Consider the following 144,179-nt stretch of genomic DNA (forward strand, 5'->3'; position numbering starts at 1 on the left):
GCCTGAACAGAGATGGAGGATTGGTCTTGTTGAAATTCTGGATGAAACCAAGGAAAAGATTTTGTTTGGTCGGTGACGGTTTCCATCGCTCTGCATACCGGATATAGGAAAGAATTGTCTTTAATTGTTCTTTTATTGTGGTTTGTTTAGAATCATTGGGATGGCGTTCTTTAGATTATTTATGTATATAAGAGCATCATCTTAATATATTCATTGTCTAAGCTGCTGATTGTGACGAAATGCTACAGGCTGTCTGTACACGCTTCTGAATAAATGAAAGTAAGACCAAGATGCTGAAATTGAAATGAAGGCATTAGGTGTGGTCAGGTGTGGTCAAAGATTTTGTCTGCATCTAAACTAACAATGACATTATTCTTCTCCTTATGTAACTGAGTATGAGCTATATGTGCAGTCACCTGAGGAATATAATATACTGATCCCGTTACAGCAGGAAACGATAAAGAAAGAAGAATGTTTTGAAATCAGAGTTTTTTTTTTTAAATGTTGATATCTTGTTTAGTAGAGAAGGGTCAGTATAATTCTAGCAGTTCCGGATCATTGTGTGGGTTTGGCAGAACGATGCTTCTAGTCAGATTATAATCTTTGGTGCACAATTGTAAGTATTGAATGAAAACATTTGTTAAATAGGGGGTGTAGGATGAGCCTTTTGTAATGCTGTGTACTTAGGCCATCCAGGACGTAGGGCGTTTTTAGTATCATTTTTCAGAGGAGGGGGATAACAGACATATTTCTGGAATATCCAAAATAATATAATATCCCTAATTTACCGTGCTCTGTAATGGCAGCATCGGAGCCTAAAAACATGACGTGATGACAGAGAATTTTATTGTCCTAAAACATCAATAATGAACATAACGAGTTACAGCGTCCCCTCTGTGAAGGCCCTGTGGCCGGATCACCTATAAATAACTTATTGTAATCATATATTTAAATTATTAGCACAGTGTGCCCATTTATATCATTGCAAATGCACTGATTTTTGATACTGTGTATTAAAAAAGTACTTATTATATTGTGTTATATTTCTGTGTAGGAATTGCATTTATTTATGAGGTATATGATGCAATAAACATTTTTTTGAGTAGTCTGTTGTGTATCTTCAAGAGGACATCCTCATTAAGGCTAATTAAGTCGATTCATGTGAATAACCAACATGTCCTTTTTAGTCTAAATGCACCACAGGAGGTGGTTACTGTTGTTCCTGAGAGGCCTTTTGTTCAGAGTGTTAGAACCTGTCTGAACATTGTAAACAGCACTTGATGTAGGATATCATAGATTAATGTACATTTTGTTAAGTATAAATAGCATTTAAATCCATGTTTGGGGAAACATATTGCATCCTGATACTAAAAATAACGGACTACTTGGGGCCAGCAAAATGTTAAGGGGTCTGGCTTACCCCCTGCTAGGATGTATCCAAAACTGTATAAAACAGCACTGGTTTGTACTGAAATGCGTCATTATTGTTCCATCTGACTGGTACACTGGTATCTTCAACCAGTGTGAACTGTTGTTGTCAGGACACAAGTTAAATAAACATCACTTGCTTCAAGATCTGCTTGACAACTTCTTCCCTGCTGTAATTTCCTGTGACCTACAGATTAGACCCAAATCTAATCCGTTCCCGGCTGTCCTGAGGTTTGGACCCAGCTTTTCCAGTGCCACCGTTCTGCCCGCTACCCAGCAGCTCTGGCCAGTGTGATAGATCAGGGGGGATCCATCCACAGCAACCCTGATCTATAGGACGAGGTCAGGGGTACCAGCCCAGGTGCACCAGTAAGGGGGTACACCAGCAGCGAGTGTTACCCAGAAGTTACGTGGTTCTGGATGCTGGTAAGGAGTCCAGTGGTGGAAGCATTTGTAAGCCCCTCGTACTGCGGTGAGAGGGCACATTTGGGATAAAGAAAGGGAACGGTGGCAAAGTAAGTCCAGACAGTTTCCAGCAACAACAGACAGGGTGGCATAGGCGGTCATAGCCCCCCTCTCCATAACGCCACCATCACTAGACACCGGCTATATTCTCTACAACTAAACATTCCAAGGGGACTGGGTGTAGGCACGTAGTCAATGTACATTCAAGCTTTGGAATCTCCCAGGTACGTGTTTTTCAGCCGTATCACTTGCACCAACTACAGGTCAGGTGTCAGTGCCAAGTGATAGTGACGAGGGTCATGTATACAGCTAGAACATGTGTTTGCAATCAGGAGCAACTGTAACAATGTATTTTTATATACAGTAGACATTAATAACAGCCTAATAAATGTTTTTCATGGGGGGAAAAACAACTTTATTTTGTTTATGTTTTGTCATTATTGAGTATATTATTAACAGATGAAATTAATTGAACATGATTTTTTTTTCCTGTGCGTTCGTTTGAGAGTTTATATTCCACATAGGTATTGGACGTACGCTGCAGTGTATTGTCTGGTAGAGCAGACCTAGACCTGTATTCATCTCCGCACGTATCTTCACATCCGCTCCTTGTTGAGCACGGACGTGCGTATACCCGTTTCACGTGCCCCTTGTGTCTGGAGCTCTGAGGTGATGCTCAGCTGAACACAAGAGGATTGGAGAGCTTAAAGCTCAGAGTTCTATTTATCTCTCTCAGAGAGAACTGACCATCAATCAGACAACTCACTGAAACTCCAGCCGGATGGCAGCCTATTGGAGGGTGTTGAATATCTCACCAATGGTGGGGGTCCCGGACCCCCAGGGGTCTCTAGTTTGGGTAAGTGGGATATTACAGTGTAATGTTTTAGTTCTGGGTAGAGATTTTAAAGACCTTCATGACCAGCATTGGTTTAAATCTTAAAGTGATTCTATCATGGAATAAACGTGTTTGTGTTCTGTGCTTTTAAAGACAAGTTTATTGTGTTATGATCAATGCTATAAAGTACAAGATCAAGTTAAAGATTTGACCCTGATTTATTGATAATGGTATAGCAGCGAGTCTCACCCTGAATCTCAGGCCTTATTATTTATAAAGCGTGACAGAGAAACTAGCTACAGACAACACTATCAACAAATTAGTAATAACACAGTTACTTATTGTTTTCCTGCTTCACCTGAATCAACATTCTTGACATAGAGAATTAAAAACCCCACATGATTTCCTTCTATTATATATCATCTCTGATGGTGCAATTGATGTGCTGTAACCCATAGCAACCAATCAGATCTCAGCTTTTACCAGCCTACACTTGTAAATCAAAAGAAAGCTGAACTCTGGTTGCTATGGGTTACAGTAGATCATGTGAAATTACAACGTGTTACAGTGTGTTCCATACAACACTTTGCAACAATGTCTGTGTCTGAGTATTGTGTCATTGTGTGTATTGCTACAGTATGTAAATCTGTCTGCACTTGTATTTGTGATGCTTATTAAAAATAGAATAAAAATTTGAGGAAATTAAAAATAATGAAAGAGTGCTACATTTGGGAAGGGGGGATAGATTGTCCATGGATAGGATCACCGCTGTTTTGCTAATTGGGGGGGGGGGGGTTATTTACATGACAGTTCTTCTATATTGAAATTGAGTATTCACAATGATCATTTGGAGGGCTCTTGCCTGCTGTTTGCCGTAGTTGCCAACATTGGCAACTTGTGTCCCAAATCAGGCAAACTAATTTTCACCCCTTGCATTGTAACATGGTTTTGTCCAGGAGAAAACTTACTCAATTTTTTTACTTAACTTTCCTTCATTAATCAGGCCTATATTATTAACAGGTGACATTAATTGAATAGTTTTGTTTTTTGTTCATTCTTTTGTGACTTTATATTCCACATATGTACTGGATGTATCCTGCAGTATATTGTATCTTGAAGCAGCGCGGACCTAGACCCATATTCATGCCCAGACGTCTCCTCAGATCTGCTTCACACGTGTGTATTCCTGAGGAACGTTCGTTTGTAAAAAAACACACATTACTTTCATTTTGCGTTTCTTGACGAATGAGGCCCAATGTGAGGTAATACTCATAAAGGATTTGTATGTTCTAATCTGTGATATTATTACACTAAAACATAAAATTTATTGGCAGATTTCGTCCGACTAGTCCAATTAATTTGCTGAATCCCAAATCCTCAAAATTAAACTGATAGAACCTGTGTTGTTTTATCACCGTCTGATAATCCTAGACTAATAAACACGGCTTTCTATAAGGAATAATGGGTTTTCTTGGTTCAGTAGCAGGTTGAGATGTGAAAATGTACAGACGGAACCCAACATATTTACTGGTTTTTGGAAAAGTGATTAGTCAGCGAGTGAAACTTTGGTTTGAAATCATTTTCTCTCCAGTCAGACTTGCAGAATAAGTGCTGGCCACTAGAGGGCGACAGTGTTCTGATTCATACCTCCATACAGTGCAATGAGCAGGGTCTGACTTTCAGGAATAGTGACCTCGGGGCCTTTATCCAAGGAGGCTTCTAGTCTGGTATTTGTGCGTTTTGTGTTATTCACATTTTGTTGTCCTGAGATCTAATGGTAACATGTAGCCCACAAAGTTCCATGGAAGTAGGAGGTCACTGCAGTACCCCTGGGGGGTTGTGATAATCCTCTGGAAGTCCGTATGTAAACTGAGAATGTCTCCCCCAGGACAGGAATTCAGCACCATGGACAATGCAGCAGGTCCAGAGCTGTGTAAGAGAAATACGTGTGAGCAAGGATTATTACACAGAATAACACATCACATGTTATAATGACACGCAGTACTAATACAGAGAGAGACAGCTAGACAGATATGCAGCACTAATAGAGAGAGACAGCTGGGCAGACAAGCAATATAGAAAGAGACAGCTGGGCATACATGCAGTACGAGACAGACAGCTAGGCAGACATGCAGTACTTATAGAAAGAGACAGCTGGGCATACATGCATTAGTAATAGAGACAGCTGGGCAGACACACAGTACTCTCAGAGAAAGCTGGGCAGACATGCAGTACTTATAGAAAGAGACAGCTGGGCATACATGCAGTACGAGACAGACAGCTAGGCAGACACGCAGTACTCTCAGAGAGACAGCTAGGCAGTACAGTACTCTGAGAGACAGCTGGGCAGACACAGTACTCTCATAAACAGCTATGCAGACAAACAGTACTCTCAGAGACAGCTAGGTAGACACACAGTACTCTCAGAGACAGCTGGGCAGACACACAGTACTCTCAGAGACAGCTGGGCAGACACAGTACTCTCAGAGACAGCTGGGCAGACACACAGTACTCTCAGAGACAGCTGGGCAGACACACAGTACTCTCAGAGACAGCTGGGCAGACACACAGTACTCTTAGAGACAGCTAGGCAGACACACAGTACTCTCAGAGACAGCTGGGCAGACACACTACTCTCAGAGACAGCTGGGCAGACACGCAGTACTCTCAAAGACAGCTAGGCAGTGCAGTACTGCTCAGAGACAGCTGGGCAGACACACTACTCTCAGAGAGACAGCTGGGCAGACATACAGTACTCTCAAAGACAGCTAGGCAGTGCAGTACTCTCAGAGACAGCTGGGCAGACACACAGTACTCTCAGAGACAGCTAGGCAGTGCAGTAATCTTAGAGACAGCTGGGCAGTGCAGTACTCTCAGACACAGCTAGGCAGACACACAGTACTCTCAGAGAGACAGCTAGGCAGACACACAGTACTCTCAGAGACAGCTGGGCAGACACACAGTACTCTCAGAGACAGCTGGGCAGACACGCAGTACTCTCAGAGACAGCTGGGCAGTGCAGTATTCTGAATATATTTCTCTCGCAGTGATAGTTATACAGCCGCTACGTGACTGGATGATGATCTATATAACTTGTTTTACTTACCAGGTACAATGTGAATATTGTGTAAAATAATAGGATTAGTCCGACAACTACATACAGGGCGATGTTGTCCAGGGATGGGATGAACACAACCACAAAATACAGGTTTATAGCGATGATCAACACGATGAGGAGGATGGAGATGACTTTACTAATTCTGCAGGTGCAAAATGTACAAAAATGACTGTCAGCCACAGTGTGATATTATACATTATTGTGTTATTATGGACGACTGTGGGAGATGCATCCCCTGAAGGTTGTTATTAGTGCAAACGTTTTAGAGAATTTGTACTGAAACGCGACTTTAAAACAAAACAATATGTAATGCTCTACAAATTAGCTTAATAACCCAGGAATAAAATAATGGAATGAGCCTTTATTTTACCATGTTAGATAAACCTATATACATAGAAATAAAGAAATTAAGTTAGATTTGTTAATACACCTTTAAATATTACAATCAAGTACGGCGCTGTTGGAAGGGACTGATAGTGAGATGAACTGACAGCGGACGTCACGTAGAGACATGCCTCCCCTATCCTCGTGGGGGGGGCAATGCTTCCACTACAGCTCTGATTGGACCAATGAGAAACAAGCAGCTGGAGCATTGGACGGCTCCAGCTGAGGAGCAGATAGCAGTAGATCAGCTGAGTGTAAGACAAGGGGGAAATGAACTTATCAGTAGCAGTGAAATGGGAGAGGACAGTAAGGAATAAAAATGGGTAAATAGCGGTGAAGAGGAACTGGAAAAGAAGCGGAAAAGAGAGAAAAGCCCTTTCACCTGGGTAACCTCCTGTTTTGCTGGCAATAGGGCTTTGCACCCCTTTGATAAACCAGCTATCACCATCCTGAGATACCAATGGAGATGAGGGTTCCAGCGGTCTATGTACCACCAGGATTCTTCTTAAATAGTCACCTGGCGAAACTGCTCTCCGTAGGGAGCTCTGGCACGCCGGATCTGGGTTACTGGACAGAGCTGCTAAGGGCAAATGTCTGTAGTTTTTTTCTTTTTTATTACCCAGTATTTATTAAGCACCATCGTTCAATGTAGAAATGTGCAATTAATAAAAGATGAGCAGACATTATATACTTGTGCACAAAAAACAAATGGGAATGAAGCTGTTTGTGAGAGCTTAGAATCTAGTTTTAAATATATTACATTTAGAACTCTCGCCACCACTTTTAGACCAGAATGAAATGCAAAATATATAATTATTTTTTTTTAAAAAAAGTTGGGATTTGAAGTGGGTAATCTCCTGTTAATACTCACACGCCGTTGGTGAAGTCGTGCATCAGCGGACGCATGCTGGTGAATGTCAGGATGGGAAGCAGAGCGAACGGGAGCTGTAAGACAGCAAAGTATCAATGTCAGTATGTACGATGGTCACGTCTACCCGTTACCAACGCACAGAGGAGGCAGCCGTGTCGTCCGGTTCTTAGCGAATCACTAGGCTGCATTCTCATGAACGTTGGATCGTCCCACACCACGTCCCCCACCGCAGCCACCAGGACACGTGAGAGCTTTTTACCAAAATACTTTGCAGGACATTCAGAAGATCGTTCATCTTGGTCAGGTGCCCGACATCTTGAAACCCCGCCACAAAGATGGTGGGGATGATGGCGCAGGATCTGGTGAATAGTACACGGTAGAACCGGGACCATTTCAAATTCAGAAAACCCTACAAAATAAATAAATAAAGGGATTTAGCAGTAGGAGAGGCCACAAAGGGACAAACAATCAAATACAAGCAGAAAGAAACAACAGGTACATTAGATATGAGATATACAATCTGTAGCTCAAAGGGAATCAATTGTTATTCTTACTTCAGAAACAATCAGCTCTGTCGTACGTGGTTAAATGGGAACTTTAAAATACCAGTATATCATACAATGCCGTAGTGTTGTATCAGGAAGATATATATATATATATATATATATATATACACACACACACACACATATATACACATACAGACATAAACATACATGTATATATATATATATATATATACATACTAGTTTTGCAGTGCAAGTTCTGCCCTAGATACTGGAGGCAGTTCCACAACCGCACTATTCACATCCGTTGTCGTGGAGGAAAGAGGAAGTTTTTGGTTTATTTTTAGCAATTCTGGGGTTGAAGTCGCACATCACACATTTAAAGGAAGTCAAATAAATTGCTGGACCTCGGTAAAGAATAAACAGCCACAAAAGGATCTGCAGAAGACTCAGTGGGATCCACATGTATAGGGAGATCACCCTAACGCCAACTGGGGTGATTATTAGGGGTGTCATGCATTGTGGACAGCTCAGCATCGAAATACAAAAATACTCAAAAGACTATGAAAGTCCGATATTAGTCCGACATTTGTTATGAACAGACCCAGCTCCATCAGAAATCCCCCCCTATTCCCCACAGTCCCTTTTTTCACAGAGCACTCCAATTTTTACTGCATGGGAAAGGGGGCGTGACTAAGATGGCGCACAGATCGGGGAGCAGCCAAGGCCAATGGAGGATCCAGTTGGGCGGGGTTTACTGGGGGGGGCGTGGCCACATAAAATCAGCGGAGAGAAGTGTGTCCCAATGTTATGATTCGCCGCTCGCAGCCACAGCTTATAAACTAAAAAGGAAAAGTGGAGATGTTGCCCATAGCAACCAATCAGATTCTAGCTGTCATGTTCTAGGATGGATTAAATGATAGGTAGATTCTGATTGGTTGCTATGGGCAACACCCCCACGTTTCCTTTTTAGAACTTTTCCTCATACATTATAAATATTCATGTCCATGTTTATAAATCATAGAGTTGTCCTAAATCAGTGTTGGCTAACCTTTGACACTCCAGGTGTTGTGAAACTACAAGTCCCAGCATACCCTTCCAGCAATAAGCTGCTATATATTGGCAAAGCATGCTGGGACTTGTAGTTTCACAAACACCTGGAGTGTCACAGGTTAGCTAACACTGACTTAAATAGATAATTTGATAGGACTGGGCACTGTGAACAAAATAAAAACAATATATTCACCTCCATCACAAACTGTCCTGCGTAGGTCCCCGTCATGGTGGAGCTTTGCCCGGCAGCCAGGATGCCCACAGCCCAGATGTAGAGGGCAGCCGGGCCAAAAAAGCAGCCAAGGATAATGCCCTTCACAAAGAGAGACACCGATGGTCACATCTCGAAGTATGAACCACTAAAACTGTACCCGTAACCTGTGCAGAGCAGAGGCAGCCATTTTATGGGCGGGGCCAACAGCTTATCTGTTTACTTGGAATAAGTGATATCACTGAGGTACAAGGTACTTAGTGCCTCATATTTCAGTGATGTCAGTATCGTGAATATTGGTTCAACCCCACAAAATGGCTTTCTCCACTCTGTTTAGCAGACTGGTAGACTCTAACCTTGTAGAATGTCATGAAATAAAGCAGAAGGAATTTCAAGGTGTCTTCCTTTTTAAATAACTCCTGTACTCATTCAGTTCTGGTCGGCTCCCTCCATAGTAGAAGGTATCCGACTAAGCATCTCCAAACCATAGGCCAATGTGTCGGATGGTCCCTGCTACTGAGAGGCCCAAGCAGCATCACAGGTGATCAGTAGAGGTTCTCACTATATGTGTATGCTGGGACCCCGAGAAATAGGTACCCCATACCAAATTACTATTGGGGAGGGGGATTTAGTGTACAGGTTATTTAAGGAGGAAAACCCTTTTAAGGTAATACTGCCTAACATTACATGGAGATGACCTACTTCACACCAGTGCTTAACCCCTCGACTGGCACTTTTCTGAAATATATACACCCTTCTGTACGTTCTGGACTCCTGCTAATATATTTAAAAGTTTCTGTCATTCGAACTTATATACATTTATTTTAAATGGCGCTATCATGAAAAAGAATGTTTGTTTGCTGTTTACGTATATTGTCTGTCTGTATAACTCTGTATAATTCTGATGACAGCGTCCTTTAACTAGATTGTGCAATACTTATTGTTTTATCTCACTTTCCCCACTATGTGTTTATATCATCAACAGACATATATTTAATATTAACTACCTTATAGCTCTGATCTGCTCTTCTTTCTGCATTGCATACAAGTGTACCCAGCAAGCAGCTTTATGTCGTGTCCAAAGGCAACAGAAAAAAGTCTACCTGATTTTATAACTATATGGCTGAAAAGCACAGAAATATAGCAATGTATTTAGTAAATGCAGTGGGAGGTATATGGAAGACAATAAGTTATATTTTTAAGCCCTTACACTTTCTTATTTACCGTCAGTTTGTTATTAAGCTCTGGTAGATGAATGAAGGACTCTCGTGTGACCTACAGTAGTTAATGACCTATAGTATAATATCTCTAATACATCTTCTAGTAACGCCCCGTCCTATGCACCCCAATAAGCTCCTAGTATGTGTCATCGCACGCACAGATGACAGGTGAGTTGTGAATTACGACTTACCCCTTTGTAGATGTCCACGGACAAGGATTCGTTGTTAGGGGGGAATACACCGGCGTGGGGGCTGCTACTGTTCTGACAGACGTCGTACTGAAACACACACAATCGCTGTGTAAGTAAATACCAACTCATACACTACTTTAGTTAACATTGCAACAAACCAGACCAGTTTCTCTTATTGAAAATAAACATGTTCTCCTTTCTGCACACTTAGGCAGAGAGTTAGTGGGCACGAAAACATTTAGCATGTGCTATAATATTTTATTTTGGATCCACGCAGACACTTGTAGGAACCAGCGGAGGGAGTGTCTATGAACGTGGTCCCATAACGTGGCTGCGTGGAAGTAAAGAAGGACAGGAGGGTCTGGGTTATTTTGGACGTTATTGAATAATACTCACCGCGTCCTGGTTGGTTTTGTTATAAAAGGCCTCTGCGAATACGGCCATCACGAAGAGATTAATGATGAAGGAGATGAGTAGCGCGATGGTGGACTCGATCAGGAAGTACATGTTGGCTTCTCGCACATCCTGGCTCTTTTTGCGGTCGATATCCCTAGACTGGGGGGGGGTTAGATCAAGGATCAGTAACAGATCAGACAGCAGAGTACTGAGGAATAACATAGCATCAATTACTAAACATAGAACACCTGCAGGAACATTGTATTGAATGTTACGCCAGCGCGCCTACTTAACCGCTGAGCGCTTTTAGAAGCTCCCCCGTGAGAACGCTACGCACAACCATTTGTGGCATTGTGGGAATAGATGAGAACGCACATCCTACTATCACTTGTACACACGGCCATGTATGTCCAAACTTTATAAAGTTTCGTTGAGTGACGTACATTCCACAAGTATAATTGTTCACCTGTGAAAATAATTATAAACTATTGCGAGTTTTGGATGGCAATGCTGCAGCCGCTCTGATATCACTGTAAGTGTCATAGGCAAACCGAGGGAGGGGGGGTTCCTAGTGCCTGGAAACCCCCCTCCAAGCCTGGGGCACTGTATAATTGAGGTGGCTGGACCCTGCCCCTGCTTCGCACAGCTCTGCTTGAAAAGGGAGAGCTGCGCGCACCTAACAGCAGTGCATGCAGCATTGCCCATGTATATTATAGGGATAGGAGGAGTTGGAGAGCAGCCAAGCACTGTCTAAAATTATAGCCACGCCCCCATGCATGCTGGTCACACCCACTGGGGGCGTGGTGTGGAAACCCCCCTCTACAAATCCTGCGTTTGCCCCTGCAGTACCTTAACGAGCGAGGAGTGCAGATAGATGTTGTGCGGCATAATGATGGCACCAATGATTCCCACGGCCTGGAGTAATTCAGGGGAACCGCAGCCAGAACAATACGGATAGAACATCCCCTTTATCACCTCTCTCTGGTCAGGATGTACCACCACGTACTGAGGAATAAAACACCAAGACAGTAGAGGAATTTATACAGACGTCCTCAACTTTCATGCTCTGTGTAACTATGAGCAGAATTTTTTTTGTACTAAACTCACCTCATAGCCGAAAGTTACCGCCATAATAGTGATGAGGAAGCCAAAGAAGGCTTCTAGTTTCCTGAGACCTGGCAAGATACAAGCATATGAATGTATGTGACCCCAGGGGGTAAATGTATCAAGCTGCGATTTCCGGCAGGTTTGAAAAGTGGAGATATTGCCTATAGCAACCAATCAGATTCTAGTTATCACTTATTTAGTACATTCCATAAAATGACAACTACAATCTGATTGGTTGCTATAGGCAACATCTACACTTTTCAAACCTGTCGGAATCTGGAAGCTTGATACATTTATCCATTTATCCATTTAGTTGTGTGAATGCACATGACAAGTTTTACGCTAGTGGTATTTTTATGTGCCACGATCGGACATACGTCCCCCTATAAATCAGGCTCTATATGAGCTAATATATAATCACATCATCGACCTACAGAATCCTCTGTATTGTTCCTTTCCCTTCTCAATATACTCACCATATTTATCTAGGAACAGAAAGAATAAAGTATCAATGATGGTGATAAGGACCCCGCCCCAGAGGGGAATCCTGGAAAAATAAGAATATTGAGCAGCAATTATATGAAAATAAGTATTAAAGTGATTGCAGTTTAATAACAATGGTGAATTCTTAAAGTAGACATATTCCCTGGAAACAATTATATTAGAAGTCCATCTATTCTCACCTATGAGAACAATAACAGGGTCATTTATACTGACATATACATTTGTACTACAGCCTATGGGGAGCTACTTGGTAAAAGGAACGTGCAACACTATGGGGATAGATTTACTGCAGCTTCTAAAAAGAAAAAGTGGAGATGTTTCTCATAGCACCAACCAATCAGATTCTAGCTGTCGTGTACTAGAATGTACTAGATAATTGATAGCTAGAATCTGATTGGTTGCTATGGGCAACACCTTCACTTTTCCTTTTTGGAATCTTTAGTACATCTGCCCCCAAGAGTTTGCTCTGATGGTAGGTACACAGGTAGATATATAATATGTACAGTGCGAAGGATGAAGAGGGCGTCTTACCGACCAGCAGACAGGAGGCTGAAAGCAATGGCCGTGCCAATCACTTCCTGCATGTCTGACCCGATGATGGCTATCTCCACTAAGATCCACAGTATCCAGCGTGGAGCCTGAGATAAAGAGAGAGGCAACAATCTGAATATCATAAAGCTCTGAAAGATTAACAGAGATAATAAAGATATTTTGAAGACACGGAGAAGTTCAGGGTTAGATAAGATGTAAACTCAAAATTCAGGATATTAAAAAAAACATTGTCTAACTAATACCAACATTTATAACCAGCGTAGCCGGATCATCCATCAGGCAACCCGGGCTCCTGTCTATGGTCCATTAGGTACTGAGGGGCCCAGATTACTCTAACCCGTTTTTATGTATGTTTTTTAACAAATGGGATGCAGAAGGGGGGCCAAACAAGTATTTTGGCTAAGGCCACATGGGGTCATAATCTGACAACAGGGTTATTAATGGATCCTGTAGGCACACAACCTATGGTGCCCTAAACCCCGCCCCCATCCTTAGGTCATCTTTTGCATAGAACATTCTTCAGCTTTGTCAGTCTTATCACAGATCATTGTAACAATTATATAATTCTTCCCCAACTCTCAGAATCTTACATAAATTGATGTTCTCTCATTTTCTCCGTTTTTTATTTCTTTAAAAACTTTGACCTCCACATTGTGGAAATAATAATCGTAACAGGATAAGGGTGAATTAAATCTACTCATGCCATAGGCTCCTGGGTCTCCACATACTCATCACCCACATGAAACACTGCTTAGTCTTTACTGTTCTCAATGGGCAAATTATGAAGTTCGATCACCAGTAGAAGACCCAATAAATCTATCATCCCAAGTGGATCAATATACACAGAAAACCTTGTACTCTGGGTATTTCGCAATAAATAAGCATCTGCCCAAATTCTATGGAACATACAACAAAACCCCTTAACCAAACTTCAGTTTCACGTTGATCGAGGTGAAGAGTTTGACCAGGGCTGGAACCACTTAAGAGTCTGAGCCAACAGTCCAAATGCCCCCACTGTAACCCACCAATGGCCCCCTGTTGAGCTGTATGCCCTTGTCAAATTCCCTCTCTATCCTACCCTAAAATAATGATATCCATATCGTTTTACTGACACACAAGACAGTGACTGAGAACGATGGATAATTGACTCATTGCCGCCCAGAACTGTCCTCCAGTGGAACAGAAAACTCACGTCGTAGCAGGAAGACTATTGTACATGAAAAGCTTGAACATCAATTCCTTGTCACCCCATTGAACCCTTAAGTTGTCTCATATTTTCATCATTCAAACCTGATTACTTGTCATGATCTTACCTTAGGGTAGTAAGAACGGCAGACTTGAGCCAAGTCTCTGCCCGTCACCACTCCGAGCCGCACAGCCAGCCTCTGGCACACAAGACCTAGGACAGTGGCACCAAGTAGGACCCACAGCAACTGGAAGAACACAAATAACACTGGCAGTGACTACATCATACAGACAGAGGTGTCCTCTACCACACTAAACTCTCCCACCCGTGGTTTGCTGCAGCGGCGGCTAGGTCTTTCCTCACCGTGATGGCAGCTATAGCCAGAAATCTTGCAGCTCTTACTGGACTGTATGATCTACACTGTGCTATGCCCTGGCAGTGTGAGAGATGCGGCCAATGGGGATGTGTGGGGAGTGAATGCCCAAAATAGCTCCCAACTAGAACCAGAACAGAAAAGTTTCCCGAGGCGCAAAATAGAGGGCTATAGTTGTATAAGTTGTAAAAGATAGTAATGTGGTATATGAGAAACACGTATGGACCTGTGTAGAGAACACTAAGAGGACAGTATTAGAAAACACATCTTTATATAAACAAAACATAAAAATTACAAAATGACTCTCACTTATAGTATTCAAAGGTAAACAATGAATAACGTTGATGAATGTTACGAGCCGTGGCGCCGCGACTTGCTCACCCATGCTGACCGCTTCTTAGTACAGGAGCGCGACAAGCTCTACCGGAAAGGCGGCTGCTATAGGTGAAGACCTCTACATCCTGTTCTACAAGCTTATGACAATAGCCGTTAGCCGTGACAATGACAAAATGTTTAGCGAATATCTTATGCCTGTCACATCAAAAATTGTATAAGCAATCACTTGTAGTATGCAAAGGTAAACAATGGATTTCATTAAAAAGCAAATATTTTGCAATAATTAAATGTTTAGCAAATAGGTTATGCCTGTCACATCAAACTTCTCCTATACATACATAAGACAATAAAGTCCTTAGCGTAAACTTTCCTATTTAGTGAAAACCACACAATATATTCCACAACAGTATGGGTGATGGCAAGAAGCGATGTTTCAGCGGGTACCAAGCACAATCATATAACGTTGTTAATAAATGTTCCAATATTCAACAGATCTCAAAGATGGCAAAGTTTGCATATATAGTAATTAGTAGTTTGTATCACTCACCCGGCGTCCTCGTGGACACACTGGATGCACTTCTCTACTCCTTCTCCCCTGTTGTTATGTGGGGGGAGGTGACATTCCTCCGGAGTAAAATATCCAGTGCGAGCAGCTACAGTAGCAGCGAGTTTAATCGCCCAGTCTGCACCGGATGATTCCCCCCTTAAGGCGACGGGGGCTCTCCGTTTCGTTCCGTTTCTATTTCTCTGCATTTAGCGGTTTTCCAGCAGAGTGATCGGACGCAGCTGCGTAAGTCTTTATACTGACCCTACGCGTTTCACCCCTATGCAAAGCAGGGCTTATTCAGGGATAGTGTGTGCATACCAACGTATTAAACAGTTGGTCTTAAATAACGATGGGGTCGTTGGATGGCCGTCCACGTTCCACCTATTAGTTCAATTCACCTAAGAAGTATGTCCCTCAAATAAAGCCTTTGCCTGTGTAAACATCCATTAGCGGGAAATAACAGTAAGGAGTCTATGTATTAAACTGGGAACAGCCATTATAACGTCGGTTTTCTACATACAACAGTTTTTTTAATTTAAGGTCTTATTATTTTCTGCAAATCCACAGACTTGTACTGATATACTGCCTACATGTGTTACCAATATATATTTGAACCCAAGAATATATCGAGTGGACTAAACATATTGGGCCTGATTTATCAAGGCGCGTATCTGCCAATTCTGAGCGTGTTGTACGCAACATCACTCTGCCCAGCACCGAGAGATATGTCTGTGAACTCTGTATTTTTCTGCCGTATCTTTTGCTCCAGCTACAGGACTAGTCTAAGTCCTGATCAGTAATGATGACAGTCTCGTATGCATGCTATAACATGTGTTTGTAATCATGAGCAACTGTAAGAATGTATTTTATGTTCAGTAGACATTAAGATCATCCTAATAAATGTATTTCATGATTTACATGAGCTGTGTGATGCGGGAGCAGGGTTCAACCACCTGAATTATACAGTGCCCCAGGCTTGGAGGGGGGGTTTTCCGGCATTAGGAAACTCCCCTCGGTTTGCCTATGTCTACACTGGTCCATATACGTGTTTCTCATTTACCATTTGCATTACTATCTCTTACAACTCCCACGATTATCAGCAGCCATTTAATCTCCCTTGAAAGCACTGTAAAATCTACAATAGTCACTCATTTTATATCGCTTATTAGAGATCTGACAGGTACGATAGACACACCAAGAAAGGACTCATTGTCTAGGCTTGATGAGATTTTCTCAAAAAAAAAAGCTAGAAATTGAACCTGACACTTGTGAGGACAATCTTTGCAATATTTTCCTAAAACATGAAAAATGACTTACCATTGAGGTCAAGAGACGGTGGGAATCGACCACATTAAAGTAATATATTGAAAATAATAATATACCTGCAGGGTTGACGATCTTCAAAAACCCCACGTTGGTTTCTGAAGATCACATTTTTTTGGAAGAATGACATCCACCCTAGATTCATGTTCCTTTCTACTTATGAAATGTATACTAGAGGAGAGAGAGATCTCCCTTCTGAACTGTGATAAAGAGATTGAACCTATATAAAAGAAACTTAAACCTATTGAGCACCGTGAGGATTTTAATAACCTCATACTCAGTAAAATAAACGAATAGAGACAAACATCATACAAACTAAAGAGAAAAAAATCCTTAGGGATATTAATGAACACGAGCTGGATTATCGGAACTGGTAAAGGACAACTACTACATATTATTTGAATACAATTTCAATACATCCAAATTGGAAGACCTTTCTCAATAATAAACATACTCCCCAATACCAAGCTGTAATGAAAACATATAAGACCCTCAAATAAACCGAGAGATATAACCACCAAAAGAGACTATACCCACCATTAAAACCCCAAGAACGTAGGTACTCCATTGAGGAAGTATGAGAAGAAGATCAAGCGAATGGAACTAGCGAGGGTCAACTTCACTAAAGGGGCCATTAAACAAATAGACAAAACAAGCTCTTCTTGAAAACATTACAAGTACCCAGGATTTTACCATTAATGATTCTATCCCAGATATTGATGCAGGAACCTTTGGTCAAAATTTTTTAGAGTCAGACCCAGTAGGAACAGGGCCATGAAACTTGACACCCGTAGACTTGGGCAGAGACCGTGTGCAGAGAGACAAGAGCACAGAAAGACCAGGGTGTCGAGAGGAAAGAGAGGAGGCAAAAAGACTGGGGGCCAAGCCAAAACCAAGGAGATAAAAACAAAAATGGAAGGTGTCTTCAACTTAAGTGATAACGAACGTACCGATCCACAAATTACCCTACTGAATAAGGGTTTAAAATTTGCTCCAGAAAATACTTGAAACAAATTTTATACATATATAGACTTACACTACTGGGACAAAATGCTAATATTGTCATTAAACCTGCTGATAAGGGTGGGGGAGTGACCATACTAAACACAACTGATTACCTACAAGAGATTCAGAGGCAGTTAGGAGATGGAACTACTAATGAACTGCTTAATAAAGACTCAACTGTGTCATTTAACAGGGAGATAGGAATACTTTTGAAGGAAGCCTTCACTAAGGGAATCTCGAGTAAATAAAAACTTGAATTCTTGTACATGAAGGACCACAGACTTTCAGTGATTTATTGTCCCAAACCCAAAATCCACAAGACTCTGAATAAACCATCAGGTAGGTCTCTCGGCATCAACTCACTTACGTCCAATATCTAACAGTACACAGACCTTTTCCTACAGCCATCAGTCAGTACCCAAAGAAGCTATTTAAAGGACACCGGTCAGGTCCTTGATATCAATAACAACACTTCTTGGAAGGATCACTACACATTGATGACCTGTGAGTGACATAACATCACTATACGCCTTCAGTGATCACACTACCAGGTGTATACTTATTAAACAATCAGACATATTCCACCAGAACAAATTGCATTTATTTTTGAAGTCATCAAATTCACATTGGAGCATAATTATTTTTGGTTTTAAGGATGACTGTAATGTTGGGTTTTTCAACTTTTTCCGGCAAAGAAAAAAAAAGAAGTTATCATAAGTAATTTAATATGTAATATGCAATATGTAGATACATCTCCTGTTGCTCTCTGTATACAAGTCTCTCGTGTTTACCTTGAATCCAGCGATGGATCCGCACTGCAGGTCGGACTCAATGTTCCCAGGATCCAGGTAAGCGATGCTCATCAGGAAACCAGGTCCGGTGAAAGCCCAGAGTTTGCGGAAGCTGAACCCCGGCTGTGAGGGTACGAAGTATGAAATATATAAATAGACAACATATAAAAGAACAAAAACACATTTTATATCAGTAAATTCATTTACTTCAGGCAAGTAGAAAATAAGAAGGAAGGAAGCGAGAAAACCAAGGTGTATGTGGTGAAACGCGTCATGTTGGCCAATAGGACTGCTGTAAGGGATGGGAAATCCAATGCAGACTGACTGACAGGACTTAAATGTAAGCAGAACACGCAGCTGCTTTGGGTAAATGCCGTTATATATAATAGTGCATGTAACACGCTAAGAGCGCTAAGCGCTTATACCATGGTATAGCCGTGGACACTCAAGGCTTGGCCAGACCTATTTGCTGGTAATGAGCTTTTTAGATGCTAACAAAGACCTGAAATGCGCATTCAAACTCGTACTATGAGTGGCTTCTTACGGGCCTGCTGCCATCGTTGCATTTTAAAATGTTAACGCTGCATTTAAAATGTTATAACTTGGCAAGACTTTTTCTTGTGCATTAATGCGCGATTCCAGTAAAATAGGACAAGGAAACAAAATCTGCAATAATCCCTAAAATCAGACTAAAGCACACGTTGATTTATGCTTTTCTTTACCCATTTTCCCAGCACATATATGTGAATAAGCCTTGAACTTGATATCTCTATCTCTCAATGCATCCAGTAAGTTAGATTGGGCAGTAATTTAGGGCTACGCGAGTTACATGGAGTGGACAGGAGAATTTGTGCAAGGACTCAGGTTAGAGACTTGTGGGTGGTAACTACTGGCAATAAACGAACAGTAATTTGGGGGTGAACTTTGAGTAATATTTGGCCCCCTAGAGGTGGAGGATCTTTGTGCAAAATTAACTGTTAATTTACACATCTGGAAATGAAAGATATGTAAAATATGTATTTGATGTCATTTTATACAATGCCCAAGGGGGCACATTTATTAATTTAGATAATTAAGGGAAGGGGGCACTTTCATTAATTACAATCATCAAGGGGCACTATTATTAATTTAGATAGTCATGGTGGTACTATTATTAATTAAGATTATCAAGGAGAAGCTTTTATTCAGAGTATCTAGGGGGCACTATTACTAATTTAGATCATAAAGGCTCCTAATAGTGTAGTATATTCAAAACCATGTCACTCAAAATTGGGTAAGTAACTCTCCCTGAATGATGACAATATACTCTTAAATTTAGACGATAGGGACGCCCCTGTCTTAAGTGCTCCCCAGGGACACTTAGGACAGGGGGCCTCAATCAAGCTCTGATTTTATAACACAATTAACACCATAAAATCATACTGCTGTCTCCCATTACAGCCTTCACACAATTAAACCATTTACAATTTCTTCCTGACCTTAAATGACAGTAGGGCTATGTACTTTGGGTATATTTACATTTAGGGCTAGGACCTTATCTTATGAATAACAATGATGTTTTCAGAATCTCATTAACACAGCAGATCTGTCTTACAAAGTTTCACCATAGATAGTATATCACATGGAGACAATGTAACCTCAGGGATAATTCTGGGTCATATGAAATCACCATGAGATCAACATTCCACTAGGGGTAGAACGTTTATATCTTTAGTTCATCACTGTACAGAGACAATTACGTTGTCTGGGTGTTTGGGTCCATGTCTGATAAACAGGGATTTTATACAAGAAGCTTTATATAGGAGCAACTGAGAATTTACAGTCTTCAGGTAAGAGAACATAAGTCACCTGCTTCACAGAAACAGGGGTGCATTTGTAGTTTTACTTATTCACCCTGTACATGTTTTTGTTTTTTTGTATATCTTGTAGGTACTAAAGAGTGCCCTAAAAACTTTATATTATACAGAACCTCATTATTAAAATTAGGTCATTTACTTTCAGTTTTGTTGTATTCACGCCCTTTTCAATTTGTTTGTATTCTAGTTTAAAATATTTTTCCATTTAACAAACTTCACCCCCCCAAAAAATTCTAAGGGTAATTCATGAACTGCACTGGCGGATCTAGAGGGGGGCGATCCGGGCAATCTCCCCCCTCCCTCCCAGCAGCAATCTTCATCCCATTAAAATGCGGGGGAGAGGTCCAATCATAGGGGAAGGGAGGAGGAGCCAAGCAATCAGAATTAAGGAGGGGCGTGGCTATGCAAAATCAAAGTCTAGGTCTGCCCCTGATCAACGGCAAAAATGCAAAATCACAGCATAATGCACATCTGTTGGGTGATGCATCTTCTCTTGCACATCTTCATCCAGTTTTATGGGGAACCGCCTGCATACGTGGGCCAGGATAGCCTGCGAGTGTGCAAAGGTGTTTGCCAGACAATGGGAGGAGTTATCCGAATCGATGATCGTTCCTTGATGAGTACGGATTACAAGCACAGTTGCCGACTGTCCCTACTATTTAGGGCCAGTCCCATGTTTTCAAGATTTGTCCCTTAAAATCAAATTCCTGCTTCTCTGCAAGATAGAAACTATCCTTACTATATATTCTTATTCTCTACATTTTAGAAGTCAATAGTAACAGAAATATTTTTTAAAATAAACTAAATGAAAAAGTAAATTGTATCCAATTCAATATATAATATATAATAATATATAATGTGGATTATAGTTCTCTAAGGTCCGCGATTGTACATTATTGTACATAATCTGCCCCAGTCGCCTTCTCCATATTTTTACACCAATACGCAGAAACAAGATGTTGCCCTGCGTGATGGGATTATGTAACTGAGATAAAGGACATGAAGAGGGCACTTCTGTAGGAGTATACATTGCTTTTAATTTTATTCGGGTTCACACTGTGACTCAACCCAAACATTTAATGAGACACATCCCAGTTGCACTTTTGCGCCTAGAAAGTGCATTTCAAGGCACAGTTCCATTAGCGTCACTGCTCCACCCCCGAGGACGTGTTCTACGGCTCAGTCATCAGAAATTATAACTCACCCGTTCCGTGTATGGAATGGAAACCTTTTCAGCCATGTACTCCGGACTTTGGTCATTATCAGGTTCTGCAATCGCTCCATACTTCCGATTTCTTGGTGCATCTTAAGAAACAGATCACAAGTTATGGCTTAATATAAATTGTCGTTTTATTACGTGTGCAATATGAACATTGGTTTTACAGATTATAAATTGAGAAGTCTTCCATGTTAGCAGATAGCGCATATTACCCTCCTGTACTCTCACTGAGTCCTGAGCTAGGGAGCAGCATCGGAAACACCATTTTATTAAAATACATTTTTATTTTTAATTTATTTTATCTTCCCTACGTTTCCCCTCCATGAATGAGGGAAATCAGCTGCCTGATGTCACAGTGGCCGGAGGGTCAGTTACTGAGAATAGGCGCAGCGTTAAGTTTCAGTAGTACTACTAGATGAACTGGCACATTACTGGGAATTAGTACTAATACTACTGGCACATTACTGGGAATTAGTACTAATACTACTGGCACATTACTGGGAATTAGTACTAATACTACTGGCACATTACTAGGAATTAGTACTAATACTACTGGCACATTACTGGGAATTAGTACTAATACTACTGGCACATTACTAGGAATTAGTACTAATACTACTGGCACATTACTAGGAATTAGTACTAATACTACTGGCACATTACTAGGAATTAGTACTAATACTACTGGCACATTACTGGGAATTAGTACTAATACTACTGGCACATTACTAGAAATTAGTACTAATACTACTGGCACATTACTAGGAATTAGTACTGATACTACTGGCACATTACTAGGAATTAGTACTAATACTACTGGCACATTACTAGGAATTAGTACTAATACTACTGGCACATTACTAGAAATTAGTATTAATACTACTGGCACATTACTGGGAATTAGTACTAATACTACTGGCACATTACTAGGAATTAGTACTAATACTACTGGCACATTACTGGGAATTAGTACTAATACTACTGGCACATTACTAGAAATTAGTACTAATACTACTGGCACATTACTAGAAATTAGTACTGATACTACTGGCACATTACTAGGAATTAGTACTAATACTACTGGCACATTACTAGGAATTAGTACTAATACTACTGGCACATTGCTAGAAATTAGTACTAATACTACTGGCACATTACTGGGAATTAGTACTAATACTACTGGCACATTACTATAAATTAGTATTAATACTACTGGCACATTACTAGGAATTAGTACTAATACTGCTGGCACATTACTAGAAATTAGTACTAATACTACTGGCACATTACTGGGAATTAGTACTAATACTACTGGCACATTACTAGAAATTAGTACTAATACTACTGGCACATTACTAGGAATTAGTACTAATACTACTGGCACATTACTAGAAATTAGTACTAATACTACTGGCACATTACTGGGAATTAGTACTAATACTACTGGCACATTACTGGGAATTAGTACTAATACTACTGGCACATTACTAGGAATTAGTACTAATACTACTGGCACATTACTAGAAATTAGTACTAATACTACTGGCACATTACTGGGAATTAGTACTAATACTACTGGCACATTACTAGGAATTAGTACTAATACTACTGGCACATTACTAGTAATTAGTACTAATACTACTGGCACATTACTAGAAATTAGTACTAATACTACTGGCACATTACTGGGAATTAGTACTAATACTACTGGCACATTACTGGGAATTAGTACTAATACTACTGGCACATTACTAGAAATAAGTATTAATACTACTGGCACATTACTAGGAATTAGTACTAATACTACTGGCACATTACTAGAAATTAGTACTAATACTACTGGTACAATACTGGCCATTATTACTACTACCTTATTAGTGGTCACCACGGCAACAGGTGGCTAATAGGCATCAATGTTACTGCTGGCATATTATTGGGTACTAGTACTGGTGACATTATTGGGAATTATGTTGTTGTTCATTTTTAACTATTTATTTATATTTTTTAAGCTAAGGGGAAATAAGAATGTAATTTGGGGTCCGCATGTGAAGCCCCCTAAAGTCTAGTGGATTTCCCACCAATGACCATAGTGTAACCACATGGATCAAGAGATAACAGAGCATGTAATACTAATAGGAGACACAAAATGTGGTATTAGATGTTCTACAGCAAATAAGGAAGTAATGGTCACATTGTTATAATAATACAAGTCATAGTATCAGGTGACTGTTGCAACATGAATGAGGTTAGGATAATCAGCCAATAATACCAGTGTCTGGCTGCATATTAACACAGCGTAAGCTTATATAAAGTGCATAACATTGATTATTAATAAAAGAATGACAATAATGGTACAGTGATAACTATGTGGTTACCGTTAGCTTTACTGTCCAGCAGTTATCTAGAAGAGAACGTGCGAGAATTAGGAAGTGGATCTGTAATAAGGAAGAAATGTTTCCTACTTGGTGGTCGCCCTCTTGTGGTCACTTATGTAGTTACAAATAGCGGTTGACATCATCTACATTTGACAGGTTGGGTGCACAGCTTTTAAAATGTAGTCTTGAAATCCTATTCATGTAAATTTTGATTGATATCAACTTTATTAACTCTACAACAAAAGTTCTATTTTAAGCAATGTTATCTCAAAAACAAGTTTGATTCTTTGTGTGACACAAATATGACGTTGCATCCAAATTATTCATTCCTTTTAGAGCACCACAACTGTATTTTTATGTTAAAGTGTCACCTAGACACAACAGGGGCTGATATTTGTAGGCAGAACCAAGATGAAAGTAGTTTGTTGAGAAATAAACAAATGTCTGACTGTCCATGAAGGTGTTAAGCTAACGTGGGACCATCATAGGACTTTAAGAGAACAGAGGAACAGGCTCAGGTCTTTGCACTCTGATTAAATTTGGTGGTGGTGTACCTGGAACAACCATATCTTTCTGGGAACGAAGGGTAGTGAGAGGTCTGTTGACAGATATCAGTTTAGATTGTCAGTAGTCTGGGGAAAAACAATCTGACACTCTCTGGGAATTTATGAAGGTCACATCTGGTTCCCCACCATCATCTCGGGTTATATTAACATCCTAATTGATGATCCAAATTCTCCTTCTGCATCTACATCACTCTCCACAAGACTCTTCTCTATATTTACCATATTTACCATTTCTCTTGGGAAACTAATAAGTTCCTTTGGAATTCAGATCCCCTCTTTGCAGACGATACTCAAATTATCAAATTATCTTCCCTCTTCGGATCTATCACCATCTTTGTTGGCCCAAGTTACTGACAAATGAAACTCAATCTTTTGAAAACTATGCTAAGACTCTTTCCAACAGTCAACAGACGCTTGTTGCTTAGGTGTCGTCCTAGACTACAACTGTGTCTGTGTTCTACACCTCTAATCTGTGGCCAGATCCTGTTACTGGTTAAACATATCTAAGGAACATCTCCAACATAGTCACATATCTCACACAGGACACTGCAAGAACTTAAATTCATGCACTTATAATGTCCCGCATTAAATTTCACAACCAGCAAAGGAAGGGGTTCTTTACAGTAAGGGCAGTCAAGATATGGAATTCATTGCCAGGGAAGGTTGTGATGGCAGATTCAATAGATATGTTTAAGAAAGGGTTAGACAAATTTTTAGTGGAAAGGTGTATCCAGAGATATGACCGTTAATTTAAAATAAAGGATAGTAGTGGATATAGGGTAAAAATTGGATTGCAATATTGAGTCTGGGGGGATTTTCAAAATTGAAACAGATTGGCAGTTGCTTACTCTGGATTAATTTCAAATATAAGTGCAGGATCGCAGGAGATCCAAAATAGGTTGAACTTGATGGACTGGTGTCTTTTTTCAACCTCATCAACTATGTAACTATGTAATTATTGGAATCCCTTCTTACTGGTCATCCCCTAACCAGACTTTTCTACAATCTATTTTTGGATAAGGCATCTAGACTAATTTTCTTCACAAAATGTTCTCTTGCTTATCAGCTTTGCTAATCTATACACAATATAAATTACTTCCACTAACCTATAAAGTCATTCACACAACGGCACCAACAAATATCTCTTTACTCTCAATATATATCTCCCAGCTCAATTCCTCCACTTGGCCCAAGATCGCTCACACACACACTCATGTCATGCTACCGTTCCTGGTTACAGGGCATATTTTGGACTGCACCCAATCTGTAGAATTCCCTCCCTCATACAAGACCTTCCGCTAGCCTCCAGTCCTGGGAATGTTACCTGAAAAATCACCTCTTTAGGCAAGTTTTTCATATTCCTCAACCAACTCTCTAGGCTATTATACCCCATTATCAACCCTCTACACAGTTCAAACTTACATTTATTCTCCTTCTATACTCAAATAACCCTCTGAGCTGCAAACCAACATTGCTGTGTGTGAAGTGGATGGCTCCTATCCCCTTATCTGTTGTCCCCATGATGATCTCATTGTGGAGAAGACGTGTTCCACACTGGTGCTGGCTGACACATGTGCCGTGGCGCAGTACACTGAGGCCTGGCGCCGGCTCATTTAGCAAGTGCCAGGGGTTTCCTGGTGCCTGGAAACCCCCCTCCAAGCCTGGGACACTGTATAATTGAGGTGGCTGGAACCTGTCCCCACTTCACACGGCTCTGCTTGAAAAGGGAGATCTGCGTGCACCTAACAGTAGTCCACGCAGCATTACCCATGTATATTATGGGGATAGGAAGAGTTGGAGAGCAGCCAAGCACTGTCTAAAATTATAGCCACGCCCCCATGCATGCTGGTCACGCCCAATGGTGGTGTGCTGTGGAAACCCCCCCCCCCCTCTACAAATCCTGTGTTTGCCCCTGCTCAGGTAGCGTGAGAGCAGGACTGAGAACAATCTGCACTATCCACACATATCTCACAGAGGATATTGCAAAAACTTCAATTCATGCACTTATAATGCCCAGCAAAGACTATTGGAAATCTCTTGTCACTGGTCATCCCCTACTCCAGTGGCGGATCCAGGGGGGGGGGGGGCGATCGGGGCATTCGCCCCCCCTAGCAGCAAAAAGCTAGGTCCCAGCCGCCGATCAAAGGAGGGGCGAGGCTAAGCGCGAGTGGGGGGCGGGGCTAAATGTGGGCCAACCAATCAGAGTGGTCCCAGCCGGCGATCACAATGGGAGGGGGCGGGGCCAATCGCACACGGAAGGCGGGGTTTAACGCGGGCCAGCCAATCAGAGCAAAGGAGGGGCGTGATTATGCAAAATCGCCCCCCCTAAACATAAAGTCTAGATCCGCCCCTGCCCTACTCAGACCTCTACCGTCTATATTGGATACAGCAACTAATCTAATTATCCTCACAAAACTTTATTTTGCTGCACTAAGATAAATGTAGACTGTAGAGCGACATATCTACCATGTCACCAGAACAAAAATCATAATTATATTGATTTATTTTAATATGCTGCACCCCTTATACTAAAATAGCATTACCATCAATAGGTGTCACTGTTGGTATTGCCGTCTATGAAGACTGTTAATTGGATGGCATTGTGATTTTTTTTTAAATGTTTTAGTATTTTAATTCTAGGAGACTGTTATCAATGTTACATCAAATACACTCCAGGTGTCAAAGACATTTTTCTGTGTTTAATTGTTTTAGAACCAATGTTTCAGTATTCCCGTTGTATTTCTCAGGGATTGCGCACACGATCGCCATTGAGAGGCGCTTATTCTGCGACTAATTAAAGTGCTTGTACGAGGACATGGGACTGCGCTGTTTTGGACCCTTTTCCAAAATAAAAAGGAACAGAACAATTCTTTGTTCCTATACAATCTCATTGATGTCTTATCTGTACACTCTGTATAGCGCCTTAATATTAAAAATAATAATAATATTATATTTTATTTGTAATAATAATAATAATAATAATAATAATAATAATAATAAAATAATATTAATAATAATAATAATATATTTTCTTTGTAATAATAATAATAAAAATAATAATAATAATAATAATAATAATATTATCTTTTCTTTGTAATAATAATAATAATAATAATAAAAAATAATAATAATAGTAATTCATCACAATAATGGAATGTGTCACATTAGATTTAATGATGCTCATCTACATAAACCCTATAAGCCTTATATATTGTTTTTCAAACAAACTGAGAATTTATTCCACCCGCTACCAGCTATTAACATTTATACATATATTACAATTATACCATTTTGATCATAATGTCCTTTTAAACCCTGATTACTTAAAACAGCTACAACTGCGCCTACAGGCTATAACAATGTATATTCCAATCAGTAAAACGTCATCATGTATGTGCATAATCTTTATAAGCTGCATCTCCAATAAGACCTAATTTAACCACAAGATCTAATCATTCAACACATCTCTGCCTATACTGACACTACAGATCTGTATCTTTCTCTCCGTGTATTAGTTCAATGAACCACAATACAACACAGCAGATTGAAGAAGACTTTGTCATGTTGCTGGAACACAAAGAAAAGTCAGTGACGGGAGTGAGATGTGACCTTTGTAGCTGTATTAAGGCACCCACCTTCCTCTCCAGGGTCCCCCATCCTCCTGGTACTCTCAGCTCAGCAGAGTGCAGCCTTAACCCCTCTGGCTGGATTAGTAAATGACCGGGTTCTGATTGTGTAATAAGATTACATTGTATTTCTTTCATGAATGAGGAATTTCCCGATCTGTCTGACTCTGCTGTACTGTGTACTTCCCCTTTCACTTCAGTGACAAGACTCTGACACTGAGCTGCTGCATCTGAAACTGAACCGGCTCTGGAGGTTATGGTATATGTACACTAGTATATAATTATATAGAAATATACTTCATAGTATTAGTCATTACTATCAAAGCAATTGTCTATGTATGATGATGATGATGATGATGATGATATGTAGCTTAAAAGATACTAAAGATCATTTCCAAACTATAAAAATGAACACACGCATTATATCTTTATTTGCCATTATTAAATTATTATTTTTCTAGAGAAAAATCCCCCAGCGCACGACTACAACCAGCAAATGAGTTGCTATTTCCATTTGGGCATAAAAATGCAGGAATCTCAGTTGCAGACATTTGCACATGTCTCTGTATTTGTTCCTTGCTGGATAACCCCGCCCTTTCAAGCACCTGCTATGAACCTATAAATTGATTGAGCCACTTGTGTAAATGATCATTTTTCTGCCAATCACTAGGTCATACTTGCCAACTCTCCCGGAAGGGAAACTCCCGAAATTCGGGTCAGTCTCGCAGGCTCCCGCGAGAGCTGGCATTTCTCCCGTATCCCGGAATTCCCTTGTTAAAATGACGTGATTCACCGAGAACAAAACGTAATTTTACAATTTAATTTTACTCGTGGGGGCGGGGTCAAAATGATGCGATTTGAGGCGCACTGCCCCCTCCCGCCCATTAGTCACGTCCCTCTCCCAGACATCGCCTACTGAAAGTAGGCAAGTATGCACCAGGTGCCCACCCACATCCTGGTTCTTTGGACTGCCCCAGTAAAATCAGCGCCTGCTTAGTTTTGTGAGACCCTCCTGAAAATGTGGATGGCGGAAAGAGAGAAAGGATAATTTCATTGTCCATCCTACGATCACTTTAGGACAATGCCGGCTGATATGTTATTACAGATCTGTGTCTTTTTCTTTCATTAAATGTTTTGCTTTAACTTATTGCTGAGAATACAGGGACTGTGTGGCCCTTCGAAGGTTAGAGGGTCCCTGATGCGTGTCAGATTGCCTATCACTGCTTTAGGATATTCTCCTTCATTCACTCAAACCTAAAGTGAGGAGACATTACAGATTTTATTGTTATGAAGTTGAATGTTTTAGTTACATTGGTGGAAGTGCACCAGGACTGTGTTTTTATTCGTCCAACAAAAGACGCAACTGGATGGTGCAAAATGCATCCCATTAAAAGCCCGACACTCGCGGGAATGTCCGGGAGACTCCGGAATTCCAGGTAGGTCTCCCGGAAGAACAGACTATTCTTCCACCGCGCAGCCCCCAGCCTCTCTCAGCACTCAGATTTCATCACCCCTCCGGGAGATTCGAGAGGAAAAGAAAGTAGGAAAGTATGTTATAAGTATATCACGGGACCTAATTTAGCACCTCACAGATGTCGTGGAAAAAGGAAGTACTTCTGAAAGGAGAAACGGGTTGTGGCCTCCCGCAAAACAGGGAACTGTCCCTCTAAGAGCCCCTTGTCTACCTCTCTATCTCATAAATTATCTCATCCTGCAAACAAAAATGGACTCATGTTATTTCATGTGATTGCAAAACTAGGCACCTGGACGGCACTGAGCAAGGAATGCTTCATGACTATCCTACACCTCCCGGTAGATGGTGCGAACTTTAAACAGTAAGTCACACTTAACGGGGCAACCTTACAAGTAGTAGAGCAAATCGATTCCAAGGCTGCTAGGAAGCACGGCAGCAACGCTAAGCAAATTGAGCGCACAAGGGCAGCACGTAACCCACCATAACTGATATCTTGTCCACTGGACACAGAGACGCCAGACTCAAGTCCGCCATAGACCACCATTTCTCTCAAGCTTTACCATTACTCCATGCTACCGGTGGCACAGAAGAAGGAACCAATCTTATTGGCCACTTGACGACCAGTCATTTAAATATGGACCTAGCAACAGTGTTGTCCATGTGGTGATTGTGGTGAGCACGGAACCACATGGTAAGTTCTGTGCAGGTTAGGTCTAAATCCTCGCTCATCACAATCCTCCACCACACCAAACACTACCAGGATGGCACTGAAATCAGTGGACCATGCAGCTTCTGTACACAAAGCATATATCTGTATGGGGTTTAAATTAGAGATGCTCACTGACCCCCGTGGACTGGTTTGGGTTTTGGATCTGGATTAGCTTCGTGTTTTGCTTTTGGTTTTGGAGTTTTTAGAAAAAATCCTAAAATATGCTAAAATCACATATTTTTGCTCTTTTTTTTTTTAACCTACATTATTATTAACCTCAATAACTCTAATTTCAAGCAATTTGCAGTCAATTTTGACCAACTCACAGGTCACAATATTATTTTCATACACTTTTGGACAAATACTGCAGCGACCTGGCTGGATGGTAAGCGACAGAGCAATGACACAAACACACGGCAGTTCCTACCACATCTAGGACACATTGGCACACAGCAGTGGCAGAAAAGAAAAATGTGGGTCCTCCCTCCCTCCCACCCCTCACTATGTTGGTTCTTAAAAATAAATCCAAAACTTGCAAGACCTGACGACGTCACAATGATGTTTCGCCTCGTTTTGAATTCCAAAGGCGTGCGACAGTACCGAGCCGGTTACTCAGATCCCCCTAAGTTTGGGTGTGTTCTGTTCTTGAGGAACCGAACCTGAGCATCTCTAGTTTAAATCCTCTCAATATTCCCTTTAGAAATGGTGCTGCGCCAAATCTGCCTGGGAACCTCCAGTCTGCCCCGTCAGCGACCAAATAAATGCAATTTGCTCCAGATGAGATCTTTACACAGCCGGAGTTTCACAAGTGCTCCTACCAGCTGGTTTAGTTCACAGGACAGGTGGGTGTTGGGGGAGGGGTGGGACCTTTTTTAGGTGTCTGTAACCACAATAATGGTGGCATGTGAGGAGCTATATGGACTGTTCAAGTCATTATTCAATTAATAAAATTAAGTTTCAGTCATATAATCCGTACTAGTAAGTGCATATTGGTGAACAATTATAACAATATATGTCAAAAAAGAGGTCTATGTAGCGGGATTCACCATTGAAAGTGATTGTTACACACATATATCACAGTATTATCATATACATTCCTTCAGATCAATATATAAAACCTTCAACAAGAACACGTTATCATAAATCTCTGTCAGCCTGGCCACACCCGAATAATAATAAATCCGTCACACAAGTGAATACACAGAACAGTACTAGTAGATTTTAGCTACAATGTTGTGATTACAATATTAATAATGTCCAATGTCTTAAAAATACTGTTACACAGGAACGAATAAATGGCTAATTAGAAAGACGATCAGCACTATGATAAATGAGGAGGCTAATTAGTGAAAACCTTGTTACTAAACTAAAAATATTACATTTATCACAATCTCAAGGACAGTTTATCTTATCATCATCATCATTTATTTATATAGCGCCACTAATTCCGCAGCGCTGTACAGAGAACTCATATCAGTCCCTGCCCCGTTGGAGCTTACAGTCTAAATTCACTAACATACACACTTTGGTCTACAACAAAAGTCACATCCCAAGGCAACAAACATAACTCTATCTTATGGTATAACTGCATGGCTGAAAAACACAGGAGGAGTCCAGAAAGATCAATCAATGTAAAGTGAGTGCACAGTTCAATTGAGTTCATTCAGATTATGAAGAAAGAAATGTAAATTTGTGCAGGACCAAAGATGTACTTATGGGTGCAGATATCAAAAATTGCCCTGGTATAAGAATATATATTAATAACAGAGACTAACATATGAACCTAAGAACCGTTATATTTATGGAAGTTATTTCTACAGCTGCGAAATTTTGTCCATTGTACATTGTAGACTTTTTGCTCCTATGGCGTTGCTAAGAATTAATTAACTTCAATTTTTATACTTGTTTAATGTGAAGGACCAGCGTTTATGTGGATCTAACACAAGAATTTTAATAGTATATTCAATGACTTTGTAAATGCAAGATAAGAGAACAAGAGGACTGTTCACTATATATATATATATATATATATATATATATATATATATATATATATATATATATATATAGTGAACAGTCCTCTTGTTCTCTTATCTTGCATTTTTTCTAAAAACTCCAAAACCAAAAGCAAAACACGAAGCTAATCCAGATCCAAAACCCAAACCAGTCCACGGGTAAATGCAAGATAAGAGAACAAGAGGACTGTTCACTATATATATATATCATACTTGCCAACTCTCCCTGAATGTCAGGGAGACTCCCTGAAATAGGGGTGATCTCCCTCACTCCCTGAAAAGTCTGGCATTCTCCCTGATGCTGAGCCAGTACAAGACGTGGTTGGCTTTGCCACCTGTGGCATGAGGACAGTTCAGAAATTGTCTCCTATGTCCATGTATTGATGCCTATGGAGGTGGCCATTTTCATGGAGACCAAGATTTAAGCAAAGACTGACAGGGAAGACAACATGACTTCAGTAATGGAGACAGAAATGTAAAAGACATTTCAATCTCTAGAGATTCATTAGCTGCTTTTCTTTAATGCATAGTTGCCTACTCTCCCGGAATGTCCGGAAGACTCCCGCATTTCTGGGAGACCTCCCAGGCGAGCTCTGCATTTCTGGGAGACCTCCCGGGCAAGCAGGCCAACCTCCTGGTTCACGCCCTCGCAATAGATAAGGGGTGGGGCGGGGCTTAATGACAAATATTGTGTCATCTTAGCCCCACCCCCTGCTGTAATTTACCAAAATTGTGACAATCGTTTAGGGGGCGGGGCCAAAATTATGAGATTCGTCAAGAAACGCCCCCGCACGCCCACCTCCTCCAGGATCTCCCTGAAGCAAACGAGGAAAAGTTGGCAAGTATGATATATATATATATATATATATATATATATATATATATATATAAGTATTATTTTTTTTTGTTTATTTTATTTTTGGGGGTTGGCTAAGAGTACAGATATTGTTCTTATTTTAATTGAAGATATTGCACGTCTGACCACATAGCAATAAATAAACGTCTGCAGATAAGCAATCAGGAATGCAATCATTTTACAGCCCACATTACTGCTGTGTCTATGGGTCTAAACACAGCACGCGCTGTGCTGACGGATCTGGTAGCACTACAAATCCCATCATGTCATGTTTGCAGAAGTTGATTATAATGCACTTGTCTAGAGAATAAGAGCCTGATGTAGGGTTGAATGCAACTTGGGTGTAGTTTAAAGCCCAAAAATACGCACGCAAGAAATATTTAGTAGAACGTATCTCAAGCACAGCCGGTGCTCCACGTTTACGGCAGGCGGGCTTACACCTGTATACGCAGAACCAGGTTGGATGCGCAAAACGATTTTTAAAGATTTATTTTCATAGGGAAAAATGCATTTGCTGTTAGGCTTCAGGCTTCACAGTAGTACAAATGAAAGCATTGTTAATTTTATTTTTTTAAATACACACAGAAAATGCAATTCTGCGTACACGCCCTGACTGTACTCAGCCATTGTTCTACCGTCCCCTCCCTCCACCGTCACACCCCTTCAGGCGCAAGTGTGGATGCACGCAGATTTTTTTTATTTATGTGTAAGTGTAGATAAGTGTGAATATTATACAACTCTACTGCCTGCTTGTCACTGCACTAAATAACTGCTACATGGTTTGTGCTCCAAATAAATATATATATATATATGTATATATATATATATATATATGTATATATATATATATATATATATATATATATATATATATATATATTTATTTATTTATATATTTATATTAACGCCTAGGTTCATGATGTGTGTAAATAACATAATGTTTATTAGTGATAAATAAAACATATACAAAACAAATAAAAAAATGCATTTTAAATAGGTTGATAAAGACTTTATTAGTGGAACACTCATTATTTTTCCTCTGGGTCCATTTTGCAAACTATCCTCTTGCAACATTCACCGCAGAATGATAGCATGGCAAAGTTTGTCACCATATGATAAATAGTATCACAGTGCATGTTAGACAAGGAAATAAGATTTCTCTTTGCTTTGTTAGTTAGCAATATCTAATTTTTTTTTTCTTTCTCTCAAGAATTACACAAATAGTGTCACAGGATACACGGTACCCACATCTACACACAGCGGATGAAACCTTATTCTGAGTTAAACCAATATTCAAAAGAATGTGGTTTTTCTGCATGTCTTTGTGGTAACTATAGATGTTTATAGCTTCCCTGCTGCTGAAATCTGGACAATGGGAGCCGTTCAATGGAGTTTTATTTTGTAAAATAATATGCAACATCTTTGCTTTTGATGCAGTAAATCAGGCCTGGCCAACCTGTGACTCTCTAGGTGTTGTGAAACTACAGGTCCCAGCAAGCCCTGACAATTTTCGGCTGGCTGTTTGCTGGCAAAGCATGCTGGACTTTTCTTCTTTAAACAGAAAGATATTTACCTTTTTAAGAATCCTCTGATTTTTTTTTAGCAACACTGCTACAAATCTTTTTCTCCTCTTTAAAAGCTCTCTGGTTGGCAAACAAAAATGGCTGCCAGCCACAGACAGTCTGTTGTGGCAGAGGAGGGAGAAGAAGGATAGTGCAGTTAGAGCTCAAAGGGGTATTCCAAAGCCTCTCTGCTCACTATGTCGTATCTGTGCCATGTGACTGTGGTTGCCATGGTAGTCCAGCATAATAAATTATTAATAGCAGCCTGAAGAAAAATACAAGGGAAAATGATAAGTACCAACATTCTTAAAGGTAAATCATGGCGATAGGTGGATTTCTATCCCTGCAATAAATGGGGGAGAAGCCTTATCGCTGTTTCTACCCTTGCCAAATTATATTCTCACTGTGTGCTCACATAGTTGGATGTGGATGCTGGAAAATTCTGCATGCAAAATTTTAGGCTACTTTAAACCATGCTGGTATTTGTAGTACACCAGCAATTGGTTGCCTATATGTGCATGTTTTTTTTTTTTTTAACACATCCATTCCTCATTAATAAACTAAAAGTGTAATTTATTTTTTTGCACTTTTATTGAATGACTGCATTATTGTAAGAATGGTCAAAATTCTATTTTAACTTCAATAGTATTTTTATTTTTGTTCTCAAAATTCTATTTTAATATGTCTGTAAAACATGATCCTGAGAATAGTGGACTAATACATTAAATGTAAGCATACAGTGTGACTAGCCATCAGTAATATCTAAATGATTGGACTGGGGATAACAGAACCAGGTGAAACCATTTGACACAAAACTGCAGGGAGTGGTCCCTGGATTAATATATATATAAATCACCTGAGAAGCCCATTATATCCCACTGAAATTGAGTGCTGTGTAGTAGCTGCTGCTGTGTAAGACTGAGAGGTAAGTTAGAGGCTGCAGTGTATGTTTATTTACTGATATGATCAATTTATGGGCCCTGTGGTTACACAACAGGGGGAGGGTTGCAGGTTAGTACACTGTGTCCTAATATGTTTGGACTTTGGATACAGTTCATATGCTATCCTAATTCCAGTAAATGGGGGAGAATGTTTCCTAGATGGTTCAGCTGTGTAATGTATGCTGGTAGATGTATCTCCCAGTATACTCTGGGATGTTTAGACAGTGATTGTTGTTGGAGAGTCTACTAAACAGTGTTGTCATCTTAGCAGCATGGGGCTATCTATACAATGACCAATATTAGCTGGTAGAGTTCCACAACTATAAAGCTGGGAAAATTAGGATGGGTGTAGCATGGTGGTCAGTATTGCTAAATCAAATCACTGAAGCTGAGTTTTGTACTGACCATTATGTGTGGAGGCTATGTAACCCTGTGTGGGGGGCTCTCCTGTATTCTCCCACAGTTTCAAAACACCCTGGTAATCTGAGTATCTATGTGTTGGAGAATTTATACTGTAAACTCTACTGGGGCACTGCCTGTTAATAATCATTGTAAAGATGTATGGGAGGAATTTAGTTCATAGGATGGAACTTCAGTGATATGACACAAAGTAGCACTTATACCTGTCATATGTCAGTACCATTGTTGCCACCTGTCCCTTATTTCCACAGTCTGTTCCAGGTTATAGTTTTGTCCTACAAATAACATGGTGTCCTTGGTCCCACTTTATTTACTAATTCAGGATTATCCTAGTTAAACTCCAACATCAGAATGCTGCTGGTAGATGCTACGTGAGTTTTAAAGTGTAGGTCTATCAGTAAGTCTGGGCTGTCTTATTTCAGAGAGCAGAATGAAGACTGTTGCAGTGATGAAGAGAAGCCACGGGGCCCATCCCAGACACGGGGCCCTGCTTCACCTGGAGAAGGGGATGGAGAAACCTAAGAAGGACTATGAGAAGCACCTTGGTAGAGTCTTATGCCAGGTAAGGGGGCACCATATAATTACTGGGTGAGGGCAGACACCAGAGGAGGAGGAGGGGGCTGTGTGACTAGTAGATGGAGACGTCTGTGTTCTGATCAGACATAACTTGTGTCACATCCATATCACACTTACCACGATGACTGTGTCCACCCACATCTTCACTCAACAATTTTTCACACCAGTTTACCACTTTTTTTTTTTTTTTGTGTCCTTTTCTCAGCGAATGTGATTACAGTAAGTGTCTAAATTTAGATGCCTGGGAGCCTCTCCCCTCACGCTGCTTTTGGCAATGTGAGAATGTATCTTAGAACTTAATTCAAAATATTTTTTTAACAGTCCTCTGGGAGATGCATGAGGGAGGGGATGCAGAGGTGACCTATTGGATTAGGCCATTTTCATAAATTGGTAAGACAAGTATACACAAACTGCATCATATCTATGTCTAATTTCTGTAGGCTTGTGCAATTTGCAAAATAATAGATGTCTATACCCACCTTACAGGCAGGTCAGTATCCTTGCATAAGAAGTGTCTGCTTATCCAGAGTTTCCCCAGCAGTCTCCTGAACATTATGGGAGAGGAGACAGCTATGCTTTGGGGGGGTTGTTGTGTTTTTTTTTTTTTTTTTTCTGCCTCAATCACAAAATACTTTCCTGTAATATTATATAACCAATTAAAATGTGTGTCCCTCTGTAACAGACCATGAGCCAGAACCACTGGGCCCTCGACCTCCTGAACAGACAGAATATCAGCAGTGATGGCTTTGGGCTGATAGCGGCAGAAGCTGCGCGACTCTCCCGCCGCAGACTCAGAAACACCATAACCAGGGAGGAGATCTGTTCTGCTGTGAGAGGACTGTACCCGGCCAGACGCAGGGAGCACCCAGTGAGGGACGGACCCTGCTCGGACTGTGTGGATGATCAGTCTCAGGATAATTAGTATTTGCTGCTAACAAGAACTATTTTTAATGGTGCCCAATAAGGAATGGGCTTTTGTAATGTCTTTGTTTTTATTTATATGAATAAATATTTTTAGTAACTTGATGTGTTGACCTTAATGTTCCAAATAAAGTATCTGCTTCTAGCATCAGATGGAAAGCATGGGATGTGTAATGTGTCCCTATTTTCTCAGGATAGTCCCTCTTCATGTGCTAGTAACAAAACCTCAACTTGTTGCATTCCCTGCAACTGAAGCCAAATTCAAATATGTGGGAGTAGGTTCCCATGTTCTCAAGCCCCAAATATCTTTGGGGCTTAAAAGAATTAGTGTGTGGGGGAGCAAACTTCAGGTCACAAGCTCCTGTTTATTCCAAAATTATGAGGGCCTGAATCGCACCCCACAGCAGACCCCTTCAATCCCTAAGATTTTATACAAATGTGTAATATTTTGAACATGGGGATTTATAATGGACTTTCCAACAGACTTCTAAGTTTGATGCCCCTTATTAATATAGGGGTAGAAATATGAAAGGAAGCTCCTACATACATATCATTTACTTCATTACAAACAACCACACCATCTACTGAGACTGTTCCCTGTAGCTATTGCCCTTTCTTTATAGAAGTGTTTGTTAAATAACTCCACCCAAAACCAGTTCATGTTATAATACAATGTCTCAGATGGGCCCTGACAAACACCTGGGAACTTCCCATTCACAACTGATAGCGATATTTCTTGAGTGATCAGATAATGTAAATCAATATGGCCGGCTGCAGAGACCGTGCAATACACATAGGTCTGGTGCTTGCAAGAACTCTGGTTTAGTAAAACAAAGACTTCGCTTTATGAAGTTCAGATTACAAGGACATATCACAATCATGCAGCTGTATAATATATGGCATTATGCTATCCAATAGAAAATGACATCTCAAGGCTGAGCAAATTAGAGAAAACACATTACATGTGAGTATTTCAACACATGTCCAGAAACTTCTCTAATAAGCAAGTGCATTATCTATATACATCATACAACCTTGGTTTCGCAAATAACAGAGCTGTGTAGCTTCCATGGCACTGACCTAGCGAGTGGCGAAGTACAAAACTAAGCTTTCTCTAAACAGAAACTGCTTAGTTTCGTCTGACATTTCTCTTGAACAAAGACAATCTAACCGTTGCCTCTTTCACAACCAACTGCACATTGTGATAATCTCTACACTCTGCAATGTGACTACTCAGCCCAATCACTGTATGACTGTGCAGCATTATGTGGCCAGATATGCTCAGTCAGCATCGATGACTCCTACATCCTTTATAGCACATCTAAATGTCTAACTGCAAAACGTAGAAGAGGAGCAATATCTGAGAGGTGCTATATAGTCATATTCCAGATTGCTTTAATTTGTAGCACCGTGTGTTGGATGACAAATGGCTCCTGAGTTGCAGATCAGAAATGTTAAACACAATAGAAGGTAACTTATCCTAGTGTTACATGTATTCCTACAGTCTGCTCCTGATCTCTGTGAGCACAGTGATATGGGGGTGAGTGAGAGGGCTGGTGGATGTAATGAACCCTGAATGAAGGGCTGATTTTCCATTGGGCACGCTGGGCAATTGCCTGGGCGCCCCATAGCAAGGGCTCTGATGTAATTAAGAAAAAAAAGCTTACCTTTATGTGGTGGCGATCCGGCTCCCTTCCTTTTTCCATCCTCCCTGCTGTGCTCGCACTGAATGTTGGGCGCAGTATCTAATACATGCCAACTTTTCCTCGTTGGCTTCAGGGGGAGGTGGGCGTTAGGGGGCCGGGCTTGATGAATCACATTATTTTAGGGCTACGATGATGTGATATTTGTATCATTAAGCCCCGCCTGTCACTTATCTATTGCGGGGGTGAGAACCGGGAGGTTGCCCTGCTCTCCCGGGAGGTCTCCCAGATATGTGGGAATCTCCTGGACATTCCGGAAGAGTAGGCAACTATCTATTAAAGAAAAGCAGCTAATGAATCTCTAGAGACTGAAGTGTCTTTTACATTTCTGTCTGCATTACTGAAGTCATATTGTCTTACCTGTCAGTCTTTGATTAAATCTTGGTCTCCATGAGAATGGCCACCTCCATAGGCATCAATACATGGACATAGGACACAATTTCTGAACTGTGTCATCATGCCACAGATGGTGAAGCCAACCACGTCTTGTACTGGCTCAGCATCAGGGAGAATGCCAGACTCTTCAGGGAGTGAGGGAGATCACCCCTATTTCAGGGAGTCTCCCTGACATTTAGGGAGAGTTGGCAAGTATGATCTAATATAGGGGGAGACCAGAACCAGGATGAAAGGGGGACAAACAAAAAAAAATTTCTGTAGTACACCATTTTATTTAATGTTTAAACACTGGCTTTTTAAGCAGGTAACAATAAATCTAAACTTAATTTTATCGATAAATTACATTTTTATTTCTGTGAGTGGTTGTGTTAGAAGGGGCCCCAGAGCACTGCTGTGCTAGAGGGCCCATAATGTTGTTAAAATGCCCCTGATGGACAGAAGGACTGATGTGCAGTATATTATCCCAGTACCCACCACAGGGCTCATGTTCTGTAGTTATCATTGTGCTGCATTAGGCTGGTTGTAGATCTGGTTTGATGAAAGGAGAAGTCTGTGGATATATGGGGGGGGGATGTCCCTCATAATACAGGTAATATTCAACTCATAGTGCAGGGGCAGCTACAGCTTCATGTAGGAAACCGTGGGCGTGGTCTGTATGAGGACCCGCCCCCTTCATATACTCCCCGCCCCCAGGGCCTCTGCTCACCACTGTCTTCCTCTACTCCCCGCCCCCATGTTCTCTGCTTCCCGCCCTCTTCCTCTACTCCCCGCCCCCATGTTCTCTGCTTCCCGCCCTCTTACTCTACACCCCACCCCCTTTCTCTACACCCCGCCCCCAGGTCTTCTGCTCCCCGCCCCTTCCTCTACTCCCCGCCCCCATGTTCTCTGCTTCCCGCCCTCTTCCTCTTATCCCCGCCCCCAGGTCCTCTACTCCCCCACCCCCATGTTCTCTGCTTCCCGTCCTCTTCTTCTACACCCCGCCCCCTTTCTCTACACCCCACCCCCTTTCTCTACACCCCGCCCCCCAGGTTCTCTGCTCACCACTGCCTTCCTCTACTCCCCGCCCCCATGTTCTCGGCTTCCCGCCCTCTTCTTCTACACCCCGCCCCCTTCCTCTACTTTCCGCCCCTTTTTTCTTGCCCCGGTACAGACCCGGGAGTCCGAACACGCCCATGCTGCGGCCGGGTCACTCTATGCGGATGTCTCCCCCGGGTCACACTGAGCTGCACACTGATCCAGACACGTGATGCTCTCAGAGCAGCGCACACCCGAGTCTGGAACCTGACGCCCGGGTTCTGCTGGCGGGAGCTGTGAGGAGGAGTCCGTGTTGTACAAGATGGCGGCGCACAGGAGAGCAGCATGGTGAGTGATCAATGTTCTCTTATGTACTGGCGGGTACCCGGGCGGACGCCCTCTGGGTACGGGAAATACTTACCTGGGTGACTGGAAGCTGGGGAGGGGGGTGGTGTATATTACATCATCTGTGGAACTACTGCTCCCAGCAGGCATAGTATGGTGAGCTGGGGTTCCACAGTAAGGTTGGGGCCTCCTGGTAGAGCAGGTAGGTTGTCTCTGTAAGTTACTTGTTTTCCTGGCCATATCCTACAGCATAGACCGTGTACATGTTATGGGTGTTACTCCTTGTATTGGGCTTCTATATATCACTGAGTTAGGAGCTAATGGTGTCACATGGGCATTATTATGAGATTTGCTACAGTTATGGAGAACCAGGAGTCTGCTCAGGGATGATGACCTAAAAGGCCGAATTGCAGCGTCCCCCTGAGCAGTTTACTCTCTACAGGGAGGTGCGATGACAAATCCCCTTGAAGCGAAAACATAACTGACCTCTGCAGTCTCAAGGCTGGTTCTCCATCGGCTCTTAGCAGATGATAGAAATGGAGCTGGGTGTTGTCTTTTATATATTATACCTTTTTTGCATAAAGTATCAACCTTCCATTTGACTCCCACAGTATACATCACCCTACAGGGGAGCGGCCCATTGTAATGTGTTATCCTCAGTTCTGTACATTTACAACTGCTTTATATATTTTATTCTAGGAATCCAGCCGTGCGTTAGTCCAGCATAGAACCATCTTCTCTGGTATCTTCAGGGACTTGAAGCTGCTCTGGGGGTGAGATGTGTAAGTTAATCATTTTGTTGACTCTTCATCCATCTACCTCTAATAGCTGCATTAGGTGACCTGGTCCTGTGTATATTACATTGGCTTTTGCAGCTGTAGATTTAGAGCAGATGTTATATCTTCGCCTCCTGTTAGACCTCCTGGTGCCAAGATCACTGCTTGAGGATGATGGTGCAGGAAGGATATTTACTGCAAGCGTAATGATGATCTACAGACAGGCTGGAAAGTGCAGCAACTCCCGATATAGGATGATCTAACACTCGTGTTCTCTCAGGTTACAAGTGTCACACTTACCATGTGTAACATAACGGTATAGTTTCCTATATGGACTATTAGGGGTCACGCCGTGCGGCAGTGTCTCCTGTTGCCGTGCGGTGGTGTCTCGCGTTGCTGCTCTGGATAATTCAGGTTGATCAGTCTGTGTAAGGAATAACTTTCTTGCACCTTGGAGTAACAGTGTTGGTATAAATACATTATATCCCTGGTGATAGATTTACTGGGCTCCTATTACATAACTTCTCTCCAGTGAGACGTTTACTGACCTGTAAGGGTTGTACCTGTGGCTGAGGAATGATGACAAAAAAGGCCGAATTACAGTGCCCCCCTAGCAGTTCTCTGTCTATGGGCGGCATAATGACAAAAATCCTTGAAGCGAAAAATAAAACTGACCTCAGCCTGAGCCGCTTCCTGTTTCTGTGGACAGATTAATTTCTGCAATAAGATCTAACGTCTTTATATCCATCTTCCAGGTGCTGTGATGGGGATTCCAGTCTGACGTAACCACCGCTAACATGGTGACGTTTCCAGGGGCAGCTGCCTCTAAGATGTCTACCGAGCATCCTCCTGCCGCTGGGCACACACCCGAGTCTGAAGCTTGGGTACTGCAGGCGCCGCCCTATCCTGGGAGCCGTAAGATCGTAGGAGGAGTTTGTATGGTGCAAGATGGCGGTGCACAGGACAGCAGCACGGTGAGTGATAAATGTTCCTCTTCTGTTATGATCCTGTACTAGTGGAATAGAAGCATACAGCTTTCGGTAACCGGATAGGTGTGTCCTGGGTATGGGAAACCCTTACCTGGATGACTGAAGCTGGGGAGAGGGGTTGCAGTTACGTTGCTCTGGTCCTGGGGGTGGGGGCTTGCAGTTGCGCGGTCCTCTGGGTTGGGGGCTTGCAGTTGCGCGGTCCTCTGGGTTGGGGGCTTGCAGTTGCGCGGTCCTCTGGGTTGGGGGCTTGCAGTTGCGCGGTCCTCTGGGTTGGGGGCTTGCAGTTGCGCGGTCCTCTGGGGTGGGGGCTTGCAGTTGCGCGGTCCTCTGGGGTGGGGGCTTGCAGTTGCGCGGTCCTCTGGGGTGGGGGCTTGCAGTTGCGCGGCCCTCTGGGTTGGGGGCTTGCAGTTGCGCGGTCCTCTGGGTTGGGGGCTTGCAGTTGCGCGGTCCTCTGGGTTGGGGGCTTGCAGTTGCGCGGTCCTCTGGGTTGGGGGCTTGCAGTTGCGCGGTCCTCTGGGGTGGGGGCTTGCAGTTGCTCGGTCCTCTGGGGTGGGGGCTTGCAGTTGCTCGGTCCTCTGGGGTGGGGGCTTGCAGTTGCTCGGTCCTCTGGGGTGGGGGCTTGCAGTTGCTCGGTCCTCTGGGGTGGGGGCTTGCAGTTGCGCGGTCCTCTGGGGTGGGGGCTTGCAGTTGCGCGGTCCTCTGGGGTGGGGGCTTGCAGTTGCGCGGTCCTCGGGGTGGGGGCTTGCAGTTGCGCGGTCCCGGCTGCTCTGGATAATTCAGGTTGATCAGTCTGTGTAAGGAATCACGTTCTTGCACCTTGGAGTAACAGTGTTGGTATAAATACATGATATCCCTGGTGATAGATTTACTGGGCTCTTATTACATAACTTCTCTCCAGTGAGACTTTCACTGACCTGTAAGGGTTGTACCTGTGGCTGAGGAATGATGACAAAAAAGGCCGAATTACAGTGCCCCCCTAGCAGTTCTCTGTCTATGGGCGGCATAATGACAAAAATCCTTGAAGCGAAAAATAAAACTGACCTCAGCCTGAGCCGCTTCCTGTTTCTGTGGACAGATTAATTTCTGCAATAAGATCTAACTTCTTTATATCCATCTTCCAGGTGCTGTGATGGGGATTCCAGTCTGATGTAACCACCGCTAACATGGTGACGTTTCCAGGGGCAGCTGCCTCTAAGATGTCTACCGAGCATCATCCTGCCGCCGGGCACACACCCGAGTCTGAAACTTGGGTACTGCAGACGCCGCCCTTTCCTGGAAGCCGTAAGATCGTAGGAGGAGTTTGTATGGTGCAAGATGGCGGCGCACAGGACAGCAGCACGGTGAGTGATAAATGTTCCTCTTCTGTTATGATCCTGTACTAGTGGAATAGAAGCATATAGCTTTTGGTAACCGGATAGGTGTGTCCTGGGTATGGGAAACCCTTACCTGGATGACTGAAGCTGGGGAGAGGGGTTACAGTTACGTTGCTCTGGTCCTGGGGGTGGGGGCTTGCAGTTGCGCGGTCCTCTGGGGTGGGGGCTTGCAGTTGCGCGGTCCTCTGGGGTGGGGGCTTGCAGTTGCGCGGTCCTCTGGGTTGGGGGCTTGCAGTTGCGCGGTCCTCTGGGTTGGGGGCTTGCAGTTGCGCGGTCCTCTGGGTTGGGGGCTTGCAGTTGCGCGGTCCTCTGGGTTGGGGGCTTGCAGTTGCGCGGTCCTCTGGGGTGGGGGCTTGCAGTTGCGCGGTCCTCTGGGGTGGGGGCTTGCAGTTGCGCGGTCCTCTGGGGTGGGGGCTTGCAGTTGCGCGGTCCTCTGGGTTGGGGGCTTGCAGTTGCGCGGTCCTCTGGGGTGGGGGCTTGCAGTTGCGCGGTCCTCTGGGTTGGGGGCTTGCAGTTGCACGGCCCCGGCTGCTCTGGATAATTCAGGTTGATCAGTCTGTGTAAGGAATCACTTTCTTGCACCTTGGAGTAACAGTGTTGGTATAAATACATGATATCCCTGGTGATAGATTTACTGGGCTCTTATTACATAACTTCTCTCCAGTGAGACTTTCACTGACCTGTAAGGGTTGTACCTGTGGCTGAGGAATGATGACAAAAAAGGCCGAATTACAGTGCTCCCCTGAGCAGTTCTCTGTCTATGGGCGGCATAATGACAAAAAATCCTTGAAGCGAAAAATAAAACTGACCTCAGCCTGAGCCGCTTCCTGTTTCTGTGGACAGATTAATTTCTGCAATAAGATCTAACGTCTTTATATCCATCTTCCAGGTGCTGTGATGGGGATTCCAGTCTGATGTAACCACCGCTAACATGGTGACGTTTCCAGGGGCAGCCGCCCCTAAGATGTCTACCGAGCATCCTCCTGCCTCCGGGCACACACACGAGTCTGAAGCTTGGCCACTGCAGGCGCCGCCCTATCCTGGGAGCCGTGAGATCGTAGGAGGAGCTTGTATGGTACAAGATGGCGGCGCACAGGACAGCAGCACGGTGAGTGATAAATGTTCCCCTTCTGTTATGATCCTGTACTAGTGGGATAGAGGCTCACAGCTTCGGGTAACCGGATAGATGTCCTCTGGGTACGGCAGACACTTACCAGAATCACTGGAAGAAGACGTGAGTCGGAGAGGGCATGTGCAGTTACCACCGCTAGTCCTCAAGGTGTTGGTTTAAAGTGAAGATTGGCAAACTATTACAGCTGTGGAACTACTGGTCCCAGCAGGCAATGTATGGTGGAACTCTTACCTGCGAGAGTTGTGGGTCCACATACACTTTAAGGTTGGGTCTTCCTGGTCGGCTGGCTCTCCGAAAAGACTTATGGTCTATTAAATTAGGAACAGATGCTAAACAGACTTGTAGCACCAACTCCAATGTTTACTGGTTATAGCTGGAGTGTAACACAGAAAACTGTGTTCCTGCCAGAACCCTCCAACTGGACTGAGGTCTAACTATGGGTTAATGTAGATTGTGGGTAAACATGTAAACCGGAGATGAGCTGTTTTGTTTTGATTTACAATTCTGTTCTTGGGCTCTAAATACTTACACTGTGGGTGGGGAGATGCCATCACTGGTGATACCATGTAACAATCTGTGCCAGGAATATATCTCTAAGCAAAGATTTTCGCAAGCCAGCTGCATATGTAGCAGAAGGAGGTATTGGTGCTGTTTTAAATACAAAGTTCGGTCTTTTGTTGCTGATTCCCCTTATTGTATCTTTTGACTTCAGCCGGTTGTCTGCGCCCACGTGAGCCGGCTGTATATCTGTACAATATAAACAGGTCCCACTATATGATCTACATGGTGACATCATGCTCTGCGCTCAGACTGATGTGGATAATCCAGAACTGACGTATGTGTACATGTTATAGGTGTTACTCCTTGTATTGGGCTTCTATATATCACTGAGTTAGGAGCTGACGGTGTGACATGGGCATTATTATGAGATTTGCTACAGTTATGGAGAACCAGGAGCCTGCTCAGGAATGATGACCTAAAAGGCCGAATTGCAGCGTCCCCCTGAGCAGTTTACTCTCTACAGGGAGGTGCGATGACAAATCCCCTTGAAGCGAAAACATAACTGACCTCTGCGGTCTCAGGGTTGGTTCTCCATTGGCTCTTAGCAGATAATAGAAGCCTAGAGATAGAGGGCTGGGTGTTTATGCAAAAATATTTTGATAGATAGATATCTCTATCAAAGTATCAACCTTAAGTTTGACTCCCCACAATATAAATCATCTTACACGGGCCCATCTTAATGCTTTTTTCTGTAATTGTTCTGTACAGTATGTTACAGCTGCCTTATATATTTTGTTGTAGGAATCCAGCCGTGCAGGTCAGTCCAGCATATAACCATCTTCTCTGATGTCCGGTATCGTCATGAACTTGAAGCCACTCTGGGGGTGAGATGTGTAAGTTACTTAATCTTTGACTCTATAACAGTCTCTTATTACATAACTTCTCTCCAGTGAGATGTTTACTGACCTGTAAGGGTTGTAGCTGTGGCTGAGGAATGATGACAAAAAAGGCCGAATTACAGTGCCCCCCTGAGCAGTTCTCTCTCTCTGGGCGGCATAATGACAAAAATCCTTGAAGCGAAAAATAAAACTGACCTCAGCCTGAGCCGCTTCCTGTTTCTGTGGACAGATTAATTCCTGCAATAAGATCCAACGTCTTTATATCCCTCTTCCAGGTGCCGTGATGGGGATTCCAGTCTGATGTAACTGAAGATAATACGGGAACGTTTCCAGGGGCAGCCGCCCCTAAGATGTCTATGGATCAGCCGATATTAGTCATTGTATCTGCTGATGATCTCCTCCAGTATCTGACATCAACCAGTTGCATCAAAGCAGCTGTGCACCGTCCCTCCAGGGGAAGAGGTGTCGACCACTCGTCCAGTAGAATATGGAACTTGTGTGATTACTGCAAAACTCCATTCCAAGTATCTGCTTGACTCAAGAAGACATTATCGATCCCAACCCTGGAACTGACAACTTTGTTCCCATCTGTCAGATTTCTAGCACGCCCGTCACGGAGTTATTCCCTGATTCATCGTCCCAGCACACTGGCGCTCTGAATTAGACTGTTTATTGAGTGGATGACGACAAGGTCGTTAATCAGGAGTATGCCACGATGAACTAGTGGATATGAGACCTTTTTTCTGCAGAAATTACGCAGGCTCCCCCTATTTACTTTGGGGGTGGAAAAAGTGGACACTTTTTTTATAATTTTTTCTTTGTTTGTTATAGAAGTTTGAATGTAACAATACCTTTCAATAAAATTGGACTATCCTGTTTGCAGAGACCATTTACTCTACTCTAAATAGTTTAAAACTCTTAAATTAAAGAGAAGCTTTGATTTCTGAAGCAATGTCTTACGTAATGTCTTTTGCATCGAGTGTGATCTGAAAGAAGCCAGGACTCCCTACTATTCATGAGCATGAATTGTATTTCCATGCAGTGGTGGAAGTGGGGGGTATACGGGGGTATGTCATACCGCCACATCTCCTACTGTCTTCATTGTAACACGATCACATTCCAGTCACTTACATTCACCCCCTCCCCTCATGTCTACACATTCTTAGCGCTACTCTTAAAATTCCTTTTTGACCACCGGCTATTGGCAGGTGCTCCATTAAACCTCCCCTGCAGACTAGCTGTAGGTGGAATCTATGCAGAGATATATCAATATCCACCTCTGGTATTCAGCGCTTGCTTATAGCGTGGGGGGGAGGAGATATATCATGGGAGGATTTTTTTTTTTGCTTTTGCTTTTGTTTTTGTTTTTGTTTTGTTTTTGTCCCCATAAAGAGAGGGTGGGGAGGGGAGATACAGGAAAGAAAGAGGGCAAGAACCCAGGTATGAGAGTAGAAGCGTCATGTACAATACAAAGAAGCACATGTCATTAATACAATCACAGTGAAAACAAAATAAAGAGATGGAGATGGGGGTATCCACGAAGATCTAGGCAGCGTGAGTGGCATGTGGGGAAGGGTTGGGGTTATGGGGGCATGGTTATTACAGGGAAGATAGGAATAGGTAAAGCGGGTAGGATGATTATATAGAGTGATTTCTCTAAACTAATTTCACTATTTTAGCTCTTTCCCACATGTTAATATCTGATTAGTTTCCCAGCATAAGGAATAAGTGACATGAAGGGGCGTTTGTGCTGCTCTCCGAAGATTTGTTCATTAGCTGTAATGATTGTAATCCAAATATGTCGTTCTTACAGTTCAAAGGTGTGAAAGTTTCTGAACTCTGGCAGGGAAGTTTAGCTGATATTTGGCAAAGGGATGACACAAGTTTGTGACCTGAGGTTCTCTGTACCGATTACAAGTTGGGCACACTTCAAAATGTGACTAATCCCTAAGTGCTGACTCTTTACTGTTAATCTAGTTGAAAAAGTCAATACAGAACTCCCAACATTCGGGGGGGGGGGGGGTCTTGACAAAATTTATGTGTTCTACCCATTATAGAACTGTCTGCAGTTGGGTAAAAAGTGTATTTTTTTATTCTGCACCATTATAAACAGGTATAATAACGTGACTTTTGAATTATTCTGTCATATTCATCCAAATGTATGGCTCAGTCTGTTTAATTTATTAAATCATGTGAGCACCGTTTGGCCACACAGGACACGCCTGGCCAATTTGGATTTAGATTTGGTCGAGCAAACAGATCTGTCAATCTATGGACAACATAGAGGTTAAGTCCACTTTTACTTATGTCTTGTGCAAAATACACACAGGGATTAATTTGCAAATATAACCCATGTTCTATCTAATCGTGCTACACACATTTTAGAGTGTATTTATCTCTTACCTGCCTTCTTAGAGCTAGCAACTGAGGCCGGTAGACGTAGGATACGGTATGTTTGGACCAATGGAGGTGGCATGAGCAGTAAGTACTCTAGTATGTACAGCAAATGGTAAGAAAGGACAGGGTATCAACCTAAGGACCTAGTCCAGTGTTTGCTAAACTGTGCCACTCCAGGTGTTGTGAAACTACAAGTCCCAGCATACCCTTCCAGCAATAAGCTGCTATATATTGGCAAAGCATGCTGGGACTTGTAGTTTCACAACACCTGGAGTGTCACAGGTTAGCCAACACTGATCCTAGTCCCACAGCTTCTGAACCTGTCAGACCGTCTCTGTACAACAAGAGAAGGGCTATCGCAAGACCGGAGGTTGGATCCGCTGTGGAACACACTGTTGGCTGCAGAACATCGCACACAGCCTCTAGCGCTGCAGAAACTTCTACAGACTCACTTTTTTAAGCTGCTACTTATTTTAAACCAAACTGCTCTCTAACTTATATAGCAAATTATATATGTAACTAGGGGCTTGCAGTTGTTTTATATATTTTTAGCAATGTGCACAGAGGCCACAAGAAATTAGAATTAAACATAATTAAGGGATAAAGATTTTTCTTCGTCTTTCATGAGCTCAGTGACTACAATGATTCAGCATTGGTGTCACAATTTATAACATGATGTCTCCGCATAAAAAAAAAAAGATGATTAAGCACAGTCAGATTATTGATGGCTTTTGTGTTACAGGAAGGGAAACTTGTTCTTGAAAACAATTCACTATGCAGTCTGTCCCCAGTGCCTTATTGTAACCTTGCAGTAATAACTGTTTAAGCCAACGAAGGACACCAACATGGAGATTTCTAAGGGCCTTTACAAGTTGCCCATGGGGGTTAAACATCTTTGCGCAGGAACCATCAGTTTGAGCTTCGGGGAGAAACAAGAAAACTTTACAGAAGCCTGGTAGTAGGTAACGCTGTAGCTGACGAATTAAGCCGGTAGATGGGTCGACCACCTGGCCGGTAAAAATCAGACTCGTCACCAATGAAAACAGAGTAGATACATAACTGGATAATTTTATTTCTCCTTTCAGAGAAGGTGGCAGCCGTAGTGATAACACTTCACCATCGTATTATGAGGAAATGGATAGCTTACAATGATATCAGATTCATTAAAAAGACCAAGAGGTATATTTACTAAGCTGCTGGTTTGAAAAAGTGGAGATGTTGCCTATAGCAACCAATCAGATTCTTGCTGTCGTTTGTTTAGTACATTCTACAAAATGACAGCTAGAATCTGATTGGTTGCTATAGGCAACATCTCCCCTTCTTCAAACCCGCAGTTCAGTAAATATAATTTGTAAACTACACTGGACAGGTCGTGATGTGACTTACACAAGGACTATCTGTCACCTCCAATTATATATTTTAAATCTAGTTAGACCTTGAAAGCCCATGTGTAAGAAATATGGCTGGCAAAAATAAAATAAAAAACACTGCAGTTAACACTCCGGCTAATCGCTGTCTGTGACGACGAACGTGGAAGGGACGTTATGTATAATATTAGTAAATTGTACGATAAACCGAGATAACCTCTTATGGACAATTGTGTTTCCAAAGCAGAGGACTCATTCCTAAATAAATTATCTATGGCTCTGACAAGTCCTGATGTGCATTACCTGCTTGGTGAGAGGAGGGGGACACTCATCCTGAAAGAGGCTCTGCACCTCTACAGATAACACACCCCGCCAAAAACAAGGTAAATGACTATTAGGAGATAATTATTAACCTTCAAAAATAATTTATTATAGCTCTTGGGAATAGCTCCTGCATCGAAACCTGGCCTCCAACCACCTAATTCCAGGAACATTTTTGTTTATCTTGAGCAAGCAAGGAGCTAGCACTGCTCCCTGAAAAGCCCTGCAGTGTGCTGGTGGAGGGGAACGGCTCTCTTATTTGGGATACCCTGAATAACATGGGGGCGGAGTCCATGTTTCAAGTGGTGCCCCTATAATTAACAAGTGCCAAATCTTGGACTAAGATTGCAATATTTTACAATTAAAATATGTTTTATCCATATGGAAAGGGCAAACAATTTCTATTCATATTTATGACTGCACACAAATAATATGACTTTCCCAGGCGTAAATGCATCTTCTTTTCCGGTCTACATATGTTAGAAATTGACCTTAATGTACTCGGCCATCATTAAAATGCCAATCTGCCTTTCAAGGCTCAGGCTGGAGTAAGAGACATAATAACACAAATCTGCACTGGCACATATGTGGGCACCCACTATCCTGGGCATTGTGATATCACACAAGATACACTACACCAACTTGCATAGTGCTCACTCTGAGCTAACCTGTGTCTGTAGGAAATAAAATACTGCACAGCAGCGGCGGACAAAATACACCACCCTGCAAAGCTCATCCTCTGCGACAATACAATTAACAAGTACTGTTCAAGTTATTAGTAAATCCAATAATTCTTCAATTTTTTGTTGGATTTTATCCACAGGGGGGGGGCTGTTTCGTTGGATCCTCTGGGTGATTCAATTTTTTTTTTTTTAGCCAAGCACACAGTATAGATCAGGGCTGGACAACCTGTGGCTCTAGAGGTGTTGTGAAACTACAAGTTCCAGCATACCCTGCCAGCAATCTGCTGACTCTCTACTGACAAAGCATGCTGGGGCTTGTAGTTTTACAGCATCTGAAGAGTCAGTCACAGGTTGGCCAGGTGTGGTATATAGAATAACTATCTTCAACGTTCGAACTATATATAATACCAATGTTGCACATGTATTATTATATAGATTTATTAACATAGTCTCTAGTTTAGATTATTTGCAAATAATAGCTCCGAAGCTACTGTATAAAACATTTACAACAAGTATACAACAAGTGGGACATTTACAACAAGTATAATAATCAGACAGGGATCAAGCGCAGGGTACATTCAGGGACATTGATAGTTTTTATTAATGTAGGAAAGTGATTTCCAGTATCTTTTTTCTGTGTTAACATGTGTAGAACCTCCCCCCCCCCCCATTGTATATTACTAGGAGGGGCTGGAAAAACCTGGATCTGCCCAATGACTGAATAAACACCTGACCCCCAGCTGAGTCTCGTGATCCAATGAGTGTTGGGAAAGTGGCTGCAGATCTCTGTATATAAAGGTCATTCTATGGCTGCTTTATCCCAGCAAGTAAAGCTTGTGTAACAGGAACCAGTGACTTGGTGAGTGGGGTGTGGAGTCATGTGGTTTGTGTTTGGTATCTAGTTTCCAGTGATACAATAAAATGTAGCAATAATTCACTTTCCAGTTGTGTATTGGTCATGTAACCTGCCAGTGTCCTGCAATCTGATCTGATTGTGGAATTTTTTGTATGAGGATTATGGGAGTAGCCTCAAGGGGACATAGAAACTCCACTCTGTTTTAACCATAGTATTATGGGTGTGTGGCCCTTTGGTGGGATGGTCACAGGATAGGACCCCCCCCCCCCCCCCTGATATGTATCAGATTGGCCACCAATGTTCCCAATGGTCACCAGGGCTGCTAATAGATTTTGGGCCTTGGTACAACAACTTCTGGGGATCCCAATCCCACTGGGCTGGTGGGACCACAGCAGGTTGGTTGCCCCTCCCACCACATGGACAGGTATTATTCTTTAAAAAAAAAAAAAAAGGTATTATGGTAATGCGAGCAACTAAGATTGCTTTCAAAGACCCCATACCCAATGTATTACATTTTTATATGGGGTTTGTTTTGTGGGTGATTTTACTGTGAATATTATACACTAATTTGGGATCAATGGCTTTGAGAGCTTAAAGAGATCTCTGGTATTGCTGAAACACCAATGGGTATGTAGCTTAAATATATTGTTGCTCTTTGGAATGGTCACATGACCTCCATGAATCAGATTGTCCAGTGTTCTATCCTCTTGTGTCCTGTAGCATCTGATCAGTAAGTCTGGGCTGTCTTATTTCAGAGAGCAGAATGAAGACTGTTGCAGTGATGAAGAGAAGCCACGGGGCCCATCCCAGACACGGGGCCCTGCTTCACCTGGAGAAGGGGATGGAGAAATCTAAAAAGGCCTATGAGAAGCACCTTGGTAGAGTCTTATTCCAGGTAAGGGGGCACCGTATAATTACTGGGTGAGGACAGATACCGGAAGAGGAGGGGGCTGTGTGACTAGTAGATGGAGACGTCTGTGTTCTGATCAGACATAACTTGTGTCACATCCATATCACACTTACCATGATGGCTGTGTCCACTCCATCACAGGCCTGAAGGGGGCGATGGAGGGTGAGGGGTACAAATAGGAACCTTGGATCTAAGTTCTGAAACCTGATTTGCAAACCATACATTCAGTATGGATGTGGCATAATTATACAGATCAGTTGTGGATTATGGAGGAGGTGGGGTCTCTATTTGTGAGATTAGTTTCCTACAAAAAATAGTGTCTAAATTTCATTCTAACAAACTAGATGCACATGGTCATATTCTTTTCCTGCTAAGCATTTGATTGGTTCCCTCTTATCCCTCTGTCCCAGACCCAACAGACCATGAGCCAGAACCTCTGGGCCCTCGACCTCCTGAACAGACAGAATATCGGCAGTGATGGTTTCGGGCTGATAGCGGCAGAAGCTGCGCGACTCTCCCACCGCAGACGCAGAAACGCCATAACCAGTGAGGAGATCTGTTCTGCTGTGAGAGGACTGTACCCGGCCAGACGCAGGGAGCACCCAGTGAGGGACGGACCCTGCTCGGACTGTGTGGATGATCAGTCTTAAAACTGGTTTGAAAGAACTGTTTTTAAATGGTGTTTCATTAAGGAATGTGCTGATGTAATGTTTTATTTATACATAAATAAATATTTTTAGTAACTGAGAAGTTGTACTCTTAACTTCCCAAAATTATTTTTCCCTGATGTATTTACTTCTAGCATCATGCATGGGATGTGGAACATGTCACCATTGTCACAGAAGTCCCTCTTTGTGTGGGAGGGAGAACAAAAAACAACTTATGGGAAAATAACATAACTTAAGCTCCTGATGAAGCTGTCAAGTTGATGGGGGTGGGGGGGGGGGGTGTAAAATAAAAAAAAAAAAAAAATATATATATATATATATATGTTCTCAAATGTTTAGGGGTTGATGGCTCTGAGTAAAATTCAAGGGGTAAGTGTATCAAGCTGAGGTTTTTCGGCAGGTTTGAAAAACCAATCCAATTTCTAATTATTTAGTACATTCTACAAAATGATAGCTGGAATCTAATTGGTTGCTATAGGCAACATCTCCACTCTTGAAACTCGCCGAAAAACTCTCAGCTTGATACATTTACCCCCAGGTTTCATAAGTATTTTTGCTTCATCTCAGAATGATGGGAGCCCTAAGTGTACCCCAGATTATCAGTAAGACATTGTATACCGAGAAGCAAATCTTGGTCACTTCCAATCTTTTAGAAATGTGTAAGATTATGAAGATGCAAGGGTTAGTGCAAAATAAGTATATGGACACAGGTACCCAAGCAGGGTTTGGTGGGCAAGGGGCCCAGTGTGATGGTGAAGGGGGTTAAATACCTAATATGTTTTGACCCAACTAATTAGTGTAGCCCTGTGTTTTTTCGGTTTGTTTTTTTTGGCTTAGGGGTGCCTTGGAAAAATTATGGAGACCCTAAGGGTGCCTGGAACATGACACGGTCTCCTGGGAGCTGTGAGATTATAGGGGTCTGTATTGTACAAGATGGTGGCACACAGGAGAACAGCATGCTGAGCAATAAAAGTTCCCCTCCTAATCTCATCCTTTACTGGCGGGATAGATACAGCTGCGGGATGGGGGTCTTCTGGGGACTGAAATACATTATTTATCAGCAGAGAAATGCTCGGATGAGCCTTTACATAGAAAGCACCTGTTTCATTACAGCTGTTGAACTACTGGTCCCAGCAGGCAGTGTATAGTAGGATACTTGGTGGCACAAGAGCTGGGGAACACAAAGCTTGTATTAAAATATGGGGCATCCATATGGTTACAGCAGGCAGGTCATCTGTGTAAAGAACTTGTCTATTGGAACAGATGCAAAATATACATTGGAGCTGCCAGTTCCAATGTGAACAATTTGCTTTACACAACCGGTGTGAAAACTGGTTTAAAGAAAGAAGAATTGGCTCATTTACGTTTTACTGGCTGCTCAAGGGTAATGCGATGGTTCGTTTTAAAAACTGGTGACAGACTATGTTGGGAGTAATCTCCTTTTCTTTGGAAAAGTACCACAAATGATTGGCTGTTCACTGGTCTTCTGGTGAGCAGTAATTGTCCTGTTACTGCTTTGTGAAGTGGCACTAGATCGGCAAAAGATCTAACTATTGTAAAATGTTCCACTAATTGTCTGTCTTCCTTGTAGCTGTGTGCGCTACCAGGAGATGGCTGCAAACCCGTAAAATAATAATGGAAATACTTTAATAATGTTACATGTGCATGCGCACAGCACTTCCACTGTACCGGGTTCTGTGAAGCCAAAGAGGCTTCAGCAGAATCCCATTGGAAATGACAGGAAATGCCATCCTGAAATGGCGCTACCTCTCCGTTCAATGCGAAGCTTAACAATACTTCGTGCATTGCAGTCCCCATAGTAATCTACAGGAACCGCGATGCTGCACGGTGTCAGCCTAAACAGAGGAGATTTCTATGAAATCTTCCCCGTTAGGCAGTTTAAAGATGCGGAAACTGCTATTAAGTAAGTTTGCGGCTTCCGCATCTTTTAAGTAAGTTTTTGCTGTGTATATATGTGTAATATATATATATATTTTTTTTTTTAAATACATGTGCTCACTCAGCATCCCTTCAACTAGAGAATCAAATCCCCCTTAAATTACCTTTCAATTGCCTTGTTCTCCAAGTCTGATCCCCTTCTCTTTTTTTTTCGGAGTCATTGCTGTTCTCCATTCTGCGCTCCTCCGTACTGTTCTCGCAGTGAATGTCAGGTATGATGACGTCTTCACGCCCTACATTCTCTGTGAGCACAGCATGGAAGAGGGGACCAGGGGGGGGAGCCGGATTGTCACCTGACGTGAGCGGTCAGGTGACCGCAAAGGTAAGTTATTTTGGTTTTTTTTCACAGGATTTTTTCCAGCAGTGGATCAAGAAGTGATCTTGCTGACCACTGTGTCGGAAGCTGTAGCCCCAAATTGGTAGATCAATAGCTCCTGGAGCTTGGGTTGTAGTTACTATTATGCTGGCTTGGCTTGGTTACTGGGAGCGTGATACCTAACCATCACCCGGCATCCTGTTATTTTGTGGACTGGCTTTGCTCTGTTCTCCATATCTCCATGTTGGCACGAAACAGCTGCTGCGGCTGGTTCTAGCCAGTCTGGGAAGGCTCAATCAATGCAAAGGGGTTCAACTTAGTCCGACAAAAATATAAGTATTAAAATAAGGGGTGGGGCCTCCCAGTTTAATCTTTGATTGTTCCAGATAAGAGCCACAGTCATTACCCACTGGTACTTCCCGAGAAGTCTAGTCAACCTCTAAAGTAGATAGTGCCACCGCATGGCATAATTTAAGATATAACATTAGAACATATATATTGACAAGGGGGGGCAGGTGGCCTTAACCTTTATTTTAACATCCTTCCACCTGGCTCTTGTCATATCCATGAACTAGTACTGTACCTAAATTCGCCAATTTTCTAGAAACATTAACTAGTACTGTACCTGTAATTGCCAACCTTCTAGAAACATTAACTAGTACCGTACCTGTAATTGCCAACCTTCAAGAAACAAACTACCACCAACTGCCTGGAGCTGGGATCTTTTATTATTTGTCGTTGAGCAAAAACTTCTACCCATAACTGGTGCTTCAGTTTATCACTGTGCAGGATGAAAGGAAATTAGAAACTTTTCCTTTAGGTGTTGCTATTCCTTCCGGACCGCTGAATTATCTCTGCTATCTCCTCAGGAAAAGAGAGAGACCCCCATTCCCACCACCACCAGAGAGGCAGGAGTCAGCGATATCAGATAGAGAGGACACTACTGGGGGGAAATAGATAATTAATAGTACAATACTGCTTGTCAAACTATGTTATGAACTCAGAAACTATTTACCTAATGTATGCAGAGTAACCCATGAACTAACGATGAGAATCATTACATCTAGAACAGAACAAGAACAGCTTTTAAAATGCTGGTGTACCAGAAATGGATGATGACCGAGAATATCTCAAGGCGACAAGCGGCCTCATGTGTCGGCTCGGATCAGTCAGGAACAGCAAATTCCATACACAGATCAAACTTGAAGGGGTAAATTTATCAAACTGCGGGATTGAAAAAGGGGAGATGTTGCCTATAGCAACAAATCACATTCTAGGGCCTGATTCATTAAGGATCTTAACTTAAGAAACTTCTTATTTCAGTCTCCTGGGCAAAACCATGTTACAATACAAGGGGTGAAAACTAGTTTTCCATTTTGCACATAAGTTAATACTGACTGTTTTTTCATGTATCACACAAATACTTGATAGCTTATTTGTACACTGACATTTAAAGTTGATATTTGTGTGCTACATGAAAAAAACCAGTCAGTATTTAAAACAGAATACTAATTTGCACCCCTTGCATTGTAACATGGTTTTGTCCAGGAGACTTAAATAAGAAGTTTCTTAAGTTAAGATCCTTAATGAATCAGGCCCCTAGTTATTTATTTAGTACATTCTATACAATGACAGCTAGAATCTGATTGGTTGCTGTAGGCAACATCTCCCCCTTTTCAAGCCAGCAGCTTGAAAGCTATCGGCTTTGGAAGTCATACTTAATACATACAGTCATACTACACTACATACAATCTGCAAAAAATATGACATAACCCTGAGATTCGTCTCTGCGTTTCAGCCTCATCTCCTTGCTGTGAGGTGCCCAGGTCTTTGCACAAGATAGGGAGGGTGGATTGACTATCTGTCAGTAACAGAGGGATCCCTGGACAATACAAGTGGGGGACACCCTCTAGGACGTGTGCTTCAGAGAGTTCCCTGCTGTTGGCCTATAATTGTGGCTTGGTTGACCTCTCCCGCCTAGAATCCCCTTTTAGACCGTTTAAATCTTTCCCATGTGTTAATGGCTGATTAATTCCTTGGCATTACTCACCCGCTCAGGCGTAAGTGACGTGGATGTGAGTTTGTGTTGATCTGCGTTGATTTATTTATTAGCTGTAATGACAGTAATGTCGTTCTCACGGTTCAAAGGCGTAAAACTTTATGAACTCTGTGTCTGGCAGGGAAGTTTAGCTTACATTTGGCAGAAGGATGACATGAATGTGTGACCTGAGGTTCCCTGTACAGATTACAAGTTGGGCACACTTCAAAATGTGACTAAGTTCTAAGTGCTGACTCTTTACTGTTACTCTTTACCGTTAAGCTACTTAAAAATAAAGGAATACATACCTCCAAATCTTGGCAAAAATTATATGTCTTACACCACCAGAAAGGTTTGGGATTGGGGGATGAAAATGGGACTGGATATGTCTGTCAAATTAATTCCACTGCGTGAGTCAATCTGTTTAATCTACTGAATCATGTTTAACAGTATGTTAGGGAATTTAGACTGTAAGCTCCAATGGGGCAGGGACTGATATGAATGAGTTCTCTGTACAGCGCTGCGGAATCAGTGGCGCTATATAAATAAATGTTGATGATGATGATGAACAGTCTTGCAAATAAGTTCCATTAGAAGTTTTGTACCTATCAACATGTAAACATTTAGGGCCTGATTGGAGATGCAAAGATTCATCTGCACTTGGTCACCTATACTTTTTGCATTTTGCATTGCAGTCATCATGAGATACACAGAATGTTAAATTTAATACATTGATGCGACTTTCATCAACGCCAGACCCTGCACATATCTCATTTGGGTGCAACTCTTTACATGGACGCAGGTTGTGTGTAGGCGCAGTGATCAATTTTGCAAGAAGATGCACCATTACATCATCCAAAGGCACTTAATGTGCAACTCTTAATATCCAGGGCCTTGTGGTCACTCTTTATATATATATATATATATATATATATATATATATATATATATATATATATATATAATGTCTGGCTATGTTGGGAATCATCTCTATCTGCTGTGAGAGAGGTTAAATGTCGATGTTAGGTGTATTAGAGTCCTATTCCCTGGTACCTACCTCTGGAGATCCTCATACTCTCCCACCCAGATCTAGCTCAGTCCTATTCTCCCAGGTTATGGGGGTAGTTATACAGGTAGGTACCCCTGTATCTCCTGCCCCACTTGGTCAGGTGGGCGGTCTCTGTACACACGCTCCACTCAGGATGGCTCTTAGAGCGGACGTTCATGAAGCTTGTGGCCCCTATTGCCTCTCGCTGGGTTCCAGAGTCATCCTCTCAGAATTCAAACTCTCTCTCTGGAACTCGAATACATGTCTCTCCTCACAGATAAGATCTGGGGTCTCCCTCTCAGAACTCATACTCACGCTGAAGGAGGGGGACAGAGAGAGATGCTGAAGAGGGGGGGCAGAGAGAGATACGGAAGGGGGGACAGAGTGAGAGCTGGTGAAGAGGGGGACACAGAGTGTGAGATGGCAAAAGGGAATACAGAGTGATATGGTGAAGGTGCGCAGTGATATGATGAAGGGGCACAATGTGATGGTGAAGGGGCCTAAATACATCTTACGTCACTTTGACCCAACTACTTAAAAACGGGACTACCCGGTAATTATTTGGGCTTAGGGATGCCTTGGAAAACTTATGGTGACACGAAGGGTGTCTCGAACTGAAAAAGTTTGGGAACCACTGGTTTAAGTTCTAAGTAAAGGGTTTAAACTCAAACTGAAGGGACTCAATGAAGATCTGGAGCCAGAGGTTGTATCCATATTAGAAGAAAATCATCTATGCACCATACAAAGCAATCTATATGTGATATGAAAAGATTTCTGCTGCAAATATCTTGAGCTGCCTCCACCAAACCAGTAAAGTGTTGGTGAGAGGAGGGGAGAATTACCCCAGTCCTCAGCAGTTCAATCCCTGCACCTTTTGCAGAATATCAGCCTGTCCTTGATGTTTTTCCTGGACAGAAGTGGCTTCTTTGCTGGTCTTCTTGACCAGGACATCCTCCAAAAGTCTTCACCTCAATGTGCGTGCAGAAGCACTCACACCTGCCTGCTGCCATTCCTGAGCAAGCTCTGTACTGGTGGTGCCCCGATCCCACAGCTCAAATTTAGGGGATGGTCCTGGCGCTTGTTAGACGTTCTTGGCACCCTGAAGCCTCCTTCACAACTATTGAACCTCTCTCCTTGAAGTTCTTTATGATCCGATAAATGGTTGATTTAGGTGCAATCTTACTAGCACCAATATCCTTTCCTGTGAAGCCCTTTTTGTGCAAAGCAATGATGACTGCACATGTTTCCTTGCAAGTAACCATGGTTAATAGAAGAAGAACAATGATTTCAAGCACCACCCTCCTTTTAAAGCTTCCAGTCTGTTATTCTAACTCAAGCAGCATGACAGAGGGATCTCCATCCTTGTCCTTGTCAGCACTCTCACCTGTGTTAACAAGAGAATCACTGATCTGATGTCAGCTGGACCTTTTGTGGCAGAGCTGAAATGCAGTAGAAATGTTGATTTTGGGATAAAGTTCATTGTCATGGCAAAGAGGGACTTTGAAATTAATTGCAATTCATCTGATGACTCTTCATGACATTCTGGAGTATATACAAATTGCCATCATAAAAACTGAGGCAGCCGACTTTGTTAAAAATAATATTAGTGTCATTCTCAAAACTTTTGGCCATGACTGTATATGAAACACTAATACAGTGTGATTTGTCCTACACAGCAGGAGAAACTCAACTCAAAATATGTTTGTGCTCATAAAGGGAAGTTGATAAGAGCCGTTATCAGAAGAGGACAAATACACCGACAGCCAAGATCCTCTGAACTGTTCTCAGACGCTGAAGGAAGTGTAGTTCTTGTCTCTTGGTATAGAGGACTCATGTCAGATAATGTCACAATGCACAGATTATACTGTGCAAAAACAGATATAGAGGCGGCACTGAGAGTATTTATAGATGTCTGCTGAGTACACAGAAAAGAATTAAGCTAAACAATTATACATTGTCTCTATCATTTCAGTACTGCAACATTTTATATGAGAGCCAATACTCAGATTTCAAAATGCAAAAACTTTATACATATTTAAATATATATATATATAGTGTCAATAATATCACACAGTACTGTATAAAATATACTTTATCTATGTGCATCCATCTCACTTATGTATGACTGCAGGAAGCTGTCACTTTTGTTTAGCTGCAGAAGTCACTCCTGTTATGTTGTACTGCATTGAAAAGTTCTTTAAAACTTATTGCTTGGTAAATCCAATTAGTCTTCATTTTTTCACTGTATCTAAGCCACTAGGGGGGCAACATTCCACAGGTTTTTATGTGTAATGATATTTCAGTTCAGCCAAGCACACAGAATAGGGAATGGTTAACTTCAAAATGATAGTCATATATAAACATTTAGGGCCCAACCTCAGAGTCACAAAGCAGATGTTATTTATCTTAGTACAATTTCTGGATTTGCACCTGTATTATTATTGCCATTTATTAGCATAGTTTGCAAATTAAATAATTTACAAATAAGGGCGGTCAGTACAGCCCCAAAGCTTCTGAATGAAAAAGGGTGCACAGGATTTCCTGCACCCCTGGGTGCAAAAAGGACAAAGGCTTAGATCAGGCCTGTCCAACCTGCGGCCCTCCAGGTGTTGTGAAACTACAAGCCCCAGCATGCTTTACCAGTAGACAACCTGTTGATAGCTTGAAGTGCATGCTAGGACTTGTAGTTTCACAACATCTGGAGGGCTGCAGGTTGGACAGGCCTGGCTTAGATAAATAAGGGGCACAACATTTACATAAGGTAAGAAGCAATTGCAACAATAAAAATGGTGGCAGGTAAGACCAGACATTCTGGTCTACATGGGGGACATTTATAAAAACAAAAATAGTTTATATCAATGCAGGATAGTGATTTTCTGCTTCTGTACAAGTTTTATGTGTGAGGATGTCTAGGACCTCCCTTGTTGTATATGATTGGAGGGGCTGGAGAAGACAGGATCTGCCCAATGATTGAACCAACACCTGACCCCCAGCTGAGTCTTATGATCAATGAGTGATGAGAAAGTGGCTGCTGATCTGTGTATATAAAGGTCGTTCTATGGCTGCTCTATACCAGCAAGTGAAGGTTGTGTAACAGGAACTGGTGAGTGGGGCTGGGACACATGTGTTCTGTTTGTGCTTTCCAGTGATACAATAAAATGTAGCAATAATTAACTCTCTGATTACATATCTGTTGTGTAAACTAATGGTGATCTGTGCTCTGCCTGGAGGTTGATTGATTGTATCTGGTGTCACTAAGTTTCCTTTTAAAGTGTCGATAGCAGAGTGAGAGGACAAAGCAGGTGAGATGCTGAGGGTTGACTGGAGTGTAAGTTGTTTTCTGCCATCAAATTGTTTCTGTACAAATTCCTAGAGTTCATGTATCGCATCACTTATTGATTATGTGTAAACTGTTAAATGTTACTTGGCAGAATGTGAAAGTTGTGGAGCCCTAAACTATAGATCTCTTCTAAATCTATCCGGTGCCCCCATAGACTGCAGACATTGGTAAATGTACTCTAGAGGTCCTGTGATTGTCTCCTTGTGCCTCTCTGGTGACCTGGGGGCTGCATGTGACTGGCATATGGTCACCAGGGCTGCCAAGAGATTTTGGGCCCTGGTACAGTAACTTGGGGAACCCCCTAAGCCCACTGAAGGGGGTTGGACCACAGCAGGCTGGTTGCCCCTCCCACTACATGGACAGACCTTTTTTCTTTAAATTACTATGCTAATGTGAGCAACTAAGATTGGGTATTGGGTCTCTGAAAGCCATGTATTACATCTTTAGATTTTTTTTGTGTTAAGTGATTTTACTGTGAATATTACCCACTAATTGGGTCAATAGTTTTGAGAACATGAGATCTCTGGTATTGCTGATACACCAATGGGTATGTAGCTTAAATATATTGTTGCTCTTTGGATGGGTCACATGACCTCCAGCATGAATCAGATTGGCCACCAATGTTCTATCCTCTTGTGTCCTGTAGCATCTGATAGTAACTCTGGGCTGTCTTATTTCAGAGAGCAGAATGAAGACTGTTGCAGGAAAGAAAAGCTGCGGGGCCCATCCCAGACACGGGGCCCTGCTTCACCTGGAGAAGGGGATAGAGAAACCTAAAAAGGACTATGAGCAGCACCTTGGTAGAGTCTTATGCCAGGTAAGGGAGCACCGTATAATTACTGGGTGAGGGCAGATACTGGAGGAGGAGGGGGCTGTGTGATTAGTAGATGGAGACGTCTGTATTCTGATCAGATATAACTTGTATCACATGACTCCATATCACACTTACTATGATGGCTGTGTCCACCTCATCACAGGCCTGCAGGGGGCGATGGAGGATGAGGGGAGCAAATAGGAACCTCAGACCCCTCTTCTGCAGGAGGGGGGCTCATTTTTTTTAATGGGGGGTGGGATTGAAACTTTCTATGACAAACTTTTCAGACCTCTCTAACACCTCTCCCCTCACACTGCATGATGTGATAATTTGGTGACAATACTTGATTACCTGATTTCCTTGTAGTACAGAATGTTACAGTGGTCCTAGTTTTTATTTTTTTTATTTAGCATTCTGATTGGTTCCCTCTTATCCCTCTGTCCCAGACCCAACAGACCATGAGCCAGAACCTCTGGGCCCTCGACCTCCTGAACAGACAGAATATCGGCAGTGATGGCTTCGGGCTGATAGCGGCAGAAGCTGCGCGACTCTCCCACTGCAGGCGCAGAAACGCCATAACCAGTGAGGAGATCTGTTCTGCTGTGAGAGGACTGTACCCGGCCAGACGCAGGGAGCTCCCAGTGAGGGATGGACCCTGCTTGGACTGTGTGGATGATCAGTCTTAGGATAATTAGTATTTGCTGCTAACAAGAACTATTTTTAATGGTGCCCAATAAGGAATGGGCCTTTGTAATGTCTGTTTTTATTTATATATTAATAAATATTTTGTCATTTGAAGTATTGAGATTCATTATCCAGAAGCCGTCCGTGTGCATCTTATCCTGGCAGGGAGTCTGTGTCCTGTCCTGTGGTCCCAGGAGAAGTTCCCCTTTATTTATCAGAGGGGGATAATGTAACTTGGATTACTTATCCTCCCATTACATAAACTCTTATGTAGGCAATTAGCATTGTATGTGGGTTACATTTCTATTCATTCAGCTGTTTGACGCACAGGGATGCGGCCTCTGCATTACTCTCCCACCGTCTGTTACGTGTGCTCTTCATACTTGCTCACCTGTTCATTCGTTCATGTCTCACTGTTTCCTCTGTTACTGCCCCACTTCACAGCTCTTCTGCCTCTGTACTATAGTGCCATAGTTTTACTGAGTGTGCCACATTGGTTCTCAGGCATCATGTATTACAGTGACAAACACTTCACTTCTAGGATGAGTGTATACATTACTGCATGGATGATGTAAAAGGTTTATAGAATGCCGAGGTAGAGATGACTTGAGGCAAGGTTATTATGCTATTATTTTATCGGGCAGCACCATGGCTCAGTGGTTAGCACTTCTGACTCACAGCACTGGGGTCATGAGATTGATTCCCAACTATGGCCTTATCTGTGAGGAGTTTGTATGTTCTCCCCGTGTTTGTGTGGGTTTCCTTCAGGTGCTCCGGTTTCCTCCCACACTCCAAAAACATACTAGTAGGTTAATTGGCTGCTACCAAATTGACCCTAGTCTGTGTGTCTGTTAGGGAATTTAGACTGTAAGCTCCAATGGGGCAGGGACTGATGTGAGTTGCAGAATTAGTGGCACTATATAAATAGATGATATGTAACAAAGTGTATAGGTGAGACAGACACATTTCAATATGGGATGTAGTTGAAATAATGTCCGAGTGTTCATAATAGCTACGCACTTTAAATGCGCCCCCCCCCCAACAGTAACAACTATGCTGGTACTAGAAAAACTGGGGAGATAAAGTGTGGAGTTCCCTCAATTTTACTATTGTCAGCATGGGGCTGGATTCCCAAGGGAGACTGGGTCTACAAAAATAAAAGTGCAGCCCCCTTTGAGTGTCTGAGCGTGGGACATGCTGGCACTCAAAAATAAACTTGCCACCCCCCCCCCCCCCCCCCCCCCCCCACACACACCTCCCAGCGTACACCTAGAGGAGGCAGCGTCTGCATTTTTTTTTTACGGCCATGATATCCCTGAAGAATCCAGCACTGTACTGCCGAGGCTTAGGAATTCCCCTGCTCTAGTGCCACAAGCTTAGGCTGGCAAAGCCCAACTTTGCTAGTAGTAGTATGCAGGTTTTGTTTTTGTTTACAGTTCTTTTCATACCCAACTTCTAGGAACACATTAAGCACCAGAAGCCACTCTCATAGTGTATTTATTGCTTGCAGACATTAAGACTTGGACTGAGGACCCCGTAATACAGGGAAGGTGTCTCCACGTTCCTGGGCCGGCGAGAAGGGGCCAAAAAAATCAGCTGCAAAAGCGATGATGTCCTCTGGCTTCCTGAGGAGTAAGAACTGCATGAAATCCCCCAGCAGAACCTTCATCTCTGGGTGGCGGCGGAGGTAGGTTTCATGGTCTGAGATTAGTTCCTCCTGGATGAGAAGCAGAAGAGGTGTCAGACTGCGCCGTTTACATATAAAGTCAACTCAATATAAGATGTTTCACAAGGGAGGTGCTTAACTTTCGGCTGTGCACCCGAATTGTACTGTACCTTAAACCCCCCTGATCCATCTCTCTGAGCACAAGGGCATGTAAGTGCGACATACACACAATTCTAAATATGAAAGCAGGTTGTGCACATGTTCTGTGTGTCGATTATACACAGAGATTCCTCTTTATGTCTCATTTGTGTTAAGAAGAAGACAGCAGATAGACAGGTGAAAGGAGGGAAGAACAAATATCTGAGAGTTTCCTACGAAGGGTTGTCCATGCACTACACACAGCCAACTTTTCAAGGTGTATATACTGCGTATCATCGGCAGCCATTTATATAGCGCTACTAATTCCGCAGCGCTGTACAGAGAACTCCCATAAGTCCCTGCTCCATTGCAGCTTACAGTCTAAATTCCCTAACAGACACACAGACTAGGGTCAATTTGGTAGCAGCCAATTAACCTACTAGTATGTTTTTGGAGTGTGGGAGGAAACCCACGCAAACACGGGGAGAACATACAAACTCCACACAGATAAGGTCATAGTCTGGAATCAATCTCATGACCCCAGTGCTGTGAGGCAGAAGTGCTAACCACTGAGCCGCCCACTCGTGGGCTTATGCTCCGTGAGATATTGTCTCTCCTCCATTCAGACGTACATAATTATGGTCCTAAGATGAACATATATCTCTGCCATTCAGTCAGCGACTGACTGTATCAGCTCAAACGTCAGTACTACTTACTTGATTACCTCTTTCAATCTATTGTGTTCCAGCTGTGGTCCCAGCACACCCTACCAGCCCTTGGCTGATGTGGAACTACAACTCCCAGCATGCCCTAACATCTAGAAAGCCCCAAGGCTGACACCTATGAACACATTGCCTCTTACATAGAGTTTTCTCTATGTACATGTTACCTTTCTGTCCTGGTATTCAGAATATAATTGAACATCCTCCTCAAAGTTAAGGGCCTTCTTTTCAAACACAGGTTTGGGATCTTCTTCCTCTATAAACACATGTGGGAAACATGTAAAGTGTATGAACTCCACAAAAAAAGCGCAGGAGAGAATAATGTGTCAGACATTCACGTTCCAATCCCAGAGAGACCCGTCTCATGTGGGTCTTTAGCATAACGTTTAATCTAACAGATCTGAAGGCCATAAGAAATATATCATCTCCCCAATATAAAACAATATTCTGTAACTTGAGTGTAAAGTTTCATGTTTGGCTCATACTCTGTTTTCATGGCTGTCAGGATGTAACCTACCTGGTTCGGATAATATGGGCATCTGCGTGATTTTAATGGTAACCGGAGAACCAACCTGGACTCGACTGACCAAGTGTCTGTGAGAAATCGAAAGAGAGGAACGAAAATTAGCAAAGGGGCATTAGTTAGCATTAATGCTCTCCGGGTTGAGATGCCAAAATGTAATGTTCCTCATTACTATAGGGGTAAGTATAACGGGATATCATGTAATAGGTGAGGTTTCTATATTGAGAATGATCAGTTCAGTAATAACTGGACTGACCGACAACCAATGTGGTTGGTAGGATTGCTGGAGACACTTGTTCAAAGCACATAGCTGGGTCAGTGTTTCTCACTTTGTCCCATAATTAGATTTTAAGATCAATTTTTGCAGGGAGGAACATTGTGTAAAACAATATGTACTATGGAACAAGAACAAAAACTTAATGTTAACCTACAAAGTCCTCGGCAATCTCGAATCCTCTCCTTTTTTCCCCTGATCTGCTCCACTCGCCCCATGGCCTCCTTCCTCCTTCTATCGCCATCATCACCATTTATTTATATAGCGCCACTGATTCCGCAGCGCTGTACAGAGAACTCATTCACATCAGTCCCTGCCCCATTGGGCTTACAGTCTAAATTCCCTAATATACACACAAACCAAGAGAGACTACGATTAATTTAATAGCAGCCAATTAACTTACTAGTATGTATTTGGAGTGTGGGAGGAAACCGGAGCACCCGGAGGGAACCCACGCAAACACGGGGAGAACATACAAACTCCACACAGATAAGGCCATGGTGGGGAATTGAACTCATGACCCCAGTGCTGTGAGGGAGAAGTGCTAACCACTGAGCCACCCAGCTGCTATGTTCACAAATTCTCACGTAGCCTCCAGGACTTCTCTTGTGCTGCACCTTTTCTCTGGAACTCTCTTCCTCCACCCACCACTCATAGCTCATAAATGGTCTATTCAGACTAGCCTATAACCTGGCCCCATAATAACTCACCCGATCTATCCGACTTCTCCCATCACATTCTGATCTACAATACACTGTTACCTTATGTGTTCCCTCATCTATTCTTTCTATCCCTTTTCCATTAGATTGTTAGCTCCTCTGCTCTGTATGATGCCGAGCAGAGCACTGACAAAAGAACACGCTCTTGTATCTGGTAAAGGGAACATTACCCATCTGGTAGAAAATAGCACTGCCATGTGATAGGGATATCCTCCGAATGCGTCGTCCTCTCTATACCGTAAGCCTCCACCATTGTCTTCCCAATAACCTGATGACGGGTCCCGAGAGGCTGCTGGTACACACAGAATAAAAATATACAGCGATCAATGATGGAAACTGCAATAAAATATATTCTGTCATAGGATTCAAGTATTTTTTTAAATCTCAGTTCCTCATTTCTCTTATTTACCCCCGCAGGCCATGTCTTAGGGCTCTTCCCGAAAGAGCGGAGGTTAAATACTGTTTATACTGTTTTGGAAAATATATCTAAAACCTTTCGAAAAGTAGCCGTATTGCCGAGGGGGAAGAGAAGGGGTTAATGGTGGAGGAACTGATGGATAGCAGCGAGCTCAACCCTAAAATGGGCAGCAGTCTTAGTTGGTCAGTTCCACTACTAGGTCTTTCTTCAATGTTTCCATCACTTCCTCTTAGTGTAACTGGGCCTCTTTAATTATTAATGATTGTTACCAACTACTCAATCTTCTAACATATCACATCTACGGGGGACATTCAATTAACCTAAAAGTGGCGCAGGAGCCTTGCACGATGGGCTCCTGAGTGATCTTCCTGTTAATACGGTATCGAAATCTTTGCTCGCACAGAACTGAATCTCCCCATATATATCTAATAAGATCATACTAATGTCAATTCATAGGTGTCTCACATAATAAGCAACTTACATAGCTGGAAATACACAACTTTGCCTCATCATCGAAGGTAAGGAAGTCCAGGTTTTCTATGTCCCGTCTCCTTGCCAGAAGACGCATGAGCAGTAAGTTTGAGGCCTCCGAGACGAACCCGGTCAGCGAGGTTAAGTCGTACGATGTTGTTTCCTGCTGTACTTGCTATGGAAATATGACAACAATGTATCTCTGCATTTGTCCTATATACTTTCTCCTAGTTCAGGCTTGGCTAACCTGTGGCACTCCAGGTGTTTGTGAAACTACAAGTCCCAGCATACCCTTCCAGCAATAAGCTGCTATATATTGGCAAAGCATGCTGGGACGTGTAGTTTCAGAACACCTGGAGTGTCACAGGTTAGCCAAGCCTGTCCTAGGACATCGGTGTAAACTGTGATTCGGACAATTTTGATTCGGGGGTCCCCTGGGTGTCATATACTAAATACAGTCCATTATAAACCACCTCGTTTTGGAGTCCCAGCTAACAAGTGGTTAAGCACCATTGTCCTAGGGGGTCGTAAATGTTTTATTTTAGCTAAAGGGCAATATCTGCCACTCACCTGACCCTCGGTAATGACTCTGTTGATCACCATCTTGTCACCTTTCCTTTTCATGTGAATTTTCTTGTCCAGGGAATGTTCTTTCATCTGAGAGAGGTAATAATTAGAGTATAAAGAGAGTAAGAGGAGTTGATTTCTTGAAGGTTTCTCTCCACAACCAAATACGACCATCAATGCTTATGGGATTCACAAGCTTCAGAACTAGGCCCCTATACCTGCGTGCTTGCCTATAATTCCCACGTGTCCTCTGTAACGTACCGTATGACTTCATATAAAATCACAAACAACATTAAAGACGGCTTGAAAGTCCAAAATCCAGATAATAGTTACATGGAACAGAAGAAGGAATTAAAGAAATGTACAAAACAATTAAATACTACAAATTGAATTTCTAGGAGAAATGATAAGATGACGCTTGGATTACTCCACCCCCAGATGATAATATTAAGGTTCTGTAATAAAGTAGATTGATAGCTCTTGTGGTTACCTTTATATACTCATGGTGATGCTGTTCCAGCGTTTCCATCTGTGGTGAGATATAAGCTGCAGAAATACAAAGAAATGAGATTATCCTCAGGTGGGGGTCTAACATGTTATTACACCAGTGACGGGAGGGAAATATAAAAATGTATTATATAGATCAGGCCTGGACGACCGGTGGCTCCAGGTCTGTGAAACTACAAGTCCCAGCATGAGAAAATACAGTGTGGCCATGAGAATATGTATTATCAGATATATATTTTTTTTTTGTGGTTTCTATCTCTAGTCCCCCCGCCCCTCCCTCTAATGGTCCAGGTTTTAATCAGGGGCTGTCTGGGTTGGGGGGCAGGGGGCCATCTCCCGCTCAGGCCGCCCCAAAATGGGCTACCTGGGGCTGGGTCATTGGGCTACCTGCATCTTTTTTGCTTTAAAAAGTTCCTAATAGGCTGCTGAGCTGAGTCTTAGCCCCCTCCATCTAAGGCTATAATTTGCCAGCCAGGGCCGTCTTTCCCATTGGGGCCCTGCAGCCCAGGGGGGCCCGTCGGAGGCAGCAAAAAAAAAAACCTAAAAAAAAAAAGAAGACAATACTTACCTTGCGGTCAGCTGGCAATCCGGCTCCCTCCATGGTCTCCTCCTCCGTCGCGCTCGCAGTGCATGTCGGGCGTGACGTCATCACGCCCGCCCGACGGAGGAGGAGACCATGGAGGGAGCCGCATCGCCCATATATATAATATATATATATTTTTTTAAAATATATATATATACGTGTATATAGGGGCCCCGGTGCACTGCTATGCCCGGGGGCCCAAGAAGTTGTTAAGAGGGCCCTGTTGCCAGCCCATGGTTTCATGCGTGAGCACAGGGGGTTGAATCAAGATGACTGAGGTCAAGTTCTTATTAAGGGTTCAGGCCGCCCTAGGATAATACGCCCGTAGAGCCCCCTTCTCTTCCTTGACAGGCTAAAGCTAAAAACAAACTCATCCTTAATTAAAAAACGTTCCCCCCCTACAAATTGTTACATCTGTGTGTCTTTGAAACTCAGCTCCACCTGGATTTTTAGGCGGGTCAAAATCACTACTACTGAGGGTGATGGGGGAGGGGCTGTCAGGTTGCGTCTGTCGCCATCCCTGTCTCTCCTACTGGCTTATTCTCAAGCTCCCATCTGCCCAAGGATTGTCTTCTGCCTTTACCATTGGAATATGTCATAACTAAAACCTTACTACATACATTCATGTTTTCTTTTATCTCATACTTTAATATTAATTTCAGTTTATACCTTACTCTGTCACAATTGCACCCCAAAAAAATCTTCCAACCCTCTCCCCACTTTCTCCAAAAAATCTAGCGCCCCCCCCCCCCCCCCCCACCTTCCCTCAAAGAGCATTGTGCCCTAGGCTGTAGCCCAGTCAGCCTATTAGATAATCAGGCCCTAATTAAGTGACTTGTACTCAAATGTGGATACACTTAAATCTTGGACTGTTCAGGGGGACCTGAGGAGCCTAGTTTGGGAAACACTGCTATAAGCTATTATACATATAATGGGTGATAACAGAATACTGACCTACTATGGAGGTTCCACATGGTGCATTGTCAACCGTGCCGTGGCTGCTGGCGTGAACCAGGAAGCATTTCTCATCCACGTTCCCTTCTTGTTCATAGTGAGCGGGCTTCACGCTGACTGTGAAAGACCCCAACTCTTTACCGGAATCTGACACGGTCTGTAGAAGCTCAGTAAATAAGCAGAGATCCAGCTCTTCCGGGCCTGGTGGAACAGAACGGTCATATTGTACTTATATTGGCGCACACGTGACTGCGTAGGGTAAATCCACATCTGGTTGTAGATTGCACAAAGATTCCAAACTTAAGTGGACCTTCGTTGGCCGCTTTCTACTCTAAGGGGTAGAAGCATCAAACCTTCAATAGAGGAAAAGTGGAGGTGTTGCCCATAGAGACCAATCAGATTCTAGCTATCATTTTCTAGAATGTACTGGATGAATGATACCTAGGATCTGATTGGTTGCTATGGGTAAGATGAGGAATCAGTAAGTGGAGGTAAAATGTCCATTAAATGGTGACAAATGTACTCTGTAATACAGCAAAAATACCACATTTCACGGTTTCTATAAAAGTCATACTAGCCAACTTTTCCTAGTTGGCTTCAAGGAGAACCCGGGGGAGATGGGCGTGTGGGGGCGGGGCTTGAAAAAATTGCATCATTTTGCCCCCACACCCTAAACGTTTGTCACAATTTTGGCCAATTACAGCAGATGACACAATATTTACGTCATTAAGCCCCACCGCCGTCAGTTATCTATTGCGGGGGCAAGAACCGGGAGGTTGCCCTGCTCTCCCAGGAGGTCTCCCAGAAATGCAGGAGTCTCCTGGACATTCCGAGAGAGTAGGCAACTATCTCTTAAAGAAAAGCAGCTAATGAATCTCTAGAGACTGAAGTGTCTTCTACATTTCTGTCTTCATTACTGAAGTCATGTTGTCTTACCTGTCAGTCTTTGGTTAAATATTGGTCTCCATGAAAATGGCCACCTCCATAGGCATGGACATAGCAGACAATTTCTGAACTGTGTCATTATGCCACAGATGGAGAGGCCAACCACGTCTTGTACTGGCTCAGCATCAGGGAGAATGCCAGACTCTTCAGGTAGTGAGGGAGATCACCCCTATTTCAGGGAGTCTCCCTGACATTCAGGGAGAGTTGGCAAGTATGATAAAAGTGCATTAGACACAAAGTGGAGATTAAATGTCCATAAAGTGCTGCTAGATTAACTGCATATTCTATAACAAGAAATGTCATCTACATCACAAATGGTGGTAAACCAGATATAAAAGTGATATTAATTTTTATATATAATACAGAATTAATTTACACCCATTTTAAGCACAAGTTACCTCCATGTTTCTCTGGTTTTAGAGAATACTCCAATATCAGTTGATACAAAAACAAAACTTGCTGCTACTCACCCACACTGGACATGAACTCCAGGGCCTCTGCACTTGGGCTCGGGATCTTGGTAGGTTCAGGAGACTTCAAAATTGGTGGAGAGCTTGATGCCATGTTTTAAGACACCTGGAAAACAGTTTTCCCAGTTACATCCTGGTCTACAGATAACACCAGGCAGATGGGGGTCATTAAGGTGGTGATGTCCCCTTCCCACCACTAGAGGGCACCCTGGCTGCATGGGGCACTTATCACACATTTCAATATATAGACTTAAAGAGAGTCTGTCATCTACACACAGTGGCGGTGGCCAATTTGTGGGCTGAACCAGTATTCAGCTTATCATTTTACTAGAAACTAATGAAATTATCAAGAAATTAAACATGAAGTGCCTCACACCTCAGTCATGTCACTAGTCCATAGTGAATTGCTAGGTTGTATTCTCATAAATAGAAGTTCTGACCACAAAATGACTTTCACTACTGTGTGTAGGTCACGGGTCCAGTTTAAATGGGACCCACTAGAAAATGGTTCTAAATGACCATAACATATTTGCACACTTGATGTCCCAGCTGGTATTGAAGAGCATCTTCTCCAGAATCTATATCTGAGACTATAGATGCTCGTACTGGTCACGAGTTTATCAAATCGATAAATCGGCACAGTAATTCGAAAATTTCCTAAAAATGTTAACATTTTTGATCGATTAAAAAAAAACCAAATAGCTGAATTTGAGAAATATTTAACTGTGTTTGAGCTAAATAGACCACATTCAGGCCTGTCGGACAACACGTTCAAGCATAAATTGATACTTTACAGATTTTTTATTTGTGAACAGCAAACCTCAGCACAGCAGTGTTCGCAGTACGAATGAATAAAATGTGTTAAATTACTTTATTACTTATATAGTTTATAAATAAAAATATTTAACAAAATTGATGATGGCACCCCAACATGTTTTCGGTCACGGAACCGGTGAAATCTGATTGAATTTCGATCTGGTTTGAAATTATTGTGCATTTCTACTCGAGACCATTACAACCGTATAGTGAAAGGATGTCACATCCGAAAATGAAGCAAATAATTTGAAATAACAGATGTGGGATGAAAACACTAATACAATAAACACCAGTCACTTATATATTGAAGAGAAAAAGATCTAGATCAGCTGTTATTTTAAGTTGTCATATAGGAACAGTCCTAGATTTTAAGGATTTATCCCTGAAAGCTGGGTCACCCATGTGCGGATCTCCCAAGATCCAGCAGCTGAGTATCATTCAGCTGCCACAGCGATGTTCTCTTTGTAAATCATGGTGATGGGAGGTTTTACACATAAGTTATTGATTATATCAGAAATAACCTGTGGCCCTCCAGCTGCTGATGAACTACAAGTCCAAGCATGCTGCCCACAATATGAAGAACTACAGGAGGCTACTACATTATGTCTTAACTCATGTCCCCACTACAGGGGCCATTTTGCCATAGACAATTCTATAAGCCACAATAGTATATGGTCCACACAAAAATGGCGGTCAACATCGATCTATGCATACAAATTGAAGACACATTTGGAATAGAAAGTTAGTATAAATTCTGGTCTCCCAGTAGCTGAATTACTTGTCTACGTTGTAGTGAATGCAGCAGACGCAGGTTACATTGTAACCAAACTGTGATGATTATACACAATCACAATGGCGCCCGTTGATATAGCTGTGTATGGGCCGCTCCCTGCATGTACCTGTACGATGCGTCCAGCCGGGGGCGCTCTCTGCAGCCGTTACAGCACCACACCGGTCCCGGGAACCGAGGCTGCTGTCTCCTGGTCTAGAAAGGCCGCGTCCGCTCCATGGCAACCAGGGACCGTGTCCATGGCAACAGGGGCCGTCGCTGTGACGCCAGGTGTCCCGCGTGACTGCATCGCCATCTAGTGGTCTGATCCAAGTACTGCATGATTCTGTCATACCCTGGTTTGTGGAGTTAGTGACTGTTAATGTCATATATTATATAACATAGAGATGTGATTTGTACAGGGCTGCCAAGAAGAATTCAGGGCCCGGGTACAACAAATTCATGGGCCCCCCCTCATAGTGAAGTAAGCCCCAAAATTTTTTTGCGCCGCCTTACGGCGGCGCAAAAAAGATTAGGTATATGGTCATGTATTCAGGGGCGTGGCTAGCCAAACGGCAGTGCAAAAATTTTGGGAGGTGCGGTCATGCATTTGGGGGCGTGGCAAACGTGCCATTGGGGCGTGGCTAACATAAAAACCACTAGGCTCTCAATTCGCCGGAGCGTCACATATGTTTAAGCACTCCTGACTTTCAGGACATCTACCACCACAGGGTAGTATACAAACAATGCAGTGTGTACACAAACAGTTCAGTCTTGGCCTACACCTTACATTGGACACAACATTCACCAAAAATTGGTATTGTCCCTACTAGAATCACAACATTTCACACACTGTGCTGCTCTCTCCTACCTGTTCTTCTCACTTTCTCCACCTGTGGCTGCTGCTTTCTTTAGTTGTGGCTTGTCCGGATCCAGAAATGTTGAAGGACCTATTTTGAAAAAAAAATGGCTACATTTAGAAAATTACAGCCAGCCCCAGCGTTAAATCAATAGCACCCACGATTAATAATTAGGCCTTCCTCCAGCTCCAATATTACAATAATGTGCCCCTTCATCATCGCCATGCCTTATGATCACACTGTGCCCTCCATGCTGTTTTTGCCCCTTCATCTGGCTCCCCTTCATCAGACTATACTATGCTGCTCCCCCCCTTTTTCAATCCCACTGTGCCATGCCTCCCCCCCCCCTTTGTAACCCCACTGTGTCATGCTGCCCACCATTTTTTAACCCCACTGTGCCATGCTGACCCCTGTTTATTAACCCCACTGTGCCATACTGCCCCGTTTTTTAACCCATCTGTGCCCCTCTCATTTTTTCACCCCCTCTGTCATGCTGCTTTCCCATTTTTTAACCCCTCTGTGCTCCCCCCTCAATTTTTAACCCCTCTGACATGCTGCTTTCCCATTTTTTAACCCATCTGTGCCCCTCTCATTTTTTAACCCCTCTGACATGCTGCTTTCCCGTTTTTTAACCCCTCTGTGCTCCCCCCTCAATTTTTAACCCCTCTGACATGCTGCTTTCCCATTTTTTAACCCCTCTGTGCTCCCCCTCATTTTTTAACCCCTCTGACATGCTGCTTCCCCGTTTTTAACCCCTTTGACATGCTGCTTTCCCGTTTTTTAACCCCTCTGTGCTCCCCCTAATTTTTTAACCCCTCTGACATGCTGCTTCCCCGTTTTTAACTCCTCTGACATGCTGCTTTCCCGTTTTTTAACCCCTCTGTGCTCCCCCTCAATTTTTAACCCCTTTGACATGCTGCTTCCCCGTTTTTTAACCCCTCTGTGCCCCCCCTTATTTTTTAACCCCTCTGTCATGCTGCCCCCCCGTTTTTTAACCCCTTTGTGCCCCCTCATTTTTTAACCCCTCTGTCATGCTGCCCCCCCGTTTTTTAACCCCTTTGTGCTCCCCCTCATTTTTTAACCCCTCTGTCATGCTGCCTTCCCCCCCCCCGTTTTTTAACCCCTCTGTGCCCCCCTCGTTTTCCTCCCTTCACTTACCTTTTCTCCTCTCTTGGTCTTCTCTGCTGCTCTGTGCTCCATTGCTCCAGACTGACTGAATGCTGGGCATGACATGATGACATCACACCCAGCATTCAGACAGTCTGAATAGAGCACAGAGCAGCAGAGAGGAGGGATGCCGGCTCCGCGATCAGGTGAGTATGTTTTGTTTTTTTTTTAAACTAGCCTGCTCCCCCCACCAACGACCGAGCCCCCCCCCCCCCCCCCCCCCCCGCCAAAAAAAAAAAAAAAAAGGAAAGGAAAAAAAACGTTTTGAAAAGAAAAATTAAAAAATTTAAAAAAATCAGCAGCGCAAGGGCCCGGGCCGGGCCCCCTGACATGCCGGGCCCGGGTAATTAGTACCCGCTCCCCCCCCCTCTCGGCGGCCCTGGATTTGTATGGAGATCTACAGGTTGCATAAGGCATCATATTATAGGGCAGGGGGATATGGCCACTGCATATAGTCAATCACAGTTGCTTCTGATTTGTAGACAGGGGGTTGGCTGGGCTGCATGGGGACATCTGCTGCCTAGGCTGGTCCCATAGTGGGTTACCCTGGGCTGTATTACTGGACTACCTGCATTTTTCCTCCCTTTAAAATGTTCTTAATAGGCTGCTGAGATGAATCTCACCACTCTTCCCCCAGTCTGAAATTTACCGGCTAGCCCCTTCTTCTACCTATGGATTAAAACATTCACTGGCTTCTAAAAAGTGTCATTCTGAAATATGAATTTATAGTAGTATGCACCATGTGTATTAGTAAATGTTTCAGCTTGGCGTTGTTCTTGGAGGATGTTTTGGTACCGTTCTTTATTCATGGCTGTGTGCTTAGGCAAAATTGTGAGTGAGCCCACTCCCTTGGCTGAGATGCAACCCCACACATGAATGGTCTCAGGATGCTTTACTGTTGGCCTGACACAGGACTGATGGTAGCGCTCACCTTTCTTGCTCCGGACAAGTGTTTTTCCAGATACCCCAAACAATCTGAAAGGGGATTCATCAGAGAAAATCATTTTACCCCAGTCCTCAGCAGTCCAATCTCTGTATCTTTTGCAGAATATCAGTCTGTCCCTGATGTTTTTCCTGGAGAAGTGGCTTCTTTGCTGGCGTTCTTGACACCAGGCCATCCTCCAAAAGTCTTTGTCTCATTGTGTGTGCAGATGCACTCACACCTGCCTGCTGCCATTCCTGAGCAAGTTTGCACTGTGGTGCCCCAATCCCACAGCTGAATCAACTTTAGGAGACGGTCCTGGCGCTTGCTGGACGTCCTTGGGCGCCCTGAAGCCTTCTTCACAACTATTGAACCTCTCTCCTTGTAGTTCTGGATGATCCCATAAATTGTTGATTTAGGTGCAATCTTACTAGCAACAATATCCTTTTCTGTGAAGCCCTTTTTGTGCAAAGCAATGATGACTACATGTGTTTCCTTGCAGGTAACCATGCTTAAAAGAGGAAGAACAATGATTTCAAGCACCACCCTCCTTTTAAAGCTTCCAGTCTGTTATTCTAACTCAAATCAGCATGACAGAGTGATCTCTAGCCCTGTCCCCACCAACATTTTCATCTGTCTTAACAAGAGAATCACCTGATGTCAGCTGGTCTTTTTGTGGCAGGGCTGAAATGCAGTGTAAATGTTGTTTTTGGTTCATTGACATGGCAAAGAGGGACTTTGAAATTAATTGCAATTCATCTGATCAATCTTCATGACATTCTGGAGTATATGAAAATCATAAAAACTGAGGCAGCAGACCTTGTGAGAAATAATATTTGTGTCATTCTCAAATCTTTTGACCACGACTGTATTGTAAGAGAACCTATTGGCAGTGGGACCCTTCAGAAGAAAAACGTGACTCCTAAGTCTACATTTGGCTATAAGCAGCGGTGGTAGTGGAAATTAGCAGTATGGAAGATGTAAGTCAGTGGGATGTGATGGTTTTAAAATAAAGGCCATAGGAGAAGGTGGATGAAGCAGACCTGGTTCAGTCACTGTTATACTTATTATTCAATTTCTTGCTGAGATGTTCTTCAATAATTGTTTCAATGGGCAAATCCAACAATTTTCAAACAATCATGGTAGTAGCTTATACTATGAATAACCAGTATCCACTGACGCGTTTCGACCCTGAACATAAGTGATCTCCATTAAGGCCGAAACGCGTCGCAGCATACAGGTTATACGAAGCAGGAGCTACCACCAGGATTGTTTGAAAATTGCCATCTATCCTGGGATCTGCTTAACATCTGTGAGACGATCGCTCTTTATGTTTCTGGAAGGCATATCTGCCGTTTTATGGAGTTATGGATTACTCTTTGTTATAGTGTTTAATAAAAATTTGTATGTTTTTGTTCCAAAACATATTGCACTATATTCTGTTTCATTTTTATTTTCACATGTCCATGTCTCCTATGAGACAACCTCCCCTATGACTCCTTCTGAATCTCTCTACATACATTATTGATGAACAATTGAGATCGGAGATATGTGAAAAGCTCAAGAATATATTTAGTAAGTGCGTCACTTTGAGGGGATCCACGGTGGTCAGAGTCACATTTGATGACGTGTGATTTACAAGTTTTGGTTTTGCAAGTTCAAGCACAAGAGGGGGAACCTTATGGTGGATGGATAAAGTGGATCACTCATTAGAATATTGTTGGTTTTTTTTGGGCATATTTGGGTGTCTATAGAATACCATACTATTATATCCAATATATTTTTCGTTTTTCCATGTTTTGATTTCACCATTGACGAACATCTCATCAAAGATTGACTATAAGTATAAGTTTACTTATTTTTCATTTTGAAACACTGGTGTATGGGAAACAGATAACGCTCTTAGTGGCAGATTCAATTGTGCACGTTACTGTAAAAAGTAACGTGGCCTGTGCGTTATTACGGTAATAGTGCACTTAATTACTGCTATAATGCTGCCTTTGTGCTCGTGGCTCAGTGAGAGAAAGTAGGCCGGGTTAAATTTAACGTAATAACGGCAGTACATTTATAGCGGCGCTATTCTAGGGGGAATTGAATTCCTCCCCCTTACTCGCCAATATATATTATCTTCGTAGTTTGTTTCAGAAAGTTTTGAGCTGCAATCGTGTTTGAAGCGCTCCAACAAATCTCTTCATTTTCACCTACTGTTTTATTATACTACACCTGCAGGTACACACAAGCACATCTGCAATCCTGGATATTTATCAATATAATTGCCCATGCTTTGCATTGCATTTGTGCCGGTACCCTGACCTTTACTTGGGGCATGCTGGGTACAGTGAAGCCTTAAAAATTGACAGGCTGCTACCTCCCTGCCTCTCCCTTTTTAGGAGAGGAAGGGGTAACATTAGAAATTCTGCATTAGTAAGAGTTTTTTAAGGGCACATTCATTTCAATCATCATCATCACCATTTACTTTGCACACGTAGGAGTGTAAATTGGGTCATTAATACCGGTCCAGAGCTGGGATTTCCTAGAGAGACAGTAATTGCATTCAGCACAGCATAAGCAGATGTATAATAGAAACACACTTTAATTATTCATTAATACTAATTAACTTCGTAATGCATTAATCAAAGGCTAAATCTACATCAAAAACGGAAAATGTGGCTTGAGGTCAAGATAATCCTTTCTGGTTTAAAACAAGTTCTTTTTTTGATGAATGAGCCTTTTTAATGGTTTGTATATGGTATTCTTATTAATGGCTGATATATAATATTTGGTTTGGGAATTAGAACATTAAAGCATGACATTGGTGGATTAATAATAATAATTTACTGCTGAATCCTACTACTCTCAATCAGTCACCTTTAAAATAGGAATTGTAATGTGTCCAGATCATACTTTTCCTCGTTGGCTTCAGGGAGATCCCGGGGAAGGTGGGTGTGTGGGGGCGGGGCTTGATGAATTGCATCATTTGGCCCCGCCCCTAAACGAGTCACAATTCTGCCCAAGATGACAATATTTGCATCATTAAGCCCCACCTCCTATCTATTGCGGGTGTGAGAACCGGGATGTTGCCCTGCTCTCCCGGGAGGTCTCCCAGAAATGCGGGAGTCTCCCAGACATTCCGGGAGAGTAGGCAACTATGCGTTAAAGAAAAGCAGCTAATGAATCTCTAGAGACTGAAGTATCTTTTACATTTCTGTCTCCATTACTGAAGTCATGTTGTCTTACCTATCAGTCTTTGATTAAATCTTGGTCTCCATGAAAATGGCCACCTCCATAGGCATCAATACACGGACATAGGACACAATTTGTGAACTGTGTCATCATGCCACAGATGGCGAAGCCAACCACGTCTTGTACTGGATCAGCATCAGGGAGAATGCCAGACTCTTCAGGGAGTGCGGGAGATCACCCCTATTTCAGGGAGTCTCCCTGACATTAAGGGAGAGTTGGTAAGTATGGTCCAGATACAGACAACCCTCTGGTATTTCTATCAGTAATACGGTCACAAGATTATAAATTTCCCAGAGAGCCATGGTCCACACACCCTAATTTCCAACTATATTACAGGTGGCACACTGCTGTGACTGAAAATACAACATAATAAGATAGATAGCCATAGATTGCTGCAGAAATGTAGTTTTATGGACAGGAATGAAACTCTAAATATCAGAATTGTTGGTTTTGTTTTAACACTTTGTGCAATGTACCTATATTTATAAATATTGGTCGTGTTTTGGTTTTGCAGATGAGACATTGGAAAAAAAATAGAAAACACTTCGGTGTAAATAATGCTCTATTTATTGACACACGTCAAGTTGGCACCTTACATCAGAAACAGTGCGATAGTTTATTAGATCCAGCAGCGGATGGTTCACAGAAGTCACCTCACACGGTGCGGAGTTATTTTGTCTTTATAGAGACGTTACTTATGACTGCAATTACTGGACAAATGAAACAACCAGACAGTAGTGAATAAGATTTTTTTTCTTTTACTTTTCAGTGTTTTTAAGAACATTTGGTACCATTAGATAAGAGCGTGAAAAATAACATTTAGGGGGGAATTCAATTTGACGCGAGGTGTCTCCAGACCGTTCACCAGACACTTCGCGGCGGAGATTTGACAGTAATCTCTGCTCATTTTTCCTCGCACCTCTAAAAAAAAAAAAAAGAGCAGAGATTCCTACCGTAATTGCCGGCAATGTGCGCAGGGTGATGTCCAGGCGCCGCGTCACTGGCAATTCAATCTCCCTCTTAGCGATGAGAACATTGACCGTGACGTAGTGTTTCAATAGCGTGCCATCATCATCATCCAACGTTAATCTTCACCCACTTTTTTTAATCATATCCCTCAACTAATAAGATGATCTGTAAATCACTATTATTTTCCTGCTGCATTATTGTTAAAATACAGCAATTAAAAGTTCTCAGCGTCCTGGTATCTCCGTCACCGAAACGTAGCGGAAGCAGCCATTTTATGGTCTGCCTCACAGCGTCACTGGCTCCGAGAGATGAGATTGGCTGTATATGTACACAAACACTGGTTCAGTCCACAAAATGGCTGCCTGCGCTGGAGGCAGTGCAGGCAGCCATTTTGTTTGAACTTTGCTTCAGACATGAGGAAAAAGCTGAGCGAATGCTTCAGGCATGGGGACCATTGATCCCTACGTTGGCACGCATGTGCTGTTTACATGGGCAGCAGTTAAAAACGTGGCAACGGTGAAATAACACAATAGTGTATAAGGAAAATGTGCCAATAAGAGGCGTGACTTCAATTTTACAGGGTATTGGGGTGTGTGTGTGTGTGTGGGGGGGGGGTGTATGATTGGGGGGGAGGGGGGGTAGTAATTACAAAACTCCTTATTACACCTTTGTGATTGAGATGAGCATAAGCTTCCGCCATCTACAACTGATGGTAATTTAAGGTGACAGCACCACTTAAAAAAAAAAAATCCTCCAGTCATCCTATATATAAACAAACATGTTTGACATTAAAATGCCCATTTTCATTTTGGAAGCTCTGTGATCCATAGTGAATAATAAAAAAATAAAAAAAACCAGCAGCATCCACAAAAATTTATTCCAGTTATAAGTGGAAGGGTGAAAAGAAAAAAAAAAAAAAGAAGAAAATCAGGATAAGAGACCAATGTCAGATTTAAATGGAAGTTTAACCTTACTTGCCCAGTATCTGGCCATTCTCCTGCATTGTGCCCACTTCATATTAAAGCGGGCGAGATGGGGCCTTCATGATGCAATTTGCTTAATTTTGGCTCCACCCTCCACGGCAAAACAACATGCACACTCACTTCACCTGCCCTCAGGCAGCAAGTATGAATTAAACAGTAATCCTAAAACATCCACAACTTAATTTTGCACACAAAATCACTTGTCAGTTATATACAGTAGTGACGGCCATCTTGTGGTCAGAGCCAATATTTTTGAAACCGTAGCGTATAAATTCACTAGTAGAGGCAGCAATTCTTGGCTTGAACCAATATTTTGTGAGCATGCAGTGACATCACTGAGGCACTATGACAAATAACGATGAGGCCTAATATTCCTGAAGCACCGATTTCCACATGGTCATGAATTTTGGCTTAGCACACAAAATGGCTGCCACCACTCTGCTGACAAGTGCAGCACAGGAAGCGACGGGATACTTTCTGGTAAAAAATACTGCAAAACTAAGTCTTTAAGGTTGACCCAGACATATATACTAGAGATCATCAATTGTGCTTGTCCGATCAGCCATTTGTCACCAGACAGAACATAAAATAGATGGTGCAGAGTTTGGTCAGATGCATTCGGAATGCACCACCAGGGCATGAAGTAATATTTTAGGGTGGTCTCTCGGTTATATCAGGGAAGTTGACACTTTGGTCTCCCAAATCAGTCTCTTATGTCAGAAACGCAATTGAATTCCCAACCTCAGTATCCGGTTCCCTCTCAGTCTTCATTCTCTCCCCTCTCATACAAACTCCACACAGATATTGCACAGGTTGGAATAAAACTAATTGACCCTAGCGCTGCGACGCAGCAATGCTAACCACTGTGCCACCACGTTACCCATCTGTTTAAATGTTAATTTATAGCTGTGGGAGAGTTCTGTAGTTTTTATCCTGACCTACGATCCTGGACAGATTCTGTCCTATTCCTTCTTTCCATCGCTCCAGAGCTTCACGGCCCCAATCCCCACCCCATCGTTATAAAAATCTAAATGTATTCTGACAGTAATTGAACACTGATATTTTATGCAGGAAAGCATACATAAGGAAATAGCACGTGGCCTTTCCAGAAATCCTGGCCTGCACACACACATCTAGGAGAATCCACTAGGTCATATATATATAGGTTTGTAAACTAGGACCTACATCACAATATCGGTTACCATGACCATCTATCACCATCTAGGTCTATGATTCACATTTATAGGAAACCTTGTTCCAAGGTCATAAATTGTTTTACACACTACACCCCACAATCCTGCCCCCCAAAAAAGGACATATAGGGGGCAGAGAGAATAATCTACTACTATATACAATATCTATATTGTTAGAGGTGTGCAAATGTATACTGAAGATCCGAAAACCCATCAAACTAGATAAAAACCCAACCTAGAACCACACAGCGGCTGCGGTGGAAAATAATTCTTCCGCGGTCTTTAAGCCGATGCCGAACTTGTAGTAGGGATGCGTTAGTGGCTCACAGCTACTAATTGTTTTACAAGTCTAACACGTCCGTACAGATACAGCAGAAGCTATGTACAATGCCCAATTGTTGAAGTATCGCCCTGAAGCAGCCGCTCCGACCACGAAATAATACACGCCCCAAAATCCTCCTAGTGTTTCAGAAAGCAGTCGTTTTGGATTGGGGATGACTGCACCCCCCCCCTCCCTCCCTCAAGCGGTTGTGTAATTGTAGGTTTTTTTCAGTTCTTTGCTTATGCTAAAAATATATTGTCCGTAAACGCTAAACTGCATCACAAGATGCACAAACCGGGTTATCCCAAAAGTGGCGTTGTGTTGCAAAGAATGGAACGTGCAACTGTATCCGCAGCGAAGATTGATAGATCTGCAGAGTGATAAACTTTCTCTTCCACGTAGGTTTCAACGTAATTCGATAATAAAAAAAAAAAAATTCTCCTAGGGAAACAAGATTCAAACACCACATCTACAGGATTAGAAGGATCAAATGAGAACTTGTTGTGGAAATTATTTGATGTCCTAGGATAGATCTTCCAGATCACAGTCTCCATCCAGCATAAAGCCGCTATTCCATTCCCCGTAGTCGACGGGACTATCGGCCTTTAAAGAGGTCTTTTCTTCTCCGTACCTCTTCCAAGACCCGAGCCCGGAAGGGATTCCATTCCTCCTCGGCTCCGCGCTGGAGGTCCAGGGCCAGATGCAGGTCTCTACAGTGCGTCCGCAAGAATGGATTGTACTCCTTCTCTTCCCCCAGCGTGGACGGGCACTGCCAACAGAAAAGAAGAATATTTCAGTAACTTCATTTAATCAGGGTTTTTCTGAAAACTGGTGCACCGGGCAAAAAGGTTCTGTTACCAATAGCAACCAGACATTGGCTTTCATTGTCTAATCGGTACTGGACAAAGGATTTAGAATGCGATTGCTTGATATGGGTTACAGTAACTTTTCTACAGTCGCCTGTGCACCAACAGTTTTCATAATACCTAAATAATTCCAGGCACCAGGTAGAAATTTATTAAACTTAATGAAATTGGATTGTAACCTAAACATGTTCCTGCCTAAGGTGATGCTAGGCATCATTTTATAAACAAATGGGGCCCTGATACCTCCTTGCCCCCTCTGTCATTTTTTATTCTTTTCCAGATACAGCCATGGAAACCGGATTATGGAGAAGAGAAACAATGGCATCTCTACTGAAATTAATTCTCTGTTTACTAGAACCATCACAGAAAGTAGTACAAAACAGTAATATTTCTATATATTCTTCCCTTTGTATTCACATCAGACAAAAACAAAAAGGTAAAATGAAAATAAAAGTGAAACAAGGCTCCGTTACCACAGACGTGACCTAAAACCTCTTGACTTGTTTTACCCACCGTGCATTTCTTTTCCAGTCGCTGCTGAATAACCCACTGAAATTTCCTGTCACGAACAGTGTTCTCAGGCTCCGCCACAGCCGCAAAGGTTAGGTTGTCTGCTGCGTATTCGTGGCCTGCGAGGAGGAGAGTAGAATATTCTGTCAGTATTCAGACCAGTGGTTTAAGTGAAAATTTAGAAGTGACGTATAAACAATGTAATGGGAATGTAAGTGACTGGAATGTGATAGTGGTACAATGCAGGCAGTAGGAGAAGTGGCGGTATGACATACCCTGTATAGCCCCCACTTCCACCACTGATACAGACTGTAGTGCAATAAATAGTGTTAGTAACACTAAACACCACTGAGGATGTAACATTTTTTGGGCTGATCCAAAATCATTGACAACACAGCCTGTCCACTAACTAGGAACCAATGACATCACTGAGAATGCAGCCTATCCAGTCATTAGGAACCAGTGACATCACTGAGAATGCAGCCTATCCAGTCACTAGGAACCAGTGACATCACTGAGAATGCAGCCTATCCATTCACTAGGAACCAGTGACATCACAGAGTGCAGCCTATCCATTCACTAGGAACCAGTGACATCACTGAGAATGCAGCCTATCCAGTCACTAGGAACCAGTGATATCACTGAGGATGCAGCCTATCCATTCACTAGGAACCAGTGATATCACTGAGGATGCAGCCTATCCATTCACTAGGAACCAGTGACATCACTGAGAATGCAGCCTATCCAGTCACTAGGAACCAGTGATATCACTGAGGATGCAGCCTATCCATTCACTAGGAACCAGTGATATCACTGAGAATGCAGCCTATCCATTCACTAGGAACCAGTGACATCACTTATATTAACGGCGCTACGTCAGCATCACTGATCTGATGTTTACTTTGTGTTTTGCTATTGGAAAAAAACACAAATTTCTTTGCACCAATACATTTGTCTTTTGTATATACAGAAGTAGGTCCTGCCCCATTAGGTCATATGACTTCTTTTTAAAAATGTTTCATGTTGCAGTGCATACTTCTTTCAGTTTTGCTGCACCTCTAAAAGTTAGTTTCACATTATACCCTAATAAAGCACCGTGGAATTTGCCTCCCCCCAGATAAAAAAAAACCCAAGCAAATAAAAGCCAAAAAGGAAAAAAAAACAAAACAAATTACAATGAACAGAACTTATTCTTATACAGGTTTGTCTAAAAAAAATAAAACAGAAACATTTTCAACCAGCCTGTCTGCGCCAATCCTAAACGCTGTCCTTATATATGAAGCTCTATGAACTTCACCTCTGCTGCCGAACCGTGTTTCTACAGAGCGGCCGTTAATCTCTACCAGGACTTCTCTATATCCAGGAGCAGAAACCAACCGGGAAATTCTATCATCCATCATATCTCAGACATCTTACACATCACAGGGCCGGGGTCTCTGCACGAGTAATACTAAGGAAAGGCTGTACATGGACATGGAATTAATGCTGCAGTGAAGCAGTAACGCTCTGTGCAGGAGAAGAGGTGGTGTATGGGGCAGAGGATGTTATAGGGGGAGACGATGTACAAGTGGAAATTAAAGACTTGCAAATATTTTTAGCTTTGCAAAATAGTGAACAATACCTTGGATTTCATTTGCCTATTGTTCATCTGTCCACGTAATTCTGCTCAGCAGAACAGTTTTGGACTTGTGTTTTATAAACCAGAGGGAACATTGCTCAGAATGATTGCAGTATTTGGGTAGGTCTGTAGGAGCGGAGGTCAGGTGCGATCGGCACAGTGGTTAGAACCAGCGCTGGAGGAGGCGGCCTTGGTCTGCGCAGCTTGAACAGATTTTGCACAAAAGTAAACCGAAAGTCTCTCTCTAGTATATAAGACAGGTGGAATATAATGTAATATTTGGACATACAAGTGATTATTGCACCTCACTGAGGAGCAAATCATTTCTATCAGTACAGATATGTAGACCCCTCTATCTCTGACAACATCTGGTTTCCATCACCAGCTCATTAATCAGAGACCACAAGAATTCCTGCGGCAGAGGGAACCGCAGCCCCCAATAAGCCTTAATGCCCCTTATTTCTCCACTCCCGATATAAACCAGACTTGTTCCGTGTGTAAGATAAACAATTATCTTCTTCCCGTTCCTGTCAGATGTAAGAGACAGATGTCGTTGTTGGCAGAAGATACACAGGATCCTTTTAAAGATTATTAAACAGCCAAAAACCTGTCAGACCAATGATGATTCTGAAACTCTAATTGTACCTTCCCTCTCCTCCTCCTGTTTCCTCTGTGCCCCTCTCCCCCTTAAAGGTTATGTTTTCTCCTTTTCGTTTGTTCTCTAGTTCGTTCCATGATTTTTTTTATTGCTGTTTAAGATCTAGACGAACTTTGTTTGAACAGTTTTATGTCCTTGTGCTGTGAATTTATTCTCTTATGTGCTGCCCGGCTACGTCTGCTTTGTGGACAGTGATTTTCTGTAATTTGATGACTATATTTATTTATTTTCCTTAATAATTATAGTTTGCACAAAAAATTAGAGACAATGAGTATTATGAGAAAGATTTTGCCTTAGTTGCCAATTGTCCCATAATTTAGTTCCTAGAGAGATTCTTAATGTTCAGAAAAGACCAAACAAGGAGTAAAAATGGGTTATTTCGGGATTTTGAATACATTTCATACTACTTACTATCATGCTTGCCAACTCTCCCGGAATGTCCGGGAGACTCCCGAAATTCGGGTCAGTCTCCCGGGCTCCCGGGAGAGATGGCAAATCTCCCGCATCCCGCTGCAGCCACCGCTAAATGACAGCCAGAATCGCGGCATTTTGGCCCCGCCCCCGCGACAAAACGTCATTTTCGTTGCAGGGGCGGGGCTAAAATGACGCTATTTGTCTTGCCCTGCCCGCCCTCCAGTCACGCCCATCTCCCGGAAACAGAATACAGAAAGTAGGTAAGTATGCTTACTATATAGGCCAGTGTTGGCTAACCTGTGACACTCCAGGTGTTGTGAAACTACAAGTCCCAGCATACCTTTCCAGCAATTAGCTGCTATATATTGGCAAAGCATGCTGGGACTTGTAGTTTCACAAGGTTAGCCAACACTGATATAGGCGTTATAAGTGAATGTTTATTCAGTAAAAGTATTTTAAAACGTTACATTATACAAGTCAGTAAATATAACGATGGGGATTATAGCGCACACAAACGCCCCTCTGAGTACTCCATGCTGGGTGACGTTAATTTAAAATATTGACAATTAATGTGTTGGGTGGAAAAATAGGGACTGTCCTGTGAAACTGGGATACCCAACACTAGAGATGTCACCAGTTCCTAGTAAATGAATACAAACAGGGGAGGGCTGGCAAATTTTAACCCGGGTTGGGGGGGGGAAATACTCAACTCAGCAGCCTATTTTAATGTGAAAAAAATGTGGATCAGTGACCCAGCCCAAGGTAGCCCACTATGGGACCGACCCAGCCCAGCCTGCCCCTGAATACTTATACTGTTTCATCCGATAAAATGTCTGCCCCCACGTAGGTGCACTTTAATAAGCATAAGTATTATATTCTTTCACCACTAGGTGTCGCCAAAGCATCATATTATTCATCATTTGCATAAGACAAAGAACACATTGATCAATGGAAATTCCAGGACAGAGTTATTGCTGCATCTATAAAGTCATTCAGAGCTGGTCGTGGTACTTACCAGGCCACAGCAGAGTGTTGTCACTCAGAGAGGCCACCGTGTCCAACGAGCCCAGCATGACTTGTGCGGATCCCTCGAACATCCTCCCTGCAGACATAAAACACAGTAAATGCTGATTGCTGCCCATAAACCTGCATAGAACACGTGGTATCTATATGATGATCTCTATTATAGACCGACGCATATAATAATGGAACATAAAATGATGTTATATTGGGTTGTTGTTTTTTTTCTTTGTTGTTTTTTAAAGCTTTATTCCTACCAGTCTAAAAATGATTAATGACAGAATCCAGCATCTTATGCATGATTTTCTGCAAAAATATTTTTTATTTCCCTGACATCCAAAGGCAGATGTTACAGCTCTCCCTCTATCACAACATATAAAACCGTCAAGAGACAGGAGCTTCAGTTAAAGCAGCTTCTCCCCGTCTCACAATAGCTATATAAGGTCAACGCACAGCAGGACGGATCCGCTGCCGCCATGGTAACCCCGGGAATTTGTCAGGGTTTGAATAACCTTTTGTTCTCATATCTTATAGTTGAGATTTTTATTCAATTGTCCACCCCTTGGGTCTGTCTGACACAGGAGGATTTAAAGGCTTCATTAAAATATACTGGAATGTGGGGTGGGAATTGTCGCCCCTCGCAGGAGCTGGCTGGGTCCGAGAGGGAATCTGGAAACATACAAAGGGGACGCGGGTGCAGGATTTACAAAAGAACAGCAAGCGGCAGATGGATTCTATCCAATATGGCAGCATGCGGAGGAGACCGTGTTACCATCACAATGCGTCTACGTAACACGGACAGCTGAAACCGGTGGCTTCATCTTTTCCCCTACACTGAACGGATGAGAGACGCTTGTCCTTTGGGGAGCGTTTAGCAGACACTAAATCCTGTCCCTAAAATAATCCACCGCAAAAGTGACATTAAAAACTACCCCAAAAATCTTTTCACATTTCATCCGTGTTTCCTGCAGCTGTAATTTGTGAATAATAAACTACAATTACTGTACAGCTTAGTAAGAGAAGCTGTGCTGGGGGCTTTAGTTGATATTGGAATTGAAATAAAAAAATTTTTTTTTTTTTTAATTAAAAACACAAAAACAGCAGATTGTATTAAATCCAACAATCACAGCGATGATAGTGTTTCCTAGATATCAGCACTGGGTATTACTGGAAAGCAGAGTTTTTGGCGATTTCACAACCAGGAAATTGTGCACACAAAATAAAAAAAAAAAAATCTACACCCCCGCCAAGAATCTGAGATATTTTTGGTTGCACAAATCCCAATGACTTTTTAGCGACATAACAGGAGAGGTAGGGAACACGCTGACAGGAGCAAGGCTCAAATCAGGTCTCAATTTCAAGGGTACTAGCCAGCGGCCCCAAATTGTACTACATAAAATAGGGTGAATTAAATCCCTAAGGAATATTTTGATACATTGTAGGGAAGGGTGAACTGTACGGTCGACACTTTTCCTGAATGTCAGAATAGCGCTATTTGCAAAGAAAATCGTTCAGAAGTTGTGCACTGCATGCTGCCACAATTTTCCGAATGTCTGTTTTTATCAATAATTGATCTGCCCTGTAAGAAGTAAAGTATATTATAGCAAACTCTGTTTACTGCATTTGATGTTAACATTGTTAAAACAAAAAAACACAGAACATGGCAGTTATCTTTGGAATATTTTTTTCTCAATATATAAGGAAGCGATTTTTAGGGCAGCTGCAAATCAGGAAACAATTTTTAAAAACTGCGGTGTGATTTTTAAAATAAATAAAATGCATTGTTTGTGTTTAGTTCAATGGACCCAGATGACTCAATGGACTTTACATCACAAATCACAGAGGAATCAATGTCTGTCGGTATCTCCTAGTCTAGTAATCATATATATAACCCAATCGTTGGCCAGGACTATTGTATTAAAGGCACAAGATTTGTTGGAGATTTTCCAAGCTGCCGTTCACAGGAAGTTAGAGCCGTATTATCGAGGAACGACAGTGTTTATGTAATAACTGTATCTCTAATGAGGAACTAAATCGTTATTTCTTACATTTCCTGCCACAGAATAGCGCAGGTGCTTCAATAAGTGCCAAATAAAGATATAGGGGCTGATTTACGTTCGGATGTAAATCCTCTTGTATGCCGTATCTACCCAGAATCAAATGGAAACGTATCCTGATATCCGATTGGATTTGAACATAGTTGGAACTATCATAAGTTCCATGCTCATTTTTTTTTTTTTTTTTTATTTTTTAAAACCCCCCACATTTTTCGTCTGAGCATGAGTCAGTCCATAGTGTTTTTAAATAGCTACTAAAACCCAAAAATATTTTTTTACATACTGCCCAACATTTATGCAAGAATGGATGTATCCGCGTCTAACGCTTATTTCACAGTTTGCTGATGTAATATCCTATTGGCGCACTCTATCCTCCCCCTCTGTTCGTATAAGATGGTCTTAGACCCCCAGTGATAGCCGTCGAACGTTACCCACAAACTTGAAATCTTTTTGCGCCTTAACTCCTAGGGTAAAACCTTAGTTGAATGGGCCAATTTATCAAGCTCCGAAGAGCTTAGCTTTTCAGAGCTTGCTCATGTCGATATCGTTAGTAGCTGTGATCCAATGAAAGTGCTAGAATCGGCAGATGCACAGACTTATGGGTCCGCATACGCGCTCCATACAGCAAGGGAGGAACGCAGAAGTGATCCTTCACCGCTGCGATCAGCAAGCAGCGTAAGGTAAATCTTTATCAGTCTTTGCCGGGGCAGCTGCTTATCGGAAGCGTTGTCCAAAACAGCATCTCCTAACATTTGTAATAAATATGCTCCTAAATCTTTTATCAAAGACAGTTGATATCTTGGGACATCTTAAAGTCACCTATTAGTGTGAATATTGTTGCGGCAGAGCTGGATTTGAATGCAGCGACTAAACCACGGCCTCTACTGGTGGGACGTATGGTATTCTGGGACCGTCTAACACAAGCATCCAATAGACCCTTTAGTTTGCGGTTGTAGAACTTAGATGGAGCACACGGTGAAGGATGAAAATATTGCATTTACTTTAACAGCAAATATCACTACCGGATAACAGGATAGCATGGGTTAAATAGCAATTAGAAATTTAGTTTATGAGAATGAGACATGTTCTAGAATAAAGACACAGTTTAACGTGTTATCCATTGTAAGTTATTTTGGGTTTAAATGGTAAATAAAAAAGGGAATGACCCAATACACCTTTATGTCAGAAATCGATGTTCGTGACTACAAGAAAATGGCCGCTTCTCCCACGGACTTACCGCAGCCGGCGAGAAAGAGGAGATCCCCGGAGAACAGGCAGTCCGGACCATCCCCGGATTTACCATCCAGGACGTAAATCATGTGACCAGTCGTGTGGCCGGGCGTAAAATAAGCCTGAAACTGTAATCGGCCGATTGCCAACTGTTCCCTGTCCGACAGGGGACTGGTGGGAAAGAAAAACAAAAAACAATTACACACAAAACAGACCAATATAAAACATGGGGAGTGTATTGTAGAGTGCACCCCAAGCTTCCTGTCTGCTGCTCTCCCTTGTATTAAGCTACTGGAAAAACACAGCAACAGTGGGAACTATATATTGGATATCCGCTTACACCAAGTTACTTGGCATTATTCACAAATGTACAATGTAATTTGCAAAACTGTAGCTGAACCACTGAAGGTAGATTATTTACTAATTTTAATTTAAAACTCGGAATCTTGAACCCAAAACTAATTGGGGTCTTCAGGCGACTGTACTCCGAACATGTTCGTGGCTGACGAACCGGGAAAAATAAATCCCATTATGAAACCGGTTTGGTCATCGGGTCGTTTGCACATCTGCAAACGACCCTGAACGTCTGTAGTTAATGTAACACATAACAAGCGCCTCTCACACTGTATTAAATTCAATTTCATGCATTGAACGGCCAAGTACTTCTGAATGGTTTCTATGGTAACATACTACTCACAAAAATACTGAAGTGGTCCTTTATAGAACTTGTTTAAGTTTACACGATAAAATAGCAGAAGCCGTGGACATATTACACTGGATAAAAGTTTTTGTGAGGTAAATAAATGACCAGGATTTAAAAAAAAATAAAAAAAAAATAAAAAAATAAAAAAAAGAATCCAGACCCCCCGGGAATTATTTTCACCACCTGATCCCGCCCCTTCTACAGTGACCAATCCCCAGTATTCACGTACTGCGTCAGCGCCGGGATGGCGTCGTAGGAGCTCCCATACACACGGCACGATTTGTACAGTCTCTTCAAAGCTTTATTACCACCGCTGTGGTCCCTGTAGAAAAAGCAGAGGATGCTGGGTAAATGCACAACAGACTTAAACAATTAACGTCTGTACACACGTCTGCCATGCTCACTGTATAGCATTAAAAAACAGGCACCCAGCTCCTAATACATAACAGACGCACTTCACTTGGCTTACAAATTCCAATATGGAGTAAACATTCTGTTCGGTGTTTGCAGACCGGATTATTTCCCGGCACCAACGTATTATCCACTGTCCACGTTTCCTCTGAGATCATCGTGTCACTTACGGTAAATGAAGCAGAAAAACAGGAGGGTTCTCTGGTGTCAGTTCTCGGCAGACATTAAAATGCCAATTATAATAATTGCAGCTGAACAAGCGTACCATTATTGTTAGAGTTATAATTGCTCATTGTTCCTGGCAGACGAGGTTTACACTACAGCGTTTCTGACAACCGGAGTCATGGATCGGAATCCGATTTTGTAACATTACTGGATAAATCAGAATGGTTTCATCACACATATATACACTCAGCGGCTGCTTTATTAGGTAGACCTTTCTAGCATTGGTTAAGATCCCACCTTTGCCCCCCAGAACAGACTGAATTCTTTGCGGCATGGACAGAACTGGGTGCTGGAAATATTCCTTAGAGATTCTGGTCCATGGTGACATCCAGGGCCGGATTAAAAGGCCCCTGGGTTAAGGGGGTCCCCATTCCCCTGTGAGACCCCCCCCCTTCTGCTGACCACTGATGTAACACACTGTTATTTGACTTACTGTCAGCTTGAACCAATCTGGCCATTCTCCTCTGACCTCTCAAATTAACAAGTCGTTTTCGCCCACAGAACTGACGCTCACTGGATGATTTCGTTTTGCGCACCTTTCTCTGCAGACTCTAGAGACTGTTGTGCATGAAAATCCCAGGAGAGCAGCAATTTCTGAGATACTCAAACCCCCTCTGTCTGGCTCCAACAATCAGTCCACGGTCAAAGTCATTTAGATCGAATATCTTCTCCATTCTAGTGTTCGGTCTCAACAACAACTGAACCTCTTGACCATGTCTGAATGTTTTTATGCACAGATTTGCTGCCACATGATTGGTTGATTAGATATTTGCATTAACGTGCAGGTCAGGTGGACCCAATAAAGTGACAACTGAGTGTAGATCATATTTCTGACAAAATGACCATATACCTAATCTATTTTTTTTTTATTTTGTTTATCTAATTTTTTGACACTGGATTACAATGTATTGGTTTTGTTGCAACTATTAAATACAAGAGGCCATTATTTTCTAGTTCCAGGCCCATTAAACTCACTAGGCCCTAACTGGAATTACAACAAAAGAGATAAATCTATTGAAAAGGAAGCGAAGTATAAACTCTGAACTGCGATAGCGGACTAAGGGGTATATTTATCAAGTGGTGGTTCCGAAAAAAAAATGCAGCTTTACGGTGATTTTCCGTCATTTTTTAAAATCGGCAATTTTATTATAGACAAAACCCCATGGGCTTCGTCTAATAGTATTTCCATTTTAAAAGATGATGGTAAATCGCAGAGAATCAGCGATTTTTCGGAACCACCGCTTGATAAATATACCCCTAAAATCAGTGGTTCCCAAACTGTGCGCCGCAGCGATCTCACAGCGCTGCCAGGGGTGGTGGTAAGCAGGACGGGGGGCTACTTGGTCAATATTTTGGCTTAAGGGTACCTTGAAAAAAATATGGAAACCTTAAGGGTCTTGAGCTAGGAAAGTTTGGGATCCACAGCCCTAAATGTTTCCATCCTATGGAGCTATGTGACGGAAACCCCTTTATATTCCTTTATGAACCATATATATTTATTTGTTTACTTTAGTAAAAACAACACTGTGTACTAATAAAGTAGTGGAGAAGTGTCTCTCAGCAGAGATGGTACGTACCAGTGTTTGTGTGTGCAAAGGATCGCTTCTAGCGTCACTCCTTCCCGGTCTAAGTACGTCTGTAACGTCACAACAAAAACAAAACATACATTGAGGTGATTATACATTTATTCAGCATAAATATATTAGTTTGCTTTTTCTTGCTTACTGCACTGTCGTGAATTTGCTCTCTACCAGTCGGGATTCACATAACCATATCCCTAAAATGTCTGTATATTTTACACCGCCTCCTCTTTTCCTCCAAACTGTCCATCTCTTTGGTCTGATGTATGGATCTTACTTCCTGCAGTGCCCTCAAAGCCTTCCCTCTGTATTTTATAGAGTGTGTTTCAGAGACTTGCAGAGTTTTCAGCTGTTTTATGTAAAAAGCTGCAGAGATTGAAAACGTCACTTAATTCCCTTCATTTTGTTGGCAACCAAAAAAAGTGCTGGCTCAGCTTTTCTAATTATTCCTAACCAGAATCCAAATATCCCTTTAATATCTATATGGGTAGCATGGTGGCACAGTGGTTAGCATTGCTACCTCCAAGTGCTGGGCTCAGGGGTTCAATTCCAACCATAGCCCTATCTGTGTGAAGTGGCTGGCTGCTAAATTTTAGCCCGGAGGGTGAGACTCGGCTCAGCAGTCTATTAGGGTTGCATGAGACAGGGGCAGTGACATGATGTGAGGAGGGGAATGGAGGCAGCAGGAAGCCACAGACTGAGAGTTATATAGTGGAAGGAGCAATGTCCCCAGCAGCACAGAGTATATCAGGAGAATGTCATACATCCAATGTGTTTTGAAGATAGTAAAGTGTACCAGACTGCTCCACAAACTAGAGGAAGTCATTTTATTGGCTAAACTAAAATCTATGAGCAGTTTATCGAGTCAATAGAAAGCAGTACTTTGAGGCATGAGGTGTAATGTTCTTAATGATGTCTCCTATTACCAGTGAAATATTATTATCAACAACATTGATAGACGGCATTCTCAGCATTCTCAGATTGTAGCCGTCATTTATCTAGTACATTCTAGAACACGATGGCTAGAATCCGACTGGTTGCTACGGGCAACACCTCCACTTTACCTTTTTAGAAGGTTTAGTAAATCTATCACATACTTTTAGCGCACAAAATGGCCACCTCCACTGTACCTAGGTGACTAGTACGCTTCAAACGGTTGATATGAGGAACACTGATAGAGCGGTGTAGCATAAGCAAATCTAAATAGATACTCCACTAGCTCAAAGAGTAAGTCCACCCTCTATACTGGGAGCCCCCAGACATCCATTACCGGGCGAGACTCTTCTCCTTCCACATCCACCCTCCACTTTCTTTCATCAGTGTCTCCGTCTCCCCTGCCATTCATCTCAGCCGGCCTTTCATGTGTCCCTCTGTGAGACAAGCCTCTTCCTTCTGCTCTGTGTTTATACTGATTAATCTCCTTCAATACAGAGTACAAAGCGGGAGAGCCGGCAGCTCCATCCAAAAATAACAGCGGCTCTAGCAGCCCTGCGGTGTCACTCAGCTACTCCTGAGATCAGAGGACAGGAACAGGTCTGAGCCCAATAAAATGTCCTAAACTTCCTTATCAAGCCCAGAGGCCCAGACAATATCCAGATTACAGTACCCAGGAGGATTGCATGCCATCAAGTTTCCATCTAATCATTGGTAGGCAGCGCTGTGAGAACGTAACACAATGCACAGATCTGCTGCAGACATTAACATTATTACTGGCCGGTTATAAGGCTATAACACACTAGGGGGATGTTCACAAGACAATTGCTCGAAACCCAGACGAACAATTGCAGCAGAGATTGCAAAACGCTGTTTAAGTGGAATAAAGAGCTATAAATGGTCTCTAAACAGAGGGAACATCTTGTATATAATATATTCACTGAAACATTAACAGAACTTAACTCATTCCTGGGAGCTGATCTATATACAATGCACTGTGAATTTTAAACATTTCTGTGCCTCAGACAGTATCGGTCATATATTGCGGATCACTCCACCCCCCAAAAAAATTGTGTACTTAGGGGTATAAGGAACTTTGTTAGCGCATGATAAGAGGTAAGAAATAGGGCCACAATTGGCGGTGTTGATGTTTGTCAATGATAGTTAAGTTTAAAACCCTCAGGGCTCAATTCATGTTCATAAGTCGGTCTGCGCGCCATATCTTATGTGATTTCGCTCTACGCATGCTGCAAAATGGAACTTAAGCCAATGAACACAACTCCACGTAATTCACGTTTGAACGCAAATGAGACTTACGACTGTCTATGACTTAAAGGGTCGAACGGGGGAGGGACGGGCGAATGTACGTAGGCTTTGTACAGTAAGGGTGTATCGAGGGCGTCTAGACGTAGATGTGGGCGATTCACGTCCCCGATTTTCATCTCTAACAATTGATAGAATGACGGGTCACGGAAACCACGGCCTGATTAAAAGCAAAGCTGATAGAATTACTCAGAAAGCAGTTAGTTATTCTATTACACACAGTTCTGGGAAATGTTTATTTTCAGTTTGCAAATTAAAATAAAAAGGATTATTTAAGGGATCAAGAATAACTTGATGCAATCTACTACCCGGCTTTATACAGATAGAGGTTTACTTCCCGGAATGTGTTTAATTCCTTATTATAGTTCATAACAGACCTAAAACTATATCAGCCAAACAGCTGCTAAAATAAAAATAAAAAAATAAAATATACACTGGGACAGTAATGTTCTCTATTAAGCATTTCATATTCTTTATCAAGAATACTGCATTACTGTAGGATATAGGGCTACAATAAAACGGTTTTATATGTATTTTTTTTCTATACGGTTTGTCCTCCACTGAAGGCGTTAAAACAATTTGCTGGGACAATCCAGATTCTTTGAAAACAAAGCCCCTCTCACTTTCCCTGGTTTATACTGTGAGTGATTTTCCGCACTGAGCTTTGAACTCTATTGTTTTTCAAAGCCCTGAAGACTGGGATTGAACTGATATTACAGCGAGATCCCTGTCTGGATCCTACCCAAAAACGCAACTGAGTCCACACAAAGCGGGTAACCTCGGCCTCTCTCGTTGGGATCGGGCAGAGGGGCGCACAGATGCGGTGAGTGATTAGTCCACCGGTATCTAAACACATCGCCGTCCAGGTCACAATACATTCTTTCCATGGCTGGGATGTCATTTTTTCCCATTATGTAATGCAGACTATTGTGTACAATCAGCGCGAACAGAATGGAAAATGAGTTATATTCATACTTGCCTACTCTCAAGGAATTTTTGGGAGGCTCCCGAATTTCGGGGAGTCCTCCGAGTAGGCAAACCTCCCAGAGCCTAAAAATGCCGATATTCACGGCATTGAATATCGGGACCTGGGGCTTAATCATGTCATTAAACCCCACCCCCACTATTCAATGCCGTGAATTTCGGCATTTTATAGTGGGGGGCGGATAACGTGCACAGATCTCATCAGATTACAATTATACGCAGCAATGGAGGCTGCCTCACTATTTAAAGGCTGGTTGGTGACCTCTCAAACACAGGGTCATCGGCTGAACCAATTTTCCATCCTGCTGGATCAAATCCAGTCCAACTGAAGATTGATTATCTAGGACGGAGCCACACACTGTACAATGGTTGGGCAATTTGATTGAACAGATTAAACGGATCAGATGAAATCTTATTTAGCTCTGTCCGTACAGCGAGTCATATAAATTAGCTGTTGGGGATTTGTAGATTGTTATGTGGATTGGCGCAGTTTGGCGATTCATGGACCGCTAGCCATGTGTTTTGACAATTATCCCATTATCAACTCTCTACCATTGATGCTTCCAGATAATCAAAAGTATTAGATCCAATATATGTAAAATTTCCCATATTATTATCGTATATTTGTAAGGCACCATAGTGCTGTACAGTAGGGAAAACATAAAAACACAGACATACAAGGTAGACAAAATAAATGCAGACATGAAAACAAAGGGTACGAAGGACCCTGCTCATTACAGAGCTTACATTCTAAGTGGAAGAGGGCACAGCTGAAACAAGAGGAGCGAGTGTGGCTCAGAGTGGAGATTGGGACAATTCTGAGGGCGCCTTAGTGTGAATAGTATTATCGGGGATAAGGTCACCTCTAATAAAGAGATGCGTTTTAGAACGTCTACAGATTTGAAGGCTGTAGGAGAGTCTGACTGAGCATGGTAGGGAGTTCTATAAGTGGGGAGCAGCACAGGAGAAGTCTTGTAGGCAGGAGTGAGAGGAGGTTACCAGAGACGATACCATCATTTTGAAATTTCAATGACACTTCGTAACAACCTTAATACAACCCTAAGTGACTTCATTAAGTCTTTCACAGTAGCCTCGCAGACAGGAAGCCTCACAAGCATAGATGCAAAATAAAGCACACACAAAAACCTGCAGCACGAACTAATGAAAGTCTAATGTCAAATAACCTAAGCTACAACTGTCTAGTCCATTTTCATCAATATACATAACTAACAGACACAAACATTTTTCCCCAAATAGTTTCCAGACCTGTTCAGCTTATACGGTAATGTTGGGGCGCCAGACTAAAGTGATTAGGCCTAAGTTCAACAAGCCTGGGATGGGGGGGGGGGGAGAATTATTCTAATTTATGCTTTAAACTTAAAAGAAAATTACTAGATGACAGGGAGCAACTTTCCTGTAAATTGAATGATACAATTCTAGGTCGTATATACACAACGTATCCCAACAATGGGCTTGATTTATCGAAGGGCGAAAAAGGCCTTGGGGGTTTCTTCTTTTTCTAGCAATGTAAAACTAAATTGGTTACTGCCTGTGAAGGAGGAAGTCTATCAATAGGATGACGTTACCCGATAGACAAGCTGACAAATATCATTTATTGGTGCAATACAGGCCGTAAGGATTCAAAATAAATAGTCCCAATATCCCATCCCCATGAAATATTAATTGCTGAGGAAACCCAGGCAAACACGGGGAGAACATACAAACTCCACACAGATAAGGCCATGGTCGGGAATTGAACTCATAACCCCAGTGCTGTGAGGCAGAAGTGCTAACCACTGAGCGACCGTGCTGCCCACATATCCTCTGTAAAGCGCTGAGTAATATGTAGGCGCTATATAACAGGTTAATAACTAACTGAATACATAAAGCTTGTTCATTGATGCAGAGAGATGTATAACCCACCTGGACGGCGATGGGGTCTGACGGGTCCACGGCCACAGCCAGGCTGGATGTGGTGTCAATAACCAGGTAACTATAGTTATCCGACAACACCGGGATGGGAACCACTTTAACGCCTTAAAGACAAAGCAGATTGAGATGGTAATGGAGCCCATATACTGTATAAATATATATATATATTATATACACACACACAGATTTATAGTTCAGGAAGAATAGACATTTACAAAATAAAACAAATTTTCAGATCTTGTTTGTTCTTTTCTCCAATTTTCCCACCTCCCATAAATCTATAACATATACCTTTAATCAATTTATTGATTACTGGTGCAATGAAAACCTGGCTTGTATCATTGTCTCCCTCAAACTAGTTAAAGCCGCCAACACGCCCAGCAGATCTGGTTGTTCGGTTCACCACACACATGGAAGAGCAGATTGCACAGACTTGGAGCTGAGAGACCGGATCTTTAACATAATGTTTTTCCTATGTCCTGGTGACCCAATGATGCCACATTCATAAGATTTTCTGATTTGATGGATTGGTTGGCACACACCAATCAAATTGGGCAACTTGATCTGAACATGTGTCCTGCCTAACACCTTCAATGCATCAAAACGCCATCGTTCATAAATATTTTGGAGGACCTCCTTTAATAGGAATTATGTGCAAACTCTTTTGGCCAAAGTGACACTACTCTACATCCGGACTCATCCTTCCTCTCCAAATATTCACATCCCAAATCAAAGTTTAAAACTGCAACAATCACACAAATATTTACTGATATTAATTGGATAAATACCCCAAGCTATAATGAAACTCATATTTCTCATTTCACTAAAGTGTACTTATCACTAGAGATTCTCGAATGTTTTAGGTCGGTTCAAAATTCAATCAAATCAGTTCAATTTGTGCTTTATAGCTAGTTAGCCAATGGTAGTTATTCAGCTTTAAAAGAGTTTGGAGATGAAGACGAAACGCGTCTGCTGTTTAAGCACTAAACCATTTCGTTGGAGAATGGAGTTATTGCTGAATACCGAAACCGTATTCTATTTTGAATGTGCACCACCGAAATGTAATTGTATCCAGTTATCTAAAGCATTGATTGGAGCTTATACAATACTGCAAGTAACATTTTGTTGCTATAAGGGACGTAGAATATATAGATATCTAACACCATATACTATCAAATCTGATCTCCAACAGCTCTGACGTAGGTTTATTTTTTGCAGTTTTAAAATGATTGAGCGACTTCCGTAAAGTAACTCCCTAAAACTCTCATTACATCTGACAGTTTAAGCTTTCGCAACCGTGACTCTGCATTTTTCAAGCTTCCTATATTTGTAATATGGACAGTTTACAATACCAGAAGGAGCAAAGTTTGTGAACCTGTGAGCGTGAAAAACAAATACATTTTGAGACTGCGACTTTTCATAGAAGCAATTTTAAAAAAAGTTTTGTTTATTGAACAAGATGCACAGGGGGGCAAGTGGGTCTTTGTATGGGGGGGGGAGGGGAGGATGTAGATACATCAGGGCAATTTTGGTCCCTAAAAAAAAGATGCAGAACGGTCATGGCAGGATGAGTGTATTCACTGCTCCTCCATTTTCTCATTCTGTACGGGGAATTTACAAAAGTGCAATCCCGCAGTGCAGAAGATGTTTTGTGATGACACGCAGCAACTTTTGCGCATGGTGGCTCAGTGGTTAGCACTTCTGCCTCACAGCACTGGGGTCACGAGTTAAATTCCCGACCATGGTCTTATCTGTGTGGCGTTTGTATGTTCTCCCCGTGTTTGCGTGGGTTTCCTCCCACACTCCAAAAACATACTGGTAGGTTAATTTGATGCCATCAAATTGACCCTAGTCTGTGTGTGTGTGTGTGTGTGTGTGTGTTAGGAAATTTAGACTGTAAGCCCCAATGGGGCAGGGACTGATGTAAGTGAGTTCTCTGTACAGCGCTGCGGAATTAGTGGCGCTATATAAATAAATGGTAATAATATTTTTGCTGGGAAGCGCATGGATTTTGTGAGTCAAAACGGCAGCATCGGTGAGTGTGCAAAGTAGACACTTTTCATGGACATAGGTGTGCGGATTGAACGTTCCCTGTTGAGCATCAATTAGGAGCGCGAGTCCTCCTTTTATCAGCAACATGCACAAATAAGATTTTATTTTTTCCAAGATAAAATTATTTAACTGTGTTCTTTACATGATGACACAGCCCTTTTTTTCCCTGCAAAACGATTTGAATTTTAAAACCACCTCAGAGGTGGGGGGGGGGGGGCCTAGAATCTGATTGGTTGCTATGGGCAACACCTCCATTTTGCTTTTTAGAAGCTTTCGTGGATTTACCCCCCAGGTCTTGTCCTTTACTTTTTTTTTTTTATACAATATTCACCAGAATAAAGAAGAGAAGACGACCAGACACAACTAGACCTCCCAGGTGGTTTCCCATCGCTGTCCTGGATTGGAAATATTTATATTCTAGATAACTGGTCAATGTTATTGTAACTACATTCACGTTACTAGTAAAACATTTCATTGTATATGTTTTGGTAAAGTCGGGGAAGTCTGCAGACATTACTGGCCCCGTATCTATTTACAATTATATTTGACTTAATGTATTGTTGTAACCGCCTGAAGTGCTCTGTAACTACGCTCTCTCTGATTATTGTGCTTCTAAAGACTGCGTTTCCCCCAAGCCACCCGCAGACCCCCGGCCAGGTCATCCATAATGGTTCCTGCAAACACGTCGGACGCGGCAGAGGGAACTTGTGTCATGTGAAGTTCAGCGAGAATCTTGTGTTTATGTCTAACTGAAGGATCCAATCTGGATGAATCGTCCGGGTCTCTGAGTACACGAGGAAAGTTCATGAGACTGTCACAAGCTCGAGGCAAATTCCTCCTTCACACAACCAGCCCGGCTCCTTATCAAAATTTACTTAAAGAGATTTTATTAAAGCCGCACAGGATACTTATGTTATCCTCTCCTTTAATACCACTATACATGACGTGGGAGGGGTGCTACCAAAAATAAATAACCCTAATATAATTTGATAAATTTCAAAACGAAAAAGTTTTTTCCCCCCCAAATGGTGCGCTACAGTCATGAACAAGATACAAGGAGCGAAACGCGTCTCCATCCTGCTGCAGTAATAACTGAATAGATATATACCCTGCACCTTACGCTGAATGGATATTAGTTAATAAATAGAGGACTCTGAGCAGTGCGGGAGGAGAATGACAAAATGTGGGTGAATTACGAAGCAAAGGACCAGAGAAGGAGAACGGCAACCACAGAACAAACTGACAACAGACACTTTCCCTCTAGATGAACCATATGCGGGAATCTGAACCAATTAATCAACAGCCAAAAGAAATATTAATCAACAGAAAAACAACCTCTATGAAGGAAGTCCGTTATAATTAAATATTCTACCATAAGTAGAAGTTAGATGAGGATTTAGTAAATTAGATATGAATGACAAGAGAATAAGTGGAATGTTAAATTTAACAATTTATTTATGACAAGAGATATGATTTAGACTAACAACAACTAAACTGCAGAGGTGAATTTAATGCCATCTACCATTAGACACAAGCAAGCCATAAACAGGCTCACTCCATGTGATTATTAAATTAATACATCAAAAGGTGACTGTTACCTACATTAATATACACAAACGGGAAACATATCAGAAGTTTTTCATAATAGGGAGAGGAGAAATATATACATCCTAGGGATAATATTTAGAAAACTAGACAGTGTATGTGTGTATGTGTGTGTGTGTGTGTGTGTGTGTTAGGTAATTTAGACTGTAAGCTCCAATGGGGCAGGGACTGATGTGAGTGAGTTCTCTGTACAGCGATGCGGAATTAGTGGCGCTATATAAATGAATGGTGATGATGATGAAGGTATGCAGTGGTTAAGTGGTTTTACATTTTCTAACCGAATAAAAATAAAATGACTGAATGTAGAACAGCGTTCTTCTAAAACCAGTGCAGTGATGGATAGTTGGGACCAGACACGCTGCAAACAGATTTCAGGGGAAGCACCTGGCTAGGACGTTTGCAGACCTCCCCGTTTCATTGTCCGCCCAGCAGGAAGGAGAATAACAACGCCACGAGCCGGCTCTCTGGTGAGTGGAAGATGAATGGATGGTTCTGGGAGAAGTCTACAGATGTTACAACACTTACCACTGAAAACTATGGCTTGGGTGGAGGAGTGTCCATGTGGGAAGCGCTCCTGTGCCTTCTTCAGCTGTCTCTTGTAGAAGAGATAACCAAGTCTGGTCTTGGTGTACAGGCTGTACCTGAAACATAACAGAAAACATGTTGGTCCCGCTGTGTATGTGGACATCAATGACGGTTGTGCCGTAATAGCCAATCTGTCAGCGGTGTTCTGTACACAAACATTTAATAAAGCATTGACTCTGTGCGGAGTTTCAGACTGAACAATGACATGGAAGGTGCGGCTGTGACTATATAGAAGAACCACAAGATAATAGAACCATACACAATAAATAAGGAGACAAAATTATATATATATATATATATATATATATATATATATATATATATATATATATATATATATATATATATATATATATATATATATATATATATATATATATTATATAAATGCTTAGTGGCGTCTGTGTGGAAAATAAAAACCAAGCTGCAGGGCCACCTGCTGGGCAGAGTTATACACTGACCTACTAAATTCTTAGTGTGTGTGGGAAAAAAAATTCAAAAAGGGCTGAAATTTGGTAGGGCTCAAACTCATTTTCGTGAGGTAATTTTACCTCATGAACACACATGTGTAGAGGCGTGCGTTAGTGTGTGTGTGTGTGTGTGTGTGTGTGTGTGTAAAAAAACTATTTTCTCAGAAAGGGCTCATCCAATTGACCTGAAATTTGGTATACTGACATTATTTGACAAAAAAATTAGAATAGTGAAGTTAGTTAACTTCCATCATCCCCCCTTCCCCCTGTGGGAGGGGTAGTAAAGGCTAAATTTACGAGTTGAGGGGTCAAACTCATTTTCGTGAGGTAATTTTACCTCATGAACACACATTAAAAAGGCCGCTTGCGTCGGGAACTAACGCTCTTCCCCTGAGGAGGCCTGGGCTAGGCCCAAATGCATGACAAGAACCTTTTTAAGACCATAAGTAGCTTGATTTGACTAGAATGCATGAGTTTCATGCACGGGTTAACTTATATATATATATATATTATTTTTTTCATTCATTTTTTGTATATGTGAATAATAACAATCAAGTGTGAATTATTTCACAATCTCAGACAAAGATCTTTGGGTCTCAAAACAAGTGAATGAGAATAACCCAGAATTGTGTGAATGAAATACCATATGAAGCACAGATACAATGTATCTAACCCATGTAAATCATACTACTGGAGAATCAGGGTGGTTACACAAAGATCCTGCGTTACAAAAGGTGCAATTTAGTATTTATATCAATTTAAGTCACTTGACATTTATTAGTACAATCTCTTACCGGCAGGAGGGAACAACAAAAATCTATTCCATTCAATAGGTACCAGCTATGTAAGGTAACATTTTATTGTATCTAAAAACAATATTATCACAAATGTAACAACGTAAATAAAAAATAAATATTGACAACAGGAGAATAAAATTAAAAATGCAAGATCCTTTGAGATTATGACATATAAACATTGATAAGAACAGGATTCAATCATCAGAGACACTGGGGGAACTCAAACAATTTATATTACTATAGGAAGGTTCAACAGACCATTATTAATTAACATATCTTAGCCCCACTGACGGGTTTGAATATATTTTAAATAATTAGGGCACGGTTTTCGTTTTCGTTTTCACAAAACTCTCAGGGCCCGATTCATTAAGGCACACAAAATAAACAAACATACTTAGCAAATTTTTTAATCCGCATGTGATTCAGGCAAATACACGCCTGTATTCAATTACAAGAGGATCAGAAGAAACGATTGTTGTTCAATACGGGTCTAGAACGTTAGACCGATAATTCGGGAGCCTCCCATACATTCCGGGAGAGGGGCGAGAGTATGATTTTGTGCCCAAAATATCCCCTCCCCCATGGCCGCAGTTGTCCAAGGACCCAACCCTCTCTGAAGAGATTCCTATATGCAAAAATACAATTCTATCCAACGCAGACAGACAACAGCACCCTGGCCTAGAGCAATAACAAATGATCTCTGAGGGCATAAATAAATACATGAATTAAAAGCACAGAATGGTAGAAATATTTTTAAAAAAAAGAAAAAGCTATTTATGTGGTAAAAGTTGCAGGGTGGTATGGTACAAGACACAAAATGAAAGTCATATGAAGGTTTATACCCCTTTAATGACTTTCAGTTTGACACAGATACCAATGTGTGTGTATTTATGCGACAAATGTGAAATAGTTTTTACATCTCCCTCAGCGACCACAACTATCCACCCCAACAACTGGGCATCCCACCAGCGACCCATGTACACACAGCAGAGTCCATTCTGGCTGCATTTTGTTGTTCCTGAATTCTCCAGGGGAGAAGGGGGAAGGGGGACACAGCAGATTTACAGCCCGCTCATTGCACAATGTTTTATTGTGAGCGGGGATGTGATGTGTTATACAAGCGATTGTTCAATTGTTTGACCCATTGAAGGAGAAAGGCGAGGGGGGGGGGGGGGGCGGTCGGTTCACACAGTTTTTCGGAACTGCTGTTCCTGTGTTGCTTTTTGAATAAATTTGAGAAATAGTTCAATCCTTATCAATGCGATAAGGATTGAAAACTATTTTTCATATTCTGCGAGTTTTGATAAATGTGCCCCTATAGCCCGTTATCCAGTACACAGAAAGTATAGGTTTAGCGGAGTTTAGACGCAGCATAGTTTTATCGAGTATTTGCTCAGCAAACACTCGTGCAGCCGTTACGGAGGAGTGAGGGATGTCATACCTCCATGGTAGCTGACATATGGATTCCACCCACAAAATGGCTGCTTGTAGGTGAAAGGTACATTTTAATTTTTAGTCAATGTACTAGTATATCACATTAACGAGTAATCCGCCCTTGTCAACATTAATTCGGTTGAGAGGGTTAAAGAACTGAAGGATGAAATAAGATCTTTGACAAACTTTTGTCAAGGTAAATCAATGTTGTCATCATTCCATTATTAGTGCAAAAAGAAATGTGGAACTGTGCAATGAATGAACTATGAGACTTTAGATGGCGCAAGTTTATGGTCAATTATCCTGCCGCTAGATTATGAGATTATGAGACTGAATTTATGATCATCATCAGCTATTTATATAGCGCCACTAATTCCGCAGCGCTGTACAGAGAACTCGCTCACATCAGTCCCTGTCCCATTGGAGCTTACAGTCTAAATTCCCTAACATACACACACACAGACCGAGAGACACGGGTCAATTTCACAGCAGCCAATTAACCTACTAGTATGTTTGAGTGTGGGAGGAAACTGAAGCACCTGGAGGAAAAACACGCAAACCCGGGTAGAACATACAAACGCCGCACAGCTAAAGCCAATCAAACTGCTGTAATGCAGACATGCTAACCACTAAGCCACTGTGCTGCCCATAGGTTATATACAACTCACTGGCAGCAAATGGTTAACCTGTGGTGTAGAGCTCAATGCCAGAATGCCGCTGGTACAGCTGAAGGAATTTGCAGGACTGCGGCACAATGTCATCTATACCCAAAGTCTGGCCGCTCGCCATCTCCTGAACTCTCTCGTCTCCTCCACCTCCCACAGGATTTAATTAAGATGAAATTTCAATTACTATTTTGCAAATAAAATCCCAGCAGAAAGATAATGGGCTGAGTATTTGGAGCCCTAGGAAACGGTGCTGGAGGGTCTAGAATCAACCAGAAACTGTCACAACCGATCCAAAACTAGAACTGCTGTGTGTTCCAGATAGCTCAGCTCTCTGCTTTACTGAGCAAATACGCTTTGTTTGCACTCTGTGTTTGAACTGTGTTATCCAAATATACCAGCAGCAGAAGGTATATTTTCCTGAACAGTCAGTATTTTTCTGAAATAAACCTAAAAACACAAAATTTACAACACATGAGCGGTGAATTATTGAATAGAAATATATCTATACACACCCTCCCCCCCCCGAAGTACCACCACGTAAAAGCCATTACCGTTGTTACGGTAATATTAACCCAGCTTTCTGTAAAAAAGACAGTGTTGAAACTACCGTAATAACGTTAATAGTGCGCAGGACGCATTTCTTTTTACAGTAACGCAGCCAATTGAATTCCCCCCTATATCTATATATACACAAAAATATCTATACATATCATCATCTATTTATATAGCGCCAATAATTCCGCAGCGCTGTACAGAGAACTCGCTCACATCAGTCCCTGTCCCATTGGAGCTTACATATATCTCAGGAGTTTATATATCTATACATATATCTATATCCACACACACTATCACCCCTAGCTGACTGAAAGGTGCTAGGATGAGATCTTGAAGGAAAACGCAAACCAATTAATTTAATCGATAATACTGAAAACTACTTTCATTAACTTCCTCCTTAAAGTTTAATAGCAAAAATGATTTGTCCCATAGATTGTAAGCTTGCGAGCAGGATCTTCACACCTCTGTCAGTTTTACTCAGTTTGTTTATTAGTTTACTGTGTTTGTAAATCGCTATGGAATATGTTGGCGCTATATAAATAAATGATGAGGATTTATCATTTATATACCAACAGCTAAGGGAGGTTAAAAAGGGTGTTTCATACATTGCTATTAAAATAGCAGCGATCTTGTTAATCAAAGTCAATGAAAAGTGATAGGAGAATCAGGGGATAGACTTTTACATAAATATGGCAGTCCTTAATGAGTAACTTCTGAATAATTAGGAGTTAAAAATGTATTTTGACAGTCAATTTAAATTATGATCGTGCAGTTCACCCTCCTTTACATATCAAAATATTAATCTTGCCAATTATGAATTTGAGTGTACAACCTAAATAGCAGGCGGTACAAAACTACTATTCCCACAGAGAAACATAGAACGCAAGATTTAAAGCCCGCTGCAAGGAATTGTGGGTGAATGCACGTGAACAAATGGTTTCAATTCTGTGTGTAATAGTTCTGTGTATTATATAACTGTAATTATGGACAAGTAAAGAGATGAAGTAAGTTTAGGTTACAGAACATAAAGTGGGTTATGGTCACAAAGCAAATTGGGGTGAATATGCAGATACTTTATGAGTGTATCAAGTGACAGGAATATAATTTCATGCAACATTTACACCTTGTAATTAATTTATTTAAAGAACCGATTAAATGTGCCTATGCTGCTAGGAGCTCCTACAATTCTGGCGTCCGGTTCTTGCTGCGCCGTTCAATTATTGGGGTACCAACCTCCTAGTATTAAGGGACCATGCCCTCTCTTCTATAATGATTAATCGCTGCCATGGTCACACAATATCACAGCCAACATCGAGACGCTGCTTTCAAAAAACATTGTATATATGGGACGCTTATCTCAGCCCTGCACACATCCGACACTTCAACAAGGGCAGCGTTATATTTAATCAAACGGCGGATGGCGCTAAAGAGGACTATCTGGAAACGGCTGGGTAAGGAGCTATGGGTTGTAACAATGACTGATGCCAGGCCAAAACAGATAACGCCATGCCAACTCCAAGACAGCAGCAATGGCGCACACAGGTGTCCAAGTTTTTGATACTGAAATAATTATTCACCCCCCTAATCGGACTCCAGACCGAGTCAGCAACTTGCGTCACTTTAGCTGTGGTGTCAGGGCATGCTGCGACTTATAGTGCAACAACGGATGAGGAGCCAGAGGGTGCATAAGGCAGGAACGTCGAAAGGGAAGGTTGTGTTTTCGGCTCATAAAAAGAAAGAGGCTCTACTTATTGCATTTACATCAGAGATATTGTTTGCGGTTCTGGAGATACTCACACCCCCCCCCCCCCCCCCCCACACCAGAGACAGGAGCCACGAGGCTACCCGGCAATCTGCTAGTTGTGGGAAGGGTTTTAATTTGCAAAAAGTACACAAACTAATAAGAACATTAAAAGATTTCCTGGAGTTTAAACAAATGATGTGACCTGGCAACACTGAAGGGTATATTTACTAAACTGTGGGCTTGAAAAAGTGGAGATGTTGCCTATAGCAACCAACCAGATTCTAGCCTTCATTTTGTAGAATGTACTAAATAAATGACAGCTAGCATCTGATTGGTTGCTATAGGCAAGGTCTCCACTTTTTAAAATCTGCAGTTTAGTAAATATACTCGAGTGTCATTGGAAAGGGAGCAAGTTTGGATTTAACAAGCAGCCCTAAAATGGTGTTACTCCTGTATCTGGTCATAACAGCAGATAGAGATATGATATAATGTATATATTTTACCCACAGAATTTATATACACCAAAATTAAAAGTAATTTTTTGAACACCAATATGAACAGAAAGAATAAATTGCTTTAAAAAGAAACCAACAATTAAAGGATTCCTGGAGAAAATATCTAATTTAATGACCAATATGACAGAGGCCACAGAGGAGGTTGAGACAGTGAAAGCAGAGGATTTGTTCTGTAGTTTAATGACTGCAAAACTCTCCTGTACCCTCCGATTATCCCCGATATTAGAACTGATGTCCTGAAGGGGGGGCCGGGGGTACTAACATGTTTTTGTTGAAGTTTTGGCCTCTGTCGCTGTGACAACAGCAGCCTGGGAGAATGTAAGTGTCATTATCAGCGGCTGTGAGTGAAAGGCGCTCACAGATAAAGAGTTATCAGCGGCCCAGATCGCCCATTCACACATTGCTTCCACCAGCTCTTATTAACCCCATACTTGCCAACTCTCCCTGAATGTCAGGGAGACTCCCTGAAATAGGGGTGATCTCTCTCACTCCCTGAAGAGTCTGGCATTCTCCCTGATGCTGAACCAGTACAAGATGTGGTTGGCTTCGCCATCTGTGGCATGATGACACAGTTCAGAAATTGTGTCCTGTGCATGTATTGATGCCTATGGAGGTGGCCATTTTCATGGAGACCAAGATTTAATCAAAGACTGACAGGTAAGACAACATGACTTCAGTAATGGAGACAGAAATGTAAAAGACACTTCAGTCTCTAGAGATTCATTAGCTGCTTTTCTTTAACGCATAGTTGCCTACTCTCCCAGAATGCCCGGGAGACTCCCGCATTTCTGGGAGACCTCCCGGGCTCCCAAGAGAGCAGGGCAACCTCCCGGTTCTCGCCCCTGCAATAGATAAGTGGCGGGCCTTAATGACGCAAATATCGCATAATCTTATTCCAAACAATCGTTTAAGGGGCGGGGCAAAATTATGCGATTCATCAGGCCCCGCCCCCTACCTCTCCTGGGATCTCCTTGAAGCCGAGGAAAAGTTGGCAAGTATGATTAACCCTTATAATGCCCATGTCACAGAGAATGCACCCACCAAACCCAGATGTCCTCTGACCCCCAGTAATACTAGGAAATTCTCTCATCTTTTTAAAAAGTCCTTGTGTCTAGAAGCCATTTGATTTCACAGACAGTTGGTCACAGGTCTCAGCACTTCTCTCCTCTACGTGACTGGCCCGTCTCAGACACACAGTGGTATTGTCAATATCCCTCCATTGTGAGCTTCTGGTTCATACGAGATTGAAAAACTCATAAGGGGAGGGGCATCGACAACTGCTGCCGATCTGATGTAGGAAAGGAGGAAGCACACAGACAATAGCTACATCTGTCCATCAATATAGAATTCCTGGGAACGTTATTTAAAAGGGGCTTTCTACCTTCAGCTTACTTTAATTTATTGCCGGTTATTTCATGAATTCAGGAAGACTTCCCGACATTCTGGAGCCTCCTGAACATTCCAGGATTGTACTCCAGTACGTACACATTATAGTCATTTAATTGTGAGAAACTATGTCCTTAAATTACTCAATACTAAGACGGAGTGAAAGGATTATCATCTGTAATGTTCTTATACTCAGAAGGAAGGAAATGCAGGGATTAAGTTACCTACTCGGTGCCTTGTGGTTTCTGCATATTGATTACGTAGCTTCTCCTTTCAACACTGGATTATAATATATATCAGTGTTTCTTCAAGTGTAGATTTACTGAACATTCTAAAAGGAAAAGTGGAGATGTTGCTCGTAGCAACCAATCAGCTTCCAGCTATCATTTCCTAGAATGTAACTCTACCCAGTGATGGTTAACAGGCGGCTCTAGGGCCACACATGGGGCCCCCAGTTCCTTTCTTCTTTACTGTTAGACGTTTGTCATAGCACGTAACACGTGTTTAAAATGCCTGCTGATATGTTATAAAAGAGAGGTGTCTCTTTCTTTAATTTTAACTTATTACTGAGATTAAAAGGTAATAATGTGGCCCTTTTGAATGTTAGAGAGCTGCCCAACGGGCCCCTGAATTGTATCAGGTTCCCCATCACAGACCTACCCCCATTATTGGCTATAAATAGTTTTATCCAACCCGGTCGCCCCTTAACGGCGTCTCAGAGATTGTACCAACAGTGAAATTACAGCGGTCATTTCACACCGACTGATCCGTGACACATATCTATATTCACGCGGCTGCCGCCAGCTCCGTACACATTATTACTCAGCAAACCCACGATGTTTAAAGTAAGTGGTTATAAATACAAACAAACTGCTGGAACGAGACATCCGCGCTGACCCCGTCACCAGAAGAAAGCGGATTATCTTGGTTACTTCATATAATTAAGCGTCTCAGAGTTAAAATCTGGGCTGGGAACGCTGCCAATCCTGAAAACTAGATTTATCTGTAGTAGAGAATCTCAGAGGACAGAGCATAATAATTACAGAGCTCAGCTAGTTTGTTACAATATTTTTTTTATTTTAAATAACTTGCTACAGTATATAAGGAATCTGTTCCATGGAACCACTGTGATATAACATGTTTACTTTAAGATCAGAGGTAACGAAGGAGGATTTCAAATCGGCCGCACACATCTCTGGGTCAGTGACATGTTTGGTAATACAAATAAATGACGAAATTGGACACGATTTGGTCATTCAACCACTAGGGCCAATTGCCCAATATCGCAGCGCGTACGTTCAGCGTTAAAAAAAGAATTTCAGGTATAAAATTGCTACTCACAACTGGTATTACACTTCTGTCCAGGGAGTTTTGTCAAAATTACAATTGTTATAACACAATAAAGAAATCTACTTTACGAAACAAAAAGGTTTTGTCAGCGTGTCCCCCTCAAAATTCACATTGTACCGGGCATCCTGATGTTTTAGAACCTTCCTAAACTTTCACAATGTTAGTCACAAACAGCCGCGTACGTAACATATTTTGAGCGAACGTTACTACACGGATTGTTGGGAGAAGACTGAATTCAAACTACACGGAAAAACAAAATATAACAGTACATTGTATAATGCTCACAAACTGGAATAATCCTAAATTCCTGTTTAAATAAAGGATACACACAAGTTATACAACTGCTCATCTAACAACAGAATAGTCCATGTGCAGCCAGCATTAACACAGAACAGAAGCATTTCATAAAGTTTCTGATTGGCTGAAGGGTTTCTTGTGTTATGTCTGTAACGATCGTTATCAATAAAGATTGATCGTATCGGACAATGTGGTTCCAAAGCACAAAGATTTAATAGCAAAATATAACAAAGTATAACCGATACATACGCTACACACTGGATCCAGTAAAAGCACATCGATCCTGAAGGCTGTGAGGCAAGAAAGAGCAGATACTGTCCAGTGTCTTTCTGTACAGTTTAAGTTGGGAAAAACACAGTGATGATGTCACAATGTGCACAAAGATAACCAAGATCATTATTCATTGGTTCAGGTTTTAAGATTGTCCAGTACAGTGCAGGTCATAGGTCAGTTCAAAGAATGCTACTCCAAAAGGTCACTCCAACAGCTGTTTGTGTGTCTTGCCCCAGGGACCCACCGAAAATCTGGCTTAAGCTAACCCATTAACCGAGCATTAATCTTTTTATTAATCATAACTAGCGATCACAATGTGCGATCGCTTATCCGAGGATACCGTATTCCTGCTGGTGAAATGTGGCTTAAAATAAGACCAAACACAATACATTTCTTATTACCTGAACCATAAATATAATTAATGTAGGATAAGTTAACCATTGTGTAATAAATCTCTAAATTATTTTATATGAATAATAAAATATTGTGAATTGGAAACTTTATTAAAAGTGAACCATTTACAAATGTGAGTGCGAATGTAAGTTTATTTACGGGGTTTTCCTATGCGATTGCGTTTTTAACAGTTGTACGCCGATGCATACCAATCGCAATCGCACAGGAAACTATAACAACCGATATTTATGAATTTAAAACTACTCAATCCAATTATTTAACATTAACACTTCCATATTCAGTTACCGAGCCTCTACCATAAGTTTCCGATATTTGGACCAGGTTCCAGTTGAAACATGGGAATGTAGTAAGGTTTGGGATGCTTGAAACAATGTTATGGCATTTAAAGGGGTTTCCACTTCATCAAAAATGTATTATTTTAAATTGGTCCCTGTACCAGAAGAAGTGATCTTATAGCAATCGCACAGCCAATGCAATCTCTCAACCCCGAGTAAGAAATTGCTAGTTTGGTTACAATACTATAGCATACTTGCCAACTTATGGCAAGTATGATCCGGGAGCCTGCAGGGGGAAGGTGGGCGTGCAGGAGCGGGGCTACGAAAATCGCACCATTTTGGCCCCACCCCCGTGACATAACGACGCACATTCCGGGAGACTCCCGCATTTCGTTGGCAAGTATGTACTATAGTGAGATGGAACACGATGGGCCTGGTTAGTCTTTGGGGTAGTGCTATATGGAAAAGTTCAACACTCAGAAGCATCAGGATAACAGGTGTTCTATATAAAATCTCACATGTAAGCAAGTGCTAGTCCAGGGTGTGCACAGTGATACCCCAATCAGGGCTTTACGGAGATTTATGGGGCATAGCAGTGTACTGTTGCCCCTAGGAACTAGTCCTTCTGTGATTAAGGCACCTTTATTAGCCACTTATTAAATCATCATCATGTGTTGGAAAGCGCATAAGAAAACACAAACATAAAAACCCGGTTTCTCGGCCCGAGCCCTCACAGACCACTTCACCACCAGAGCTATAGGACAGAGTCACACTGCACAGCAGCGAAGGGGAATTCAATGTATCCAACATTGTGATTTCTGCAGATTTGTCCCTTGGGAAAGTATTTGTTTATTTTCTTTGGGTCTTGTACAGTCATCATCTTATCAGGACCTCATTGTCCTACATGTTCCGAAATGATGAGCTCATAATTATATCAACTAAAACCAAAACACATTTAAGAGGGAAAATGAAGATAAGTTACATTCTGCCATTATTATAAACTAGAAGGGATTATAAATAGAAATCTCCAGGTCTGTGAATAGCGTTTATGGATATAATATGTTCTGCCTCTAAAGGTTTAATCTCACTTTATTTTTCTATAATACACACGTGATGATAATACATACATGCCAACTCTCCCGGAATCACGGAAGAGCTGGCAATTCTCCCGCATCTGCCGACATGGAGGGGTGTATGGGCGGAAGGGGGGCGGCCCGTTGCAATTCCCGTCATTTTGGCCCCGTCCCCAGAGACGTAATGCCTGCTTTGAGGTCTTTTTACAGTGGTAAAACCTCAAACAGGCATACATCACTGGGGGGAGGGACCAAAATGACGCAAATCACGAAGCTCCGCCCCCTTCCACCCTCCCTTCACACCTCTCTTCAGTGATCTCCCGGAGGGAGCCTGTCAAAAGTAGGTAAGTATGTGATAATATATGTATAATCTTCTGCAAATAATATCAGTATAAACACTTACAATTTCTAAAGCGGGAAACAGCCTTGTCTCCTCCCATAAGGGGGAGTATCCATACTATATTAGGGGCATGTCCACTTCACACTTGGTGTAGCCATTCCCCCGAAGGGATGTCTAGCGCTTCTGGAGCGCTTAGCCACTCCCAACCTCTGGCAAAACAGCCGCGAATTGCCGTGCGTACCAGAAGCAACATGGTGACATACCTAATAACAGTCCCTGGAAATCGGGACAGTTGCGGGAATGTTTGTATACTGCACTGCAGAGAGGCTTTGAGACCATCCTCTAAACGCTCTTAAAAACAAAGTTCTCTCTCTTAACAGTAGTTGGTTTACAGATATCTTATAAGTTCTAGAATCTTTGTATTTCTGGTCTCTCTATTTATAAACAAAAATTTTAAAATTAAAAAACGTCCAACATTGTCTCTGGATATATAAATAGAATCGGAGAGTGTATAAATATACTTGATAGAATGAAATAGGAATTAAGTGTAAAACTAGTTTTGCAGAAAAACACACCTGTCAAATCTCTAACAAAAGGGAGAAAAAAAAAGAAAAAAAAAGTCTTTAAAAAGAACGAGGAAACGGTTTTACTGTATTGCAGGAATTAACCTTTGCTCACAGCTGCCCTGTTAATCGCTAGGTTGTTCTGCACAGGAAAAACAAATCATTTAATCACCTATGAATCATAACAACAACATACTGGTTAACAGAGGAGTCTCCTTCTGCAGGTGTTGTCATATACACGTGGAAATTTGTAATAAACAACTTTGTTATTAGACGTTTTTTCCCAGCAATGACAGAGTGTAATTATCTGTAAAGTGAGCGGGACCAGATCCAACCTGGAACCGCACATCACAACATTTCCAGTAGTCAAACGAGGACGCTTTAGATACAATTTTTCATGAATTCAGGGCGCCCATGAACCTAGTCAGGTTTTTGACTACATGGTTCGAACCAATTGGGTCCGGGTTCGATTTCCCAGCTGCGACGTTGATTATGGGACTTTATATGTGGGTGCGCTGTCCACACAAGGTGACATCAGTTGGATTACACTCATTCATTGGATACATAGAATTGTTTGTGGTATATGAGCGGGGGATCAGTGCATTAGAATGGTCATCTCAGATCAGTTGTACTTTCTATATTAGATAGAATACAAGACGAGCCAGGCAGAGGACCCTAAAGCAATGGTTCCCAAACTGTGCGCCTAGGCTCCCTGGGGTGCCTCGGCGATCTCACAGGGGTGCCTCTGCCAGGGCCAGTGGTAACCAAGGCGGGGGACTACTTGGTAATTATTTTGGCTTAGGGTGCCTTGAAAAAATTATGGAGACCCTAAGGGTGCCTGGAACTGAAAAAGTTTGGGATCCAATGCCCTAAAGGATAATGCCACCCAAAAAACCAAGTGAGCCAAGCTTCCAGGGACCCAATGGACTGCATAAACGCTAGACCAGATGTAAGTAAGCTCTTGGGACCAGGTCTTGCCCAAAACTGAAAAATCTCTTGGACTACACACCTAGGTCCACTTTCCCCGCAACACGGGCCGCTTAACCCCCAACACTGTCCCCCTCTGCAGCGGTTCATCACAGTGCCCCAATGTGTATAATTGATTGACATCTCTGTCATTCTGACTAACGAGCGTGTTAGCGCCAATTCCTCTCTCCATCAGCTGGTAACAAAACATTCTCTGGCACAATGAAACATTTGATCAGGCGGCTGACGGATCAGTCTGTTATCTCATCTGGCATTCACCCTCTCTGGTACATTTAATGATCTTGGTGTAAGGAATAATGCTTCACAGATTAAAAATACAGCGATGGAAGAACTTTATGAAAGGTTGTCATTGTAACTCACAGCTGAACACAGAACATTTTCCAATTAATAACCCAAAAGTGCCATGCAATCTGTGATTATTAATCATACCACCTCCAGTTCTGCATGGAATTACTGTTATTCTTTATAAAACGGCAGCATATTAGAGCTGTACATTCTTAATGTTAGCAACATTTTAAAATTATATTAAAGGAACAGTTTCCTGTATCTCAGTACATCCCACACAGAGCTGTCTAAAAGGACTTGTGCATGACAATCCTCATCACGATACATGCGCCAGCACGGTGGCTCAGTGGTTAGCACTTCTGCCTCACAGCACTGGGGTCATGAGTTCGATTCCCGACCATGGTCTTATCTGTGTGGAGTTTGTATGTTCTCCCCGTATTTGCGTGGGTTTCCTCCGGGTGCTCCGGTTTCCTCCCACACTCCAAAAACATACTGGTAGGTTAATTGGCTGCTATCAAAATTGCCCCTAGTCTGTGTGTGTGTTAGTGAATTTAGACTGTAAGCCCCAATGGGGCAGGGACTGATGCGAGTGAGTTCTCTGTACAGCGCTGCGGAATTAGTGGCGCTATATAAATAGATGATGGTGATGATGTTGTCACAGGTTTCGTAGGTATTAAATGTAGCAGACTTAGCGGTAAGAGACAAATATATCACACCTCAATATCAACAACTTATTGATAAGATCTAGGACCTTTGTATTATTAGGATTAACATCATTCACATTTCCCACTATAAAGACCAACAATAGCAGCCTACGGTACAGATTGCAGTCACTATAGTCTTTGTCGGACAGGACAGAAGATTGCAGCACGTTGCAGTTCTCAGTATGTTATTTTACTCTGCATGATAAATGACATCATATCTAACTAATGTCTGAAATACAGTAGAAATACGTTTTTCACAAGTCCAGTACTTCAGTTATAGTTTCTAACACCCATAATCCAATGTACTGAGCGCTATGAGCACGCACACAACACGATGGCCGCAACATATTGCCAATTTTATTTAAAAGGTTGTCACGTATGTTCACACGGACCACATTTATAAACACACACAACAATAACACTATTACAAAGAAAACATTCCAGACATTAAATCAAATGGTTGTGGTATGTTATTTATTTATCCATTGAATGGCTTTGTAAAGACCACATAAACCGCTGTGTGATCCACCTGTTGTGCTCTTATCTAAAATAGTTCTAACAGGAAACATTAGCAGCGAAGAAATAGTCATTGTTACAAAAGCATATCCTTAAATTGTTCCCGGCTGCTCAGCGGGGTCTTGCTGTGTAGTTGACCCTTTACTCCTCGTCCTCCTTGATGTAGGAGCTGTTTATGGTGATGTTATCCTGAGCGGTGACCGTATGTGATGTGATGAATCATTGTAGCGGTAAAACACATCTCTGTACCGGTCAAATATGCATAAAACAAAGAGTACAATATGCAATGTGCTCTCTCAGGATAGACCGTGCTGGATGGTAAGTGTACCATCTATACGCTCCTATACAAAAGTGGTGTCTGTATTGTACCGCTCACAAGGGGCACTGTGCGCTTCACGCACGCAGGACAAGAGAAGTGGTACTGTGCGCTTCACGCACGCAGGATAAGAGAAGTGGTACTATGTTGCTGCAGTATCAAACAGGGACATCAACTTCCTTCAACCAAAATATCTAAACTAGGGGGTATATTTACTAAACTACGGGTGTTAAAAAGTGGAGATTCTATTTATTTAGTACATTCTACAAAATGACAGCTAGAATCTGATTGGTTGCTATAGGCAACAGCTCCACTTTTTCAAACCTGCAGTTTATTAAATATACGCCTAGAAGTTTTTAGAAAGTAAGTGTAGCTATCAGCAGAGCCGCCATCAGGGGGGTACGACCAGTACTGCTGTGAGGGGCCCGGACAGACTAGGAGGCCCGAACAGACCTCTCCGTCTGTCCGGACTCTCTGGACTGTCCGGGCCACACAGTCACAGACTGTGCAGCCCCTTTTTTCACTTACCCTCTTCTCCGCGATGCTGCAGCGCCGCCTCCCAAGCTCTGATAGGCTGGAAGCGCGGTGTGGTGTTGTCATCACTGCGCGCCCCGTTCCCAGTGTATTAGTGACCGGGAGCTGCAGCATCGCGGAGGAGAAGGTAAGTTAATTAGCTATTCTTTTTTTTCTTTTTTTTTTTTGAGGGGGAGCGGGAGGGGGGAGAGGGAGAGGGAGAGCCTCGGGGACCTTAACTGTGGAGGGGGGGGGGGGGGGAGGGGGTAGAGGGAGAAGGGGACCTCAACTGTGCTTGTGGGGAGGGGAGAGGGGGACATTTACTGTGATGAGGGAGTCGGGGGGAATGTACTGTAATGAGGGATAGGGGGCGCATCTATGGCGAAGAGGGAGGGGGGCACATGTATGGGGAGGGGGACACCAGATTAATTAGTACTGGGCCCCACAGTTTCTGATGGCAGCCCTGGCTATCAGCATTTTGAATCCAGCGTCATAAGTTTCAAGACCAACTCACGCAGGTTACATTCTCCAGCTATTATTGTAAATATCACCGGCAATTTTGAAAACACTCTTGATAGTATTTGAATTGACAATTTAGGTTATGCTTCTCTGAAACCAACGTTTGTCCTTTAAGCAATTGTTGGTTGTTTTATTTCCCCCGTTGTACAACGCTGCAGAATATTCTGCCACTTTATCAACAACATTTTTTTCCCCCCCTAAAGTAGTTACAGCATCTAGAGAGGAACCAGGATGAAGGTGAAGGAGTTATGTTACAATGTTTCCAAGTCTTCAGTAAGTGTCACTTCTTTCACCTACTAAACTGAACGCTTGTTTTTTCCTCTCACGCTTATTTGTAAATTTGTGGTCAACTTTATTTATATGAAAGCTGTAAATATACACAGTGGTTCGGGGAATACATCTCTCTACAACCCCCACAATACTGACAGAGTAATAACTGCACAGACTCTCTCCGCGCCTGCAGTAACCACAACTTATACTGTATCTCAGTGCTCTAATACAAATCACATCACAGAGGTGGAAGGAAAGGAACAGAGTCCTATAACGAATTCCAGGTTGTGCAGTAACATATTTACAGGGGATTATTCTTTATAATTCTATTAACTCTGGACTATCTGGAGCTTCAGCTGCAGTAAAGCAAGAATTTCCAAACACCACATCACATGTGGCTCACTAGTTGGGGAACTACAAGTCCCAGCACAACCTGTCAGGCTTCTACATTTCCATCAGTGGTAAGCAACCAAGACTAGAATATGGAAATCTATGCTCCCCCATTACCAAAATGACCACGTAATAAAGAATGTATATGGCACATTGTTCCAAGAGCAATCTCTTTATACATCGGTTTTATTGCTTGTATCCCTCCTGTTATTCTACTTCCTATAAAAGCTGTTTAGTTGGTTTCAATTCAGCCCCTTTGCAGTCAGTAAACCCCAATCCCAAGCAGGCTGGATGCGCAGTGCGTCTATTGGGTTCGCCCAGCGCACATAGCGCCTGCTCCCCGCTATCGGAAGACATCTGCACAAATTAGAAGTGGACCAAAGTGCGAGGAGAGGCAATAGGAAATCCATAGAGGCGCCCATGTACAAAAGCATAGGCAAACCGAGGGGGGGGGGGGGTTCTAGTGCCTGGAAACCCCCCTTCAAGCCTGAGGCACTGTATAATTGAGGTGTCTGGACCCTGCTCCCGCTTCACACAGCTCTGCTTGAAAAGGGAGAGCTGTGTGCACCCAACAGTAGTGCACGCAGCACTGCCCATGTATATTATGGGGATAGGAAGAGTTGGAGAGCTGCCAAGCACTGTCTAAAATTATAGCCATGCCCCCATGCATGCTGGTTACGCCCACTGGCGCCGTGGTGTGGAAACCCCCCTCTACAAATCCTGCGTTTGCCCCTGATAAGTCACATCAAAGTTCACCCTCCTACAAATTTAATTACACCTCTATCATCAAATGAAATACTAGGTTGGCCCGATGTATAGCTTATATTAGAGAGAGAACTCATCCATAAAACTCGGTGCGCTGTCTCTGTACTTTGCAAGAAACGCCTCCACTCCACCCAACTTCTCACATCGGCCAGTGTAAACTTCTGCTCCTTCACAACCACCATAAACCCATGTAATTTAGCAGAAATCTAGATGCAAAGCTCCGAAAAAGGTCTCTGTACCTCGCATCAGCAATTTTGCGCTTTGTAAATTAGGACCATTATAGGCAGGAAACTGACAGTCTGAGGCGGAGTCCCTGGGAGACTTGTATATAACCAGCCAATGACCTGCAATGTCCAGCAATAGGAGCCAATCAGAACCCACATTCCTTACAGAGAAGAGGAAAATCCACCTGTCAATCATTAGCTAATTCACCTTCCTGGAATAGATTATGGCTTTCTGCTGCAGAATGGAAGTAACACTTTATAAAAATAAGAACAAACATAAAATGTCCCAATGGGAATTGTTCAAATAAGCATATGTAAAACAATTCAATAAATATATATAATATTTAAAGGAATATAAACACTGACTACTGTATACGGTTTCTATAAATTATTTACTCATAAGCACAAGTCAGTTTGTACTTTTGACCGTATTTCGTATACTTCATAAAGGATAATTACGCTTTTCAGCAAGTTGTCCAATCTAAGATAGTTCTGCTTGAATAATCAGGTTAATAAATGAAGACAACGTCTCCTTCCATTTACCAGCTCAGATCTCGGTCTGTTCTTCCTCGGTTGCTAGGGAAGAAGCATTGACAACGCTGGTGAAGTGAACAGTCTCCTGAATCTCTGGTCATACAATGCCCACATCAGGGAGGACATCAGGCATGTAAATCAATCACCGAGCAGAGCTGGATGGTGAGCAGGACACATAGAAACCAGAATTGAAGGATTTAAAAGGTTCTGTTATTTCACCCAATAAATCCAGTTGAAGTGCCCATTTCATTTATGTTCTTCAGGAAAATAGAACGGTCAGATGGTGTGTTCTGGTATTACTGCCAGATATGGTGACAAAAAAAAAAAAAAAAAAAAAATGCATAGATGCTGCAGTAATACTTCCGGCCAGCAGGAGGCAACCACGTGTTCATCTATTATGTCAGTCATAACTGTGATTAAGAACAGATACAACATTATGGACAATTTATTAATCCATTGCACCTCTACATTTGTGCAAAGCTCCTTAAACAAATTTATAAAAAAACACATCTGCCAGTTTCACATAATTATACTTGTTGATCACACCAACCATTCCTAGGCAGGGGCAAACGCAGGATTTGTAGAGGGGGGTTTCCACACCACGCCACCAGTGGGCGTGACCAGCATGCTTGGGGGCGTGGCTATATATTAGACAGTGCTTGGCTGCTCTCCAACTCTTCCTATCCCCATAACATACACGGGCAATGCTGCGTGTACTACTGTTAGGTGCACACAGCTCTCCCTTTTCAAGCAGAGCGGTGTGAAGTGGGGGCAGGGTCCAGCCGCCTCAATTATACAGTGTCCTAGACTTGGAGGGGGTTTCCAGGCACTAGGAAACCCCCCTCAGTTTGCCTATGCTAGGGGGTATATTTACTAAACTGCGGGTTGAAAAAAGTGGAGATGTTGCCTATAACAACCAATCAGATTCTAGCTGTTATTTGTTTAGTACATTATAAAGATTTGATTGGTTGCTATAGGCAACATCTCCACTTTTTCAAACCCGCAGATTAGCAAAAATACTCCCTGGTGTTAAAAAGTTTCACACAACCTTAGATGTATTTGCCGCTTCGTAAAACTGTGAACTAGATGGAATAACTTAATTACGTCTCACAATTCACACTTACATTGTGCTGGGTTCTATAGGCAGGATCAGGGCAGACTGTACAAGTCTGAATATAAAGTTTGTGTCGCAATAATTAATAATTACTTTCACACCAATCTCGGAAGCAGATAATGACCTATACAATACTGGACTGTGCAGAATGTTTAGTCACATAAATGTTAATAAATAATCTTTATTCCTAACTTATAATCATCACCATTTATTTATATAGCGCCACTAATTCCGCAGCGCTGTACAGAGAACTCACATCAGTCCCTGCCCCATTGGAGCTTACAGTCTAAATTCCCTAACATACACACACACAGACTAGGGTCAATTTTGATAGCAGCCAATTAACCTACTAGCATGTTTTTGGAGTGTGGGAGGAAACCAGAGCACCCGGAGGAAACCCACGCAAACACAGGGAGAACATACAAACTCCACACAGATAAGGCCATGGTCGGGAATCGAACTCATGACCCCAGTGCTGTGAAGCAGAAGTGCTAACCACCGAGCCACCGTGCTTTTTTTGTCTTCATCTTGACCAGAGTGAGATGGAGTTACCGCAGACAATGGACAGTATAAACTCACGAGCAACAAGGGAAGGAAAACGTCACTGTCCAGTCTTCCATATACTCCCTGCAAATATACCAGCACATATACTAAATATAAACTATTCCTGTGGTCGGTGACGAAACTCACAAAGCAAAGCCGCGCTGTGACATTGAAAGACAACAGCTGCACCGTCACAGAAGGGACCCTCTCACAGAAGAATAAAAGCATTGATGGACTGAACCAGCTGAAGTGCAGCGAAGCAGCCAACACAGCTAAGCTGGACGACCTATGAACCGAAGCCGATTGTAAGATCCAATCTATAATAATAACCTGTTCTACCACTTAAACACGTCTGGACAACGTCCCAAATTATCTGCTGATCGCAGCTATTTACAGGCCCCGCAGTGCAGGAATTTAGGACATCACAGTTATTCATCATTCACCAATGGATGGAATTCATGTGCTCATTGCTGCTATGCCGGGCTTTAGGCTGAACCACTGAGCAAGAATGTCCCACAAATTGCCCAAATGCTGGTCTGCATGCTCATAGGAAAACTATGTAATGGTCAAACTGCAGAGAGAGTCGACAAGTCTTGGTCAGATGATCAAACGACCAGAGGAAGCGTATATATGAGTACAGTGCATGAAACTGGTAAGAGGCACCAATATAGTATTAGGAAAAAAAAATGTTTAAATATAATATATATATATATATATATATATATATAACACATACATACATACATACATATACACATGGCCTTATCTGTGTGGAGTTTGTATGTTCTCCCTGTGTTTGGGTGGGTTTCCTCCGGGTGCTCCGGTTACCTCCCACACTCCAAAAACATACTACTAGGTTAATTGGCTGCTATCAAAATTGACCCGTGTGTGTTAGGGAATTTAGACTGTAAGCTCCAATGGGGCAGGGACTGATGTGAATGAGTTCTCTACAGCGCTGCGGAATTAGTGGTGGTATATAACTAATTGATGATGATATATATGAATTTTATATTGACATAAGCTGCTTTAATGCAAAAGTCCTTATGGCCCAAACAGTAATATCACAAATATTCTCCTACTAGACCCCTCCCTGTGAAAAAATGCAGCTGACATACTAACACACAAAGTGCAGTCGATAGGACGCAGCTGCCGCCATTGAAGGCATCAGAGATGTTTGGGAAGAAATGGAGGGCGACGTATTCACCTCTGCAGGATGCCCCAATCTCCTATTAGCAATGGAAGAGGTAACAAGGTCCAATTTGGCCAATATTGTGCATCTTATGGTCCAAAAGCTATGGGCATTTATTTACGTAATGGGTGGATACAAATATTACACAAAGTGCGGCTTTGCTATACTTCATTCAGTCATAATACCACACTTTGCCTCAGTGGTTAATGGACAGACTAAACATGGCTGCTTCCATTACTGGTGAACGTTAACCCTAGCTTAACTCCATGTGTGAAAGTTAAAGCAAATGTTTGATCTGTTGCCCATAGTAACCAAACACTTATTTTATCCCATTGACAAAAAAAAAAGCAAAGCTGCCACTCTCCAGCCGGCTACGTTCAGGAAGTGGCGAGTGCACAAGTGAATTCCTTCCCCCAAAACATACACTAAATACTCAAGTATTTTAAGGTCCTGTAACTATCTATCAATGGTAAACTGTGCTTGTACAGCTTATTACTCAGATAATACTTTGCTTAAGACATGCCAATGCCAACATGCCCTAATCTGACCTAATTCTTAGCATCTGACCTAGTATTTCAGGTGCTCCACCTATTTCTGTAAATGCATTTCACAGGCAACATTCACAGAGTCACACACTGATGACACAGCGATTTAGCAGACTCTTGTAAAGGACAAAATAGAAGTATATTAGAGACCATTGATCATCATCATCATCATTTATTTATATAGCGCCACTAATTCCGCAGCGCTGTACAGAGAACTCACTCACATCAGTCCCTGCCCCATTAGAGCTTACAATCTAAATTCTCTAACATACACACACACAGACAGACAGAGAGAGAGACAAGGGTCAATTTTTGATAGCAGCCAATTAACCTACCAGTATGTTTTTGGAGTGTGGGAGGAAACCGGAGCACCCGGAGGAAACCCACGCAAACACGGGGAGAACATACAAACTCCACACAGATAAGACCATGGTCGGGAATTGAACTCATGACCCCAGCGCTGTGAGGCAGAAGTGCTAACCACTGAGCCACCGTGCTGCCCTTGATCCATAGTAATCAGTCGTGTTTGCTGTCATTTTCTAAACAAATATTTTCCCCTTTAGTTTGCTCACTATAGGCAGGGCCTGATTAGCCAATGGACTGACTAGCCTGCAGCTAGGGCACAAGGCTTTTTTTTTTTTTTTGGGGGGGGGGGGGGTGCTACATTTTTAGGAGGAGGGGGTGCAAAATTCAATCCTGTCTGAGATGAACTATACAGTGTAACATGCAGAATTTGAGCAATTTCCAGGGCTAGAAGGTCCTTCTCCGACACCCGTTTGGAATATATAGATTTTAAAGGAAAACTAAAAGCTGCTCCAAGAAAAGGTTTTAGTACAAATCTTATTAGTTTAATAGAGTAACAATGATTTATGTCCAAATACAAAGGTTCTTGATAAAATGAAATTCCCATTTACTGCTCTGTATTTACCCCCCAGGTCTAATCCAACATTAATTCATGATATTGTCCTGTTGTTTCCTGGGGGAATACGAAATGACTTCCCTCAATACAATATTGGCAGCGTCGCTTCCCTATTTAATGACTGTTTCTAAAAAACAACAACAGCTTTACATACAACTTCTACTAGAGGAAGTGGGTTAAGGATACATGTTTAAATATGTACAAATATATAATATACCTCATCGTTAGAGTTGCTTTAATGTTTTTTTTAAATGGAACCAGCTTAAAGTTTGAGAAATCGTGAACTTTAAACTAAACAATTAGAGCAAGGAGAACAGGTTTGAGCTTAGCTGGTTACATTGTAACATTGTAGAATATTTCTAACTGCTCAGAACGTGACCTCTGAACTAGAACACAGTATTGCTCATAGTTTGATTCAAAGGAACGTTCAATATACTATAAAATTAGCCATTTAAGCTTGAATAGGCAACATTGTATAGATTATTTTAAACCGGACAGAACTGCTGATTGGTTCAAATAATGTGAGTAACTCTACATAATAGTATAATTTAGTATAATTTAACTGCAAATTTCTGTGAATTGAACATGTCCATTCACAAATACAACCTGCTTCTTCACCTGTGGGGTGTAATACAACATACACACTATATATTTACACAAGACTTGGTGAGAATTCATTTTATCTGGTGCATGATCTGAGCCTTCAGAACATACATTCCTTCCTTAGGCATTAAATCTACATTTCCTGTCGTTAAGCCAAGATACTCTTGTTCTAACAAATGTCAGAAACATTGAGCAATAGCTCTAATTAGTAGGAGACTTATCTTTCACAGTGATTTGCAAATCTGAGTCTTATTTTTACTTTCGTTGTCAAAATAATTGTTTTTTGCAAGAATTCTAATGCAGTGTTACTACACAGCCTGCTGTACATGCGACCGTCCATACCAACCGCTGCACACGCCATGTGCCCGCCTATACCAACCGCTAAACACACCACGTGACCGCCCATAACCACTACTACACGCCATGTGCCCGCCCATACCAACCACTAAACACGCCACGTGCCGGGCCATACCATCCGCTACTACAGGCCATGTGCTCGCCCATACCAACTGCCACGTGACCGCCCATAACAACCGCTACTACACGCCACGTGACCGCCCATAACAACCACTAAACACACCACGTGACCGCCCATAACAACCGCTAAACACGCCACGTGACCGCCCATAACAACCGCTAAACACGCCACGTGACCGCCCATAACAACCGCTAAACACGCCACGTGACCGCCCATAACAACCGCTAAACACGCCACGTGACCGCCCATAACAACCGCTAAACACGCCACGTGACCGCCCATAACAACCGCTAAACACGCCACGTGACCGCCCATAACAACCGCTAAACACGCCACGTGACCGTCCATAACAACAGCTAAACACGCCACGTGACCGCCCATACCAACAGATTCCTACACGCCACGTGACCGCCCATAACAACTGCTAAACACGCCACGTGACCGCCCATAACAACCGCTAAACACGCCACGCGACCACCCATAACAACCGCTAAACACGCCACGCGGCCGCCCATAACAACCGCTAAACACACCACGCCCATATCAACCGGTAAACACGCCACGCCCATAACAACCGGTAAACACGCCACGCCCATAACAACCGGTAAACACGCCACGCCCATAACATAACAACCGCTAAACACGCCACGCCCATAACTCCTATATACAGTTATCGGAACCACTTATCCAGATGAGAAACTAAACAAGTGAATACTTTTTGCTCCTTGATAATGTCATATTCACTGACATGATCACTAAGCACCTCCTACAGTCACTGTGAGGAGCTCTGCTATAAAGTAATAGAGAGGGGATATCATACACAGGATCACTAAGCACCTCCTACAATCACTGCGAGGAGCTCTGTTACGGAGGTGAATGAGGAGAGGAGCGACAGGTACTTTCAAAATGTGGTCATATTAGTGGATTTAACAGCACAAACAAATGTCTTAAAGATTATCTCCAACCAAAACGTATATATTATTTACCGATGGCCGCTACACAACTACGTCCTGAATAAACGACACAGTGTTTACCATACCACGGCTCTCCCAGCATTCTGTCTGTGGTGGGTTCAGACTGCTATAGGACACTGTGGCCAAAAGGAGGTGGGATATTTATATATCTTATGGTGTCCTAGGGGCCTATTAGTTGGGTCAAACTGCAACAAAGTCCAATAGGGGCCACATGTAGTCATCTTCTGAATATGCCTATTAATAATCCAATTGATTCCGACAGGACCATTACTGGTGATCTGCAGCCCATACACGCCCTCGATATCACCGCGTGTATGATCAGCATTTGTGCAATTCTTTCCTATCCCCGCACACATCGGTTTATCAAGACTTTCCCCTTCTCTGTAACATGATTCTGTTGTTAAAAGGCTGAGCAAGAAATGAGACAAAATTCTATGAATAACATGTGAAAATATAAATGCATTTTATTTAAAAAAGGGAAATTGTGTAATTGGAAAGAGGAAAAGCTAAAAGATAAAAGTCAGAACACTAAACTCAGCCCACATCCATCACCATGCAAACCCGTGACTGCAAATTACTCCAGTTTGGGATGGGGGGGAGGGGGGGGGGGCTAAGACCCCTCTGGCTACCAGTACAACAGTAACATTCTTAACGTCAGCAAAGTCATCTATTCCATAAAATAAGCACACTGTGATATATTGGAGATTCTTACTAGATGTATTTTATGATTTTTGATGACAATCCGACCACTAGGGGGCTCTGTCTCAGTCGTAACCTATTGCTAATATTTCATTTTAGCTCGGTCAAGTGATCAGCATTGCTCTCATTAATAAATGAATGCTTTATAAAATATAGAAATAAAGACAGTGTGTACTAGCATTTATTAAATAAGTGAAAATAAGACTCCAAACTTATTACATATGTACAGTTGAAGTTAAGGAATGTCTAACAAAGATTTTTTTCATGCAATATTTAAGGGTTATGATTTAAAAAAAAAAAAATTAAACCAGTACAGAAATCCAGTAAGCGAAGCAGCAATTCCAGCACCAGAGGAGCCCATCCATCATCATAACAAAAATGGCGACACTCAAAGTGTAGAACATAAGACAAAGAAAATGCGGAACCTCAGACGCACCAACACCGTCAGTCCACACGTGATGAACACGTCTGCGGTGTTTAGTACAGTATGTTAATTCTCAGTGGGAGCGCCCCCAACCCCCTCTCCAATCAGTGACCAGTATTCCAAGGTGAATTAAATGTCAGTGTAGTCAAGATGTATATTATATACCTGTCTTATTCACCACCAAAACCCCAAAGGCAGAGGCCCGATTCCTCAAGACACGTACTCAGAGCGCAATCCGCATCCAGTATTATAGATAGGTATTTAGGCTTTGTATCCACCCTAATTCATCAAGGCACGGATCTCAAGATACATGTGATTTAGAAATCGAGAGCAAGTCTGCTGTGCACCAGAGGCAGTGAATACGTCCAATAGCTATGTGGATTATGAATTTGAAATAGAACACAGTAAAATAAAACAAAATTTGCATTATTGTTACCTGATAATAAAGAAGTATTAATGTTAAAACAGTTAAAGAAAAAAAAAAAAGTTTTTTTTAGTTATTTTTCCCCCATTAAATACATTTATCAGAATGTTGTTAATGTCTACTGAGCATAAAATACATTTTACAGTTGCTCCTGATTGCAAACACATGTTATAGCATGTATACGAGACTGTCATCACTACTGATCAGGACTTAGACGAGCCCTTTAGCTGGAGCGAGCGATACGGCAGAAAAACAAGTAAACTTGCAGGCGCAGAGCTGGATTCGGCCATGTTCCGAAGTGGCTGATTGCTCTTGAGTTTAGGATGCCCCTATTGTGTATTCACTACGGCAAAATATCCTTTCCCTGCCCAGTTCACTCCCCGGAATCGTAGGCTGTAGTAAGTGTCCTTTGCATATCTCCAGGTTCTGGGCACACGCAGAGATACGCTCAAAGTTGGCAGATATGTTCTATGACGACTCAGGACCAGGATGTTTTTTAACTCATACCAGAGTTTCATATGGATATAGTCACATTTCTTATATGTGTTCTTAAGGGTATGAATCAGTTGCGGAATGTCATTATCCCATCTACACCGTGCTGTTATCGATGGCGCCTCATTCCACCACCAACGCCGGGGAAGAAGGTTCCTGCTGATTAAAACACACCAGGCTCCGCACAGCATTAGGAACCCTCATTGGCTGAAGCCAGGAGCCAATCGCGTAGCTGGATTTCTGTAGGGAACCTGATACTACACAAATCTTCAATACAGCTTTATGGCAGAGTTATGACTAGAGTGCAATAGGAAGCGACTGTATATATTTGAGATAAGAAGAAGGGGAACACTGTGCATCAATGGAATAAGATCATCCACAGACCTTACAGCTTTTGACATTAACGCTATAAAGTGTTTTAACTGTGCCGAAGAATAGAAATTGATTATTATAATTAAATTGAAAAAAAAAAAAATTAAAATAAAAAAAAGGAGGTTAGTGAAGGTCATTTAGACGACAACTTAGGGAAGGATTAATAGTTGCGGCAGCGGAAAAGTTCGCACCTTTACGGAATTATATACAATTAACATAATTATCATCCTTTATTACACTTTAAACAATGTGTTAAAAATAACCAGCATTCCTGTAATCAAGACACAGAAACCTCCCTGCTGGTTAAATCAGACACTAAGAGATGGATTAAGACCCAGTGGGGCCCGAGGCAAGAAACTAGTTTCTCCCCTGTCTGTCAAAAACCCCCCAAAAAACAAAGACAGTTACTGTAAATCGGGTCCCTCAGTAAAAACGAAAGAAAAACGGAATTTTAAATCATGTTGGAGTAATCTGGGCCCTTCAGGGCTCAAGGTCCCTGGGCAGGAGCCTAGGGTTCCTAATGAACGTCCCAACTCTGCCTAGAGCCGTTGAAAGCTCCGTTATCTGAGAGCAGGGTTAAGATCTATAAGAAACGGTGACGGGCAGCAGAGAAGAGAAATGATTAGGACCATAAAGAGTTAAATCAGTTTATGATAAACCTGCATATCCAGAGCGGGAAGTAACCGTCAAGTAGCGATAAACACGCATTCACAGGATGACATGAAGTATGTAACCACATTATACGCTTCATTTTCCAAGGGAAGTATTTATACACATGTGCCTGAATGAAATATCACTGTGTGGTAGTAACGGATATAGGGAGATACACAGTACAAGGAACCTGAGGTAAATACTCCAAACTAACCGAAACCTCTTCTCGGACCCCACAGGCGACCCCGTAACCCTACACAGTAAAGCTCCGGCCCATGTTATCATCATGGTAATCAATGACCCTAGCATGAGGCATGGAGGTGGGCAGGCACTGTACCTCCCACCCTTTGATAACTTTATCTACACACAGCGGAGGCAGTAGGTTGCCAAACTTTCTGGGGGAATGTAAACTACCGGCCTTCTTAGCGTTATTATGTTTCTGCCTTAACAACATTAGCACAGAATCTTAATTTTACCACGTTATGTTTCTGCTTTAACAACATTAACACAGAGTCTTAATTTTACCACAGGCTGGTTAAATACTGCCCATGTGGCAACCCGAGGAGGTGGCTGTTTTGTGGGGCTCCCTCAATATTCACAGCAATGCATCCTATCCAATGACTGGGAACATACAAGTGTTTTTTAGCCAGGAGTGGACTCGCCGTTTCCTAGTAAATGTATCGTCTGCATCATCGCGATTTGTCAGCATGTTTGGTGCACAGAAAAAAGGGCAACTGTACGTCAGTGGAGCCTTTAGCTATGCTACACTCTATTAATCGTGTCTCACTCCCCCAAGACTATGACTATTTTGTGTGGAGAGAACTCGCTACAGGCGTATGGGGCAGCCAAGGGAAATATTAAAAAAAAACAACAATATTTTCATTCAGGAGCTTAAAATTTTACTTGAAATTGGGACCCAGAAAAAGCATCATCTGTCCTTATATCTGATAACCAGCATACAATCAATATACAATATAAAATACAGCGTATACGATACAGAGCCTAATAATCGGTGTACAATGCAGATCCCATTTGATAATGCAGAACGCCATTTGAGGTAGCTTAGTTTCTAGTTGACATAACAAATTGCACAACGTGACTTTACATAACATGCACAGACCATCCCTCTCAGATGTGTAATACTACGAAGGAACATACACACAATATCTCTTATCCTGTCACTATACTGTTGTTTGCAGAAGCACTCCCTGCATTGTATAACCTGTGAATGGATACATTGTAAACTGCACTCACAATAACTCACTGAGCCCATTTTCACGACACAGATGAATAAAACAGATAAACCACAAAATACAGGAGCTGTAAGGATGCTAACCCATTAGGCTTACAATCTGACAAGCAGATTTTTATAGTGTATCTGAAGCCATAAAAACAAAAATGCTCAAGTTAAAAGAGGAAATATTAGTTCTTATTTAGATCTCCACCCTAAACATATTCTAACCCCCCCCCCCCCACTCCAAGTAGAACAGAATAGTTCTTGGGTTTGACCATTCATCCACTGATTGGACTTCACCCACGGCTTCAAGAATGAGAGGAACGCCACGGTTTTGCTAGTTGTGGGGGGAGGGGGGATTTTATCCTAATTGTAGAATGAAACTCTTCTTTACAGAGGGGGTACACTGGTCACAAAGACAAAATTTTGCCTTGAAAGCTATTGCCATTTTAAAATTTGCCCTGCACAGTCGCCAAATATCAGCGACTTGCAAAAAAGTGTAGTTTAATACATTTACCCCCAGGTCTGACAAATATGGCAGCATGCAGTGAGCCACTTAGAAATGATTCCCTAAGAAAAAAACGAAGTTCTGACAAATAAGGCTACAATTCACGCTCTACCCACAGAATGTAACTGGGGTAAGGATTGATGTGCCAAATAAAGTTCTCCTCCATTGAATATGTTAGCGCTATATTAATAAATGATAAAATACCGCGTCATGTATGTAGCACCCATATTTTTAAAGACCAAGCGGGGGCCAGAGGATGCTCTTGACATCACCTGTCTGCTACACCCCTGACGTATGACCTGACATTTCTTTAGTCTATAAAGTCCAGGGCGCGCTCTCTAAAATTATCTTGAATAATGATGCTATTTTGGCCCAACCACATTCTGGTAACACAAGAATGTCGCAGAGCCGAGCGCATTATCAGATGTGCAGTGCGCTCTGCTCTCAGATCAAGGCTTAGTCACTGAAGGTGACAACACGACTCCGAGGCTGGTGTGAAAACCTCCTGTCACCGCTGTACGAGAGTCACATGATCGCCAGCACATTCTCACAAGCGTGTTGCAGGTTTAAGCTCTGTAATACGCTCACCGGCTTTTCTACGTTAACCCCATCAACGCCACAGAAGCTTGCCAGTCTGTGCAACTCTGGTGGCAAGTTCAGCCATGTACAACTTGATGCACATGATATATACACACTGCCTGGCTGCACTGAAATTAAAGGGGAACTCCAAACAAGCTCCCCACCCCTTCCTTAAAGAACACAAAGGGAAGCGTAGGATTTCTAGAGGGGGGGTTTCCACACTTTTATTTCAGAACAAAGCAGAAGACAACTTGCTGCAATAAATAGACAACACTCTGCAGTCATAAGACCGAGACTAATCAAATATAAATTTTGTTTTTACATGAACAATTTATATTACGGTGCTCAAGACATTCACAGATCAACACTTACTGGCGGCTGCAGGTGTTCCAGCGCTGTCAGTGAATCCAGTTCCTTCTTCTTCTGCACTTACTCCGCAGGTCCATTATCGGACACCTGTGGCCAATGAAATCACCTGTCCCTTGTCTCATACGCTCTCTCCCTCATCCATCGTCTCTCCTATTCTTTTCCGTCCTCCAAACTTTCTGCTCTCTTTTCCCTTTCCCCCCAGATCCTGAGCCTGTCTCTCCTGCCCCAAACCCCCTGCTATCTCTCCTTAGCCAGATTTCTCTCCTGCCTCCTCCTGGGGCATCTTACAGCAGGACAGTAAAGAGCAGCAATTGGGGAATGGACCCCCTCCAGACATCACTATATAATTAAATGATAAATACATAGATCTTTCATGTGTGTCCTAGTTTAAACGGCTGACTGGGCAACCATAGTGGGGATAGTCTTTTTGGCAGCAAAGGGTTAACAGAGCGGACGCACTCTATCTGATCCAGCGCTGTGAAATGATAAGATTATAAGATGGTATGTCTGTATTACCCACTATTGTTTTATTACGGTTTGTTCCCAATTGTACAGCGCTACGGAATCTGCTGGCGCTATATAAATAACTGTTGATGGTTATATACAGAAGAACTGACAGTTTGCAGTGTCAGCAGCACAACCTGAGGGCATGCGTGAGACGACGTGCTTGTGCAGTGTCACTTTCCCCCTGCAGAGTCCTGCATATAAGGGAGAGTTTGTGTATACAGAGGAATTTATTCACCCGTATCTAACACCACAGGTAAAAGCTGCTAAGCCTTATAAAGCCAGCAATGTAAAATGCACCATGGTTTTATGTATAGAAATGAAGCAATCTGCGCGTTGTCGTCTCACGCTGTGCGATGCTGCCGCAGCGTAACCCACGCAGTGCGATTTCTCCAGACATAACCTCAACAGTAAACACCAAACCATTCAGAAGTTTTACCTGCAATACCGTGAATAAGCGAATGGTTTGCTGTTGAATCATTGTGAATATGAGAGATCTGGGTGAGAAATGACAACAGATGCTGCCAATTATTAAATAATTAGTTTTAAATGAATGGATCAGCAGCATCTGTGGTCTATGCGGAGGTATCTGCAGTCCCTTGCAGGAGAAACACACACATTGCTGTACAGAGGATAACTGCAAGTGATTGACAGTTACCTCCACACAGACATCAGAGGGTAAATTTATCAAGCTGAGAGTTTTCTGGTGGGTTTGAAAAGTGGAGATGTTGCCTATAGCAACCAACCAGATTCTAGCTATCATTTTGTAGAATGTACAAAATAAATGATATCTAAAATCTAATTGGTTTTTCAAACCTGCTGGAAAACTCTCAGCTTGATACATTCACCCCCAGATGTTGCACTGTGTATTAAAAAAAAAATAAAAAAAAAATAATAATAATAATAATAAATAATAAATAATACAACAAGCAGTGTGACCCTCCACAAATTTTACACCAGCCCCAGCAATTGAACACCTGAACTGGTTTAATGGGGAGACCAAGGGCAGGGGTAACAACCAGCCCCAGGCTAATCAGCATAATACAGTATAAATGCATCCAAACATAATAAGACAAACAGCTAACGGTGTAAATAAACATAAAAAAATAATAAACACAAATGAAATGTAATGAAATGTAGTAACACAAGGACTCTGCGTCTAGGTGATATAAGCTCACACTGCAGCCGTGTAACCGGGATCACGTGTAGGGATTAACAAAACACAGAGAGTGCAGAATATGCCGCTATAAAACCAGTCTGCACATTGTTGTCCTCAGTTGTTGGTCTTTCTGTGGCTTATGATCAGACAACTTCCATGTGGTGGAGGCGATAAGGACACTGCCCTCTGTCCAGCACATTGTGTCATGGGACAGAGCATTGTATTAACCCTCCCTCTGCTGTACACAACTCAATCTAGAAACAACGTCACCTTTCATTGCATTATCTAATTAACCACAGGTCAGTCATACTGCAGCACATTGCACAGTACTAGTAGCCACAGGTCAGTCATACTGCAGCACATTGCACAGTACTAGTAGCCACAGGTCAGTCATATTGCAGCACATTGCACAGTGAGTGGCCATGGGTCAGTCATTCTGCAGCACATTGCACCTTACTAGTAGCTGTTATCCAGCATTGATATTAGACATTCTGCAGCACATTGCACAGTACTAGTAGCCATGGATCAGCATTGGTAGTATACATTCTGCGGCACATTGCACCTTACTAGTAGCCACCCATGGTATACTACCAATGCTGATCCATGGCTACTAGTACTGTGCAATGTACATTCTGCAGCACATTGCACCTTACTAGTAGCTGTGGTCCAGCATTGCTATTAGACATTCTGCAGCACATTGCACCTTACTAGTAGCTGTGGTCCAGCATTGCTATTAGACATTCTGCAGCACATTGCACCTTACCAGTAGCCATAGTTCACCATTCAACAATGATACTGCAGCACAGCAGACCTCTTACAGCCAGATAAACATATCACAAAAGGGCTGACTGCAGGATCTCCCCGACTCTCCCCCTTCACAGTCCGACCCCTGAAATAAACATCTGCACCCCAGTGTATAGAGAGTGTCTGTCGTTGCCACTGTCATATTTGTACAAACCCCTGATGATCAGCCATGTCCTGTCTATAATGCGAGAGATATACTCCAATACAGCAATATTTATAATACTATTAATGATATCTATGGCAGAGCATATATATATATATATATATATATATATATATATATTTATTATACATATACACACAGTCACACCAATATATGGACACACAATCTCAGTATGATGAGTCCATAGTCCATGGTCCACGGTCCATGCTCATCTCGCACCAGCCATATCTCATGCACAGATCCCCACTTACGCGATCTTGAAGAAGGGCTTCTCGGTGCGGGCCATGAGTGTCCGTGGGAGGCAGCGGCGCATGAGAAGAGCAAGAGCGCAGCAGGACGCAGCCAGCGCAGCCAGGAGCAGCAGCAGCGCCGGCATAACCCTCCTCCAGGTGACCACGCCACGCCCACCCCTGAGAAACACACAGACACTGCCTCGTCATCTGCATAACCACGCCCCCCGGCTTATTCTGCTTCACAACTGCAGCGGGGACGTGCGCACAGCGACCCCTTGTGGTCGGTTTGGGAACGTACACTGAAAACTTGGAAAGTAGCAAATTGCGTTTAATTTTCAAAAGTTGCACATTTAACCCCAGGAACAGGGAACCTGTGGTCAGGGCTGCAAACCCTTAAACATGTTTTTTGTTAACTGACAAAAAAAAAAATGTACTGACAGCTAGTATTGTTATATCAACTTGTGTCAGAAATGTGTGATAAAAGTAGAGATGGTCACTGACCCCCGTGTTTTGGTTTTGGATTCGGTTTTGGATCTGGATTACCGTTGTGTTTTGGTTTTGGTTTTGGTTTTGCAAAACCGCCATTGCGTGTTTTGGTTTTGGTTTTGGTTTTGTTTGGTTTTGTTTTGCTATTTTGTTGGAAAATACATGTTTTTGTGCCTAAAATAACCCAATTTAGTGCTCCAACTGTTTTAGAGATAAGTAATCTAATTGTTGAGGTAATAAATCATCCAAAAAAACTGTTTAATTCTTCGTTGGTAGGCCTTCATTTATTCAACACACAAAACAGATTGTCTTCCTCTCCATCTATGCATATTGGCAATGCAGCCATCATCTTTGGATGTATATTACACCCTACACTTATAGTTAAATATGTAAAGAAATGGAAAAAGACAGTTTGCTTTCTGTCTCTATAGGCCCCCCTCCACTTTTTTAAAAAAACAAAAAATTCAGCCATTATAGACTGTACAATATTAATTGACATGGAGAAAGCCAGGTTGGTTTCTGTCTCTCTAGGCCCCCCTCCACTTGTATAAAATACCAAAAAATCCAGCCGTTATAGACTGTACAATATTAATTGACATGGAGAAAGCCAGTTTGGTTTCTGTCTCTCTAGGCCCCCCTCCACTTGTATAAAATACTAATAAATTCAGCCGTTATATACTGTACAATATAAATTGAAATGGACAAAGGCAGTTTGGTATCTGTCTGCATCAGATCCTCTCTCCACTAGGAGTAAAATAGAAAACTATTCAGCCGTTATATAATCTAGAATATAAATAGAAATTGAGAAAGGCAATTTGGTATCTGTCTGCATCATAATCATCAACATCGTCATTAGCGCCCTCGTCGCCTACACAAATCTCCCCCTCATCCTCTTCTAATTCCAAAGTGGCATCCTCAATTTGGGTATCACCGGCTACACTCGGGCTATTAAGGCACACATCAGCAGAATGCTCACGATTAGACATCCCACTGTTGGATGGACTCTCCACAGGGATTGTTGTCATTTGTGAATCAGAGCAAATATTCTCCTGTAATGCCTCACTGTTATCTTGCAGCTCGGCTTTGACGCGTAACAGTAGTTGTGCACCAATTGTAGGCTGGGTAACTTTTTGGGATCTGCCACTAATAGCCAAAGGTGAAGGCCTCATTCTCTCTTTGCCACTGCGTGTGTAGAATGGCATGCTTGCAATTTTTTTTTTATCGTCACTTAACTTTTGCTCAGTTACACTTCTTTTTCGCTTCAATACAGTAAATTTTTTTTTGGTTTTTGTTTTTTGCACTAATTTGAAAACACTCTGTTGTTTGACATCGCCTTGGCCAGATGACGTACTGGGAACACTAACATCAGGACTGGTGACAGAACCTAGTTGCTCATTCAGATCATATGTGGACTGCTTTGAATCCATTCTGAGCGCAAACCACTGGGGAGTGCTAAAAATTATTTAGTAGATACTGCTGACAGATATGACTTTTGACAGCCAGAAATATTAATGCACAATTAGGGAGGACACCCCAAAAGCACTGAGGAGTGCTAAAAATTATTTGGTAGATACTGCTGACAGATATGACTTTTGACAGCCAGAAATATTAATGCACAATTAGGGAGGACACCCCAAAAGCACTGAGGTGTGCTAAAAATTATTTAGTAGATACTGCTGACAGATATGACTTTTGACAGCCAGAAATATTAATGCACAATTAGGGAGGACACCCCAAAAGCACTGAGGTGTGCTAAAAATTATTTAGTAGATACTGCTGACAGATATGACTTTTGACAGCCAGAAATATTAATGCACAATTAGGGAGGACACCCCAAAAGCACTGAGTGCTAAAAATTATTTGGTAGATACTGCTGACAGATATGACTTTTGACAGCCAGAAATATTAATGCACAATTAGGGAGGACACCCCAAAAGCACTGAGGAGTGCTACAAATTATTTAGTAGATACTGCTGACAGATATGACTTTTGACAGCCAGAAATATTAATGCACAATTAGGGAGGACACCCCAAAAGCACTGAGGTGTGCTAAAAATTATTTAGTAGATACTGCTGACAGATATGACTTTTGACAGCCAGAAATATTAATGCACAATTAGGGAGGACACCCCAAAAGCACTGAGGAGTGCTACAAATTATTTAGTAGATACTGCTGACAGATATGACTTTTGACAGCCAGAAATATTAATGCACAATTAGGGAGGACACCCCAAAAGCACTGAGGAGTGCTACAAATTATTTAGTAGATACTGCTGACAGATATGACTTTTGACAGCCAGAAATATTTATGCACAATTATGGGGGACACCCCAAAAGCGCTGGGGAGTGCCAAATATGAAGAAAAAATAATAAACCTCTATCCTCCTCTCTGCACTAGCGATTTTGGTTAGAGCAATTGCAAGAACAATATTGTATTCTCTGTCCCTGCTCTAATTAGCCTATGACTACACCCTGCTCTCTCCCTCTGTCAAATGGCGATGGATTGCTGTGGAGGCGTGTATTTATAAAGTTGAAGTATCGCGAGAACCGAGCCCCGAGATCCGACGACGTCACAATGACGTTCGGCCTCGATTTGGATTCGGAATGGGCGGGAGAGTACCGAGCTGCTCAGCTCGGTACTCGGATACCCAAAGTTCGGGTGGGTTCGGTTCTCGGAGAACCGGACCCGCCCATCTCTAGATAAAAGGAGCTTTGGCATTGTAAAAAGGGTCTTCACAGCCATTGCTCACATTCAATGGTGTGACTGTTCTGTGAGTTTAAGTGTAGTGTGAGGAGGGTAATGTTTCTAGTGATCTAACGAAATGTGGACTATTTTGTTACTGACTGTAAATTTACTGACGATTGGCGGTCCTGACAGCTCCGTTCTAGACAGACTTGTAGATCCACAGCTAGGGGCAGGCTGGGCTGGGGTCAGGGGGGCATCTGCCTCCCCGGGCTGGTCCCATAGTGGGCTACCTTGGGCTGGATCACTGGGCCACCTGCATTTTTTTCCCTTTAAAATGTTCCTAATAGGCTGCTGACTCGAGTCTTGCCCCTGGGCTAAAATTCGCCGGCCCTCCTCTCAAACCTACAGACTGCCCAAGGCTGCTATAATAATTACTAGCTGAATTACCCAGCATTGCCTGGGTTTAAATCTTCAAGTTATTACGTTATCAATCAGTTGGATGTAACTGTCAACATTTTAAAAATAATTAGCAGCTAAGATGTCATCCGAATCCATCCAGTGGAAGGTCCAGAACAGGCTCCCCGGGTCAAAGTTCTGCCCAGCGTACAGCAACGAGAGGTCCGACCGGGACCTCAACCCCTCTAAAACCTGTCCAGGACCCAACTGCACCAACTCAGGTTGGTTTCATCCCAATCGGTGCAGGGGCGTCCGAATACATAACCGGAGAGACAAATAAATAAACAGACCAATGATTTTTACATATAAGAAAAATGCTACACACGGGCCCTTTCTACAGCTCCGCCGCGGACGCTTCTCTGACAGCGCCGCGGCTGCTGTATAATCTAACATCGCAGAAATGGAGCTGCTGCCGCAGCAGCTCCTCCCAGGAGAAGCCACAGAGTGAGGCATGACGTGCCCTGCTGCCCTGCTGCCCTGCTGCTGAACGGTGAGTCCCAGTGATACTGGGCCTTCAGCAAATAATATATAAATATATATTATATATTTTAATTATTTAAATATATTATGTTTGACAGTTTAACTTTATTTCACAGTTACTGAGCACTACATATGTAAGTTAAATAGATGGAATAGGATGTTAAACAAATAAACGTGTAGAAAGACATGTTGTTTACTTATCTTATCAATTCCAGTCCAAGCTTGTTTATTTCTGTAGAAGCAGCAAAAACATTATAGGATCCTCTAGTTTACTAATCATTACTAAAGTAATTACTGAAGTCTGCCTATAAGCTTTAATTCGATTTCAAATAAATATATATATATATATATATATATATATATATATATATATATATACACACATACATATACACACACATACATATACATGTGTATATATATATATATATATATATATATATATATATATATATATATATATATATGTATATATATATATATATATATATATATATATACATATATATACATATACATATATGTATATAAAATCTAAATCAAGCTTTATTATAAGAGGCAGGCTTCAATAATTATTTTAATAACGATTAATAAAATTGAGGATCCTATAACATATTTGCAACATTATATATATTGCATATATGCATGTAATACAGTCAAGACTGGTGTCATGGTTTCAATAGTTTTTGTAGTTGTTTTTTAATGTGCGTTATTAATGTTAGTTTTAATGTGCAGTATCAAAGCTTTTTTTGGCACCTTACTTGACATCTGTAAATCTTGAAGGACTAACATACTAATGAATGCAAATATCTTCTTACAGAAATCCTTTCCAGCCATTACCACGTACTGGGAAGCGCAGATGACAGCGCACAAGAGGCATAGCGGCCTCTGGCTGTCATCTGCTGTCATTACAGCAATCACACCTGACCTCTCAGGGCACAGAGCTTTGTAAAAGCCAAATACTCAGAACCAGTGAGCAGCCTGATTGATGCATCTAGCTTTGTCCTGCAAATAGCAGTAGGGACACTGGCCCGAGGGTGGGGCAAATACCCCCTCATCAAAACTAGCTGGCCCGCCTCAGACAAGAGCCTTTCACGTGGTCCTAATGACAGGGTCCACACATTCCACATTAAACTGCCGCTGTGTCCTCCTCTTAATGCCCCAGGGAGGTTTGTATTCTAGACAAAACCATCTTGGTCAACGCTGGAAACCACAGCTTCCATGTGTTGCGAAAGTGAATTTTTCACCATTACAGAGATCTGTTGTGTATAAGAATTCCACATGACCGACTTGAGTCACGCCTGACACTTCCTGAGCATACTGTAGTTATGACTTGTTGCAGATTTTCTGCAGCATCACTCATCGTTGTCATCATCATCAACATTTATTTATATAGCGGCAGCAGATTCCGTAGCACTTTACAATTGAGAACAAACAGTAATAAAACAATACTGGGTAATACATACAGAGAGGTAAGAAGGCCCTGTTCGCAAGCTTATAATCTATGGGACAATGGTTTGATACATAAGGGTAAGTGCTACATCATATTGAATATTTGTCCAGCTAGAATGCAAAGGTTACAAAGTACTTAGTGGGCTGTGTGTTCAGTCACACAACTATGTTGGTCAGAGGGTTGTTGTCTTGTGTTAGCTGTGTAGAGGGTGGTAATAGGCTAACCTAGGGAGATTAAGATGGTGGTTGAGGAATATTATAAGCTTGTCTGAAAAGGTGGTTTTTGAGAACCCTTGAAGGTTTGAAGACCAGAGGAAAGTCTTGTGGTGCAAGGGATGGAATTCCATAAATTGTCACTCCATAACTCTTGGCGGAGTGACAATATATACCCCAAGCAACTAGCAAAAGAAATCAGTGAAACCACGGTGCGCTCCTTTAATTAATGAAGTATGTACAAGTGAATAAAAACAAGTAGTGCTTTTGGGATAGCGCACTGTAGGGAGGTATC

General features: G+C 42.2%; 5 protein-coding genes, 1 long non-coding RNA gene and 6 other non-coding genes across 20 annotated transcripts; 9 read left to right on the plus strand and 3 right to left on the minus strand.

Moving 5' to 3' along the window:
* Positions 1-474: 474 nt before the first annotated feature.
* Positions 475-28,252, minus strand: SLC11A1 (solute carrier family 11 member 1). Its single transcript, XM_075181061.1, has 15 exons — positions 28,054-28,252; positions 21,463-21,563; positions 18,403-18,525; positions 14,155-14,274; positions 12,821-12,927; positions 12,262-12,332; positions 11,786-11,853; positions 11,528-11,683; positions 10,679-10,837; positions 10,283-10,369; positions 8,854-8,973; positions 7,361-7,510; positions 7,102-7,175; positions 5,835-5,988; positions 475-4,657 (listed from the first exon to the last, which is right to left on the minus strand). The coding sequence occupies exons 1-15, from the start codon at positions 28,073-28,075 to the stop codon at positions 4,544-4,546; spliced, it is 1,626 nt and encodes a 541-aa protein (XP_075037162.1). The 5' UTR covers positions 28,076-28,252; the 3' UTR covers positions 475-4,543.
* On the plus strand, positions 28,217-53,930 carry LOC142098319 (histone H2B-like). Of its 5 annotated transcripts, none has more exons than XM_075181067.1 (3): positions 28,217-28,303; positions 36,444-36,583; positions 53,591-53,930. In XM_075181067.1, exons 2-3 carry the CDS (start codon positions 36,452-36,454, stop codon positions 53,828-53,830), a joined length of 372 nt encoding a protein of 123 aa, XP_075037168.1. In that variant the 5' UTR covers positions 28,217-28,303; positions 36,444-36,451; the 3' UTR covers positions 53,831-53,930. The 5 variants fall into 5 exon arrangements, with proteins under 5 accessions (XP_075037168.1, XP_075037167.1, XP_075037163.1 ...); XM_075181066.1 differs by lacking the exon at positions 28,217-28,303 and adding an exon at positions 35,527-35,585; XM_075181062.1 differs by lacking the exon at positions 28,217-28,303 and adding an exon at positions 35,648-36,079.
* On the plus strand, positions 40,628-47,407 carry LOC142097092 (uncharacterized). Its single transcript, XR_012678122.1, has 7 exons — positions 40,628-40,979; positions 41,676-41,758; positions 42,508-42,726; positions 43,863-44,081; positions 45,004-45,222; positions 46,549-46,640; positions 46,922-47,407. It is a non-coding gene; the product is annotated as an uncharacterized LOC142097092 (long non-coding RNA).
* Positions 41,355-41,468, plus strand: LOC142098750 (small nucleolar RNA SNORD89). The gene has a single exon (XR_012678422.1). It is a non-coding gene; the product is annotated as a small nucleolar RNA SNORD89 (small nucleolar RNA).
* On the plus strand, positions 42,321-42,433 carry LOC142098746 (small nucleolar RNA SNORD89). The gene has a single exon (XR_012678419.1). It is a non-coding gene; the product is annotated as a small nucleolar RNA SNORD89 (small nucleolar RNA).
* Positions 43,676-43,788, plus strand: LOC142098747 (small nucleolar RNA SNORD89). The gene has a single exon (XR_012678420.1). It is a non-coding gene; the product is annotated as a small nucleolar RNA SNORD89 (small nucleolar RNA).
* Positions 44,815-44,929, plus strand: LOC142098745 (small nucleolar RNA SNORD89). Its single transcript, XR_012678418.1, has one exon. It is a non-coding gene; the product is annotated as a small nucleolar RNA SNORD89 (small nucleolar RNA).
* Positions 46,207-46,320, plus strand: LOC142098749 (small nucleolar RNA SNORD89). The gene has a single exon (XR_012678421.1). It is a non-coding gene; the product is annotated as a small nucleolar RNA SNORD89 (small nucleolar RNA).
* Positions 46,734-46,847, plus strand: LOC142098744 (small nucleolar RNA SNORD89). The gene has a single exon (XR_012678417.1). It is a non-coding gene; the product is annotated as a small nucleolar RNA SNORD89 (small nucleolar RNA).
* An 8,279-nt stretch (positions 53,931-62,209) lies between the features above and the next one.
* On the plus strand, positions 62,210-64,161 carry LOC142097093 (histone H2B-like). 2 transcript variants are annotated; one of them, XM_075178684.1, is made up of 3 exons: positions 62,210-62,312; positions 63,230-63,366; positions 63,810-64,161. In XM_075178684.1, the coding sequence occupies exons 2-3, from the start codon at positions 63,238-63,240 to the stop codon at positions 64,047-64,049; spliced, it is 369 nt and encodes a 122-aa protein (XP_075034785.1). In that variant the 5' UTR covers positions 62,210-62,312; positions 63,230-63,237; the 3' UTR covers positions 64,050-64,161. The 2 variants fall into 2 exon arrangements, with proteins under 2 accessions (XP_075034785.1, XP_075034786.1); XM_075178685.1 differs by lacking the exon at positions 62,210-62,312 and adding an exon at positions 62,385-62,511.
* A 1,369-nt stretch (positions 64,162-65,530) lies between these two features.
* On the minus strand, positions 65,531-76,655 carry CATIP (ciliogenesis associated TTC17 interacting protein). 3 transcript variants are annotated; one of them, XM_075181070.1, is made up of 11 exons: positions 76,608-76,655; positions 75,461-75,539; positions 73,005-73,110; positions 71,590-71,790; positions 70,036-70,091; positions 69,549-69,635; positions 68,989-69,153; positions 68,260-68,381; positions 67,091-67,167; positions 66,741-66,829; positions 65,531-65,764 (listed from the first exon to the last, which is right to left on the minus strand). In XM_075181070.1, exons 3-11 carry the CDS (start codon positions 73,096-73,098, stop codon positions 65,561-65,563), a joined length of 1,095 nt encoding a protein of 364 aa, XP_075037171.1. In that variant the 5' UTR covers positions 73,099-73,110; positions 75,461-75,539; positions 76,608-76,655; the 3' UTR covers positions 65,531-65,560. The 3 variants fall into 3 exon arrangements, with proteins under 3 accessions (XP_075037171.1, XP_075037172.1, XP_075037170.1); XM_075181071.1 differs by lacking the exon at positions 76,608-76,655 and having other exon boundaries at positions 75,461-75,571; XM_075181069.1 differs by lacking the exons at positions 75,461-75,539; positions 76,608-76,655 and adding an exon at positions 74,720-74,879.
* Positions 76,656-81,330: 4,675 nt separating this feature from the next.
* On the minus strand, positions 81,331-138,281 carry LOC142098322 (putative thioesterase PNKD). Of its 2 annotated transcripts, XR_012678327.1 has the most exons (10): positions 138,130-138,281; positions 104,895-105,010; positions 100,704-100,816; positions 95,538-95,596; positions 93,554-93,646; positions 92,629-92,792; positions 89,330-89,416; positions 85,628-85,743; positions 82,152-85,017; positions 81,331-82,112 (listed from the first exon to the last, which is right to left on the minus strand). XR_012678327.1 is itself a non-coding variant. In XM_075181072.1 (9 exons), the coding sequence occupies exons 1-9, from the start codon at positions 138,252-138,254 to the stop codon at positions 84,844-84,846; spliced, it is 1,047 nt and encodes a 348-aa protein (XP_075037173.1). In that variant the 5' UTR covers positions 138,255-138,281; the 3' UTR covers positions 81,331-84,843. The 2 variants fall into 2 exon arrangements, 1 of the variants encoding a protein (XP_075037173.1); XM_075181072.1 differs by having other exon boundaries at positions 81,331-85,017.
* Positions 138,282-144,179: the final 5,898 nt, after the last annotated feature.

This window comes from Mixophyes fleayi, chromosome 7 (assembly GCF_038048845.1).
Source record: "Mixophyes fleayi isolate aMixFle1 chromosome 7, aMixFle1.hap1, whole genome shotgun sequence".
Taxonomy (NCBI): Eukaryota; Metazoa; Chordata; class Amphibia; order Anura; family Limnodynastidae; genus Mixophyes; species Mixophyes fleayi.

Bases quoted from the DNA above. Each gene is read 5' to 3' on its own strand.
- SLC11A1 (XM_075181061.1), bottom strand. From the start codon at position 28,075: ATGGGGGACCCTGGAGAGGAAG. The intron at 11,684-11,785 runs GTGAGTTTAGTA...TTTATTCCTCAG, and splicing joins CGGTAACTTTCGGCTATGAG to TACGTGGTGGTACATCCTGA. The intron at 5,989-7,101 runs GTGAGTATTAAC...TTGCACCTGCAG, and splicing joins CACGACTTCACCAACGGCGT to AATTAGTAAAGTCATCTCCA.
- LOC142098322 (XM_075181072.1), bottom strand. From the start codon at position 138,254: ATGCCGGCGCTGCTGCTGCTCCTGGCTGCGCTGGCTGCGTCCTGCTGC. The intron at 105,011-138,129 runs GTAAGTGGGGAT...GTTATGTTTCAG, and splicing joins AAGCCCTTCTTCAAGATCGC to GTACAGCCTGTACACCAAGA. The intron at 89,417-92,628 runs GTAAGTCCGTGG...TTATGTCTGCAG, and splicing joins CCTCTTTCTCGCCGGCTGCG to GGAGGATGTTCGAGGGATCC.
- CATIP (XM_075181070.1), bottom strand. From the start codon at position 73,098: ATGGCATCAAGCTCTCCACCAATTTTGAAGTCTCCTGAACCTACCAAG. The intron at 71,791-73,004 runs GTGAGTAGCAGC...CTGTTCCACCAG, and splicing joins GGAGTTCATGTCCAGTGTGG to GCCCGGAAGAGCTGGATCTC. The intron at 67,168-68,259 runs GTAATGTTCCCT...GATTTCTCACAG, and splicing joins TGCTATTTTCTACCAGATGG to ACACTTGGTCAGTCGAGTCC.
- LOC142097093 (XM_075178684.1), top strand. From the start codon at position 63,238: ATGAAGACTGTTGCAGGAAAGAAAAGCTGCGGGGCCCATCCCAGACAC. The intron at 63,367-63,809 runs GTAAGGGAGCAC...CCTCTGTCCCAG, and splicing joins TTGGTAGAGTCTTATGCCAG to ACCCAACAGACCATGAGCCA.
- LOC142098319 (XM_075181062.1), top strand. From the start codon at position 35,944: ATGGGTGTAGCATGGTGGTCAGTATTGCTAAATCAAATCACTGAAGCT. The intron at 36,080-36,443 runs GTAATCTGAGTA...GTCTTATTTCAG, and splicing joins CACAGTTTCAAAACACCCTG to AGAGCAGAATGAAGACTGTT. The intron at 36,584-53,590 runs GTAAGGGGGCAC...CCTCTGTCCCAG, and splicing joins TTGGTAGAGTCTTATGCCAG to ACCCAACAGACCATGAGCCA.